Here is a 138,820-nt window from a genome sequence, read left to right on the forward strand (position 1 = left end):
TAAAAAACACTATTGTTGTTATCTTACGTGTATGAGTGCTACGCCTGCACATATGTGTATGTATTGTGTATGTGCAGTAGCGGGCAGGGGCAGGAAAGGGGCATCAGATTCCCTGGAACTGGGGTTACAGAGGGTTGTGAGCCTGGGTTCCTGTGAAGAATTGAACCCGGGTTCTCTGCAAGTGCAGCCTATGTGCTAACTACTGGGCCATCTCACTGGTTCCTAGGTTTGGCTTTTTATGTGTGTGTTAGGGATGGGAACTGGGGTCCTCATGATTGAACTGCAGGCACTCTGCCAGTTTAGTGACCTGGTAATATCTGGGCTGGCCAGATGGCTCAGTGGATAAAGCGGTTTGCCTAAAGGCAAAGAAGAACACTCTTAGCTTCCCGACGGTGGACAAAATATGACCAGCGGCCTGGAGCTCCCACAGTTATGATTCCCCTTAGTGTGAAGGCCCAAACCCTTTTAAAGTTGCTGTGTCATGGCAGTGAGACGAATAACTAATCTGAGAAGGGAGGGTTTATTCTAGTGCCGCCACATTCAGGATGGGTATCCCTGTCAGCTAACCCACTCCGGAAAGCTCCCCACAGACACACTGAGGCTTTGATGCTTGGGTGATCCGAAATATCATTAAGTTGTCAATCACTACTAAAACACCACATGTGTCCAAAAAAAAAAAAAAAAAAGTGTAAGCAAGTGAACATGAGAGAGTTCTAGAAGACTTTGAGGGTCAATGAGGTAGCTCAGTAGGACAAGGCTGTCGACACCAAGACTGAGCATCTGGGTTCAGTTCTGTAGATCCATTGGTGGAAGGACAGCACAAAACCAGGCAACGTCTTCTGACCTCCACAGGCATCCTGTGGCACCTGACACAAACAGTTGTACTCACACACTAAATATATCCCATGGCAGACTGGGTAAAGTGCCTGCTGAGTCCTATTGTAGAAGGAGACCGGCCAATTATACGTCCATCTCCACAACACTCGGGCATGTCCATATCCCACCCCACTAAGTAAGTAAATAAATGTAATTTTTAAAAGTTAAAAAGTTTCTGACTGGTAGTCCATAATAGAACTGTAAGCAGTTTTCGTGTTGTTTGCATGAATCCCAACTCTCAAATGCCCCCTCATACAGTGTAGCTAGACATAGGGTGTGGCTCTCATTTTGGGGGTCTAGCCACAGTGGGGTTTTCAATTACCAGGATCATGTATCTGTGGGAGGCCTTCTATGAACCAATGACTTTGTTGGGTGCTGTGATGTGTTCTCAATGAAACCTCCCAGCAGCCTGCCCACTGAGGACCATTATGCCCAATTTACAGAAAAGAAAACCGACACTGGACAGGGGTGATCCACCTCCAGCTTCAAAACCAGAAGTGAGCAATCCAGTGCTCCAAGACAGACCTTCTAATTCTGTTACACAATCTACTTTCTTCTTTTGTGCATGTGTGTATCCCTCCATACCCTTGAGACCTAACTCTGCTCGAGGGTACGAGAGGGGCTTCAGAAACCATTGAAAACAATCGAATGAAAGCCAGCCTCTGACAGCTTGCTCCACGGCCTTTGTTCCTCCCTCCAGTGAAATTTATGAATCAGTCCTAAACCAAAGCATGTGCGTGTAGCAGGGAGCCTCAGCAAAGCACATGTGTGTAGCAGGGAGCCTCAGCAAAGCACATGTGTGTAGCAGGAGCCTCAGCAAAGCACAGGTGTGTAGCAGGGAGCCTCAGCAAAGCACATGTGTGTAGCAGGGAGCCTCACCAAAGCGCATGTGTGTAGCAGGGAGCCTCACCAAAGCGCATGTGTGTAGCAGGGAGCCTCACCAAAGCGCATGTGTGTAGCAGGAGCCTAGCAGGAGCCTCACCAAAGCGCATGTGTGTAGCAGGAGCCTCAGCAAAACACAAGTGTGTAGCAGGGAATCTCACCTAGGGAACAAGCCTATGGGGGCCAGGGAATGGAATGTGGTGGTTTGAATATGCTTGACCCACAGAGTGGCACTCTTAGGAGATGTGGCCTTGTTGGAGTAGGTGTGGCCTTGTTGGAGGAAGTGTGTCACTGTGGGCATGGCTTTAAGACCTTCATCCTAGATGCCTGGGAGTCAGTCTTCTCCAAGTGGCCTTCAGATGGTGATGTAGAATTCTCAGTTCCTCCTGCACTGTGCCTGCCTGGATGCTGCCATGCTCTGCTTTGATGACGATGGACTGAACCTCAGAACCTGTAAGCCAACCCCAATTAAATGTTGTCCTTATAAGAGTTGCCTTGGGTTGGGGGATTTAGCTCAGTGGTAGAGCACTTGCCCTAGCAAGCACAAGGCCCTGGGTTGGTCCCTCAGCTCCCAGAAAAAAAAAAAAAAGAGTTGCCTTGGTCATGGTGTCTGTTCATAGCAGTAAAAACCCTAAGACAAGGATTGTAAAGCAAAGTGGATCTCGGCTCATAGCAACTCCTTGGTTCTTAAAGGAAAAAGAATATTGGAGCCAGGTGTGGTGGCATCTGCCTAGGATCCATGAGACTCGAGATAGAAACAGAAGGATCAGGAGTTCAAGGTCATCCTCAACTGCACAGCTATACGAAACTGTCTCCAAAAATTGCAAACAGGTTATCACCATGTTGAAACTCTTTTAAAGTTATAAAATACCACTCACAATAATGCCTTCCCTTCTTACAAAATATGTCATAGATAGCTGGTCACCACCACTTGGCCTAAGACACTGGTATGTTTTCGGCTCCAGTGCCCCTAATGCAAGATACTGGAGACCCCTGTCATCGGCCCACCCGAGGGAATTCCATTTCCATTGTTCCTTTTCTGTTCGAGGTGGGGATATGCCGAGTTTTGTTCCTGCTCTTGAGAATCTAGAGAATCCTATCACCTTCCCAGCCCCCAGAGGGGACTCTCCCTCCACAACAGGCTCTCCTCTGTCAGAAAGCAGGCTCCAGGAATAACAGCTAGAATAAACATCGATTAGAATGGGAGCAGGACAACCCACTTCTCAGGGTTGCTGGGAGCTGTGAGTAAGATCACTGACTTATCCTACCACCATGACTGAGTCAGCCACAAAGCTCCCAGTACAAAAGGAAACTCGGCAGACAGTCACTAAACGGCAGATATATACGAAGCTGTGACAGGAGCACAAGGAAAGGTTGCCTTAGTTTCTTTTCCTGTTGATACCCTGACAAAAACAACTGAAAGGAGGAGACTTTACTCTGGCTCACAATTCACAGGCTCAGTCTATCACGGCAAGGACGTCAAGGCCACCGCCGTCAGGAAGGAGAGAGGAGCGCATGTGCACTCATGAGTGCTCATCTTGCTGTCTCCATTTTCTTCAGCCCAGGATCCTATGCCCAGGGAATGGTCCCAACCAAAGTTAAGATGGGTCATCTCTTAACCATATCAAGTAATGCTTTTAAGATAATGCACAGCCAGAGGCCCATCCTCCTGTGACTTTAGAGTTAGTGAAGGTGACTGTTAATACTAGCCATCCCTGAGGGACCATGAAAGTTCCCATGCCAAGCTCACAAATGAACTTTGACCTCTAAGCTTTTTGGAAGCCAATGGGGATAATAATTATTAAATAATTAGCTTATCAGATGCTTTCTAAAGTCTAATCGTTGAATCAAACATCATAGTTTTTTTTCTACTCCGAATCCCCATGATAGCTCTAACAAGTAGATATTATTCTTTTAAGATTCATTTATTTTGTGTGCAAGAGAGTTTTGCCTACATGTATATGTGTATCATACCCTGGATCCTCTGAAAGAGCCACTATTGTACCAGAAAGTGTTCATGAACCCCAAAAGTCCATGAAGAAGCCAATTCTGATGCAATCGCATTAGGGTCTCTTTATTTAAGCTCGAGCTTGGGCCACACCACTATCTCTAAAGCAATAGAACAGGAGGGTGTAGCTTTGAGCCCAATTTTAGGCAAGTATTTATAAAGGCAAGAAGGGGCTATCTGGCCTGGCACATATCTGACTGAGGGGCCATTATGGCCTTTAAAATAGTTGGCTGCGGCTGGGAGCCAAACCACACACTTAACTTTTGTTTTCTTCCTGATTGGTGGTTGTTAGGAAGTGAAGTACCAGGGGCAGACTTGTAACCTGGAGGTGTAGATTTGTTGAGGAATAACATGGAAAATGGTCTTAGGTATCGGCCTGTTAGTTAACTTGAGCTCACCTGCTCCTCTTCCCTTCTCTTGTCTTCATCGCTTCTTTTCTTCTTGGCTTCTTCCATTGAGAGAGGCGCACCAGGCAGGAAATCTCGTGAAGGATTTGTCAGAGGCTCCAGGGTGTGGAGGGACGAATCTCGGAATGACTGCCCTCTGCTCTCAGAGTGGGCAACAGGGCACTGGACAGAGGGCAGGGTTTATATAGGATTTCTTAGGAGCAGAGTTTTCAGGGCAGAGATTTCCAGAGTGAAGATTGGTGGGATTTCAAGTTCTGAGCTTGGGGCGCTCAGGGATTGACAGGTTCTCCTGTTCAAGGACTAGTGGGTTTTGTGGGAAGCTCAGGGAACTGATGGACTTTTTTTCACCCCTCTTTCCCTGCATCCTGCTCGTGAGTTTGAGGGAAGTCCTTCCTGACTGCAGCCAGCTTTGGCTGAAGTGCCATCTCTGTGGGGATGCTCAGAGAGGCTGGAGAGGTGATGATACCACCGTGGACAGCTCCCATGATGGCTGCAAGCTGAGATGTCATGGTGCTGCCATTTTGACAGAACACCCCTCCACCCCCACCCCGCTTTTGAGAGGAAAAAGGGGTTTGTTTGACTAACAATTTCAGGTTACAGTCCATCACTGAGGAGAAGACATAACTCAAGCAGCTAGTCACATCATATCCACAGACAAGAGGCAAGAAAAAAGGATCCTCCTTGCTTGGTTTTGTTTTGTTTTTGTTGTTGTTGTTGTTTTTGGTTTTTGGTTTGGGGTTTTTTTATAGCATTTTTCATTATTATACATTTCAGGACTGAGCCTAGGGAATGGTGCCATAATCAAACTGATCCTCCACAGACGTTCCCACATGTCAGCCTGGTCCCCATGGTCACCATGATGCACTCAAGTAAATCACTAAAGCATCCCAACAGCAGCCGGACTGTAGAAGAGAGTCAAATTCTCTGACCACTGAGTCAGGTAAACTGCAATCCTGATTCATGAAAATCCCAGGCTAGAGTCCCATACCTAGTCACACCTGGATGGCTATGAGACAACAAATGCTTAATTGGGAAAGCCAAATCTTGAGTTTGTTTCACAGTGATATGTAGCGTAGGTGGTACCCACCTGTAAATCATGCCTTTGGATAGAAGGATGAGCTAAGAGGAATGGGATCTACAGGGAAATGTGAAGATCAGATTGGAAAGGCTTGGCAGTCAGGATAGATCGCAGACAGGGGTTAGTGAAGCCTTTGACAATTAAGTGATGCAATTGTATTTCCAGGTCAGAAAGTATGTGTTTAACTCAAAAGCGTGATGAAGGATTCCAGCAGATGTGTTACAGGCTCCAGTTGGAGGGAGTTATTTTCCATGACATTGGCTGTGCCCACCTGTATTCAAAACTGACTTTTGGGGTCACCAAAGAACACCCCCCTTCTTTCTCTCTTTTTTCCCACGATATATATTTTTTTTACTTTTATTTTTACTTATTCATACTTTTTTACTTTCATTTTTACTTATTCACTTTACATTCTGCTCATTGTCCCCCTTCCCACAATTCTTCCCCCATCCCCTTCTCCTCTGAGTGGAGTGGGTGATGCTCCCCCTAGGGATCCCCCCCAACCCTGGCACATCAAATCTTTGAGAGGCTAGGCACATTCTCTCCCACTAAGTCCAGTCAATGCAGCCCAGTTAGAAGAACATATCTCCCACACAGGCAACAGCTTTTGGGGTAGCCCTAGAGGATCTGCTATTTTTGACATCTCTTGTAGGGGCATCTTACTGTGGCTGTAAGCCGGGGCACGAAGGAGGGGCTGTCTGTTGCTTTGATGGGTTTTGCCTTGATATGCTAGGGTACTACAGTGTATTTCCATATTCAGTCCCCAGTTACCTAGTGATGTGTAACATTTTCCCCTAGTAGTGAAACATTCCATCCTGCAGGAAAGCTCCTTAATCAGGAAGGTAATGAACTCAAAATAACTTCAGGAAGTCCCAGAAACTGACCAGATTCACTAGGCCCCCCCCTCCGAGACTGTTGAGAGTCACTCTCAGTCAGTCTTAGTCAGGGTTTCTACTGCTGCACAAAAATATCATGACCAAAAAGCAAATGGGAGAGGAAAGGAAATTCAGCTTACACTTCCACATTGCTGTTCATCACCCAAGGAAGTCAGGATTGGAATTCACACATCGAAGGAAACTTGAGGCAGGAGCTAATACAGAGGTCATGGAGGGTGCTGCTTACTGGATTGCTTCTCCTGGCTTGCTCAGCTTGCTTTCTTATAGAACCCAAGTCCAGGGATGGCACCACTCACAATGGGCCATCCCCACTTGATTAGTAATTGAGAAAATGCCTTACAGCTGGATCTCATGGAGGCATCTCCTCAAGGGAGGCTCCTTTCTCTGTGATAACTCCAGCTTCTGTAAGTTGAGACACAAAACCAACCAGTACACAAGCCAATCTTTAAAGAAGACTCTGGAACTGGCCTGGCAGCTTGGGAGAAGCAGAAACCAGTCCAGCTGCCTGGAGGAGGTTTTAGACCAACTGACGTACTTGGCAGGGACACTCTTCAAACTGTTGAGTGGCCTGCAGGCTGTGGAGTGTGCACCATGTTCCCAGCTTTTGTAAGCTGTCATACTGGGGTGGACGTTGGTGAGAAGCTATCTTGGAGTCATTTCTGCTGGAGTCAGTAACCCCCACCCATGCTCCTGGAAGTAACCCCAATAAAACTCATGGTTCACCAGGCTGGACTTTGGTGAGATCTGCTCTTTGATCTGTCATGGCCTCCTTATCTTGGGTGAGTAGATAAATGTGTGTGTTGCATTTTCCCAGGAAATTTTGACACATGACACCCAGGCTTCTTTCCCAATACCAATTTTCTTTCATTTCCAACATAGTCCCCATTCTACCTTCATACCATGTATATATATGAAGTTAAAAAGGGAAATATATACACAGATACATTAAAATTTATATTCCATACAAGAGAGGAAAATGTGGTATTTATCTTTTGAAGTCTGGCTTACTTCATTTAACATGATGATCTCCAGATCTATCCGTCTCCCTGTAAATGATCTAATTTTGTTCTTCCTTAAGGCTGACTAGAAGTCCATTATGTATACATTTTCTTTATCAACTCACCTGTTTTTTGTTTAACATTCTTGGAAGGAAACTAATTCTTATGAGACAGGTGAGGGAAACGAGGTCTGAGCAAGAGTGACAGTGCCTGCTCTACCATGCCCACCATGGGCCCAGAACTAAGTGACTAAGTGAGCACAGCTGTTCAATGGCAGACTCAGCAGTCACACTCAAGGGTAGAGCCCTGGGCCAGAGCTCTGCAGCTTTGCTCCTGCACTCTTAGCACCACTGCTTCAGGAAGTAACAGTGGCAGTCAGTGTTCTCACAGACAGCAAAACAGCAGGAGGAGGCAGCCATCTTCACTGTAGGTGGGTGAAGCTCCCAAGCCAGGTCAACTGTGCTTCAGCAGGACAGGATGGGGTCCCAGGTGATGTGGGGGATGTTGAGGTAGCCTGGGAGTATGTGTCAGGTCAAGAGTGCTTGAATAGTCCACGTCAGAAGCAGCTGGTATCAACAGAGCATCTGAGGAACTGGTAAGGAAGGATAGAGTGTTCATCACTGTGACAGAGTCCTGAGAGAAACAGTGTGACAGAGGAAAGATTTATTCAGTTCTCTCCATATGGCTAGCTCCAGGCCTGTGGTGGGGCAGACATCATGATGGAATAGCATGGTAGTGTAAAGCTGCCTCCTCTGTCATTGAACATCAAGAGAAACAGGAAGAGACCGAGGATGAGCTGTGGTTTGCAGGCTCTCAAGACCTACTTCCTCCAGCTAAGCCCTACCTCTACATTTCTCACTACCTCCCAAAATGTCTCTACAGGCCGGGTACCAAGCCTTGATTGAACACATGGGCATGTGTCTTCATCCAGGTTTTATTGCTGTGATGAAACACCATGACCCAAAAGCAAATTAGGGGAGAAAAGGATTTGTTGGGCTTAACTTGCACATTGTTATTTATCACCAAAAGAAGTCATGACAGAAACTCCTCATGCAGGGCAGGAACCTGGAAGCAGGAACTGAGGCAAAGGCCATGGTGGGATGCTTGCTTCCCTAGCTTGCTCAGAACCCAAGACCACTAGCCCAAGGATGGCATCACACACCATGGGACGGGCCCTCCCCCACTGATGACTAATTGAGAAAATATCCTATAGCTAGATCTCACAGAGGCATTTCCTCAACTGAGGCTTCTTTCTCTGTGATGACTCTACCTTGTGTCAAGCTGGCACACAAAACCAACCAGTATGGCATACATATGTAGGACATTTCCTATTTAAGCTGTTACAGACCATGTATGTGCAGGAACATAGGTAATTTGCAAGGAGTAAAGGTGTAACTCTAGTTTTTTCAAAACTTGCTTTTAGATTAAGATAGTTCTTTGTTTGTTTGTTTGTTTGTTTGTTTTACACTCCAGATCCAGATTTTATTCCCCTCCTGGTCCACCATCCGACTGTCCACTTCCCATTACCACCCTCTCCATCCCCTCCCTGCCCCTGTCTCCATGAGGATATCCCTACCCCACCAGACCTCTAAACTCCCTGGGGCCTCCAGTCTCTTGAGGGGTAGGTACATCTTCTCTGACTGAACCCAGACTCAGGAGTCCTCTGCTGTATATGTATTAGGAGCCTCATCCTCCCTTCTAGCCCACTACCCACCAAAGGTAGTAGAGAAGAAAGGATATGGGGGAAGTGGACCTGTTAAATGGTTCTTTGGAGCAAATTCCATCCGTGCTGTCAGGAAATCAGCCATTCAGTTTACAGGTCAGCAACGGTAGCTAGCAAACACTTCATGGATAACAGCCAGGCCTCGGACTTGGCTGAGTCATCAGGAGGGACCAAGATCAGCAGGAACACCAGGAAAAGTTCTTGGCTGTGCCTCTGTCAATGAAGCAAAGATCAGCGATCGAAGATGTGAGACCAACAATCATTACAAGGTTAGATCTATTAGCCTTCTTCACTCTCCATCGAGTCCTATTATACTCCCTCCAAACATCAGATGTCCTCCACAGGTCTTGCCTCACCACGAGTCTTACCTCAGCGTGTGAGTCTGACTTAGCAAAACTTCACGTGAGTCTGTCTCAGCTAACATCACTCCGATCGATAATCAGTGCCAGTCTGCTGAAGCGGCAAGAAATTAGAAGTTTCTCTGTATGGAATCCCAACAAATGGAACTCAACTGCACTTTGTAAGGTTGACCAATACACGCATGTCATTAATGAAGAATCTTTCATGTGTCCTTCTACGTGCTTGCTTTGACAGAACATCCTTTGACCTGTGTCCACTTCAGCAAAATGTTTCTTCATGCATTTGACCCAACAAAACACTATCCAACACAGCTGACTTTCCGAAGAACCGTTGAGTTTCCACTTCATGAAGGTGTTGTGGTACATCACAGGCTAGCGCCTGAAGGAAGCTTTCACCTCCTCTGAACTAGAGGGCCTGAGGTAACCCTCAACCTGACCAGAAAGCCAGGAAAAGAACCTGGATGAGGCAGGGTATGAAATTCATCATTGTAGGGCACTGACTGAGGCAGAGGAGAGAGGAGAGAGAATTTGTCTATTGTGACACTCATGGTGCTGTGACAGAAGACCACAGCCCGAGTCATTTCCAAATAACGGAAAGATTTTTAAATGAATGAATGAATGAATGTTATTGGCTTCTAGTTCTGGAAGTGGGGAAGTTTAAGATTAAGGTGCTAGAAACTAGTGAGGGCTACATCATATCACAGTGGATGGTGGGTGGAAAGCAGAAATGCAAGAGAAGGAAGGGAAGAAGAGGAAGAGAGGAGATGGAGGGTCAGAGATGCATGAAGAGTTAGAGGGTTCAGATCCACTCAGGTGGTAATGTTAATCCCATTCTCAGATACCTCTTAAAGCACCTCCCCACTCCATAGACCTCACTGTGTAGCCTAGGCTGGCCTGAAGCTTCCATTGGCCGAGATCTGTGATCCTCTTGCCACTGCCTCCTGAATGCTGGGATCATAATCATGTGTCACCACAAAGGGTGACATCTATTTTCTTTTTTTTTTTTTTTCTTTTTTCTTTTTTTCGGATCTGGGGACCGAACTCAGGGCCTTGCGCTTGCTAGGCAAGCGCTCTACCACTGAGCTAAATCCCCCAACCCCGGGTGACATCTATTAATGCTTTCACGGTAATTAAGTTTTATTGTGAGTGTTTGAGAGAGAACAAACTGTTCAAGCACAGCAAGGAGCAAGCCAGGTCTGTCCAACCATTGCTAGAGGCAAGTCAGGTTTGTCTAGTGTTATGCAAAGAAAGCAATAGCATCCAACCGGCCACACAGCAGGCTATGCTATGCTTGTTTAAAACACATGAAGCCTGTTCTGAAGTTTGGGATGTAGAAACGACTGAGGAGCCAGTGCAGGAAAGAGTTTGCAGTTTGCGTAGTAAGGTCATGAATGTGACCTTCTTTATAGCTATTAGCGCCTGGGGAAACACAGTTCACAGCATTCCCAAAGCCCTGCTCCTTTCACGTTACAATGGAAAAAGAATGTCCTCAACTGGAAAGGCAAGTGAGGTCCTCTGAGATTCACTGTCCTTAGAGACACCTTCCCTGCCAGGACTCTACCTATTCTGAGAGCCTGGGGAGGTAAGACCGGGGGGGGGGGGATGAGGTGGGCTTCCTCTGGCTTTCATATCTGCTGAGCTGAGCTGCAGTCCTGACACCAACTATTCATAGCAACAGCAGGTTTACGTCATGTGACCTGTAGGATCCTTTGTCTGGGAATGGACAGGCCTCTCTAACTCTGTGACAGGGAGGAAACGGCAAAGCAGCTGCAAAGTAAAAACATTATGATGTCCTTGAAAACAGCTGGATGGTAAACCATTCCCAAGAGGTGTTGCACTGTTTATCTCATGATATAAAAATGCCTGTATTGGGAGGGGGAAGTCAGAAGTTCATGGAAAAGTCATTCATAGGGAGAAAGCTCACTAGGAAACCCCAGCTGGCTGCCTTAACTCCTTTAGTGGGTTCCTAACACCCCTCCCTGGTTTGGCGATGGATCTATCTGTCACTACTTGTTTTTTCCTAGAAAGTCTCACCCAAGGAAACACTGATCTAACCAGGGCTTTCCTTATTGGAACTCCAGCCGGCTGCCTCAGTGGGGCTCCACCTGTCCATTTCTGCCGGGTGTCTGCAAGCCCCTTTAGTGATGTTACATTTCTGTTGTTGTGTTTCTACCAGGAAGCCTCATCTAAGGGGATATTCTGATCTGTCTGCACTCAACCACACATCCCAGACTGTTTCAATAAGAGTTCCCTAGTCGGTTTTTTGCTGGATGTTTTAAGCATCTCATTTGATGTTTATTATCTATCTCCCCCTCTTCCCCATCTCTTCTTTTACTTTGACTTTCTTTAGCTTAGTAAACCAATCCACTCGAGACTGAAAATATGGGTCTCCAGATCATTATCCAGCCCATACACAACAGCTACCGCTAGTCACCTTGTTAGTATAAACTTGGGAGTGATCCAGGACCCACGATGACTACTTAGAAAATTCCAAGGATTTAGAGGCTCTGCCCCAGGAGTCTAAAACAAACAAAAAAAATTTTTTTATATATATACAACATCCCTTAGGCTGTAACATTTCAGCTGGATCAGACAAGGACTGATGTTGCTGCCACCGCTACAGGCTGTATCCATGGTCTTGACACGTTGGAATCTCAGTCACTGCCCAGAATGCTTAGGTGGCTACATTGAGAGTCTGCTGGGGACAACATGGCTAAGCATTCATGACAGCTCTGACAGGGGGAGCAGATGAGAGGAGAACATTCAGAACAGTCTGCAGCGGCTATGCCAGGTCTAGGGGATTATAGCTTTATTTTTTTATTACATTTTTTTATTTGGGGAGGGCACATGTGTACCACAGTGCACATGTGGAGGCCAGAGGACAGTCAGCAGGGTCAGCTCTCCCTCACCATGTGGGTCCTGGGACTCAAACTCAAGTCATCAGATTTAATGGTAAGCGCTTTTACCCAGTGGACCACCTCACCAGCCTGGATTATTTCTTATGGGGAAATAAAATCTTATTACAGAGTAATGAAAACAATCACACTGTACACAAATGAAGGCTTATGTGTTAGAATGTGTGAAACCTACCCAATTTTAGCTCTGGTCCTAATGTTAGAAGGGACGCTGTGCTTCACACCCACCACAGCGAAAGCACATCTCTGTTTTCCCTCTTTAAAAATCTAGATTAAGGGGGAAGGAGGTCGGACACACAGGCACCAAGTATCACAACCAACATGGCTCGGATCATCCCTCTGGCCCTTGTTCTCTAAGCTCAGAAGTCCTTTCTCCAAAGGATTGTCTCAATCAATGTTGGGCCCTTTCTTGGACCCTCATGTCAAGCCACCCACATGCAGGACAGAACCCGGCATGTTCTCCTCGCTGCCAATCATTCGAAGATTAGAATGCTTTATGGCAGGTGTTAACCTTCTCTGCTGGAACTCTCAGAGTGTCCCCCTACCATCCTGGCTTTCCCCACCCCTGGAGCAGTACGGCTACATAGAGAAATTCATTGAGCCCAGTGCAAGGTAAAACTACAGGGTGTTGAAAAATGAATACAGGGCTGGGAATGTAGGCCAGTTTATACAGTGCTTGCCTGGCATGCATGAAAAACCCAGGGTTCAACCCCCTGGGCCCTAGGAACCAATCCGAATGGTGTGTGGTTGGAATCTCAGCTCTCAGGAGGTGAAGGCAGGAAGAGCAGAAGTTCAAGGACATCCTTAAGTACATAGGGAGTTTGAGGCCAGCAAGAGTGCACCATTCGGCCAACTGTAGAGTGCTTTTGCTCATGAGGCTTTCCTACCTCATAGAGCCTATGTATGATGCTCAATCTCAGCTGTCAGGTTGCCGGAGACCTAGAATTACCTAGGAGATAAGCATCTGAGGATGCCTATGGGAGATGATCTTGATTAGGTTAATTGAGATACCCATTGAGGGGCCATTCTCTAGGCTGAGATATTGCTGTGTGAAAGGGATAGATTGGCCTTTATCCTTCCTCTGCTTCCTTTGATCTGCAAATTGACCAGCTGCCACAAGCTGCTGCCCATACTCCCCCACTAAGGCAGACTGTAACACTTAATGAAATAAACCCTTCCTCCCTTACAGTGATCTTGTCGGGAGTATTTTATTACATAACAGCAAAAGTAAGAAGTTACAGACCATTCAGTCTTCCATTCTAATGACAGGGATCCTCAAGACCCTGGCCAGCTCCAAGGCCAGCATCCTACTGATCAATAGTTAGTATTAAAAACACTCCTGTATTTATGGGCACAGAAGGGCTGAGCAACCAAGAAATCAATTTGTCTTCAGATGCTGACATCCGACCTCATTTGCTGACATTCATCACAGCATAATTCAGTGGGCGAGGAGGAACACGCACCCCACACTCTCTGCTGTTTTGCCTGTGGTCCTGTCCATGTGGTTATATCCTTGTGGTTCACAAAGGACAACCAGAGTCTTGGAAGGAATGGGGCTGACTCTGTTAGTGGAAACTCTTTCTCAGAATTGTGCAAGGCAAAACGATCTTCACAGACTTTATTTTTAGCAGATGTCCTTCACTGGCACTGTGAAACACTCTGTCTATCAACATTCTAGTAAAATAGTAAAGTGTGTATTTATAAACATGCTCTAATGCGTCACCATGGAGTAAAGGACTTCTGTTTTCATGGGATGTCCTTTCTAAATGTGTGCTAACTTGGCTCCCTTCTTCGGATAGGATGAGGCAGCAGGGAAGGAGGGAAAGGAAGGGGTAGGGAGGAGAGAAAGGTAGGGAATCACTTTTACTGGTATTTTTGGCTGGGCTCCTTCCTGTTGGGGAGGAGAGTAGTTGGCCACTGAGGAAGGTCATAGCCCCCCCTCACACCCCTCTCATTTGTACCGACTACTTTCACTCATGCTATGACAAAATGCAACGTAAGAAAGGAGGAGTTCATTTTTGCCCATATTTTGAGGGGATCCAGTCCAGCCTGATGAGAAAGGCAGGGCAGCATGAGACCATGATCATGTTGTGTCCAGTCAGGAAGCAGAGAGCCAGGAGGGCCATGCTCAGCTCGCCTCCCCTCTTGTCCAGTGTGGAGTCCAAACCCTTGTGCTCTCCAAACCCAGAGGTGTGTCTCCTCAGCAATCCCAAACCAGTCACGTTGATGGTGGTGACGATTCATCGCCATACCCATCCTCCTCCTCCTCTAGAAGAGGGACAGTGGCATACATAGAGTCGACAGGGGCCAGAACATTCAGGGTTAAAAAGTTCCCATGAGCAGGGGAGGGAAAGGGAGAAGGGAAGCGCAGGTGAGCTGAAGGGTTCTTAGGGAAAACGATTCTTGATGATCCAGTATGGTGGTCACATGGCATCGTGTGCTTCTTATAACCTGTAAAGAACAACACAGACTTCGTGGCTTGCTAGTGAGAATGTATGTTCCTATTAGTCTAATTAGAGGTGGTGATGGGACTATCTGGTATTTTCTGCTTGAATTTTCTGCAAATCTAAAAACTGATCCTTACCAAATTTCATTCATTTAAAAAAAAAAAAAAAAAAAAAAAGGAGGGAGGGGTACACACTTGGGAAAGTGCATTCATTCTTGCCACCACTGTTGGCTGAGACTCATTTCATCGAAGCCTCCCTTAACTAAGAGAAGGAAAGGAAAAGAGGGGGAGACCGGCCAGACCTAGCCATGAATTGAGATGAAGGACTCAGAGAGAGCCCTTGGTCTGCAATAGAATTGGACCCAAGGCTACTCATGAGTGCTGCCTGGGTGGGGCACTGCGTGTGAGCTCCTACTGAAGAGGGCGGGCGCAGTCTCCTTATTGACATTGGAGCTTTGTGTGTTGTAGGTGAACCTGCCTAGAGTCTCCTCGAAGCTGGGGGGAGACAGTTTGGGGATTTGGGATAAAATACGTCTACCTATTTACCATTCTTCAGAACTGTGAGTGTGACAAGCTGAGGCAAACAGTGCACATGAGAATCCAAGGGAGAGACGTAAGTAGATCACCGCAGAGGCTGGTTACCACGGTGGATAGAAATGGCTTACAACCAGCTCAGCCTTAGCTTCCAAAATGGCAGGATTAAAGCTACATATAAGCAGCAAAAGGATCCAGGATGCTGTTAGGGAATAGTAGTTAGAGAGCCTACACTGGGCCGTCCAGATTCCCAGTGTTTAGGCTGTGCCTTTGTCTTGATCTTTGTCACTAAATGTTTCTTGCTGCAAGAACAAGTTTGGATGAGACTGAGATTTCATCAATCCCGCTGACTTGTCATTTCACATAGATCCAACTCTTGGCATGGCCTTGGGCAGAAGACAAGTGTGAGAGTAAGCTGAGGCAGCAGGAATGGATGGCAATCCTGCCTCTGAACCTCCACTTGTTCTTCCGCTAAGAGGGCTTAAAGAGATGCTTTGTGGGAAGATCTTATGAGAAGACAATAATAGCAATAGCATGGAACCAGGCAGGCAAGCAAAGGAGGAATTCCTGACTGAGCGATTAACACAAACCACACCCTTAGTCACAGGTTCTTCAGAGGTAGAAGACGGGCTAACGAGATGGCTCAGTCAGTAAAATTTTTGCCTTCCAAGCATGAGGACCTGAGTTCAATCCCCACGGTGTATGCAAGAGAGACAGGTGTGGTGCCACCCTCTCATAATCTCAGCTCTGGGAAGGTAGAGACGGAGGATCCCTGAAGCTTGCTGGCCAGCAAGTTAGCCTGCTTGGTGAATTCCAGGCCAGTGAGAGACACAACAAAAACCCCAGCTGCCAAAAACCAAAACAATAAAACCAACCAACCAGATGGGTGGCGCCTGAGGATCAGCCCTGGAATTTGTTCTTTGGTCACTGCACACATGTCCACATGCTTGAACACAGAGAGAAGAGGGAGCGCCAAGAACTTTGGAACACGGTAGGCAGCGGTTGGGTAGTTAAAGTGGAGGCGACTGGGAAGAGGGCTGGTTGAGAAGTTGTAGAGGGCTGGTTAAGTGTGTAGAGGTTGTTTTGAACACTTGGTAGGCCACCCATGGAGGACCGGCTGGCCTTGCGCCCTCTGGCACTTCGTAGGCTGCACATTTCCTTCCCCTGGATGTCGCCTTGTCTCAACTCAGCAGAAGTCAGAACTCTACTCTTTGAGTGTGGGTTTGGATAGGAAGACAACGGAATCTAAGATGCATGCAGAGAGGGATTGAAGATAGATATTGATTACCATACTCAGCAACTTCTAGTCCTTTCAGTGCTGGGGTGGGAACGTGCTGGAAGCCAGATCCTTGCTTTCCAGGCAGGAACCCAGAAGATCTCTCTCTCTCTCTCTCTCTCTCTCTCTCTCTTTCTCTCTCTCTCTCTCTCAGAAACCTAGAGCTGCTGCTGCAGGGGTCTTCCCCTAAGATATGTCAGACTCTATCCTGGTTGAGAATGACATCTGTGAATGACTTGGGGGTTTGGAAAAGGAAAGTAAATTTGGGGTCCAGGGGCTGGGAAGATGGCTCACTGGATACACTATTTGCAATATAAACATGAGGTTCTCAGCACCCACATAAATGCTGGGTGGGCTTGGCAGCCCAGCCTGCCTGTAGTTCCAACACTCAGAAGCCAGACTCGGATCCCCCAGAGCAAGCTGGGCAGCAAGACTGTATGAAGAGCTCCGGGTTCAGTTAAGAACCTGCTTCTACCCTAGGGACCACATGTATGCCCCACCACCTGTGCCCACACACATGTAAACAGGAACACACATACATGCATACACATCATATGTTGTAGTAAATCTCCAACCCCAATAAGCCCATGCAAAAACACACAACTCAGTTACAATATTTATAAGCCACACGCCTAGATTGGGCAGATTCACCACTGCACTACTCTACTCCCCAGCTGTGAGACCCCCTGATACTTGCAGCTCCTCCAGGTTACGTGGGTCTGCTCCATCTTCCTTCTACCTCCTCTTCCTCTGTCTGTCTTTCTCCCTCATCCCCTACTCTCCCCCCGCCCACTCTCTAGAACCTCCAGCCACACCTTTCCCTTCCACTGCCCAATCACAGGCTCTAGCCTTTATTTGACCAGTTAAAATGGGGAGAACGTTCACATGAAATCACATGAGTATGTGATCCGCTCCTCATCTGGGTAGCCCTTCTAGAGGAAGCAGAGTTAACCTCAGAATATAAACAGCACCAAGGCAACCCACGATGTTTCCTCCCCGTTTTGTCCAATTAAAAGGTTCTTTTCTTTCAGGTATAAATTGAGCGTAACCATTACAATTATGTAAACCATAAAGTATAAGATACACTTAACACCCAGTCTATCTGTCAATTTACATAAAGCACTCTACAATCCATCCTAACTTAAAATGCTTACAATTTTATTCCTGAATTATGTTTTGGTTTTAACTTAAAAAAAAAAAAATAAACAATGAAGGTAGAAGTGACGGCGTGACAACCGCGCAGATTCCCGAGTGGTGCGATGCCTGCAGGTGAACCCTGGGCAGAGCTGCGGACCAGAGACGAGGTAGGGAAAGCTGAGAGCAGGACATGAGGGTGGCAAGGCCAAGGGAGGCCAATAAGTACCTGAAAAAGGAACCAGGTAACAGGGCACAACAGGCCTCATGCCCAAGTCCCATTCTCACTACTAAGTAACACTGTTGCCAGAGGCGGCGTCTGCCAACACAATTATTGAGTCTGGCCTGGATCTGCTGCCTGTTACCCTGAGGAACCAGATGGAGGAAGACTTCTAAGGCTGGGTCAGCTGATGGGAATTAATTCGGGAGATAATCGTGAGCCTGGCGAGACTTTGGGGAGAGAGGAGTGATGTGTAGAATTGAGTTCGATTTAAGGACAAATTAATTTATGAGCCAGACACTTAGAGAGGGCATGCTGGGCCGCACCGAAGCTAACTGAGAAACTCTTTCCAACACACTGTGAGTTGGCATCCATCTTTACAGGATGAGGCGGCAATGGGAGGCTAGGAAGCAGGAATCAAGTGCTTTGGCTAGGAGGTAAGAACTTGGATGGGACACAGGGGTGATGATCAAAGCCAAGAAAGAACAGCTGCAATCCGTGTAAGCAGAAACAAGAGCCCAGACACAGGGGCTCCAGACATCACGGAACGCACTGACGGATTGCTCTCCCTTACCAGGGGAAAGATTTCTTTCTCTCCTACTGCCTAAGGAAGCCTTGAGGAAACTCTCACCACCCAGAGGCTGACACGGATGGCTCCCCATCAGTGATTTGTCTTTGGAAACCCTTAGCCTTCTGCACAGAATGTTTCTGATTGGTAACACAGCCTTTCCCTTTAAGAATAGAGATGGCAGCACTAACAAAGCATCCTGGGAAGGAGATTGAAGCAAGCTCATGTTTCTGATTGGTAACCGAACCCATCCCTTTAAGGATAGAGACTGCAGCACCAGCAAAGCATCCTGGGAAGGAAATTGAAGCAAGCTCAGGAGTTGCCATCCCCGTAGTCAGCCTGTGAATTTAAAACTCATTTCTTTTTTTTTTTTTTTTTTTTTTTTTTTTGTTCTTTTTTTTTTTCGAGCTGGGGACCGAACCCAGGGCCTTTGCGCTTCCTAGGCAAGCGCTCTACCACTGAGCTAAATCCCCAACCCTAAAACTCATTTCTTTAACAGCGGCCACACTGTAGCACAGGCTGGCCTCAAACTCACGGCAATCCTGTCTCAGCTTCAATGTACTAGATTACAAGCATAAGCCACCATATCCAGTCCATACATTACTCATTTTAAAAAATATTTATTTTATTTTCTGTGTCTGTGTATGTGCTTGAGTCTATGTACGTACACCTTGTGCACACTGGTGGCTGAAGTTCTGCCAGAAGGAGGCATCAGAACTCTCCCCAGGAGGTTGTAAGCTGCTGTATGTGAGTGCTGGGAACTGAACCCAGGTCCTTTGAAGGGTAGCAAATACTTTTAATCTCTGGGCCATCTCATGTTCCTCTGTCCTCTATTCTTACCTATGAATAAAAGTCTAATTTCTAGTGCAAATAACTTTCTGGAAGAGGAAGCAAAAATTCAGTCATCACTGGCTACCAACACCTACTCAAAGGAATGGGGGCGGGGTGGCCTCTGGGATAAAGACTAATGAACATGAATCACACTTTGGGGTACATTGTAGACTTTTGAACACATTATTTCAGTCTGATGGCATCCTCCAGGAGTCTCATCAGAGTATCATCTTCCTTATACCGGAGGGATTCAATTCTCAGCGAGGCTTGGTCCGTGATCTGAAGACAGTCATTGTGGTAACAGATGGCACAGCTGAGTCCTGCACAGATAGCCCTCGGGACTATCTGCCCTAGAGCCTAGGAAGCAAGAACTCATAAAGGCGCCCAGCTCCTGCGCCAAAGCAGCCCTAGCTTTCAGCACCTCCAGGACCGTGGGTGAGAGGACGGTAACCACATCAGTGATGTAAAGTTACCAAGCCCTCGCACAGCAAGCTTCCCTCTGCTGCACATAGCCCAAGCTCAGTGAGAGACAACTCCATCAGTGAAGCCTTAAAAGCACAAAGACTTGCTTTCGAGCCCCAGAAACCATAAGAAAAAAACCCAATGTGGTGATGCACACTTGTGATCCCAGAACTGGGAAGTTGTAGACACGGAGGCTCCCTGGGGCTCCTTGGCAAGCTAGTCTAGTCTAACTGGTAAGTTCCAGGCCAATAAGAAACTTTGTCTCAATGGAGGTGCATGTACTCTAGCCTACACACACTCAGGGCAGGGGAATTGAAAAAAAAAAAAAAAAAAAAAAAGGAAGGGTGTAAAGAATGGTACAGTGGGCGTTGGTGCTGTGCTATCTTTGAGTCGCTTCTGCTCCAGTCAGTAACCCATTACCCATAGACTCATGGTTCACCAAGTTAGACTTTGGTGGTGAGAAGGCTAGGCTGACTCCATGACAGGCTTCAAATTGGCAGTTTAGGAGACTAGGCCTAAGTCCAAGTAAGGCCAGACAAGTCAGTTACCAGGAAAAAGAAAATAAAAAGACAAGCTTCAGGCTGCTAGTCAGATGCTGCCCTGCCACCTGGCCTGAGACAAGGACAATGGCCAGCGGCAGTTTCCAGAATGTCTCATCGATAATTCCCAGACTTCCCCAACAACAGTTTCCAGACCTCAGTTTCCAACCCCCACACCCAGATAATGGAATGTCCCTAGAGATAGAGCAAGAAAAAGGTCACCTACCCTGGAATCCCCTAACGTGCTTTAAATCAGGCCTGCAAGCTCTCTTGATATCTCTCCATCTTGGGAATGGCAGCCCCCAGCATGCTGGGTTTCTGCAGAATGAAGCACTCTGCGTTTACATACCATCTGAGTCTGTGATATCATTGTTTGGTGAATCATGGACCCTTACACTGAGATCTATACTTTGGTCTGTCACAAACTCCCTAGGTGGGGTGAGTAGATGTGTGTGGCAGGGAGAGTTTTGTCACACAACACCGTTTCTGTTAGCTCTGGGTGAAACAGAGAAAGAGCAACAGCTGTAGTAATTTTGTCCCTGTTCACAGGTCCTCTGGAAAGGCCTGGGAGAATGAGCCAGTATGTAGTTTCCCTCCGTGCTTCCTGCTCTGCTCCTGCTTGAGTTCCTGGCCTGACTTCCTTCAGTGATGGGCTGTTACCTGGAAGTGTAAGCCAAATAAGCCCGTTTCTCCCCCAAGTTGCTTTTGATTGTGGTGTTTAACACAGCAACAGGAAGCAAACTGAGACAGCTGTTTGAGCTGTCTGAGGCCGTGGGCCAACCTCAGCTTCCCAGAAGGAGCAGGACCTGGGAGGACCAGAAGAGGCCAGTGGAGATTCTCTCACACAGGCTGACGATTTTATTTGATTAGCCAAATAATGTGTTTGTTTTCTTGTATGATAAAAAGAATGTTTGTAGCATAGTAAAGTATAAGATCACAACTGTTATCGATTAGAACGAGGCTAAAACAGAAGCTTTAAAAAAAATTATGAGCGTGTCTGTTTGTGCATGTGCACATGCTCGCCTCAGCGTGTGCATGAGTGTGCATGTATTTGAGAGTGAGCAAGATCAAGCAAGAAAGGTTGTGTTTATGCATGCCATGCTTGCCTCACTGTGTGTGTGTGTGTGAGTGTATGAGTGTGTGTGAGTGTGTGAGTGTGTGTGTGTGTGTGAGTGTGTGAGTGTGTGTGTGTGTGTGTGTGAGTGTGTGAGTGTGTGTGTGTGTGTGTGTGTGTGTGTGTGTGTGTGTGTGTGTGTGTGTGTGTGTGTGAGTGTGTGAGTGTGTGTGTGAGTGTGTGTGTGAGTGTGTTGTGTGTGTGTGTGTGTGTGTGTGTGTGTAAGTCAGAGTACAACAGGCAGGGGGGAGTCCATCCTCTTCTTTTACCATGTGAGTCTCTAGGGTCAAACTCAGGTCTTCAGGCTCAGCACCAAACACCCTTACCTGCTGAGCTGTTTTGCTGGCCTTAAAGCAGATATTGAATGACAATATGTTGAGCGATTTAAGTAAGTAAGGGCTGGGCGGTTTGAGGATATGGTGAAAATGACAAAGACAGCCTTTGTGAGTCTAAAGTTTGGGAAATTCTAGGCTGCAGTTGTGCCAAGTATCTCCATGTAGCTGTGCTGAATATACGACAAATGTCAGGAACCACATTTTCAATACGTTCAGATCAGCTGGCTCCAGGGAAATTATGATACAGGTCATAGAGTGAGATGATCATAGGATTTCCAGTCACCCCTACACGGGTACCTTTTAGATTATTCTCGCTCTTGAAGGCTAAAAGCAGCACAGGCCCCTGTTCTAGTTTTCTTTCTATTGATGTGATTAAAAAAAAAAAAAAAAATTGCTGACTGGATAAAATGAAGCAACTTTGGGAAGACAGGATTTTATTTTAACTCCTAGTTCCAGATGATAGCCCACAATGGTGCAGAAGTCAAGATGGTGGGATCACTGAAAAGCTAGTTACATCCACAGTCAAGAGCAGAGACAGAGTGCAAGCATGCATGCTAAATGCTCAGTGGACTACTTTTCATTTAGTCCAGGAGCTACCATGAAATAAGAGCTACCCACATTCGAGATGGGCCTTTCCCACCTCTGTTAATCCAATTATGAAAATTCCTCCCAGGTGAAACCCATCTGGACAACGCCTCGTTGTCCCAATACCTCTTCCCATATGAATCAGATTGTGTTTTGCTGGCAAAACTACCCATCACAACCACCGAAGACAGGAGCAAGAATATTCGTAGTTGTATTTATGACCGCTTCAAAACAGCTCAGTGCCTACTGTGGTGGTTTGAATGTGCTTGGCCCATGGGAAGTGCTACTATTAGGAGGTGTGGCCTGGTTGGAGTAGGTGTGGCTTTATTGGAGGAAGTGCAGCTTTGTGGAGGTGGGCTTTGAGATCCTGTGCTCAAGCTCTGCCTAGTGTGGATGAGAGCCTCTTCCTAGCTGCCTGTGGAGACAGTCTTCTCCTGGCTGCCTTTGGATCAAGATGAAGAATTCTTGCCTCCAGCACCGTGCCTGCCTGCAGGCTGTCATGCTTCCTGCCATGATGATAATGGACTGAATCTCTGAAACTGTAAGCCAGCCCCAACTAAATGTTGTCCCTTATTAGAGATGCCTTGGTCATGGTGTCTCTTCACAGCAGTAAAACCCTACCTAAGACACCTACCGATGGGAATTTTTTAAAAGATCATAATGCATTCATACTATGCAACAATGAAAATAAATAAGCGGAGTGTAGTTCAGTGGTGGAGTGCTTGCCTAGAATGTGCAAAGCCCTCAGTTCAATCACCAGCAATGAAGAAAGGAGGAAAGAAAAAAAATATAAATATGATAAACATCTCACATAATAAATAAATATAAAATTGTCTTTGTTAGGGTTTTACCATCACCAATTGTTATAAGGACCCAATATGTATTGGGGCTGGCTTACAGGTTCAGAGGTTCTGTCCATTATCATCAAGGCAGTAACGTGGCACTATCAGGCAGGCATGGTGCAGGAGGAGCTGAGAGTTCTACATCATCATCTGAAAGCTGCTAGGAGAAGACTGGCTCCCAGTTGGTTAGGAGAAGGGTCTCATTGCCCAGCCCCACAGTGACACACTACTTCCAACAAGGCCACACCTCCAAATAGTGCCACTCCCTGGGGCCAAGCTTATGCAAACCATCACAGATATAGTAAGTAAATATTTAAAAACAAATACAAGTTTCTTTCAGCGTCCTAGATAAACCCCACAAACCCAATCATCTCTTATAAGAGAACTCAGACACAAGGTTGTCTACTATAGAACTCCCTTTATACAGAGTATAAAGACAGTGGGATAAACTAAATCTATGGACTTGAAGTTTCCTGTCTCTGTTTAAATTGTCCAAAGTGGGCCTGGGGAGGTGGCTCAGCAGTTAAGAGCACTGACTGCTCTTCCAGAGGTCCTGAGTTCAATTCCCAGCACCTACATGATGGTTCACAGCCACCTGTAATGGGATCTGATGCCCTTTTCTGTTGTGTCTGAAGATAGCTCCTGTGCACTTACATAGAATAAATAAATCTTAAAAAAAAAAAAAAAAAAAAAAAAAGCCTTTAAATTGTTCAAAGTGTAACCCTGAGCTGGGACCTGAAGGAGATTTGAGGATGACGATGTATACAGAACGCAGAAGCCAGAGGTGTTGTATATACATTAGTATGATCTCCTATTTGAGGTGCCTCTTTTGGGGGGTATTAGGCAGAACCTGACAACACTATTAAAGATCCGTCCGTTCGTCTGTCTCTAACTGTGCAGAGTGGTTCCACACTGGGAAGGCATGTTAGTCTATAACCGAGTAAGAGGTGTCCCTTAGATCTTACACTCAGCTCATATCCCAGCGCCCCTGTAGCTTTTTGTTAATGGTTCGTGCTTGTTTGCTTGCTTGCTTGCTTGAAAACATCTTTCTCCTTAGTTAGCCCATTTGGCTTTTCAGGACTATGACTCAGGTAAGCTATGAAGCCTGGCCTTATGGCTTCAAATCCTTGTGTAGGTATGCATGTTGTATGTGCACGCGTGTAGGCACGTACTGTGGCATTCTTCAGGAGCCATCCACCTTGGGTTTTGGATGCATTCTCTCCTTGTGAACTGGGACTCAACACAATTAGGCTCAGCTGACTGTAAAAGGAGCCTCAGGGATTCACCTCCCCCAGCGCTGGAATTCAAAGCATTCGTCACCAGACCTGGCCTTTTCACCCGGTGTAAGGGTGGGGGTGGGGAACCAACTCAGCTCCTCAAGCTTGCGAGGCAACACCTGGCTAATTGCGCCAGTTTCATAGCTCATGAGATCAAATCTTGAGTTTGCTACTTCTTAAACAGGTAGACACCAGCTGTTTCTTTCATTGCTCTAAATTCCCCTAAAATACGGGGACAAGAAGGCTGCACTTTAAAAGAGAGTCACGAAGGGATTGGGGATTTAGCTCAGTGGTAGAGCGCTTGCCTAGCAAGCGCAAGGCCCTGGGTTCGGTCCCCAGCTCCGAAAAAAAGAAAAAAAAAAAAAAAAAAGAGAGAGCCACGAAGATAGACTGAACCAAGTCATGAAAGGGCATGTCACAGGCACTCTATTAAGGAGTGTGATGAACACAGGTGAGGGAAGACCAGGCTTCAAGACCTGCCAGAATGTGCCCCTTGGGTCCCACACTTGGCAGAGGGTTGGGTCCCTGTGGGGGCGTGGCCTCCATCGGCACCTCGCTCTGCCCACCCACAGCTTTTCTTTGGTGTCTTGTTGCAAGTTCTTTTCCCTCATTTGTTAATCTAGCCCCCTTCTCTGATGACTGCTCACAGAAAACGTTCCTAGAAAAACCTCAAGAGACCAATTTCTTTTGTGTTCCAGGGTAGCAGACAGTGGGTTATGTTGGCTGCTACAGAACTCCAGCCCCTGGGAATCTGAGGAAGGAACAGGGAAAGCCAGTCAGGATCAATTGACACTATAAAGCTGCTGGGACCTTAGCTTGGGACCCCAGGGAAAGGTAGGAAGAGTTAGAGGAGAAGGGAACCCTTACACCTCTACATCACACACGCCCTGGGTCTGGGCTGAGGTACATTCTCTCTGATGTGTTTATATAAAGATAAAGAGAGGGGGGTATGTTCTATGGAGGTGGTGTGGGGGAAGGGGATGCCTCAGCGGGCTCATGCTGAGTTATCCCTTCCCCCTGAGGGACTAGCCACACCATGATACAGTATAGAATAGAGTTTATTCAGGGTATGGGAAGAGGAAGAAGGGAAGAGGAGGGGGAGGGGAGGCAGGCCAAGAGCATGTGGAGAGAGAGGGCGTTAGGGAATGGGGAGAAAAGGGACAAAAGGGGAAGAGGGTAAGAGCAAGAGAGTGGGGAGGGGGCAAGCAGTCCCTTTTATAGTGTCAGGCACACCTGGTAACTGGGGCAGAGCATACCTAGCACTGTGGGGTGGAGCTTAGACAGAAAACTGACACGCTCCCCTCTCCCCTCTGTATTCCTACTGAAAGGTCCTATAGGCTGTGGTCCTCACAGCTTTGACTGCGCCAGCCTCAGGGGTGTCCTGGTTGTGGGAAGAGAGACATTTGGCCGGTAAAAAGAAACAGACCATCTGGAGAAGCCTGAGAGAGACCTCAGTGGATTGTCCCATGGACTCTACATGCTTTTATTAATTGTAAGACACACACACACACACACACACACACACACACACACACACACACCAACATAACAACATTAAATAGCATTTTTAAAAGGAATAAAAAGACACCCACAAGTGTTTAATTGTTTTGGCTACAAAGTTAACTGCATGCAACCTGCGTCTGTCTTTCTCGCTTCTTTTTTGAGACAGAGTGACTATGTAGCTCAATAGAGCTCTGCTTGCCTCTGCCTCCCAGAGCTGGGGTTAAAGGTGTGTGCCAGCTAGGGGTTGGGGATTTAGCTCAGTGGTAGAGCGCTTGCCTAGGAAGTGCAAGGCCCTGGGTTCGGTCCCCAGCTCTGAAAGAAAAAAAAACAAAACAAAAAAAACCCCAAAAAAAGGTGTGTGCCAGCACAACCTTCTTATCCTTTTTGTTTAGTTACCTACTTTTAGGCAGGGTACTGTGCATCTCAAGCTGGCTTGAACTCAGTACGTGACCAAAAAATGACCTTAAACTAATCCTTATGGCCTACTGAAGGCTGGGGTAATAGGTACGTACCACCATGCCTACTTTATGTGATGCTGGGGATTGAATTCATGGCTTCAAACAACCTGGGCAAGCATTCTAGCAACTGGGTTACACTCCTGCCTCTCTCTCTCTCTCTCTCTCTCTCTCTCTCTCTCTCTCTCTCTCTCTCTCTCTCTCTCTCTCTCTCTCTCTGTCTCTCTCTCTCTCTCTCTCTCTCTCTCTCTCTCTCTCTCTCTCTCTCTCTCTCTCTCTCTCTCTCTCTCTCTCGTATTAATACACAATGGTCTCCTCCATTGTTGTTTTATGTGAATGTGTTTTTTTTTTCCAACTGTAAATATTCCAGCCAATTTAACTCAGGCATAATTAATGATTCCTTCTCCCTGGAGCACGCTTGCTCATGGCTGGGATCTCTGAGGTTGGGTCCTGGCAAAGCTGGGAGTGAAAGGCAGTTTGTTTTCGGGGCCATCAGCATCAGAGGGAAGATCTTCTTTCTTCTCTGTGAGCAGTGCGACCTGAGAGTTCCTTTGTCCTAGCCTGATCCTAAGCTGCCCTCTGAAGGTGTGCCCTTAGTTGGGGACGTTTAGAAAAGCGGTACTGTACATTTGATTTTTTTTCCTCTGAGTAAAAGCAATGTATGTTTGTGTAAAATGTTAAAAACAAAAAAAAGAAAAGCCAAAGAAAATAAAAATGTTATATGTTGGTTGTGGTGGTGCGGACCCTATAAACCTGGCACCCAGGGGGCTTGAGGCAGGAGGATTGCCAAGAGTTTGAGGAATCCTCTGTCCCTTCTTTCCCTCTACCTGGGCTACACAGTGAGTTCCAGGTCAGTCGGGGTTACATGCAGAGGCAGCATCGCCAGCAGGCTTCTATGCCACTGTTTTGATTCCATTTCTGTTCCAGGTCCCTTTGCTCCCACACTCTGCCAGCCACCTTCCCAGTTCATTCTGGAGCTCATGCGTATCATATGAGTGGTGTCAGAATGAAGGATTTCTAGGAGAGTGAGCTGAGGCCCTGCACTTGTTAAAAACACAAACAAACAAATGTGCATAGAATACACTCGGGGGCTTGAGGGTAGTTAGTACAATCCATCGAGGAACCCGTAGCCTCATATAGCTGGAATGTAGGGAGGGTTTCAGGACTTGTTTAATTTACTATCTCAAAAATGTCTGTAAATATCTTAGAAATGTTTTCTTTCTAATCTTTCTCCTCTGTGTTTGCACAGCATTAATTTCTTCTTCGGGTCTACTCTTCATATAGTCTAAATGGTTATTTTTGTGCACTTCCTCTGAGGCTACTCACTGCTAGCAGGAAATAGAAGCATTTCTGGAGATTTCCTTTAGGTCAGTCTGCTTCCTGTGGCTAGTGATAGACTCCTTTTTATTTCTAGAAATTACTGAGGCTACCAAAAATGCCACAAAACCAACAAAAAAACAACAACGACCTTCGAAATATAGACTTTACCTCATGTTTGTTGCCCAATTAGAAATTAAAACAGGACTGGTAGTGGTGGCACACACTTTTAATTCCAGCACTTGGGAGGTACAGGCAGGCAAATCTCTGTGAGTTTGAGGCCAGCCTGTTTTGCTGATCAGCCATGGCTACACAGAGAAACCCAGTCTCAAAAATAAGCAAGCAAGCGAACAAACAAAAATAAAATAAAAACAAAGAAAAAAACTAAAACGGAAAATATTTAAAAATACATATTACATCAGGTGCGATGGAATACAACTTTAAGCTTAGTCCTCAAGAGGCAGAGGTAAGCAGAGCTCTGTGAGTTTAAGGCTAACCGGATTTACGTGGATGGTCCAGGCCAGCCCGGGTGAGATCCTGTTTAAAAACAAATCTAAAACAATAGCACACCTTCCCTCTAAACCCGAAATAATATGCATTACTTCATTAAAAATAATAAACGTAGACCTAGGAGTATTGTTCCGTGGTAGAGCACTTGTCCAATCAGCATAAGGCCCTGGATGTGATTTCCAGCCATAGGGAAAAATGCATACAAATAGATTAATTGGGACTGGCGAAGTGGCCCAGCGGGAAAGAGCGCTTGCTGAGTAACTATTAAGACCTTAGTTCAAATCCCTAACCCCACACAAAAAAGTTGTGCATGGCTGTCTGTGCTGGAACCCCAGTGTGGGGGCGGGGGAAGGGCTGATTCCAGAAGCTTACCGGCCAGCCAGCCTAGCTACACGTTCAATGAGAGATGCTGTCTCAAGGGAATAAGGTGGAGAGGAACAGAAACACCTCATGTCCCATCCTGACCTCCACATGCATACAGAGACTTGCATGTACTGGATGAATGTGTACACACAGAGTCCAACACACACACAAACACACCACACACACACACACACCACAGAGGGAGAGAGGGGGGGGGAGAAAGAGAGAGAGAGAGAGACAGAAACAGAAAACACACAAATGCAGAGATTAAAATAAGTCCATCACATGCTAACAGTTACAAAACCACTTCTCTTTTTTTTTCTTTCCTTCTTTTTGAACCAAAAGTCATTTTTTAAAAAGTAATACTGTTAGCTTTTTGAGCCATGGTGGTTCATGCCTTTAATCCTAGCACAGAGTCAGAGACAAGTGGATCTCTGTGCATTTGAGGCCAGCCTGCTCTACAGGGTGAGTTCCAGGATAGCCAGGGTTACACAGTGAAACCCTGTCTTGAAAAACTAAGCAAAAACAGTTTGGAGAATGTCCACCCATGCAATCATCCCCACCTTCCTATTCTCCCAGATCTGCTCCCATGGTGCTACTGAACTTTTTCGTTTTCCACAAAACATTTTTTTTTTTAAATCTCTTTTTAGGTGTTCCTTAGTCAAATAAGCTGCTTCTTATTTAATGTCCTGCATACTGTCCCATTGATTTTCATAAAAAAATTGAGTCTCACAGAATTATGTAAACACTATTCTAAGATAATTATGGATATTCTCTGATACAATGTATCTATAAAAAGTACATATTAGAAAACTACATGAGATAGTTGCTTTAAAAAGATTTAGTGTGTGTATGCTGTGTCTGTGCAAGTGTCGCAGGTGCCCTTAGGCCGAAAGGACAGGTCAGATCCCCTGGAGCTGGAGAGTTCCTGAACATACTGGGTTTGAGTCGTAAGCTGTCTGGTGTGTGTGCTGGGAACCCTGCAAGATCCTCTGCAAGAACCATTCATGCTCTTAACCTCTGGGCCATCTCTCCCATCCAGGAGGTAGTTTCTTAAGGATGTGTTACAAGATGGAATCCGAAATCCTGAGCTTGTCGTAATGATTCACGGAGCAAACACAGGTTTTCAAGGCTGAAGATCAAAATACATCACCCAGATGTTATATTCATTAATATCACTGTTAATCTCAACACAAAAAAAAATATCCTCCCATGCTTCAAAATTCTAAATTTCCCTGGAGAGTTTTGCGTTACTGGAAACACATGGTTAACTGTTTTCCTTAAAGATCTAGGATTACTTAGCCTATTTTCAAGAAAGTATCTTTCATATATTCAAACCACAGTGCCCATTGTCATAAGCGTCTCTCCATAAGACGTGCCGTTCAGTGGAGGAGGAGAGGGCTCAGGCAGTAAGAGTCCTTACTGTGCAAGCATGAAGACCTGAGTTCTGACCCTCAGCACCCAAGTAAAGCTGGGCAGGGCTAAGTGCACCAGTAACAAACCGGAGCCTGACAGGAAGAATGCTGAGATTTGCTGGCCGGCCAGCTTGCCTGAAAGACAGCCAACTTCAGACTTAGTGAGAGATCCTGCCTAAACCAGGTGAGAAAGAGAGCAGGACAGCCTGTGCTGTACGCTGGCCTTTGCATGCACACGCTCAGGCTCACACACATGCCCATAGCATGCACACGATTAAAGACATTTCTAAAAATAGTGTTTTGTGGTCCGGAGACACAGCTCAGCAGTTTGCTGAAGCACTGTTTGCTTCAAAGGACGCTGTTTGGTTTCCTGCACCTGCGTGGTAGCTTTATGACGACCACCCGTAAATTCCAGGTCCTGTGGCTCCAACACCCTTTTTTGACCCTTTTTTGTGGCTCCTAGACACACGCACTCATGCACGCACACACTGTTTTTAAAGTGTTTTCTGAAGATACACGACTGATTCCATTTACAACTCAATTACCAAAACATTTTTCAATCATATTCCATCCCTTTGAGGCAAGTGTTTTATACGAAGTCTTCATTCTGTTATATAAAATAAGAAAAAGAGCTGGAAAGTGGCGCACACCTTTAATCTCAGCACTTGAGAGGCAGAAGCAGGTAGATCTCTGAGTTTGAGGCCAGCCTGGTTTACAGAGTATGATCCAGGACAGCCAGAGCTACACAGAAAAACCCTGTCCAACAAAAGAAAAAGAAAAGAAGAGAAAAGAAAAAAGAAAGAAAGAAAAAGAAAAAACCCAAAATAAACAAAATAAAAGAAAAAGAAAAAACTACCATTTCTTCTTTTTTTCTTTTCTTTTTTTTTTCAGAGCTAGGGACCGAACCCAGGGCCACCCACCCACTGAGCTAAATCCCCAACCCCAAAAACTACCATTTCTATAGTGGCAACAAAAATAAAAATAAAAAAGGTACATATTCAAGAGTCTTTTTAAAAGATTTATTTTTATTTTGTATGTATATGCATTTTGTCTGCATATATGTCTGAATACCACATGCATGCAGTGGCCAAGCAGGCCCGACGAGGGTATTAGATCACCTAGAACTGGAGTTACAGGGCTGTGTCCACAGCCCCCTCAAGGACCTTTGTGATTTGGTGCCGTAATTTGATTTGTTGTAACAAGTTCTCCTGTAGCACAGGCTCACATCAAACTGGCTGTGTAGCTGAAATGACCTTGAACTTCTGATCCTCTTGCCTCTACTCCAGGACGCTGGGAGTCCTTCCAACTGCATACCACCTCACCCAATTGGCTATGTTGTCTTGATTAGTGATGGGCAGTCTTGTTCACCTTTTGCATCATGAGATTATTATACAAAAGTTTTTTGACTGTGGAGGGTCTCTGAAAGGGTCCCAGAGAGATTAAGGAGTACACAGACTATAGCCGAAAGTGAGACAAACTTAACAAAATAGGGTGTTGCAGCACACAAGGGAGTCAGAATACCCACAGTTCCTGTCATTAGATTAACTAAGGTAGTGAATGGAAAAAGTGAATTTAGGAAGTGGTAGTTGCTGCCTTTGACTTATTAGCAGTTCTACTGCATGCTAATCAGAGTCTGGAAGCTTCTCTGAAGCCACTCAGTAAACCTTTGAAATCTAATATCTGATCCTAGTGTATTCTTTGGAGGACTTTGGGAGCAGGACTTATTTTCCTTCACTAAGTGTGAACCAGGTGACGGAGCTCGTGAATGCTTAAAACAAATGTCCCATGAGGCTAAGACACATCTTACTCTTCATTAACCCCAACTTACACCTACCCTTGCAAGGCAGGGTTCTTCCAGCTTCCAGGACAGTGGTTACTGCTAAGAGGGTGGGGTTCCTTGCAGGGAGATGTGGGAGAGAACAAAGAAATGTCAGAGCATCTGATCACACAGGCAGGCCTCAGGCTGGTCTCCCATAGGCGGAGAGTGAGGTGCTCTGCAATTGCTACAGCTGTTGGTCATTCCAGGCCGCTAGCTACTGTCTGACCAGCCTTGGCCACTGGCTTTAACCTGCCATATACCAAGCTTTCTTCCACTTTTTTTTTTTTCCTTTCTAGAATATTTCCAGTGCCCCCACTTTAAAACCGAGATTTGTCGCTTTGGATAGCCGTGAAAATAAAATCCACCTACTCTATTTTTTCCTGCTTTTTTTTCCCTCTTGGCATTGACAACCTAGATAGCATCCCTCCACCCCAAGGTGTCCCTGCTCTGCTCTCCACCCTGGGGAAAGAACAAAGATGTGTGCAAACCAGCTGCTCTGAGCGAGCTGTTGAAAGAAGGAAAACCGGTAAAGGCTCTTGGCTCAGGGTCTAGGATCCTCCTCTTCAAAATGAGAGGGGGTACTGTTCGGTAAAAGATGAGCAGTGCTTGATGGAGCTGGGAGAAAGGGTTCTAAAAGCTAGACCAAGCTCTCCTCCTGTTTGTACAAGCTGACAAGCTTTCACTACAAAGCTTCAATTTTCTTAGCTGACACACAGCCGTAAGATCTATCACGGGACCTTGAGCAGCCCCAAAAAGGAGTTTGTTGTTCAGTAACCAAGAAAACCGGAGCTGTATCTTGGAAAGTGTGCCTCCTGATTGTCGGAATGCCCCTTTGTGGTTAAATGTTCTTGAGGTTGAAGGCAAACTATTCCAATATAACAGAAACGAAGGCGCTAGGGCATTTCTCACACACATATGCAGTAACAAAGGGTCTACATCCTCAGGAGCTTGGCTTCATTATAATATCATTTACTTTGCGGTTTGGATCCCTTTCTTATCGGCTTCTCTAGAGGATCATGGGAAGAAATATCTTAAAAAGGAGATCTAGTCCAGTTTTAGGCATCTTTAATGCACTAAGTTTGGGATTTATTAAACATGTTTTTAAAAATTGTATGACATTTCCTTTCCAGAACAAGGTGTGAGAGACCAGAGGGTCAGTAGCTTTCAGACAAATGGGATTTGAGTGCTCCAAGTTCAAGTTCTGTTCCTGCTTCTGTCCCCAAATGACTTTAAAGCTACTCACCCTCAGCCCCACGCAGACCTCAGTTCCCTCTCCTGCAAAAACAAGTTGGTTGGTTTGGGTAACTAGCACAGTAACAAGCATTTAGCCCAATCGTTCTCAACCTTCCTAATGCTGCCACCCTTTCCTTTAATACAGTTCCTCATGTTGTGGTGGTAACCCCTGACCATAAAATTATTTTCATTGCTACTTCATAACTGTAATTTAGCTACTGTTGCGAATCATAATGTAAATATGTGTCTTGGTCTTAGGCGACCCTTGTGAAAGGCCGTTCCACCCCAGGTTGAGAATCGCTGATCTAGCTTGTCCTGGTGTTTGTCTCGTGGGACTCAGGACCCAGGACCAGTGGGAAGCTGGCGAATAAAGCACGTGATTACCTCAAGTCCCTAAGTTCCACGGCTCCGATACTTAATTGGATGCTCAGTTAAAGCCTATAACCGATCCAGAGCCACCTTAGGTTCCCCGGAGCGTCTTCCACCATTTAATCTCGCACAAGCCTGGAGTTGAGATCTCCCCAAGCACCAGGCACCCTTGTCCCAGGCTGCCTGGCGCCCCCAAGCCGCGTCTTGGCTGACAGCGTCCCGCTCCCTTTCCACTAGCAGTCGGAGGGGGCGGGGGAGCGAAGAGCTCGCTCGGAGGCGGGGCTGGGCGCACTCTGATTGGCCTTCCCCATCCTCGTGACGCGCGACCCCGCCCCCGCCTACCCCCACTCCCCTCAGCATCCGCGCTAGGGAACGAACTGTCCGGGGCTGAATGGGCGCGAGCGCGGCGCCGGGGGCGGGCTGGGGCGCGGGGCCCGGGGCTGGCCGCTTGCCAGCGCTCCCTCCCTAGCATGCGCACGGAGGCTGCGGGCGGCGCGGCGCGGAGGCCCCAGAAGCCGCGAAGCCAAGCAGCGGCACCTGCCTGCCGAGGTACGTGGCGCAGCCCCCAGTCAGCAAAGCGGACCTCGGGGAACCCAGGCAGCAGCGATCCGCCTTTGCCCACTCATACCCCAGGCCCAGCAGCTCCTCCCCAGCCCTGAGACGCCGGACGCGCCTGCGAGGGGACGCCGGCGGAGGGTCGCGACCCCGGGCCGCCTATATGGGCGCCCCCGGCGCAGCCTGCGCAGGTGTGAACGCCGCGCTGTGGGTAAGGACGACCCGCCCCGCGTGGCAGGTCCGGCCAAAGTGGCCCTCTTCCGACACATCGCTTGGTTCTGGGACTTAATTCATTGCTGGAACCTTCTGAGCCGGCAGAGTCGAATTGACTCAGTGTCTCCCATGACTACCTTGGGGAACATTGTGCAGGGTCACTAGTGGCTCCTGAACCCTCCTGGGGCATCCATGTGGGTAGACGTTCGGTGTGAAAGTGGGTAGATTTCTGCTGGTAGAAATTCACTGGTGACCTTCGATGCCCCCTCTCTACGGCCAGTCCTGCTGAGGAGACACATTGGGGCGACTGTTTTTTGTTTTTTTGGAAATTTTAAGCTGTGGCCTGCCGAGGGGGTGCGTTCGTGGTGCGCTGTTTTGTTTGTTTTGCAGAGAGGGTGTTAGAGAACAATTGGTAGGACCCCAGTAAATCAAAGCGAACTCTTGTTCCTACCCCACATCAGTTGGATGACCTTGGCAGACACTGATATCCTCCTGTGGGGAGCTTGCTCTCCAAGTCCGTACTGGAAGACTTACCCAGCTGATGGCTGAGGTCTCTCCCAGGCCAATGGGTTTGTGGTTTTAACCATTTAAAATAAATCTGTCATTTTAACTCTGCAGAATCACTAGCTGACTTGGAAATGAGATTTAGAAATTCATTTATACCTTTTCGTCTTAATTCAGTCTCAATTCATATTTTGCCTCTGCAAAATTAGGTGTCGTTTACTTAAAAGGAGGAAAAGGCGGTTTTATGTGTTGTGCTTTTTCTGGGACCGATGGATTGCAGGTTCCTTCAGCCAGGAACTGGGTTTTAGACTCACAAAGGAAGGAGACTCACACTCATCTTCTGCCCTCTGGTGTCTAGCCAAGCTTTCCCTTGGTTTATGACTGTAAATTCTCTCCTACCTGAAGCCCGATACATGCTGGAGCTGGGAAGAGGGATCTATGTCTGTTGAATGACCAGAGAAGCAGATTTTGGTTTCTTTTGTGTAATTCCATATCCTGACAGCTCAGAATGGTTTCTAACATTGCTGGTTACAGGGCTGGGATCGTCTGACTTCCAAGTGTTTGGTCAAGAGAGTATTAATCCGAGCTGAGTGCTGAGTCTCCTGACAGCTATATCTGCTATGTGGTCCACGCTGTGGCTGTAAGGTGGACATTCTTAGTTAGGGTTGATGGTGTTTTCCTTGAGACTTGAGAAGAAATTGAGATGATTGGGGTTTTGCTAGCTGTTTTTTTTTTTTTTGTTGTTGTTGTTTTTTGTTGTTGTTGTTGGTTGGTTGGTTGGTTTGGGTTTTGACTCAGGGATATCGTGTAGCTCAGACTGCCTTTAAATTCACTGTGTATCCAAAACTGGCCTTGAACACTGATCCAAGTGCTGGGATTACAGGCTGGCTTAAACAGTAAGAGGAGGTGTGATGTGGCTTCTGGAAAATGGCGTGCTGGGGGGCTGGTAGGAAATTCTAAAAGCACACCTTTATGTCGATTCTGAAAATGCATTCAGCTTAACATACATTGGTGATTGCCCCATGACTTCAAAGTGGTGAATGGTTAGGGAAATATTCAAGAAACACCTGTCCTTGGAGTGCCTCCTCCACTTCTGGCTCCCTTACTGGGCTGGTCGAAGTAGTGGAGAATTAGCAGCTGTCTCGGGAGACTAATGGTGTGCTGGGTAGTTTTTTATGTCAACTTGATACAAGTTGGAGTCATTTGGGAAAAGAAAACATCAATCGAAAAAATGCCCTTGCCAGATTGTCCTGGAGGCAAGCCTGTGACATTTTCTTAATTAGTGACTAATCAGGGCAGGCCCAGCTTATTGTGGGCTAGTGGTTCTGAGTTGTTTGAGAAAGCGAGCTATGGGGGGACCAAGTCAGTATGCAGTGCTCCTCCATGGTCTCTTCATCAACTCCTGCCTCCAGGTTCCTGCTGTGTTTCACTTCCTGTTCTGACTTCCCTCAGTGATGGACTGCAATGTGCAATTTAGGCTGACATTAAACCCTTTCTCCAGTTGCTTTTGGTCATGGTGTTACAGCAATAGAAACCCTAACCAAGACGTGGGAAGCAGAGAGAGTCACCCTCCACATCTACCTCGCTCTGGAGGAGGACTTTATTCTGCGCTGCTTGTGAAGCCAGGAGGGTGGTCATCACCCCCAAGAGCATGTTCTTCATGCTAGTCCAGCTGGGAAGGCTTGGCATAGAAGCAACTGGGAATTTATATGATAACAGCTGAGGATGGAGAAGCAAGGGCTGGATCAGTGTGGGTGGCATATGTTAGCAGAGGCATCCACCAGAGGGGGTGTGATTCACACGCCCAGTGTGGGAGGAAGCCATAAATATGGACCGTGGCACTAGAGCTCTCCTGGGAGAGAAACTCAGAAGCATCCCATAGAGGGAATCAGTGGGGTGTGTGAAGAAGGATCAGGGATAAAACGAACTGAGAGGTGCTCACCATCGATCCATATTAGCTAGCTTACCTGGACAGATGAGGTTTGCTCCTGTTCAAATGTTGTATAGGTACTTGGAGCAGGTTTGTTAATTTCAGCACTTGGGAGATAGAGGCAGGAATAGGAGACCCTGTCTTAATAGATATAAATAAATACACACACACACACACACACACTCACACTATACACACACACTATACACACGCACACACACATACACACACACTATCCACACACATGCACACTATACACACACACTCACCACACACACACACAAACGAAAACAGTGAGATGGCTCAATGGGCTAAGGTGCTGCTACCTAATGACCTGAATTCAATTTTCAGAACCCACACAGTAGAAGGAGAGAACTAATTCTGTTCTTTTCTGACCTCCACCTTTAGAATGTGTGTAGGGAAAAACAGAGGAACCTAAAGAGTACTATGGAACACATTTCCATAGTGAACATGAACCACACTCAGATGAAGGAACAGAAGATACCAGGACCTGTGTCCTACCCAGTCAGTCACTGCCTCTCCTAGCGTTTACCCTGGTGTGACTCGCTTCTCTCACACTGTGCATAAATGGAAACCTGTGGTGTGTGTCTTCTTTTGTAAGCACTGAGTGATAGAGGCACTCCCTGTGCCACCTGTAGTAATGGCGTGTTCACTGCCACAGTTCACGGTGGTCACGGGGTAAGTTTAGTGCCTCTCGTCTGTAATCAATTGTTGAGTGTTAAGCAGCTTCCAGTGTGTGTCTGCCCCAGATAGTGCTACTATAAGTGCTCTGGTGCCTAGCTTTGGGAAAGTGTGCATAAGTGTGTTTTTGGGAATCTGCCAGGCAGTAGGATTACTGGGTTATGGGTTTATTACTCACTTTGAGGACCCCCAGCCAAAGCTATTTTACTCTAGCCTTAGAATTAACCATGGTGGAAGTAAATGCCGCTGGTGTTGCTTTCACAGTAGGAAGTTTCTGCCTGGCCCTGTTCTGTAGGACCTCAGGAAGAGCAGTGCTACAGAGTCCAGGCCCTCCTTGGGTCCCAGCACAGCGCAGGCTGAGCTCCAAGTTCCTCAGATGTGGAGAGCGTCTTTAGTCAACTGCTTAGTTTGATCTTGCCACCCAGCTTAATACAAACAAACCTCCACCCAGTCACTCCGTTTCTGTTTAACTTACCTACAGGAAAAGCCTTTTCCTTACTTGAGTTTTTGAGCAGTAGAAAGCATTTTTACACTTCAGTTACATCAGGGAAAAACACCCAGGTTTCAGATCAAGAACGAAATCCTATACTCTGGCTTTCTTTTTCTTCAGGATTACTACTATCTGGGGTGATAATAGGCTAGTATCATGTGACCAGGTTTGATAAGCTCAAAAAACAGCATGTGCAAGCCTACTTTATGAATAATACTTAAGTTTTTTTTGAACGTTGAAGCCACTTTTAAAGTTATTTACATATTTACTTATATTTTTAGTTCAGTTTTTTTTTTGTTTTGTTTTGTTTTCAGGCAAGGGCTGCTAAAACCCAGTCTGGCCTTGGATTTTGGCTCCTACCTCCTCACTCTAGTGCTGGAATTCCAGGCCTGTGGTACCATACTCTTCCGCTCGTTACCGTTTTCATAATGATGGGCTTATGTATATCAAGAACCAAGCAGAGCGGGTGTTTCTGTTAGACAGAGGCTGTCTCCCTCTGGCTGCCCTGTCTCCTCTTCTAGCTTGTTATTCACCCCCACGTGTGTTTCTCTCTTATCTAGACTGGCAGGCAGCGAAAAGTTCAAGGGGACAAAGTTACCTCTGGTCTTCCCTTCTCTTTGCTCGCCATTTTCTGTAATGGAGATCTCAGCGGGGTTATCCACTGGCACAGGCTGTGGCTATCTTTATCTGTATGTTCCTCCTGTTTAGGTGCTCTCCAGTGGGAACAACCTGAGACATCCCTGCAATTTAAAAATTGCTAGTAGCCTCCCTTTAAAAAGGGACTAGAGAGATGGCCCTCTGGTAAGAAAGCTCGACGCTTTACAGGGAACTAGAATTCCATTTCTAGCATCTAAGTCAGGCAGCTCACAACTGCCCATCACTCTAACTGTGGATTGTGCACTGCCCGGCTGTGCCAGCCTCTGGGGGTATGCGCACTCATATGATATGCACATACCTACATGTGTGCTACACACAAGGTTAAAAAATAAAATAATGGCCGGCGACTTGGCTCAGCGGGCAAACGCCTCTGCTGCCAACTCTGACAACCTGAGTTTGATACCCAGGACCCACATGCTGTAAGGAGAGAACTCAGAAGAAGAACTCTCCACATGTATCGTCTCCACTTGGATACCATGGCATGTGTGTACCCACACAGATACACACACACACACACACACACACACGCGCGCGCGCGCGCGCACGCACACACACTCACACAATCTCACATAATAAAAATATAATAAAATGAAAAATAAGTATAAAAACATAGGGAGGGGGATTGGATAGGGGGCTTATGGCTGGGAAACCAGGAAGGGGAATAACATTTGAAATGTAAATAAAAAATATCCCCCCCAAATAAAAACATAAATATTAAAAAAAGAAAAAGAAACTGGTAGATTCAAATTTCCATTTCTCTGGACGATACCAACTTCTAAACGCACATGCACCTAGCTTCTAACCATATGTAATTCATTAATGAATATTTTATAGTCAGTCAGTCATACTCAGTCTTCAAAGACTGCTCCCTGCTCCCTCCCCTGTAAACCACGAGAGGAAGTTTCCTCAGTCTTTCCTCACCTGGTGTAGAACTGTTCCACAGACTGCTCATTCGATCATATCGTAGCGCTGTGAGCCTGGTACCACTATCCCTTATAAAGGAGGGTACTAAGCAAAAGAAGTTGTTCTAGGGGCAGAGCTAGGATTCAGACCTAGGCTTGGAGGTAGTGGATGAGGCTACTGTTCCCATGTCTTTGCAGCAAATAATGTATTCCAATCCCTCAGAAGATATCCCATCGGAACTGATGATATTTGGGGCTCTGCCTTCTATCTCATACTGCCTCATGAGGGCATGTCTCCGTCTCTAGTTCAGCCTCAGGAGGTCTCTTCAGCATCCAGTTCCATGTAGAAAAGCCCCTCGTACTCCTCCAGTATAATTTCAGCACCCATGGTAGGAACTGCTCATTCCTCTGTGAGCTGCAGCATATCGTCCCTCCTGGGCTGGACTTCAAACCCATTATCCTCAGACTTCTCCAGGACATGCTGTCCCTACACTAGTGACACCTGCCCCCCCACCCCCCGGCCCCTGCCGTTCCTATTCAGACAGTGGCAGAGGAGCACTCCTCCTTCGGGGGAACCTTTGAAAAGATTCTCTACCCCGAAAGCTCTAAAACCTTTGTACAGAATCCAGTAAGAGCGACCACTTGTGATAACGACACTGGCGGTGGATGTACTGATCTGTTTCTCTGCCTTCATTTCTTGTTTGTTGCTTGTTTTTCCAGGTGGGATTGTAAGACCTGAAGCAAAGGCACAGCCTGTGTTGTTTCTTGCATGTCCAGATCCGCAGTCCATGTATGATTGAGCCTGGTGTGTCTGTTTGGGGCCTGCCCAAATGCTGGCTTAAAATCTTCTGCCGAATAAGATTGGGCCCCTCAACATTTTATAATCCCTGAGATAATCATCACCAATAGTCATTGGAAATGAAAGGTGGTTGGAGAAGGGGTTTCATTTTCTTCAATGGTGTAGCTACTGATAAGTTACCTTTACTGGGACAAAAAACACCAATTAAACTCAGTGGACTACACACCAGAGAGGATCTGGAGACAGGAGGGGGATTCGTTGAGAAGAAGAAGAAAGAACAGGTAGAGAAATGATTAAAATTCATTATATAAATGTATGAAACTATCAAACATGTGCCTAAATTAGGGTTTCTATTGCTGTGAAGATACATCATTACAACCTCTTATAAAGGATAACATTTAATTGGGGCTGTCTTATGGTTTCATCATGGCGGGAAGCATGGCAGCATGCAGGCAGACATGGTGCTGGAGGAGCCAAGAGTTCTACTTTTGAATTGGTAGGCAACAGAAAGAGAGGGAGACACTGGGCCAGGCATGAGCATCCGAAACCTCAAAGCCTCACCCCAACACACTTTGTCCAGTAAAGCCACATCTCCTAATGCTGAATTCGCATTCAAACCACCAGCTCAGTGACCTCCTGACCACCCAGTGCCTGCCCAGGTTGCTCTCACCACTGTCCTGCTTAGAACCAGTCCTGGGGTCTGCTTAGTTGACCACTGTCCCGCAGGTCTCCTGTTATAACTGGATATAGTCTGAATAGCTGACATTTTCTTCTTTCATCTGAACCCACTCTGAAATCCTTCTTACCCTTGGCACACCCACCGGCTCATCATGTTCCCCAGAAGGCCTCCCTGATTTCCTCCGAAGGACTAGTGGTTCCTTACCGCCAGGCTCACGAGTTCATTGCTGGTGCTTTGGGTATCTGAGAGTTCGTGATCATATTCATAGAGGAAAGGGATTATGCCCTATTTATTTTCTAGTCTCAGTTCCTGGTATGTAATATTTATTTACTAAATGTTTATTATAGGATTATAAATCTGGGCATGGTTGTTTATGCTTGTAACCCAGGGAGCCTGAGGTAGGAAGATTGATTACATTGGATTTAAGACTACTTAGTTAAAAAAACAAAATAAAACAAAACTGAGGGATAGGATTGTTAAGAGAACAAAGAACTCCAGACAGCCTTTCCACAGCCTTCTGTAGCCCAGCCCTTCCCAACCAAGGCTATACGAGGAATGTAAGCCCTAATATCCAATGGCAGCCTGTTTTAGACATTAACCTCTCTCTCGTGCTCTGGAATGATTCTAGTTGTTTGGCCATCCTTGGGACAATTAACAAAATTCCAGCCCTTTGTTACAGGGCTTCATCCCCAGTGGAATTTAGGTCAAAGAAGGCTAATACAGACATCTTAGCCCTGTTTCTGTAGAACACATATGATACAAAGGCTGACAGGATATAGATAAGAAGAGTGTTAACCACGGGCACTGAGATGTAGGCTGTCTTTCTAATCTTCTTTCCACTGTTGAATAGTCTCTGAGGTTTCTACCTTTATGATAACAAGGGTTCAAGGCTGGGGAGATGGCTCGAGGGGGAAAAACGTTCTTTGTGCAAAAGTGAGGGCCTCAGTTCAGATATGAAGCACCTACATAAAAGGTGGTATGGCTGCAGTCTGCTTCCCTCAGCGTTGTTGATGGGCAGGGCAGGGGCTGGCCAGCCAGCTTAACAAAGACACACGAAAAGGAGTGAAGGACAAACAATTGACAGACACACCTTAAGTCCTTCTCTGGCCTCTTGAAATATTTCCTAGGTAAAGCAAGTTAGAGTCTCTAAGCACCAGTATATGAGGAGGCAGAATCACAGAGTAGAACATTCGGCATTCTCATTTAAAGACACAGTAAACACAAAACGAAACGGGCATTGGTGGGACTGGGCGTCAGCTCTCTGGGCTCGGCAACTGCTCTTCCTTCTGGATTTCTCAGGAAGTCTTTAATAGACACTTGACAATTGGTACAGTCTCAGGTCCTATCTAGAGAATGTATAGTTTTCTTTCTTTTATAGATTTTTAAATTCTGTTTTCTGTGTATGAGTATTTGCCTGCATGTATGTATGCATGCCTGCATGTATGTATGCATGCATGCCCTGGGCATGCCTGCTCCTCACAGAAGCCAGAACAAGGCATCAGATCTCCTGGAACTGGCGCTAAAGATGGTTGCGAGCGGCTGTGTGGGTGCTGGAAACTGAACTAGAGTCCCCTACAAGAGCAACAAGTGCTCTTAACCTCTGAGCCTTCTCTCCAGTCCTACCTAGTTTTCCCACTAGCTAAGAATGAGCACGGATTGAGGTTCCATGAAGTAAATGTGGAAGGAGACCAGCTGATAATTCATTTTCACCACCTCTCTTCTGACAAACTTTATTCATGAGGTGCTGATATGACCCTGCCTAACTTACAATTTTTCCTTTTCTCTACCAGTGACCACTGAAACAAGCAGATGTGATGAAAAGCAGGGACTTTACTTAGTTCCAAGGTGTGCTGATTTGAATGAAAATCCCCCACCCCCCACCCCAGGCTCATATATTTGAATGCTTGCTTCCTTCCTAATGAGTGGAATTGTTTAGGAAGGATTGGGAGATAGGACCTTCTTAGTTACTAGGGACAGGCTTGGAAATTTCCAAAACCCACGCCAGGCCCAGCTTCCTGCTTTCAACTTGAGGATCAGGATGAAGTGCTCAGCTACTGCTCTAGCACCATGCCTGCCTGCCGCCATACTCCACGCTGTGATGGTCACAGCCTCGTCTAATGAAACTATAACTAATTCAAGGGTGTTTTTGGTTTTGTTTTTTTTTTTTTTTTTGAAAAATGAGTTGCTCTGGTCCATGACCTCGTCACAGCAAGAGGAAGGTAGCTAAGACACTAGGTATCTCCCATCAAGTCACTTACTAGTTCACAAAGAGAAAATAGCAACTGGCTTACACCACCCTAACCAGCTGTTCCTCTGAGATGTCACCAGTGTCAGGCCGGGTAAACGCCCTGCCTGAGAAAATGCAGAGAGCAAAGCACAGCCTCCCCCTGTGCTGCCCTGGCCCTAGTGCATAACTCAGAATCTGGTCATGAAGAAACATCAGATGAACCCCATCTAAGGAACATTCTGCAAAACACTCGGCCTGTACGTTTCAAAAAAAATGTCAAGGTCACAAGAGATAACTGAACTGTTTTAGATTAAAGAGATATGACATTAAGCCTCATGTGATCCTGGATGGTATTCTGGAAAAGGCAAAAAAAAGAAAAAATTTTTTTTTGTTTCTGTTTTTGTTCGAAAGTCATCACTTGGAAGGACTAGAGAAATCTTCCTGAGACCTTTATATTAGACTCTAGCTTGAGTCAGTGTCCAGGCCCTCGCATTGAACATTATTCTGTGATCATATAAGGAATGACTTTATTTCTAGGAAAATAAAATATTTAGGGTGTGACAGTGTCTACAGTTTTCTTTCAGGTATTTGAATAAATTATGTATGTTATATACGAATAGAACAGCAGCACACATATTAACCATGGGGGTGGGGTATCTGGTTGAAGGGTAGATGAGAATTCCTCGTATCGCTCTTCCAGTCTTTTTCTAAGTATAAAGTTGCTTCAGAAACAAAGCGGATGTCTCTGCAGCCTTCAGCTCAGTGTTCTGACACTGCGGACACAGAGCTGTGGCATGGCTGCATCTTGTGTGGGCTCTGCTGCTCATTTCCTGTGTTGTTGAGCATTCCTCAGCATCTGTCCCTCCTGACCTCTACAGGGAACAGAATGAAGACCTTGGCTCCATTGGCTATTGCTGCTATTCTAAGAGGTTTCCTGGTTTGTGACTGGCCTCAGGGGCATCTGGTCGACCAGCTCCAACAACCTCTACTCCCCATTTCCCAATTTAAACTGGAGCTGCCACGGTCCTGTGAGAGAAGTTTCCCATGCAGACTTTGAAGTGTATTTGAACTCAAACACACCCTGTGCACTGTAAGATGCTATGGTCCAGCCCTCGATAGATAAGATACAAGGCCTACTAAAGATGTGTCTGCAATGTTGGCATTGTGGCATACATTTGTGGTACCAGCACTCAGGAGACTGAGTGGGAGGATCCTGTATTTGAAGTCATTCTGGAGTAATGGGGAAGTTACTGTCTCAAAACAAGACCTACAAAGCAAAAAGGTATCCCCCAACGCCTTCAGAGAACACTGAGTCATACATTCCAGTAGAAATCTCACATTCTAAAAGTAGAATATTTTTATTAATTTTTGAGAAAACATATACACATGTACTTTGATGACACCCCCAATTCCTCCCCCAAACTTATATCCTCCACCTCCTACAGACTGATTCTAGTTTGTGCTGCCTCCACCCTCAGCATTTTAAAGTCCAGTTTGAGGGACCTTTTGTACTTCCAGCTGGGTTCCTCTGTGGAAAGGTAGTGGTGGGGGCCAGTTCTTGGATTCAAAGGAGGATCTCCAAGTTGGGACCTGTAATGATTTATGGGCAGGCAGGCCCATGAACCTCTCTCTGCACCGTTCCTCTGAAACTGCTGAGCTCCAGTGGGCAGAGGAAGGAAGACTGTGATACCAATATTTCTTCCTCTTCTCTTCCTTTCCTTCCCAGTCATCACTTGCTAGAATCATTCCCTTCTCTACCATCCATGGCTGTCTGCTCTCAAGCCCAACCCAAAATAAACATTGTTGTATTCTCTGTGTGCATGTTGAACTTAAAAAAACCCTCCCTGCTCTTTCCTTTTGGGGGGTCCTTTAACTTCTGCCATTTACTCTTGCTTTCTTTCTCTCCCTCCCCAGCCTCAACATTTTAGTGCCCATCCAACTGGCCAAATTGTTCTTACTTTGGAAAGGCAGGCGAGTGTGGATTCTAACATCCCAGGAAGGAAGAAAAGCAATAAAAAGTTTTTGCCCAATCTGAATTTTTGCAACTAGTAAACTTACTCCAGCCATGACTTGGCCCACATCAAGTTGGCAAACAGTCGAACTTTTCAACTCTTTCCTGTTTTCTGAGGGAGGTGGCAGCACCAGGCAGATCCAGTTGCTTTTGCTCCCAGGCCTGTCCCTTCTGGAATGTGGGACAGCTATTGATTTGTTTGTCTGCATCTCCCTCATCCAAGGAGTCTTATGTTACAATCTGGGCACTTAAGAAGCATCCAGTGAGCTGGGAGTAACAATGCAAACCTTTAACCCCACCACTTGGGAGGCAGAGGCAGGTGGATCTCTGTGAGGTTAAGGTTAGGCTGGTCTATATAGTGAGTTCAGGAATGTCAGAGCTATACAGAGAAACCCTGTCATGAAAAACAAACAAACAAACAAACAAACAAAAAATGCCTATACTTTTACTGGGCAGTGGTGGCACACACATCTAATCCCAACACTGAGAGACAGAGGCAGGCAGATCCCTGAGTTGGAGGTTAGCCTGGACCACAGAGCAAGTTCCAGGGCTACACAGAGAAACCTTGACTCGAAAAAACAAAGACAGACAGACAAATAAATGGAAAAGAAGCATGCAGTGATGGTTGTGTTTGGATTTGGTGGTTCTGCATTCAGGTGAGTTTGGGTGCACTTTAAGGGTGATCAGTGGCAAGCTGATGGTCAGCCCCTTTAGCCAGGCAGTGCTCGGTAAGTTCCTTTTACACAGTGGCACTCTTGTAGGCTCCTGAGTTCAAACAAGAAACATGAGGGCAGAAGTGACCGCCTGTGTTAGCCTGGAGCACAGGTGACTAGTCTGTCGTCTGGCTCTCTCCAGCACAGGGAAGTCAAGCAGCAAAGCAGATAAGCAGGTGGAGAGATCATAGGCTGTTAATCAAGGGTTTTAATCGAGGAAGGCAAGAAGCCAAGCCCAAGAGAGTATTGGGTAAGGTATTGGAGAGGCACCATCTGTGCCCATGAGTCACGTTCTCACTTTGGAGGATGAATGCTTTTAGAGAGTATTCCAAGTGTTCAGAATTCATTGTCTTGATATTTTCAACATGTAAAAGAGCAGAGTTGAGTGATGGTAATGACCCCCTCCCCCCCCTTTATGTCAGAGGGATCTCATTGGTATGGAGAAATCCTCCATCGGGATCCTGAAGGGTTAATTGGCCACAACAGTAGGGTGCAGATTCTCAGAACAGTGGTTTTGTTCTTCGCAGATGACAGACCCTTATCTCTTGGCTCAGTTTGTAGAATCTGGACAGCCTTCAGGCCAAAACCTGTTCACTGCATGTGTTTATCTCTGCCACAGAAAACTTGCTTAAAAGGAAGACTTATTTTTAAAGTGCTTTGCCCACATTACATGCGGGAGCTTGCTTGAGAAATGGCCGTCCTCATCTAATCCTGTCAGGTGTCACATTCTGCGCATAAAATGTAGGGATTTGCTTGCCTATAGCCTCAAGTGGTTCTTGTTCAAGGTCTGGTTGCAAAACCCTGACTGAAGTAACAGGGGAGGTGTTGGGGGAAGCCTCAGCAATCAGCGCTCTCTGTGGCTTTGTGGTGGGGGCTTCTTGTGAAAGTCAGACGAGGCCCTGCCCACCCTGTGGTCGTGGGCAAGGAAGGATGCTGCAGATGGCATGGTTTCCCCTCAGTGGTGACATGGGCTGAGGTAGGTGAAGTATGGACAATGACCACCAGCCGTTAGCCTGCTTTCTCCAGCCTGCCTGTGCGTGGGCTCAGACCAGTGCTCGCTCATTGTCTCCTATACCGTAGACAGGTAAGGACCTGACCACCATCTTGATAAACCAAGAGCTCTTGAATAGAATAGCACAGAATATTAGGTATTGAAATGCAGGTGTCATTAGATCTTTCTTGTAGCCTGGCACGTAAGTCTGATTACCCTTCTTGACTTTCGTATGAGGTGGTGTTGAAATCTTAATATAACTATCTCAACAGTGCCAGGGCACTTTTGTTCCCCCAGGAACACATGGCAACATCCAGGGACATTTTAAAACTATTACATTTTATTTATGGAAACAATGTTCGTCTGTGTGTAGACACGAATGCCGTGACAGGAGTTTGGAGCCTGTTCTTCCACCATGAGGTCCTTGGATCGAACACAGAACTTCAAGCTTAGAAGCAAGTGTCTTTACATAGTGAGCTATCCTGTTGGCCCAGGAAATAAAAATTTTTAAAAGGAATATTTATTACTTATTTTTATGTGTATTTGTGCTTGCCTATGTGAATTTATGTGCACCAAGTTTGTACAGGTGCTCATGGAGGCCTGAATGCATCAAATTCCTTGGAATTTTGAGTTATAAGTGGTTGTGAGTTGCCTCGTGTGTGTGTGTGTGTGTGTGTGTGTGTGTGTGTGTGTGTGGCGTTGTGATGTGTTATGTTGCGTTGCAGTGCTAAAGCTAGCCGCCCGTGGTTAGCTACCTAGATTGTGTGAGGATGGAAATCACTTGGGCAAGGAAGACTAGGTCGACCTCTAGAATGGAGAGAGAAGTTGGAAGTCAAGAGCATCCCAAAGCCATGCATACTTAAGGCACAGGACTGGTGTGCTCCTGAGTGATTTTATAGTGGCTCTAAGAGGTGTGCAACATGTTCTACAGTTCATAACAAGAAAGTGTTCCTCTGCAGTCAAACAAGTGAAGGGAGCTGTCATCTCACAGTTCCCTTCTCTGTGATTGGATCAGCTGTAAGACACTCATATATTTTGATCTACTTTAAATAATTGTTTTGATTTGGGTTTTTCTGAGACAGGTCCAGGCTGGCCTTGAACCCAGTGTATACCCCAGGCCTGCCTCATACTTGCACCAATCCTCCTGTCTCAGCCTCCCCAGTGCTGGGGTTATAGGCGTGTGCCACCACACCCAGATGGTATTATTAGCTTTAGCCCTCCCATGGTATATTAGATACCTATCTATTCTTGTTCATTTTGTCTTTCCATCTGCTTTCTGTTTCCTTCCCCTAACCCAGCCTGTGGTAACTGCTGTTGAATTTTCTCTTATCTGTATTCTTGAGGGGTTTTTTTGTTTTGTTTTTTCTTTTTTAAGAATTGTGCATGTAAGTACACTCATGTAGGATTTGTCTTTCTGTGCTCAGTTTATTTCACTCAGCATGGTGTCCTCCATGGGCCTCCATTTTGAAGCAAGCAGGAAGCATCTTTGTCCATCATTGCTTCGAGCTGCCTGTCCCTTTGGGGTGAGGATAGAAAGGACTTTCATTTAGAACCCACTGGCACCAATTGCAGCCCTGCCCCTGCTTGCTAACCCCAGTGCTGCTGCTTACCTTGCTTGCCAACTGACAGCTGCAGACTGCTCTGCTAGGTGCAGACACCACTGTCGCCAGCTCCCTCTCCCTGAGATCATGTTACTTTGTTGGACGGTTGCTATCCAAAGCAGGGGCTCAGCCATTGTTTTGTCTTGTGTCCTTACTGTGTGCATTGGCAGGACCAGTGAAACTTAACTGACAAATTACCCTTTCCTGGGGATGCATCAGGGGTTTCTATGGTGGCCCCTACTCTTGGCTTAAGCAATTTAAAATTTTGTCCAGGAACTATTCAACTTAGATTATGACAGTTCCAGAGCTGTCTAAACCCTACCAAGCTATAGATTTTATCCTTTTCTTGTGTGTGTGTGTGTGTGTGTGTGTGTGTGTGTGTGTGTGTGTGTGTGACAGAGTCTCACATTGTACCCCAAGCAGGTAACTTGAGGTAATTCTCCTGCCTTTACCCCCTGGTTGCTGAGATTGTAGGTGTGAGCTACCACATCCTGCGTGGTTGTTTTTTGTTTTGTTTTGTTTTAACCTTCATATTTCTTTGTTCATCTCTTCAACTTCCTCAGTGTAGTTTTTCCCAAGTGAAGTCTGAGCGCTGTTCTTCCACACTGGGATTTTTATCACTGTAGGGCTCTTATCTTGTATCTTCCTTATCCAAATGGCCCTAGATCCTTGTCTGTTCTAGACCTACCTATTTCCTTCCTTACTGCAGAAATTGGATTTTCCCTGGGCAAGCAGCATGCATAACTTAAGGAAAGCCCCAGAAAGCTCTGCTGTTAGAGTCACCAATGCAGTGATGAAATAATCAGGACCAAAAGCAACTTGGGGGAGAAAGGGTTAATATCAGTTACATTTTCACATCACTAGCCATTGTTATATTAGTCAGGGCTCTCTAGAGTAACAGAATTTACAGACTGACTCCCCCTATAAATAAATATGTAAATAAATTATAAATAAAATATGTGTGTATATATGTATATCTATGTGTACACACACACACACACACACACACACACACACACACACACACACACACACATCATGATTTATTAGACCGTATAGGCTGTGGTCCACCCAATCTAACAATGGCTGGAAGGTCCAAGAGTCCAATATTTGTTCAGCCCATGAGGTTGGATGTCTCAGCCAGTCTTCAGTATTCACTTGAATCTCAAAGAGGTAGACTCTAAGGGAAAGGAAGACTTGGTAGCAAGGCAAGAGGAAACAGGCAAAAAGCAAAAGCTTCCTTCTTCCGTGTCCTTACATAGGCTTCCTGCAGATGGCATGGACCAGATTAGAGGCAGGTCTTCCCGCCTCAAAAGATCTGGATTAGAAGTTGATCTTCCCACTTCATATCAAGCAAAATTCCTCAACAGTGTGTCCCATTTAGGAATTTTAGTTAATTCCAGATATGGTCAACCAATCAAGTTGACAACCAAGAGTCATCAAAGGAAGTCAGGGTAGAAACCTGGAGGCAGGAGCTGATGCAGGAGTGCTGCTTACGGACTTGCTAGTCATGGCTTTATCGGCCTGCTTTTTAAATAGAATCTAGGACCACCAGCAGAGGGATGGCAGCACCTACAATGAGCTAGGCCCTTCCTTACCAATCACTAATCAAGAAAATGTCCTATAGGTTTGCCTACAGCCCAGTCTTATGGAAGCATTTAATCACTTGAGGCTTCTCCTCTCAGGTGACTAGCTCATGTCAAGTTACATAAAACTAGCCAGCACAGACCCCAATACTGTCTTCCTCTTGCCTGCACTGCACCCCAGCACCATTCTTTCTTGACCATTCTCAGGCATTTTTGCTCTTGCCGCCACAGTAGCTAGGTCTCTGGGCTGAGCTTATTAGCTTCATGTGCCCAGTTCACAGGTCAACTGCACCCTCACCTACTTCTACTGGAACTGGCCGTGTTTGTGCAGTTATTCCTAGGAAGTCTAAGGTGCATACTCAGTCCTTCTTTTGCTCCCCTACAAGTTTACAAAATCACAAAGTAGTCTAGCAGCAGTCTCTTACTTTCTATGGGTGGGTAGTAACTGGTAGTGCAGAGACACTGGAAAGGAACAGTGATTTGTTCCATGTGGTAGACCCCTTGCAGCTTGGTTCCCTTGGCTCCATGGAGGAAGGCTGGCTGTCAGGACAGACCCTCTGTCAAACCACAGTCCACATCCCACAGTCCTCCTGGGCCCTGGCATCTGATCACTTCTCGTGTCGGCTCATCGCCACCCTAAACCACACAAAGCCTGACAGCATGCCTGCTTCTTGCTGTGATTGGAACATGGATCCTTGATATATTCTCTTTCATCACCACCTTCCTTTCATCATTTCTTAGTCAATCTGCCACTGCCTCCTCTTCCTATTGATCCACTCAGTGTGGCCCCAGGTTCCTCATTCACCTGTGACACCACAGCAGTGTGTGTCCAGGTCTTACCTCACAGTCACTGTGAATGTAGCATTCAGCCAACTGGGCTAATTCCTCATCCTTGGTGAAATGCGTTTCTCCCACATCTCCCACCACCCTACATGTTATCTCCATGTCCTCGACTGGACACGCTCACTGCAGCCATGCTTGCTCGCCCAGAGGGTATTTGAAGCAGTCCGCAGTATTTCAGTCCTCATGGACACCACTACACCTGCTGTTCCCATCCCTGGTCTTCCCAGGCAGTGGAGGTGGAGTTGGAGTTCTCAACACCTCTACTTACTCAGGCATGTCCTTGGGAAAGTTAAATTCAGATAGCAAACCAGGGAAGTAGATGTTTTAGGACTTGCTAAGATCGGATGTAGGCTTATCCTTCCCACTCTGTAGGTGGCCTGTCTACTCTCTGCACAGCAAGTATCCGTACGGTCAGCTTGCCACTTCATTTTTTTACTGCTTTGAAATATCTATTCTACTTTTGTCTATAGTGGTTCATCCTTAATTTCATGAAAGTTACGTTTAGGGGGACCTATAACCAGTGGTACATTCTGCACAGATCCACCACTTCTCTAGGTCCCCCTCAGCCACCCTTTAAGATCCTCAAGTTTCCTCACATTGTTTTTGTACACCCACATTCACTTTTTTCCTGCCTGCATCCCAGGCAGTCCCTACCTCCTTGCAACCACTAGCTTCTCTACATTCCTAAAACTCACTCATTTCAAAAGGAGATAATTGAGAGCTGGTGAGTTGGCTCAGTGGGCAAAGGCACTTGTAACCATACCTGGTGACCCAGGCTTGAGTGCCATGACCCACATGGAAGGAGAGAACTGAGTCCTTCCTGCAGGCTGTCCCCTGATATAATTTTCAACTCTCTCTCTCTCCACAAACACACACACACACACACACACACACACACACACACACACACACACACACAGACATGGTGACACACACTTTAATACTGGCACTTAAGAGGCTGAGGCAGGTGGATTTCTGTGAGTATAAGACTAGCCTGGTCTGGGGTTGGGGATTTAGCTCAGTGGTAGAGCGCTTGCCTAGAAAGCGCAAGGCCCTGGGTTGGCCTCAGCTCGAAAAATAGAAAAAAAAAAAAAAAAAAAAAAAAGACTAGCCTGGTCTACAGAGTGACAGAGTGAATTTCAGGACAGCCAGGGACCCTGTCTCAAAAAAAACAAAAAAACAGAACAAACATGCACGCATGTGTCAGTATGTGTGTACCTATGCATGATTATATGCAGTTACCTCAGGGGATCAGAAGAAGGTGTCAGATACCTTGGAGCTTCAGTTACAGGCAGTTGTGAGCCATTTGACATGGCTCATGGGAACCAAACTGGAGTCCTTTGTAAGAGCAGCAAGTACTCTTGTTAATTTCTTCCTCAGGGCTTTAATCAAAATTTTTTTCGGGTTGGGGATTTAGCTCAGTGGTTAGAGCGCTTGCCTAGGAAGCGCAAGGCCCTGGGTTCGGTCCCCAGCTCCGAAAAAAAGAACCAAAAAAAAAAAAAAAAATTTTTTTTTCTTATCAAACACATAGCCTCTTAAAAGTCCATTATACTTTTGTGTATGAGTAGAAAAACACCCTGTCCTGTATGAAGTGGTTAGTGAGGCTACAAAGTAGCCTGAATAAGGATGGGGTTAAATCGTATACCCTGGGGAGCCAAGCACTTAGGAGGGAACCCAGTAAAGACTATAGGCTAGTCCTGAAGAAACTACATTTAAGTGAGGGAGACAAGAGACAAATCGTATTTTAAAAAGTAAGTAAGCCTGAATACCATGTCCCACAGTGCTCAAGGACAGTGTCTGTGTAGGACGGTGCGTATAAATATAAGCAGTTCCTCCAGGTAGGGTGGGAATATAATTGCCTGTAATTCTAGCTCAAGTATTTCCATATTTTATAAGCTAATTGAACTGATTACCAGAAGTTGAGTTATTCATGTCATAATTACATTTTTGTTACTATGATAAAATACGCTGATAAAAGCAACGAGGGAGAGAAAGTTTATTTTATATGCATGCCATGGCACATATAGAGGTTTGCAAGTCAGTTCTTTCCTTCTATCATGTGAGTCCTAGGGATTGAACCTGGGTCATCATGCTTTACAAGAGCCTTTCCCACTGAGCCATGTCACCAACCCAGAAAGGGAGTATTTTAGCCACAGTTCCAGCCTGTCGTCATTGCAGAAAGTCACAGTGACAAGTGCAGGACTCTTGACCACAATGGTGGTCAGAACATAGAAAAACAAATCCATGTACAGTGTGCTCATCTAGCATTCTCCACTCTTTGCATTTCGGCATTCCTTGCCTAGTGAACGGGGCCATCACCATGGGTGGGTCTTCCCACCTCAATTACCATAATCAAGATAATCACTGTAGACATGCCCACAGGCCGACACGATCTAACCATTTCCTTGACATGACAGTATATCATTTTTAAGCCATAACCTTCCACCCCTAATCTACAAAGTCTCATGTTAATCTCATAAACTTGTCCAACCTGAGCAGTATCTTTAAAAAATCCCAACACTTTAAAAAAATACAAAGTCTCTTCACAATGACTTCTATAAAATCAAGCTATATATTGGGACAAAATAAACATTCCCATTTCAAAATAGGAGAATGGCATAAAACAGCTGCACCAAAACAAACTCAAAATTGAGTAGGGTAAATACCAAACCCTGTTGCTCCATGTCCAACATCTAGAGCTCACGATGAAATCTTCCAGGCTCCAATAGACTGGGATATACCCAACCCTCCAGCCCTACTCCCTCAGCATGTCCAGATTCTTCCTGAGGCTCTCCTTGACCTATGTATGCTCCACAGTCCTGATGGCTTCACTATCCTTGGGTCTCCATGCAGACTAAGGCTTCACCATGGCCTCTCTGTAGGTACCCATCAGACCCTGCTGTAGAGCGGCTATCCATGTGTTCCTCATGGGGATTCTTTTTAGACTTTTGCCTACAGAGTAGTGCCATCAACACTGGTACTATGTGGAGGATGCTTTGACATTGTCGAGTTTTGATGCCAGCTTAAGGTTGTAGCCAGGCGCCCACGGGACCCTACATGTATCAGATGTGCTAACCCTGAGGAAACCCTCCCATATCCTCCCAGCCTCTGCAAATACTGCCGATCTGTCCGCTGCGGCTGCTCAGCAGCAGCCAGGGCACCACCATTCTGTCTTGAAAGTTCTGCAGAAAGTTAGACCGCTACCTTTAGGTTAGCTTCTCTCGGTTTCCAGGGCAGTGTGGTAAGTAAAGCCAGATTCTTGCCCAAAATAGCACACGATTGGCTGCAGCCTGTTCCTGGTGAGTCTTGTTCCTCTCTTCTGCAAGCTCCCGAGCCGGGCCTCCACTGTCTGCACACCCACTGGTGCTCCACTAGAGCAGCCTGTAAGTGCTGCTCCCTTAGGCTGATCATACAGTTGTGCTGGAAGACTTTCCAGGGTCCTGGCTGTTGTAACTTCTCATTTAAGGCTTCAGTATTTTCTTCAGCAGAGGTTTCCTAATAAGGTCTTTGGCAATGTTTTTTGAATGTATTTCAAGTAGAATGATGCACTATGGTATGAAATAGTCTCAGTCTAGAATTAGTAGAGTATCTGCCTAGTTAGACCTGGAGTGGAGGGACAGATTATTTACAGTATCGGGGAAAAGAAAAAATTAATTAACTTGAGTGTCAGTTTACTTATGTTTGAAACAGGGAGGGTCTCACTGTGTAGGAGAGGCTGGCCTTGATCTGACAATCCACCTGCCTCAGACTCCTGAGTGCTAGGATTAGCATTCAAGAATGTCAGTTTAAGATGAAAAGTTGTTTTGTTGTTTTTTTTTCTCAAAGAAAATGACAGAAGTCTAGCCAGGTGTGGCAGTGCAGCCTCCAGTCCCAGTGTTAGGGAGGCTCAGGCAGGAAAGCTACCACTTCCACGTGTGCCTGAGCTGCGTAGTGAAGTCTGCAAAGGGGAAGAGTAAACCAAGTAAGGAGATGCAGCCGGGGTCTAGGATGTGCATGTAGCTCAGTAGATAGAGCACATAACATATGAAGCCCTGGGTTCAATCCCCAAGGAGATGGGTGCACATGCGTGTGTGGGGCATGGGGTGAGTATAGTTAGCCTTTCAGATAGAAAAACTAAATATAGTAAACATATGCTAACTGTATAAATTTATCATTCGAGCAATTGATGCCATATAAGCTAGGGTATAATTGTGCTTGATTGATACCTAACACTCTCACCTTGCTTTAGTTTTACTCCGTTGCTATAATAAACACCATGACCAGAAGCAGCTTGGAGAGGACAGGACTTATTTAATCTTATTGCCCATCATGAAGGGATGCCAGGTCAGGAAATCAAGGCAGGAACCGGGCGGCAGGAACTGAAGCAGAAACCATGGAAGAGTGCTGCCTTGCTCCCTGTGGCTCCCTCAGTCTGCTTTCTTACACAACCCAGACCACCTGCCCAGGGATGGCACCTCTCACGGGGCCTGGGCCTCCTCCATCGGTTGGCACCTGAGAACATGTTTCTCAGACCTGTCCACAGGCCAGTCTGTTGGAGGTAACCCTTCAGCGAGGTTCCCTCTTCCCAATGACTCTTCAGTTTGTGTCATGTCGACAGCTGAAAGTAACTGTGACGCACCTCCAAGAGAATGTGGGACAGTCACCGGCTGCCCAGGAAGCAATGGAAACATGGAAACAATTATGTGAATTTTTAATAGACACAAAACTAAAGAAGCTCATGGTTTATTAATGTATTTACCCATCACATGGTCAGTAGGTCACAGTGAAGCGGGAACATCTCTGCCTCAGGTTTTAGATGTTGTGTGGCGACAGTGTTAGCCCTTAGGCTGGTTGTGAGTTAATAGTTCCGAAGACTTTGCCTGGTAGTTGGAAGGATGTTAAGTCAGATGCAGAACATGGGTGCCGAATGGCTAATGGGAGTTAATGAGATAGCCCAAGATAACCTGGGTTCTAGGTCAGCAGCATTATGGCACTCCCAGCTTATGAAGTTCAAAGCCCACAGCTGGTTTAGAATCTTCAGCACGGTTGTGTGGCCTTTTCCCCTGGGAACTTAGGTTATAGGACTTAACGATTAGCAGCTGCTTAATACGGGTCTTCTTTCTTTAGCATCCTGAAGTCCGGGCGGGAGAGCAGCAGCTCCACCATGTGACATTGTGTTAACCCCACCGGCTGAGAACAAGACCACTACCACAATAGTTTGAGCCGAATGTGAAGCAAGCTTTAATTAAATACTGGTCAAGATGGTGGACTCTGGTCAGAACCATTCTGAGGCTCTCAGAAAATGGTGGTGAGTCACATCCCCCTTGGGTTGTATCCTGAGAAACAGCAAGGTCTAGTTTTTAGGAAATAAACTGTCAAGGTAGCTGCAGCCTTGCAGGGAGGAGCTGGTTGCCTGCTGCTGTAAAACCGGCAGAGCTACAGTTAGCCTGTCAATGCCATCAGAGATCCCTGAGGGATAAGCTATAGCAGGAAGTATCCAAATGGCAATTAAAATGACAAACACTTACCTATTACCGAGAGTTCCAATGGCTTTGGGGGCCAAGGTCCCAGGCCAGCATTGGTCTTTAGTTACCAGGCCGAGAAGATCTGAGAGACTTGTGTGGAGGAGAAGTGAGGAACTTGGGGGGACTGACCTTACTTTGTGGATCTTCCAACGGACCTGAGTTCTGTTCCCAGCTGACCTTACTTTGAACAGGCAAGAGTACAGCGATCGACACAACAGTGTCCACAGTTTGGGCAGAGCTGTGATGGCAGGCAAGGCATGAGGCATTTATGCCCAGTGGTTAAGGTCACCACAATCCAGGTGAAGGTGTCAAGTCCTGTCACCTTTAGAGACCTAGGGTTCACTGCTAGGAGCTAGGGTCTCTGTCATAGTAAGCTCTTTTACATTAAACATTTTAAGTTCCAAATTCAGCAGCCATCTAAAGAGTTTGAGGACCATTATCTATTAAATATATATGAGCTAAATAAACTTTGCTTGCTTAAGTACTTTAAGGCTTTAGGTTTAACCTTGAAAACGCTAAGTAAAGCTTATTTCTGTAATTAGTTACAATGGTACTCAGCATGACTACAATGAGGTTCTGAACACATTACTGATCATTTACTCTGTGACTATTAACTTGCATGCCTTAGCCATGGGTTAGCAACTTTTATAAAACTAGGATTTACAGCTTTATCTTTGTGAAATTTGAATTTTAAAAAAGTACCCATTTTGAATGGATTGAAACACTTTAGTATCAGAATAAAACTTTAACTCATAAACACAGTGTACATAGAGACTGGGAACTTTCCTGAGCCTTTTACAGTGTACCACTGTAGACTATTAGTTTCTTATATTACTCAGATTATCAAAATAGCTAAAGCCTAACAAAGTTAGCAAAGACAGGAGAGTTACACACATTCTTAAGTCAGTCTCTCGCAGCCCGAGTAGACTTAGATAAGGACAGATGCTCATCAGGGTCTTTGCCAGACGGCTCAGGTCAGCGTCTGCTGCATCACAAGTTTCTGGTGTTTAGTTTTCAGTGCTCATAGCTGTGGCCCTAACTTTTTAGCCTTTTATTTTTTAAGGTCACATATTAATAATATAAAACATTCTATAAATTTAAAGTATCCCAAAGCCTTATACATTTAAATATTTTAAAAGCTGTTCTTTTAAAAATATCATTTTTTTATTTTAAATTTTCTGTAAAACTCCAAGATTTTTCTCTTAAGTTTAAAAATCTCTCAATGTGTGCTCCTATAAGTATCTTTTTTTTATTTCAAGAGGAAAAATCAACAGAGCAAAACCATACTTTGGACAAGACACAACTAAGCTCCAACGGTACAAACAATTCAATATCTGGGATTCACTCACAATCCTCTGGGATTTCCCAAGGGGCCTGGGTCACCTCTGTGGCCCTGTCCTCGGCATCCTGCACAGCCTGCCTTCCAGGTCCCAGCTGGCTCCATTTCATAGCAGCTGCTGTTTCTGGTGGCTGTCATCTGGTACAAGCATCTCATCTCTCTGGGCTCTCTAGGAACTCCAGCCCTGCCACACAGTGCCAGGCCTCCACGACTACTTCATGCCTTTAAAACCAGTACCCCCTGGGTGACTCTTATATTACAAAGTTGGGCTGATATAAGTGCATGGAGATGAAGTGTTAATACCATATTAAACAAATGTTGTTTTAAATCCTGTCTTTCACAAACCTTGTTTTTCCGACTTTGTTTTCAGGACAGAAATTATTATATAAAAATCCACCCTAATCCAAAATCTTAGAGACCTGTTGCCTCATTGACTTATGCCATGTGGTCACCTTTTATCAACACTTTGGTGGTGAAGTCACATGACATTCATCCTCTGCATCCCTACCAAAGATGGTTGCCAGCCATGTGGCTGCCTCCTTCCTTATTGGGGACAGCAGTTAAGATGGTGGCAAAGCACATGTTGCTTATATCCCAAAATGGTATCATGCCACATGGTACCTTTAAGATTACCTATGCATAGATTTTTAACTAAAAATCCAGTGTTACAAGTTTTAAGTTAACTTTTTTTTTTTAGAGATTTTTACACCATACCCAATAAACTTATAAATCGTGAGGTACAAAAAAGTTCACATAAACCAATAGACTAATTCTTTTGGCTGTTCCGGTTTGCTTTCTTCTCCCTATCACAGCATCAGGTGGATCCCCTGAACCCTGGCATAGAGACTTTAAAAGCATGCCTGGGTCTGAAAAAAGGAGAGCCATAACCCAGTTCCAGAGCCAGCTTTTCAATAAATAAGAACAGCATAATATTATCCATACCAAAAGACATTTGAATCCTTGCTGAACTGAACCTAGTGTCCAGAAAGCTCACAGATACTTCTGAGCCCTGGCCATAAAAGCAGCCATGATAGTAATGTTGGCTGGTGGCTGGTGGCTGACTAAAGCAGAGACAGCAAAAATATAACCAAGAAGACAGAACAAGGAAGGTTACATACTCAAAGAACAATCAGAAACAAAACATGGTAGCCACCATATATTCGTATATTCAACTGAACATGACCCTTTCCTGTCTCAGCTCCATGTTTGCAACAAAACTTACAAACACAACGGAAAACATAGACCCATCCACACATGCAAAACAGATACAACAGACAGACAAAGCTCCCAGCTCACCAGAACCAGGTGGATAGGCAATGTCTCACTATTTGCCATGGACAGAAGAATAATCGGGACCCACTGAACCTCCTGCATATCCCAGAAAAAGATCACATATAGCAGACTATGACGTAAAACCAGAAGGCCTCATAGATGGCTGTGACAATCCATAGTTCATAAAACCGAAGGCACCGTCAAAACCTTGGAGTGTCTCAAGGCATATGCTTCCTGAGGTGGCCCCTCAGCTCTGCAGTTCCAGAACGAAGGTCTGGCTTTAGTATTTGGGTGGATAGTGTGAGTCTCACTGCGGCCTCCAAAAAACGTTACTCCGGTGGAGAATAAGACTGTTGCCACAACTTTTTGAGCCAATTTGAAGCAAGCTTTAATTATGGGCCAAGATGATGGACTCTGGATGCTCAGGACCATTCCACAGTTCCCAGAAAATGGCAGCGAGCCCCATTTTTCAGTGCCTTATAAAGACAGAACCCATAGGCTATATATATTTTCCACCAATCAAGAGCAAGCATGTATCTTAACGTACTTCCTGCCTGTATACCTCCTACCTATGTCCAATCAGGCAGGCATATATCCTTATGTACTTCCTGTCTACGTATTTCCGATCTTTGTGTGGTCAAGCACATCAGGTGCAATTGAATCAATCAAACTCACTTAGGGAAGTGAAAACATGGCTTTTTAATCATACATGAGTTACAGCCTCCAGCATTTCAGAAAGTATCTTGTCCTTGGACAAGTGAACTTGCAGGTTAGAGACATTTTTGTTTTGTGGATCTTTTAGGCATTGTAGTTAAAACTTCAAGCATAACTCTAGCTCTCACAGTTGGCTCTCCTTTGGTGTTGTCCGAGATGTACTAGATATCCTCCTGTGTGGTCCACGTGGCTCATGTTTCTTTCAGCGCTTCAGTCCGCAGGAAAGATCAGAAAGAGAAGAGGGACTGTGTATGCTAAGGGCGTGTAACCTGGAAAGTGCAAGTAGGAATTCTGCTCCTATTTCATTGGGTAGAACTTAAGAACAGGGCATAACCAATTCCAAGAGAATCTAGGAAGCGTTAGTCTCTGTCTTACAGGCCATGTTTGCAACTAACACTCCAGAGTTCTGTTGGGGAAGAGTGGGTGTTGGGAAGGAGGGTAGAAAGGAGAACAACGTCTTTCATATTGGTTCTGCGCCAATACTCAGGTAACGTGATGAGTGGTGTGCTGCAGTGTGGCTAGTGCTGAAGCACTTGCTTGCATGAGACATTGGCTCAGTTTCCCCACTGCAGAAAAAGAAAGAGGAAAAAAGATACATATTTAGAGGAAATAGTTCTTTTTAAATTGCCATAATCTATAATGTCTTTTTCTTTTTTCTCTTAATGTGACCTAATGTAACTTTAAAAAAGTCTTTCCAAGATTTTAAAACCATAAACCATCACGTGAACAATAAGACGAGTTTTGGAGTAAGCACCACACACATGCTCCCAGCTTCAGGTTATCAATGCCCTAGGCATTTTCCATGTGGCCTTCATTTTCCCTCTTGGTGTTTATTGTTTTGTAATGTAGCTCTCGCATCTATAAACATTGCTGGTTTTAAAAATCTTATTTACTTATTGCCTGTGAGTGTACGTGTGTGTTCCTCAGATCCATGTCTGATACTAGAGGAAAAACACTTGCGCTCTCTCTCTCTCTCTCTCTCTCTCTCTCTCTCTCTCTCTCTCTCTCTCTCTCTCTCACTCTGGTCACAGTATGCATGCAGACACACACACACACGCACACGCAGGCACACACTCTGCAGTCACAGTGTGCATGCAGACACACACGCACACGCACACGCACACGCAGGCACTCACTCTGGTCACAGTGTGCATGCAGAGGTCAGAGAATAACTTCCAGATGTTGATTTACCTATCTTCTACCATATGGGACCCAGGGATGCAAATCAGCTCATCAGACTTCCTGGCGATCGCCTTTACCCATTTAGCCTTCTTGCCATTCCCCCAGTTCAAATGAAATGATCCATTTGTGACAATCTAGAGATTTTCTGTGCTCCCCCAACCCCTCCCGCCCACAGCATCTTGTAAAACTGTAGCGCTCGGATCCATCATGACCCAGAACATTCTATCGCTTCAGGGTCCCTCACAGTGCTACACTCCACAGTCCTTTCTATTCCCGAGACAGTGTCGGTAGCTTTTGCACTCAGCATCCTCCTGCCTCAGCCTCTTAGGTGCATGGGATTAGAGGCACGTACCGGCACCCCTCCTCTTCCCTGTAATTCCTGACATCCATTGTAATGCTCTCTGGTCTGTGGTTTTGTCCTCTGAAGAATGTTAGGTCTTATACAGTGTGTGACCCTTCAACATGGGCTCAGCATAACTCCCTTCTGTCTCATCCAAGTTGGATCAGGAATCCATCCCTTTTCTCACTGAGGGGTACTCCAGGCACAGCTGTATCACTTTGGTCTCATAAGTATAATCCACTAACAATCCTTTCTTCCCTCATTCCCTCTCTCCTCCCAGCAATGCCAAATGAGTTCACCTCTGCAAAGCTGAGAAGTGATTGCTCAAGGACCTCCCTGCAATGGTACACCCAGACCCAGCACAAGATGAGAAGACCCAGCTTGTTATTAAAAGACATCCTCAAGTAAGCACACCCCCCCCAGGCCCTGAGACTGACCCCTCTGGGTCAACAATGTCAGTAAGGTTCCATGATGTTAGAGGGAAACGCTGGGTCCAAGGAGCAGGTTACACCACAGCGGAGTTGAAGACTGTATGTAGATGAGTGAGTTTATCCGCTGCTTCTTTTTGGTAGATGGGTTTGTGGGTGCACCATTCCCAGCAGCTGATCAGTCTCTAAACTTAGATGTCTGAGAGCAGCTTACAGTGATCTGTTCTTCATGCCACGGCTTAACCAAAGAGGTGTTCTTAGCTATTGTGAGCTCATGTAAACTGGTGCGTTAAACTCTCCTTAAGACACCTGAATACCACTAAATATTGAACGCTGGAGAAGACAGAAGTGTTTCAGCCAGGCGACTCTTACATCCCAGCACCTAGGAAAATTAGCAGAGGAAGAGCTTGTCAGATTTCTTTGGTACCAGCCACCCAATTTTCTTTTTCTTCTCTTCTCTCTTCTCTTTTCTTTCTTCCTTCCTTTCTTTTTCTTTTTGTTTTTGTCTTTCATTTTTTTAAAATTGAATTATGTTTTGTTTTTGTTTTGTGTGTGTGTGTGTGTGTTTTCACATGCAGCCGTACGCTTTTAAATGTCAGAGTACAAACTCATAGAGTCAGTTCTCTCTGTCTACCTTCATGTGGGCTATGGGGATCAAACTCAGGTTGTCAGGCTTGGTGGCAAGTACCTTATCTACTGACCATCTTATGTATCGTGTGTGTGTATACATACATGCACATGTTCACACATGTTTGTGTACATTCACATCGAACATATGCCACAGGATGCACTTTTAGGGATCAGAGGATAACCCAAGGGAATCAGTTTGACTATGTGCATCCCAGGGATCAAACGTAAGTCACTGGACTTGGTGAATGATGGGTTTAACCCTCTAAGCAATTTCTGTAGCCTCCAGGTTGAAAATTCTGCAAAAGTCTTTAGATAGAAAAGATATAAACCCAAGCTTGGCACTGTGGCACATGCTTGTGATGCTATCACTCACGAGGCTGGGGAGGGCCTCAAGGCCAGCCTGGGCGGCATATTAACTTTGAAGCCAGCCTGGGCTGCATAAGAATCTGTCTCAGAAAGCAGAGAGAGAAAGGGGGTGGGCAAGGAGAGATGAAAGTTGGTCTTCCACCTCACTTCATGGAAGTTTATGTGAATAGATTTTAATCCCATCCAGTCCCAGCCAGCTGGTGGGTACTGAGCTTTACAACATGCCTAACACTGCATCAGGTGCCTCCTGTAAGGCCTCAGTCCACACAGACACAGACCTGTGCTGAGCGGTGCGTGTGCGACACACCACGCGAAGAGAGGCACGTGCTGCAGATGTGGGGGTGTCTTAATACCCTCTGATTAAAAAGAAAGTCCACTTGGGAAACTCAGCTCAGTGGGACACACCTAGCATGCACGAAGCCCTGGATTTGATCTTTATCACGTCATGAACTAGGTGTAGGACTGGATCCCTGCTACCCTAGCACTAAGAGGTGGAGGCAGGAGACTCAGGAGCTCCTTTTCAAGCTACAGAATGATTTTGAGGCCATCCTGAGATACCTTAGATTCTATCTCAAAAAAAAAAAAAAAAAGTGGAGGTGCTGGGAGATGAAGCCAGATGAAGCGGCATGTGCTGGTAATCCCAGAGCTGGGGACATCTTAGAGATGGTTGGATTCCTGGTGCTCACTAGCCAACCAGCCTATGCTGCATGGAAAGTTCTAGGCCGATAAGATAGCCTGTCTTAGAAATAGGGATAGGAGGCAGGGAATTGGCTCAGAGGGTGAAGGTGCCACTAAAGAGCCGGGTGACCTGAGTCCAATCCCCTGGGACCCACATGGTGGAAGGAGAGAACCAGCTCCAACAGGTAGTCCTCTGACTTCCACAAGCTGTGACACACGTGATATGCCGATGCACATACCACGGGAGTATGCACACACACAGACAGAGACACATATACTCATATGTGCATAAGCACACACATAGCCACCCACCCACAAAGCACCACGGGGTTAGAGAGAGCACTTGATCATACCGAGTTCATAGGTTAATAAAAAGGTATCAAGGGGCCTAGTGAAATGCCTTCTCCCTCCTCCCCATTGTTCCTCTGCTGTGGAGAACTAATGTTACATGTACCTTGTACTATAAGATATATCCTTTGTTTGGAGATTTGCTCTCTTTTGATTTAGCCAAGCCATTTTCATAGACAGTGCCATATCCTCTTTACCTGAGCATGTACTCAATCCCAGAGAACGACCAAGATACAGTGCAGGTTTTTGTGCACAGCCGGTTGAAGTGAGGACTCAGAATCTTAAACTTTCCCAGCACCCACTCCTTGCATCCTCTCTCTCCTGCCACTTTCTGAATTTGCCTCTGTTAAAGCCAGCACAATCTGGCTTTTAAAAATAACTCCAGTTCCAGGAGATCTGACTCCCTCATCAGGTATCCTTGGGGACCACGCACACATGTGGTAAACGTACATACATGCAGGCAAATACTCAAATACATAAAATAGAAGGAAATACATCTTAAGAAGGTAGGTTATTGGGGCTGGAGAGATGGCTCAGTTGTTAAGAGCACTGACTGCTCTTCCAGAGGTCCTGAGTTCAATTCCCATCAACCACATGGTGATTCGCAACCATCTTTAATGGGATCTGATGCCCTCTTCTAGTGCATCTGAAGACAGCTACAGTGTACTCATATACATAAAATAAATAAATCTTTAAAAAATATTAAAAAATGTAGATTATTTAAAGCAGTAGCTCTTAAATTGTGGCTTAGACACTTAACATCTCATTTATCAGTATTACTGGGGACTTATTAAAACTGAGATCTTGGCTGGGCATGGTGGAACGCACCTTTAATTCCAGCACTCAGAAGGCAGAGGCAGGAAGATATTTGTGAGTTAGAGGTCAACCTGGTCTACATAGCAAGCTGCAGGACAGCCAGGGCTACCTAGATAGAGAAACCCTATCTCAAAACCAGCAAACACATGGATCTCTAGAGGCAAAACTAGACAGTATCTTTCCTGCAAAGACTGTGTGTCTATCCATCTGTCTGTGTGCGTGTGTGCATGCATGCATGTGATGCTAAGCTAGTGTGAATTTGTGAGAGCTCTTTGATGTGCTTGACGGTAGCTGTTGGTAGGTTAGGGGTTTTGCCTGTTTAATGTTTTGCCTGCAAGTCTGACTGTGCACCATGTGCTTATCCGGTGCCAGAGACCCAGAGGGGACCCCTCACCATGAGTTACAGGTGGTTGTTAGCCACCATGTGAGATTCTTTCTTTTTAAAAACCTTTGAGAACTTGATACATGACAACTCCCATCTATGGCTTTTCTACCTCTCCCTGAACCTAGGTAATTTCTTTGTTAAAATTTTGACAATATTTAAAGAAGCAGAAAAATAATTGGAAGCAAAGATTCTGCAGTTCAGATCATCTGCTTCTTCTGTTTAGTTCTATTACCCACACTGTGGTTTGGATTTTATTATTCGGATTGTCTGCCCCAAAAGTGGCAATGTATGGGGGGGGAGTCTATTTGCTTATAACATAGAGAATCATCTAGTCAGGAAATGACACCTTCTTTTTACTGTATGGTGACCTTAGAGCAATGGTTCTCAACTTCCAATGTTGTGACCCTTGGTTGCTATTTCATTACTATACTTTTGCTACTGTTAGGAATCATAATGTAAATATCTGATATGCAGGACATCTGATACGTGGCCCCAACGGGTTGATAACTGCTGCCTTAGATTCTGCCTTCATTTTATTTGAACTAGGATTGTACTGGTGTATGTTTTTCTCTTTGTATCACATAATGCATTACTGCACCTGATTCCCCCACACAGGTGCATGTTGGTTGTGTTTGGAGTGTGGCTCCTGTACATCCTCAAGTTAAATTACACTGCTGAAGAATGTGACATGAAAAAACTGAATTATGTAGACCCTGCCCGAATAAAGGTGAGCTATTGTGTGTGGTTTCAATTCAGACATTTCCAAGCACATACTTTAGCTGCAGTCCCATCTCTGCTGTATGACATAGACGTGCTCATGAAAACCTGAAGAAGTTTTCTGGTTTCATAACTGTTTCTGTGATATAATTCTTTGGCCAAAAGCAACTTAGGGGAAGAAGCTTTATTTTTAACTTACAGGGTGCAGCCCATCATTGAGGGAAGTCAAAGCAGGAACTCTAAGGTAGACCTACCTGCTTGCTATTCCGTGCAGAATTACCGTCTAACCAGAGAACTCACAGCCATGGAGTGTATCAGCAACCCCGAGGAGCACTGCCTGCTGGCCTGCACAGGCTCATGCTCAACCAACTTCCTTGTGCAGCCCAGGGCCCCCTGCCCAGGGAATAGTACTGCCCACGGTGGGCTGGACCCTCCAACGTCAAGTGACAATCAGTATAGTCCCCCATAGATATGCTCATACGCTAATCTGGGCAGTCCCTCAGGTGAGATTCCCTTCTCAGGGACTCTAGGCTCTGTCCAGTTGGTAGTTAAAGCTAGCTAGAACAAAGGAAAAAACGATCTTCGTACTCCAAACACAGAGACCCCTTCCAGGCCTACCATCTGCCCTTCCATTCCGCAGAATTATTTTCCACTTACTAGTGGGCTCTTCCAGACACATGTCGAGGTACCTTCTGTGGAGTTTGATATGATGCTACCCATCATTCTTCTAAAACAGCTGAGGAATAAGTTCTGTTGATGTGGTGTGTCATCCCTGGGCTTTGGTTCTTGTGGGATCTCTGCTAACAGCGGGGCCAGCCGAGTAAAGAACCACATGAGGCAAGAAGGAAATCCATTTCAGCACGACTCTGTAGCCAGCGTTGGTTCGAACTGTTAGAGCCTGACACTAGCCAGTTTATTTTAGGCATATTTAAATACAGGACAATTTGGAAAAAAAAAAAGTTTTCTGGAGTAACACAATCCTGTGTACACAAGGAGGCCTAATTACTTCGAAACTCTTATCAATGTATATCACTTCTTCCATGAAGATGGATTAGAAAGTTAGGCGGAAGGTGTTATCTTAAGGGCCATGGGAGATCTGTCGTGGTCCTGAAGAGGTCATCTGGGCTATTAGCCTCCTCCGGTCCTGGTTGACAGAGCTTGAGGGAGGCCCTGACCATAGAGACAGCTCAAGGATCCTCTAGGCTGTGAACTACCTCCATTCCCAGCCTTCTGGGTGGAAACGGTTATCCGTCTTTTCTGTTGCAGGGACAACGCTGCGTGTTTAATGTTCCCGTTTACCTAGTACTCATCTGTGAGCACAAAGACAGGTCTTACTTTTCAAGATTTTCACACAGTACTCAAAGTTTTCCTTTCAGTTTTCATTGAGGTTTCTAAGTCAGATACATGAAATAGAGGCTTCACTATTAAGTTGAGTAGTTAAATTAGTAGTGTTCAGACCAAAGTGAACAAAGAGAGGATTTAAAACAAGGCGGCGTGGCGGGAGTGAGCTCCAACAGGAAGATCTGTTGCCTGGAGTGACTCACTGTGACGGCCCTTCCCCAAGCCAGCATTGTGTCTGTCTACAGACAGTGGCCTGCAGCTTTGACCTGTTGCCCACATCCACATCTCCCTCCAATCTAACTAGCATAGCCAGCCTAGTTTAGTGCTCAGGGTATGCCAGGAATCACGCTGCAAGTGTCCTACACTGTCACCGAGCCCTCAGGATTGCCCTGGGGATGTAGCACATCATCCCCCTTTCCCACAGCTGAAATGACTGGAAGTTGGACATGAAGCAGTCAGGCCAGGGTCCTGACCACTCTGTAATCCCAACCCTCAGGAGGCAGAGGCAGGAAGATTGCTGTTAGTTCAAGGCCATGTCTCACCAAACCAAAACTAAATCCAATGGTACCGAATCCACTGAGCTCAAGTTTTCTAAACGGGGAAATGTTGGGAATGGTGTATATCTGTGTAGATGCTTCCTTTCTTGTTTGATTTGGATTTATCCATTTCTACCTTTAGGCTTGTGTATGCTTCAGATGCTTCCGGTTTTTATGGTTCAGATAGATAAGCAAACCACCAAGCAGCTTGACCCTGGTTAGTCCTAGCTTTTTGCTTTCCTGCTGTCCCTCTGTCCTCAGACGCTGCTGCCTTCCCTCGTTTCATCAATATCCACACCTGCGTGGGAGCCACGTGTGTCCAGTGTCCTATGCTTGCAGCTCCTTCCTCGGCCAGCCTGCCTGGCCTTGCAGACACCTCCTGAAGCCTCTTCGAACCCATGGCCTTTCACTGCACTCTTTGATCGGGGTTGTTGACATCCTGTCTGTTTTCTGTCTCCCAGGAAAGGCCTAAAACAATGGCACTTGGTGTGGCTTACTGAATCACCTTGGATTCTTATGTCTGGTTCTTTGCTGAGCTTCCTGACTTTCTCATGCATTCTTTTCCTGTCCTTTTAGTTACATGTACCAGGACCGCCTGCCTGCCAGTTGATGACTTGGAGTCTGTAGAGTGGAAGAGGGAACGAGGCTGAGCACAGTGCTCGGCATAGGGTGCATGAGTTCTCAAAATGCCGTACTGTACTGGCAGCAGAGACCTGGCCACCTACATTCCTTATTCCCCCAAAACTACTTTAACAGACAGTGTTTTAGAGGTCAGACAGCTGCGTGCGTGCATGTGCGTGCATGTGTGTGTGTGTGTGTGTGTGTGTGTGTGTGTGTGTATTTTTATGTGCACACATCACCACGCCTGGTTTTTCCCTTGGGTCCTCAGGTTTGTGCAGAAGTACTTTGACACCGATAGCTAGTGCTCTGTTTTTGTGATTTTTTTTTTAACTTTATGTATGTAGATTTTTTTAATTGGATATTTTATTTATTTACATTTCAAATGTTATCCCCTTTCCCACTTTTCCCTCTGGAAAACCCCTATCCCATCCTCCCTCTCCCTGCTTCTATGAGGGTGCTCCCCCACCCACCCACCTACACCCGCCGCCCCACCCTGGCATTTCCCTACACTTGGGCATTGAACCTTCCCAGGACCAAGGGGCCTCTCTTCCCGTTGATGTCCAACAAAGCCATCCTCTGCTACATATGTGGCTGGAGCCATGGGTCCCTCCATGTGTATGCACTCTTTGGTTGGTGGTTTATATACATAGGTCTTCGGTTTTGTTGTTTTGTTTTGGATTTTGAGTTTTCAGGACAAGATTTCTCTGTGTAGCACTGACTGTCTTGGACCAATTAGCCTCAAACTCAGAGATCTGCCTGCCTCTGCCTCCTGAGTGCTGGGATTAAAGGCTTGCACCACCACACCCACCTTTTGTTGGCCTGTATGTCTGTATATCATGTGTGCAGTGCCCATAGAGCCAGAAAAGGGAATTATATCCCCCAGAATTGGAATTATAGATCCCAGATAGATGCTGGGAGGTACTCTGGAAGAACAGCCAGTGCTCTTAACTACTGAGCCATTGCTCCAGCTCCATGATTACTGTAGCAATTGCTCTTTAAAGTTCTTCAGGGCCCTAGTGACTTGATAAAGACCAAAAGGAGACTCAGGACTGCATTTCTGAGGTACCATAAAAGGGGTAGGAACACCTACATAGCCTCAAAGATCTGCTTTAGGGAAATGATGGGGCCTGCTTTGGTGACTTTGTGACAGAAAAGGTGTATTGGACTAGCAGCCAGACTGAAGGAGGGAAGGCTTGATCTGCCGTTCTTCATTCTCTCTCATAGTAATTCATGTTGAGTACATTACCAGTGTGTCTCGACTGTAAATAATTTGTGAGTGGAATTGAGTTCATACAACTCCTGAGGCTCTAAGTAAGAGCCTGCATGCTCTTAGGCATTCCCTCCTCTCGCCCGTTGTCTGCTTCTGTTTTGTCTTTGCCTCAGGCATGCCCTGCTACTGCACAGTAAAATTTCTAAAACTGGAACCTGCCAAGTCACCTACCCCTTAAGACTCTTGGTCTCTCATTACCTACGGGAGCACATGGAGACCTGTTAACCACCTGTGGCACTTCATGGCCTGTCTTCTGGCTTCCTGTCACCCAGCATCATCTAGCACTGCCCCTGTTGAGTGCACTGGGTGGAGCTGCTCTCTCTTGTTCCCTCTCAACCTCTTTCTTTCTACCTACTTTATTGAGATATAATTCACACATCATAAAATTCACTGTTTAAAGCATACAGTGCAGTCTTCCATGTATTTACGGAGCTGTGCTGGTGATGTGTGTACAGAGCCTTTTCAACATCCCCACCACCACCCAAGAAACTCCAGGACTATTAGCAGTCCCTCCCTGTCCCAGGCAACCATGAATCCCTGTCTGCCTCCAAGGCTGTTGCCTGTTTCCTGTAACTACAACCCACTGACTTCTGTTGCTGGCCTTTTGCACTTAGCATAATGCGTTCCTCTTTCCAGCTGAAAACTAACACTGGAACTGACATAATAACCCATAGTGGTGTTCCCAGCAGGCAAGAGGATGAGGCAGTGGTTAGGTCCAGTGTGCACTGTGTAGCAAGTCCCTGTTTCTAAACTCAGCAACAACAAGCCCCTCAAATTTCAAATAACACAGGGAAGAATACCGGTGAACCGTTTGCTATAGCTCTCCACTGTGGAAGAGAAGCTGGGGACTGTCCTATGCACATAATCCCTGAAAGCCTGTGAGAGCCATGGTATGGAGCTGGAGGCAAGGCGCCCTGGGTTCTATTACGTGAGACATCTTTAAAGGCAGGTTCTTGTGTAGCCCAGGCTCGCCTCGAATTCTCAGTCAGTCTCTTAACTTCATTTTTCAAACAGTTCCTTTACGTATGTGTGTCTGTGGGTTAATATGTGCCTCAACATACATGTAGAGGTCATAGGACAACTTCTAGGAGTTGTTTCTTCTTCTACCACGTGGGTTCTAGAGGGGCCGTGGGACACGTTTACCTGCTCCGCCATCTCACTGCACCCAAAGCAACAGCAACACCAGAAACAGTTTTCCCCCTTACACATTGCCCCACTTTTCAGAAAGGTCTTGGCAAGATGTCCCCTTCTGCTGTGTGCAGTGTATCACGGAGGGCTCAGGATGAGGCCCAGCAGGTGAAGAGATGGAACAGGGGACAGATGGGAGGTCCTGAAAGCCACAGCAGACAGCACACTAGTTTGTTATCCCGTGTACACCGTGGGCTGGGATTGCAGATTTGAATCATTGTCCACGTGCAGTCTCGGCAGAGTGAACCCCATTAGCTTCATATCTAGCATCTGGGAAGCATGAATGTCACCCTGTCCTATCCTGTCAGATACTAGTGTTCCTGGTTGCACTGGAGCCAGGTGGGGAGGGAGAGTAGCTGCCAAGTTGTAGAGTTTATGAATTTTTTTTTTATTTAAAAATGTCTGTTAACATACCAGTTGTTAACAAGACCAGCGGTAGTCTTTGAAGGGAGGCTTAGACACATTGAAAGGGTGGCTGAGATGCAAAATTGTACTTAAAAGATATTTGAGGAGAGACTGGTCTACTGTGTCAATTTAGGCTTGGTCTGAGTGGTGGCAGCAGTTTGAACTTGGCCCACTCTTCTTTCAAAGAGCTAAAGACCACAGATCACCCTGGGGGCAGCATTCTGTGCAGTATAGTTAATTGGGGCCCAGTTCCTCAGCTTTTCCAACTCCGTGGTCCTCCATTTACCATGTTCACAGTGAGCAGACTTGCCCTGCAGAGTTGGTCCCTGAGCCAAGGCAGCTGCACCCTGCACACATCTCTGCTGTCCTTGGTACCACCCCACTTTCTATAGACCACCCCCAAACGTGTCAGACAGAGGTCAAAACAAAACAAAACCTCCGCCCAGCATCCACTGCTTTAACTGAGATGATATTACTAGTTAAGTAGATCTGAAGCCGCCCAGCAGGAGTCAGCCCTTCAAGCACTCTGAGTTACACCATTCTCGGTGTGATTCAGTTCGGGGCATCCCATCACACCAGTCAGTGTGTTCCCACAGAGCCCACATCCACTACAGCACTGAGTGTTCACTGTGGCATCTGCCCTTTGAGTATTATCCTTAAATTCTGGCTGCTTTTAATCACCATGAGGTGGAACTTTGCTCTCACTTGTGGCAGCCACCAGGCAAAGGGAGGAAGAGACCAGTGTGCAGTAACAGATGTGAAAACTAGTGTTTCTTTGACAACTGGTCCCCACATACCAGGAACTAGGGCTGAGTTAGGTTCTTTCCCATATTTCATTAACCCAAAGTTCTTTAACCTAAATCTCCCCTTTCCTGAAGCTATAAAGTCAGCAGGAGATGAGCATATAACTTCATGTGAACTCAAAAGTCTGCCATTTGCTTGCATTTCTAAGAAACCTGACCCTCAAAGTGTGGGAGTAGAAATGGCGGTTTTGCTGAGAAAATCACCTTGCCCTCGATTCCCTTCAGTGAATTTTCATGTTGTGGTGTCCCAGGGTAAATTGTCACGTCAGTGACAGCTGAACCTTCAAGGAGCCTGCAGCTCCACCTGGCTAAAGCCTTTATTTCCACCCCTAGATTTGACACAGGGTCTTGTTTTCTTCTAAGAGGAACATCAGCTCTCTGCATCCCAGAGCCGCCAGGATGGCGCCTTCCAGTCGGCCACTTGGTTGCCTTTTCCCGGAACCCCTGCTTCCTCTAAGCACCCCAGCTCCTTAAAGTGAACTGCTCCACCTTTGTTTCTTGTTTGTTCTGAGCTGTGAACCCCACGTAAGGAAAAGAGGAGAGGCACCCAAGTGCCCTGTAGCTAGGAAGTCACCCCCGTGATTGCAGGCACCTTCAGATCTCAGCACTTCTTTAAGCAAGGGAGGAGGACTTGCAGCAGTCTCACCCTCTCCACTGCCAGTCAGCTGCGCCCGCCCTGTCAGATCTCCAGCCCAGCCGTGCAGCAGGCAGGGTTACTGCAGATGGGTTACTGACAGGTGAGCCTCGGGCTCCGCTCACAAATAGTAGATTAAATTTGAAGCCTGAAACTGAATGCTTTTCCAGGACAGGGAATGGAATGAAATTTCACTCCTCTCCAAAGGAAACTTCTAAAGAAGAGATTCGGCAGCACAGGACAGCGCACGCGCTCCCAAGCTTGCTTCCAGCCGCCTTCCCTGGGCCTCCTTTCGCAGACGTTCCTTTGGGCCCCAGGTGGTTTGTGAAAGCATGTGCTGGGCGTATATCCTAGAGCTGACGCGGGCCTCAGGGGCTCCAAACATGGGAGACCTGGAGACTATAGAGATGAGGGAAGGGCCCTTCCGTTTGCCCCCCCACCCCCACCCCCGTGTGGGATTAAGGCCCCATGACTGGCGGAGCCTCGCCTGCTTAGTGTTTGTGAGGACTCAGATCACGACAGGTTCCTTGCTTGGCTTTCCGACTGGTCCCCCAGGAAGACGCCAGTCCATATGTGAGTGCCGATCTGTGGAGTGTCTTCGTTCCTTTCCCATGGGTGTAGAAGCCACTGTTTCATGGCTTGGCATGGGAGGAGCCCTGATTCATTCTCCTGGGTGTGCCGCCTTAAAACCACCAAGGGAACTCACGGGTGACCTTATCTTCGGGTGCCACAGGGGGTGCAAAGCTGGGAGGCTGCAGTCAGTTCCCCTTTGCCAAAAGGAAGTCAATCCCCAAATGCCACACACTGCCCTTCACAGGCACTATGCTTTACACAGTTTTAAAGGCTTTTCACTGAGATGAGGGAAGCGTATCTTATGAACACTTGACAGTGGCTGACGAGGTGGCTCTAAGTATAAAAAGCCCCTGCTGCCAAGACCGGCAGTCAGTTCACCCCTCAGCCCACACAGCTCCCATAAGCTGTCCTCAGATACCCTCCCTACCTATGAACATGTATGTGTGCATGCGCATGTTCACACACACACACACACACACACACACACACAGAATAAAGAGTAATAAAAAATTAGAGTAAAAATATAAGACTCTGAGGAAAACCAACTGAGGTAATGTTTAAAACTACGACAGTGACAATCCTCATGATACACTGGCCGGTTTAAAGATAAGACACATTCCTAAAAATAGGTATCCTGGGACATACAGGAGGCTGTGCCACACACTCGCATGGACTTGTGTGCACACTAGAGGAAGCTGCACGGAAGCAGGTGTGTGAGGCTGTCAGGCACAAAAATGGGAAGCACAAAGACCTAGGAGCAGCTTGTGAAAATCTTCCGACTGGGCCTCGGCAGCTGGCCTTGCTGATAGGAACCAGCGAGCTCTGTGTGGGCAGGACCCTTGTCCTCTGATAACAGGGAAGGTCATTTGTCTTCCAGAGGGCACAAGGCCTTAGCCCTGTGAGAGCCAAGACTGTCTATTACCCTGCTGGTTGGAAAACATGAGACTATTGTTACAGTAAAAGTCAAGCAATCGAAAACAAACAAAACCATGTAACAAAATTTACCATCTTAGCCGGTCCTGAAAGCCAAACCAGAGCAATGCAACATGCCAAGCAAACATACCGCTAAGTTGTGTGTGTGTGTGTGTGTGTGTGTGTGTGTGTGTGTGTGTGTGTGTGTGTATGTGTGTGTATGTGCACTATAACACAGTGTGGAGGTCAGAGGACCCCTTTTGGGAGTCAGTGTTCTCCTTCCATCCGGTGGAAGATTAAACTCAGGTCAGCAGCAGGCACCTTTACCTACTGAGCCATCTTGCTGGCCCTCCAGAAACTTTCAAAAACACCATTTTGCTTTGTGTGTGTGTGTGTGTGTGTGTGTGTGTGTGTGTGTGAGATAAGACACATTCCTTATCTCTCCGTCTCCTCAGTCCCTGGTCCCACTATTCTCCCCTGTGTTTCTGTAAATCTGACCACTTTGCATGCTGCAGGTAAGTACCATCAGCCTCTTAGGGCCCATCTTCTGGGGACAGTTTGTCTCAGTGGCATAATGAAAGTGACAGCCTTGTAGCGTTCCTATTCTTGTCATACGATGTGGTCCTCTGGTTCCTTCCTGTCCCTGAGCAAAGCACTAACCCTAAGAGGCAAAAAAATGCTGTATATTACCAGTTGGTGACCAACAGGGGGCGTAACTCCAGGCTTCACAGGACTGAATTTCTAGACTATTATTTGTAATGTTGGAGAGATTTTTAAAGCGTATATTGGTCATCCTCTTCCAGAGAGCTCATAGAAACACTCAGGAAGTCTTTCAGAAGGAATGTCGGCCAGGGTACGCGAAGAAAACTATGGATCTGTTATTTAAGGGCAAGTACAGCAGGGACTTGGAGCCTTTCGTGCAGAAGATCCCCACAGCCAGTGAAGCTGAGCTCAAGTATGACCCGCCTTTTGGATTCCGGAAGTTCTCCAGTAAAGTCCAGAGCCTCTTGGATATGCTGCCTGAGCACGACTTTCCCGAACACTTGAGAGCCAAGCACTGCAAGCGCTGTGTGGTTATTGGGAACGGCGGCATCCTTCACGGACTAGAGCTGGGCCACGCACTCAACCAGTTCGATGTGGTAATAAGGTATCTGCGCTCAAAACCAGCCTTTCTCCTCTAGAATTTAGTCTAGTGCTCTGGGCCAGTGCAGCTCCAGGGACAGAGAGGAGCAGCGGAGCTCTTTGGCACCCTCGCTTCAACTCTTGGGGGTGTGGAAACAAAATCACAAATGGCCAGGTATCCCAAACTGTATTGGTTACCCTAGATTGAAGGCACATATCTGGGCTATAGCCACTTGCCAGGCCTTGAAGAGGAAGGAGGTTTGGAAAGGTAGGAGGGCTGGGTAAGCAGTGCTGTTAGGCAGGGGCTGTAGGCTGATGCAAGGCAGGCAGGCAATGGGGGACACTTGGCTTTGAAACAGATTTTAGGGATAGTGAGCTATGGGAGAATAGACAGCCCCCAAGGTAGTTAGAACTCAATACAGGCGGTAAACGGCCACCCCGTGACTTCCCTGACTTCACAGGGGCTTTTGCTTGTTCACAGGCTTGTTTGGTTTGGGGTTTGTTGTTGGGGGGATGTCTTGTTTGGTTGGTTTTTAGGATGGGGTCTCTCTGCCTAGGATTAAAGGCATGTGCCACCACACAGTGCTTAAAAGTTCTTTCTAGATTAGGGGTGTAGCTGAATGGTAGAATGCTTGCTTACAATACACAGGGCCCTGAATTTAGTGATAGCTCAGGAAAGAAAAGTTTTTCCAATTATAAATGTAAAATATACCCATTATTAGGAAGAAAATAACAAGTACTCAGAACACAGACAATCAGCACTGCTGACTGCTGAGCTCCTCACTCTTGCCCTGGACACGTGCTGGCATCAGTGTCTCTGTCTCTCTCTAAAGACTGAGTTCGTTTTTTATTTGTATAGTGTGTGTGTGTGTGTGTGTGTGTGTGTGTGTGTGTGTGTGTGCGCGCGTGTGCAAATGGGAGTGCCTGTGGAGGCCACAAGAGGACATCAGAAATCTGAGCGAAGTTACAGGCTGTTGCGAGCTGCCCAATATGGCTGCTAGAAACCAAATTGTGGTCCTCTGGAAGGAGCAGCAAGCACTCTTCACCACTGGGGCATCTCTCTAGCCCTGCTTTTGTGTTTTTTATAAAATATTTTAAACTTACATTTATGATTAGTTTCTGAAGTCATTACTATCTGAGAACTTTTGAGGAAGATTAATTTTTTGGTGACTCTTTTGCCAGACATTAGAATATTTATGTCTTTTACTTTTTATTGTGAAACTACTTTGCATATTTTTATGCACGTGTCTTTTTATCCAGCTCTGATTGGTTCCTGAGACAAGTTATTTAAAATAGAATTGGTTCCCTCAAGGCCTGGGGCCTATTTTTCTAACCCTGGGTACACTGCAGTAAATTAGCCACAGGCTCTGGGTCCCTATTCAGTCTGTCCTGCAGAGACTCACGGGCAGAGGGAAGAGAGGGTAGTGGAACAGAGCCTAGGGACAAAGGTGTGACATATATGGTGGGGGTGACACAGAAAGTGGAAACAGGGACAAGATGAGTCAGGGGCATACTGAAAAATAATTGACAGCCTCTTTTAATGGTTTGAAAACTAATGTCAAGTGATAAAAAGATTTCTACTCCAGGGGCCTCAGGCCTTAGCGGAACCACTAACCGAAACCACTAACAGAAACCTGGAAGTGGAAAGAACTGGTTAGCCAGGGACATGACCAGATCTATCCCAGCCATTTTGATCCCCAAAGTGAGGGGGTTCACATGGGACCTTTGTGATTTGTGCCATCCACTCCGTGGTGCCTGAGTTTCCTCATCTGCAGTCCAGAAGCAGTAGGGTTCCTCCACAGTGGAGACCAGATGCACGAGTGGGTTAAAGCGCTAAGAGCGGTGAGCAACAGAATGGTGGTGTCTGGTGGTCAGTAAATGCCACAGCTCCCTCGGGAGAGAGCATGGAAAGCAGAGGGTGGGTTAGAAGTGTTGCAAACAGTACAGACCTGCAGTTCCAGGATGGGTGGCTAGAGGGGGCTGCTAGGAAGCTAGCTTAGAAGGACAGCAGCAGCACGTGTCTTCTCAGAGAGCAGTCAGCCAGGGATGGCTGAAGGAAGAACCCTGCCTGGGTGTCCTGGGATGGCGGGACTGCGCATGAGAGCTTCAGGAGCAGGGAGGCCCCTGTGCACCAGGGACGGTGAAGGGTTATCAAGCCTGGTTAGAAAGAGGAAGAATAAGACGCATCTTCATTTTCATAATTCCGTAGAGGCAGTACAGAATCTTCCTGTGTGCCGTCTCCCTGGCTGAGCACATTTCCCTGCATCCAGGAGGCTTCCCTGCACACCCAGCATACACGTGCATCAAAAGACACATGGGCGTGAGGGAGGTAGCTCAGTGCCTAAGGTTCTTGTGCTGGGACTGGAGCTTGGCCTCCAGTGCCCAAGTAAATGCCAAATAAACATGGCAGCCCAGCTGTCAACTCCATGCTCTGTAATTCCAGGCTCAGGAGGCAGAGGCAAGGGATCCCCTGGGCAGGCTGGCTAGCTAGATTAGCCATGCTGGTGAGCTCTGGCCTCGATTGAGAGACCTGTTGCAGTCACTAAGGTTGAGAGCCATTGAGGAAGACTCCCCATGTCAGCCCATTTGAGCATGTAAGGGAAGGTGAGGAGTGGGAATGCATTGACTCCACCTTGAGCATCCTAGTTTGCTCATAACGCATGGTGCAGCCAGTCATTTCCCCTCACGATCCACATGGCTGCCACCCTATGGCATCATAAGAAGGTATTATACCATACACGTCACCAGCCCAGGAAAATCAAAATCCAAAGTTCACAGTTGGGTTTCTGGCAAATGCTCGTGACTTTGAACCATCATAATAAGTCAGTCTCTGAAGATCCTTCTGTACTGTTACTCTCTGCTGACCCATTCTCGAAAGTTGCACACTTTTGAAGCTTGAGTGGACCTTTCCTGAGAACAAGGATGCTCAGGATCAGAGAGTGTCTATACAAATCATGCCCTTTGCTTTCAAAACAGAAGAAAACGATCCAGCCCAGTGGTATGATTTGGCATTTAGTTGACCTATTCTGTAGCTTGCTCTAGTAACCAAGAGAACTAGGTGTTTAAGGTTTGGAAGAGGAAGTAGCCATGAGACAAAGTTTAGACACAACTGTGCGGCAGACACTTTTATGAGATTTCAGAAGACCGTTAACTAGCTGGGCACAGTGGCCCATCTCTGTAACCCCAAGTACTCAGGAAACTGGAATTCTGTCAAGAACTCTTAACTATGGAAGCAAACAGAAGATTTTTAAAGAAAGGAAAATCCAGGAAAGTCCCAAATGTTACATGTTTGGATTAGCTTAAAATCCCAGGACATGGCAGACCTGCTCATAGTGACAGTCTGGTGTCATGTGCTGGTCCTCCATGGATCCTGAGGGACAGTGTTGTGAAGTGCTCCGAGGCCAAGGGAAGGGAAGCCTACTCCAACAATGTCCTGATTCATGGAGGACATGGCATAGGATGTTGGGATGTCACGTGATGTGACGAGATGGTTAATGGCTTCCCTTGTCAATTGTCCCCTTTTGTTTGACTAGGTTAAACAGCGCACCAATTGAGGGTTATTCTGAACATGTTGGAAATAAAACTACTATCAGGATGACTTACCCAGAGGGTGCTCCACTGTCGGACGCTGAATACTACGCTAATGACTTGTTCGTTGCTGTTTTATTTAAGAGTGTTGATTTCAAATGGCTTCAAGCAATGGTGAAAAATGAAAGCCTGGTAAGAACTCAAATTCCCGGGGCAGTCAGTCGTTGGTAAAAAGTTAGAGCATCTTGGATTGCAATCCAGACATTTATTTTTAAATTAACATAGTAGAATTCACACTTTTCTGTTGTTTTTCAAATTATATTCTCCCTCTTTGTAGAAACCCCTCAGAACTCTTGCTGCAATTTACTTCCAGAACCTGATTAAGGATTGGTACATGGAACTGAACATGTACCTTAGTTGTAGAGTGCTTGCCTGGCATGCAGAAGGCCTGGGTTCAATCCCCAGCACCAAATAAAGCTGGGCATAGGGGTACACACCTATAATCTTAGCACTTAGGAGTTGAGGACAAGAGGATAAGCTCTGGGTCATCCTCAGCTGCGTGGTTTGAGGTCAGCCTTGGATACATGTGATCCTGTCTTAGAAACAAACAAATAAGTAAATTAACTAGGAGAGATTTTTGTGTGTGAAATTGGTCCTCATTACCAAAAGGGAGTATGAGCTTTGGGACCACACTTTCTATTCTGAGGTTAGATGCCTTGTTCTCCAGACATAGACTCGAATGGCTTTTAGTTCAAGAAGTGAGATTGCTAGGATGAAGGTTATATATACATTTATTTCATCCCAAAGATGTTCTCCAAAATGCTATAGTCAGGATCCTGTCATTGGGGTAAATCCAAAGCCTTCTAGAAAGGCAGAGCAGAGCCTTCCACTTGGTTAGATTCCTGTTGGGTCTTTCCAGTAATCAAATAACGTTACTTCGTAGTTCTATCCATTAAAGTGAAATGATTTTCAGAGCTCAGTTATTAAGCTGGTCACAAATCTATCTCTAAAACTAAGAGGATAGAGAGGGTCAACAGAGATGGCTCAGAGGGTAAAGGTGCCTGCCACCATACCTGACAACCCAAGTTCAATCCCAGGGAGCTGCATGGTAAAAACGAGAGGAATGACTCCCAGAGATCATCCTCTGGCCAACACACACACACACACACACACACACACACACACACACACACACACACACACACACACGAAAGCTAAAATACACATTTTTTTTTAAAGATTTATTTATTTATTATATATAAGTACACTGTAGCTGTCTTCAGATACACCAGAAGAGGGCATCGGATCTCTTTACAGATGGTTGTGAGCCACCATGTGGTTGCTGGGAATTGAACTCAGGACCTCTGGAAGAGCAGTCGGGTGCTCTTAACCGCTGAGCTATCTCTCCAGCCCAAATACACATTGTTTTAAATTAGGTCTGTACTATGTGACGAAGCCACTTTACCTGACAACCCAAGTTCAACCCCAGGGAGCTGCATGGTAAAAATGAGAGAAATGACTCCCAGAGATCATCCTCTGGCCAACACACACACACACACACACACACACACACACACACACACACACACACACACACACACACACACGAAAGCTAAAATACACATTGTTTTAAATTAGGTCCGTACTATGTGACGAAGCCACTTCTCTCCAGAGCCTGATTCTCTGCAGATTGTTGTGTCTTCTGGGTTTTCTATTGTGTAGGATTTCTGATGGGAAAATGGGGTGACCATAGCCTGTTGCTAAGCACTTTTATGAGACTAGGAACAAAGTCAGTGGAAAGTGGGTACGTGGTGAGGACCCATCCAGCAGGGCACCCACAGCACTCAGTACCCCGAAATCCAGCCAGTTAACTGTCCTTCCCTGGGAACACGTGACTGTAGATTGTCAGAGACACCCTCAGGGCATCCCTGGGGAATTTCTTCCTCCAGCAAACAAAGTGGTTCTGTTCAGGTCTGTGCCACCCTTGTAAATTGCAAGTTTCAGGGTTATATTACGGGTTGAAGTACTGGAATCGCATACATTTAGATGACCATACTCTAGGGTTTGGGGTACAAAGCCAGTGACCTTGGCATAATTAGCAGTGACTTTCTTATCGACCCTGTTGACAGGACGACGTTGCTAACCAATGGCTGCTTGTACTCTTTCCGCAGCCATTTTGGATTCGTCTCTTCTTTTGGAAGCAGGTGGCAGAAAAAATCCCACTCCAGCCAAAGCATTTCAGGATTTTGAACCCAGTTATCATCAAAGAAACTGCCTTCGACATCCTTCAGTACTCAGAGCCTCAGTCAAGGTTCTGGGGCCATGATAAGGTATTTTCGTTACTACTGGGTTAACTATTCTCTGTGTACAAGAGGAAGAAACTTGTTCAAGTTTTGTATGGACTCATCTGTGCCCCTAGAACAGTGGCTCTCAACCTGTGGGTTGCAACCCTTTTGGAAATCGAATGACTCCAGGGGTTACATATCAGACATCCTTCACATCAGATACTTAAATCACAATTCATAGCAGTAGCAAAAATATAGTTATGAAGTAGCAACAAAGATAATTTTATAATTGGGGGTCACCACAACATGAGGAACTGTATTAAAGGGTCTCAGCATTAGAAAGGTTGAGGACCACTGTTCTAGAAGCATCTTTATTAGGGAAACCTACTCACTGACCAGACAAGTCCATGTGTGGTCATCATTACACCCCTTGGTGCCAGGGCTCTTCGTGGTTGGATCAGCCTTCTTCCTGGGGTACTCTTGAGCAGAGTCACACATCACTGAGAGGTTACTTAAGGTATCTTTGCCTACAGCCACACTAAGGGGCACACTGCTAATCTAAAAAGTTTCTGTATGTTTTATCTCTACGAGAGAGTCAGAATTGGTACTTACCATCCCTTCAAGATGATAATAAATGAAGTCAGCCCTCTAAGACAGTGCTTTTCCGTCTGGCCCCATCCCAGACATTCAGACTGTATTGGTCAGCGCTATGGTCTGTAGGTGGGGATTTTCAAAATTTGATTTACTTTGCAGCCTAATTTGAAAACCTTTTGTTCTAGGTCTCCATTGAGTAGGCTGTTAACCTGCAATTAGCATATGCTGCCGGAAGGGGGTGGTGTGGAGAATCCTTTTATTACTTGTAGCTTGGTGTAGTAGGGCCCATGTCCTTAAAACTTTTAGATACCTGTATGGAAATCATTTTTTTTTTTTTTTTTTTTTTTTTTTGAGACAGGGTTTCTCTGTATAGTCCTGGCTGTCCTGGAGCTCACTTTGTAGAGCAGGCTAGCCTCAAACTCATGTAGATCCACCTGCCCCTGCCCCTGCCCCTGCCCCTGCCCCTGCCCCTGCCCCTGCAGTGCTGGGACTAATGGTGCATGTCACCACAACCAGCTAGAAAATCTTTCTTAAACAAGAATTAGCACATGTCTGACTAAGAACAATGCTCAAAATAAAAACAAGTCTTCCTAGAGCTAAAACAAACAAACAAAATACATACATACATACATACATACACACACACACACACACATACATACATACATACATACACACACACACACATACATACATACATACATACATACATACACACACACACACACACACACACACACACACACACACACACACACAGAATGGAGCTGGAGACATGGCTCAGTGCTTGCTTACAGTTAAGAGCACTGACTTCTGACAGGCAAGAGTATTGGGTGCTGACAGCTGAAAGCACTGGTTACCCTTCCAGAGGACCGGAGTTCTGTTCCCAGCATCTGCATAGTAGTTCCTAATGTCTGTAACTCCAGTTTCAGGGCATCCAGTGCCCTCTTCTGGATTCACGTATGCATATGATATATGATATATTTGCATACATGAAGGCAAAACATTCCTACAGATAATAAAAAATTAATAGAGAACAAAAATTAAGAACATTTGACAAAAGGAGAAAATAAAATAAATAAAAAATACATAATAAAATATTTAGTCCCCCAGTAATTAAATAAAGGCAGTTAGAGCCACAGTGGCTTTTTTTTTAAACCTTGCTTTCTTTGTTGTATTTTGTTTTGTTTTTGAAATATGTCCGAGAACTCACTATGTAGACCAGGCTGGCCTTAAAATTCCCTTCATTCTCTTGCCTCTGCCTCCAGGTACTGAGATCACCAGTAGGCACCACCACACCTGACTGGTTTTTTGCTCACCTTATATCAAAATGTAAAGTTCCTTGTCTGGTGGTGATGTAGGTAGAATAAAGTGGCCCTTTTCCTGGATTTGTAGTATGCATTAACTTAAAGGAGAGATGGTCACAGACGGAGAGATGGCTCAGTACAAGCACGGGCTGTTCTCTCATAGGACTTTAGTCTGGGTCCCAACACCCACATCAGGTGGCTCCCAAGTGCTGCATGTTGGAGGAGCGAGATAGGACACACAGCTACAGCACAGAGGCATCCATCTCTCTCCATGAACAGGCGTGCAAACTGGCTGTGACCGTCCTTTTTAACCAGTGAGGCTGACTTTAAGAAGTGGATGCCCAGGGGTTGGGGATTTAGCTCAGTGGTAGAGCTTGCCTAGCAAGCTCGAAGGCCCTAGGTTCAGTCCCCAGCTCCAAAAAAAAAAAAAAAAAAAAAAAAGAAGAAGAAGAAGTGGTGGATGCCCATGGATGAGGAAACAATTTAGAACAAACGGAGCTCCTGGAAGGATCCCTGATCCCATCAGAATCTATGAGGTCTGGGGGAACTCTTGTTCTAGTTTACAGAAAAGGAATATTTATGGAAGATACAATCTTCACTAAAATGAGAGAAATATCAGCATGTTAAAAAGCTATCCAAACCAAATTCAGGTTGAACATCCTAAATCTGAAAATCAAAAACTCTTTGACAGCTAACATGATATCCTAAGTGGAAAATTCCGTACCTGGCCTCATGTGATAGGTCATAATCAAAATGTAGATATATTAAAAAAAACCTTATAAAATGTATATGTATAAGGCATATGTGAAACACAAGAGAATATCATTATGTGTGGGTCCTATTCCCAAGATGTCCTCTATGTATGCACAAGTATTCCAGAAATGCAGGAAACATTTCTGGGACCATGCATTTTAGATACAGAATGTAGTCTGCAAGTGGACCAGTGACAGCCCTCAGGGAGAGCTGTTAGCTGCAGGCTCTCTGGACTTGTCTTATGGTACTGTTTTTACCCAAACCTTGACTGAAGGTCCAGAAAGCTTTGTGGCAGGGTTGGACATCCCAGGGGGCACGGCACGATGCCATGCAGACAGAGGGTGTGCCAGAAGAGAGCGGCTAAAACGGGATACACCGAGGACCTGCCAGGCTAGAGTTAGTTGAATCTATTTTGAAAGGAGTAAATGTAGCCAGACAGAGTGGCATCCACCTGTAATCCAGCACTCCAGAGGTTGAAGCAGGAGATCATGGGGTAGAAGCCAGCTTGGGGAACATGGCAAGACCTTTTTCTTTAAAAACAGAAACAAAAACAAAACAATAAAATACAGGGATGAATGTGACATGTAACATACAAGTTCAAACTGACAGCCACATGGTGAAAGGAGAGGAAAAGCTCTTGAAAGTTGCCCTCTGACCTCCAGCCAAGCACAGTGACATGTACATTCAAGTGCATACCTATGCACGTATACACACACACACACACACACACACAACCACACACACACACACACACGCACACACGCACTCACGCACCTTAAAAATATATAAAGAGGGGGTTGGGGATTTAGCTCAGCGGTAGAGCACTTGCCTAGCAAGCGCAAGGTCCTGGGTTTGGTCCCCAGCTCCAAAAAAAAGAAAAAAAAAAAAAATATATATATATATATATATAAAGAGACACCGGGCAATGGTGCACACCTTTAATCCCAGTACTCAGGATGCAGAAGCAGATGGACCTCTGTGAGTTTGAGGCCACAGAGCATGTCCTAGGACAGCCAGGACTACACAGGGACACTTTGTCTTGAAATAACAAAAATCATTTTTAAAAATTATATATATATATACACATATATATTTCAATCTCAAAAGTTAAATGAGTTTTAAAAGCAATTGAAATATTATTTTTTAATGAATAAATTAGTCTCTGTTCTTTCCAGAATATCCCCACGATCGGCATCATTGCCATTGTCTTGGCCACGCATCTGTGTGATGAAGTTAGCCTGGCAGGCTTTGGATATGACCTCAGTCAACCCAGGACCCCTCTGCACTACTTTGACAGTCAGTGCATGGGCGCCATGAACTGGCAAGTCATGCACAACGTGACCACAGAGACCCAGTTCCTCCAGAAGCTCCTCAAGGAGGGCGTGGTGCAGGACCTCAGCGGGGGCATCCACTGAGAACTTTGAACTCAGCAGACCTCACTTAGCAATGCAGCTGAGAGCTGTGCTGAGCAGCCTCCCCAGGGAGTTCACGCTGCAGCTGCTTTGGCCTCCAGCTAGTGTTTTTAAACTCAGTTTTAAAAGAAAAGGCAAGAACAACAGCAACAACAAAAGTTCGGCCCTTTACACCTCTTTGTCCTATTTATTTGAAGTCAGTGTTGGGTTTTGCACAATTTTGTAAGTTAATTTTAAGAATGGGGTTGGAAAGACTTTTCAAAGAGAATCGTATGGTTTATTGTATTTTAAAGAAGTAATTTAATTTGCAAAAACTGTACACATGTACTCTCCCCAGGTGTTGGGGTGGGAGGAGAGGGGCTTCTGCACCTTCGATGATGGCCTCGATACCTGACTGCGGGTTCTGCTGCTCTGTTTGGTAGCACTGCTGGCAGGGAAACTTCCTGCCTCCTGGATGAAGGAAGGGCTTACTCATCACCACTGGCAGCTGCAGGAAGTCGGGGGCCTGATAAACAAGTTCATAACCCCTTTCTGCTAGTCCGTCTGCCAGAAGACTCAGAGGACCCGAGCAGGGCAGCTGTCCCACGGGCGAGCCACTGTCAGCTGAGTACCACGATGCTGCCCCAGGATGGGAGAAGCCATGTCGTCCTACACTGTCAGGGCACTTTTCAACTTCTGGAGAAGTGTTCGTTCTCTCTGCCCTCCCAAAGCACTTGGTGTTATTTAAGGCGCGCGGCTGTCTGTCTGAGATGGCTCATCAGAATTGTGACGGCCACGGGGAGCAGGACCTCTGCAGATGATCATTTCTGAAGCACTGGAGTGAAATCTCCCCACTGTTGTAACTTAAGAACCCATCTTGAAGTGCCCTGAAGTGCACACCAACCAATGTGAAAGAAGGAGAATGAGGAAGGGGAGGGAAAAGAACAGAAAGAAAGAAAATAAATAATAAAAGCTTTTGAGGAGCCCCAGTGACTTAGTGACCGTGAGGGTTTGTTCCTTCGTTCGTTCATTCTCTGCTAAGTGGAAACCTCACCCTGGATGCTGCGGGGGTTAGGGTGCCTCGCTCCTAGCTGTGTGACCCAAGTAGAGGGGCTCCCCTGGGGAGGTGATGGCTGCCTTATCTTTAACCACTGTGACAACATTCCATGAGCAGGGTAACTTACTAAGAGAAAGCCTTTAACCTGGGGCTCAGGGTCCAGAGGGTGATTTATGACCTCACAAGGAGCACGGCAGCCAAGACTCATGCCTCACAAGCATGAGAGAGCTAACTGGGAATGGGGGCTTTTGAAACCTCAAAGCTCACTCCAAGGGACACCCCTCCACCAAGTCCATAGCTCCTAATCCTTCCCAAGCCGGTCCAACAGTGGGGGATCAAGCATTCAAATAGGAGCCCGCAGGGACCATTCCCCTTCAACCACGACACTAGTTATAAGTTGCCTCACTGCAACTTGTCTCTTGTTAGTGGCCTAGTCTCTGGTGTCAGAAGGTGTATGAAGCTGTCCCCCATCCATCTGCTGTGCCTTTGTTCTGTAGTCCCTCCCTGCCCATACCCTCCCTGAGGTCACGCCACTGCCCTGCAGCCCCAGGGAAACCTGTCCCCGGTACATACTGACACTTGTCCCATCAGCTTTCAGGCCTGCCACCATCCTCCTCAATGTCCCGTTTGCAGTTGTATTGTGTCTGCTCCCCTCCCATCTTCACTTCCTCATAGACAGTAAGCAAATGCCAAGGATAAATCAAAGGCTCCCTGGAGACCACAAGCCAGTAGGAGACAGTGTGAAAGCATCTTCTAGAACCTTTAATCAGCACTGGGCATGAATGTGCGTGCGTGCGTGCATGCATGCGTGTGTGTGTCTGTATGTCCATGTATCTGTGTGTGTGCTCGAGCACGTGCGTGCATTCATGCAGGTGTATGTGGAGATCATCAGAAGCTTTCCTCCCTTGCTATCCGTCTTTTAATTTTTGAGACTTGCCAAGGAGGCCAGACTGGCAGGCCAATGAGCTCCCCAGATCCGTCCACCTGATTTAATTACATTTCAAAGGCGGTGACAAAGGCAACTTACAGAGGAAAGAGTTCATTTGGGCTAAGAGTCTGTCCTGTTGGAGCAGGAGCAGCAGGAGGCAGCCATAGCAGCTGGAGTGGCAGCTGAGGGCTCCTATCAGAACTGCAAGCAGGAAACAGAACTAGGCCCACCCACAGTGGTGTACTTCCTCCAGCAAGGCAACACCTCCCAAGCCTACCCAAACAGCACCACCCACCCGACCAGGTTTTCAAATGCCCAGGACCATGGCAGACATCCCATTCAAACCACTGCACTGTCTCTAGCTCAGGTTCCCATGCTTCTGTGATAAGAACTTCACGGATGAGCCATCTCCTCAGCCCCCAACACCTCAGCATCCCTGACCCCACCCCCATATCCATTTGTGTGGAAACAGAGCTTCTCTAGGGTATTGTAAGGCTGACTTCCAGGAACACCAGTCGCCATCACCTGAAGACAGCATTCAAGGCACACTGGTAATTGCTGCTGTTAGAGCAACTTGGGCGAGCTAGATGTGGTCTGTCTGTTCATGTGCTTCTAGGGGAACATTGAATGAATTTTACTTGTTTTTTTTTTTCCTTCAGAACCTATACTCTGTCCTTACATTAAGTATAATTAGTTCTGGCCTTAGAACGTGCTTTAGGTATGGGGAGGAGTATGGGGTGACTCGTGTGTTTGGACAAAGCTCAACCAGAACCTTATAAAACCATGCCACATATTCTGGGCCTCTTGCAAACAGTGTTTCTCTTGTTTTGTACATCAAAAAGCAAAGTCTGTTTCTGTGGGAGACAACATGTCCTCATTATTGGTTGGACTCAGATTAGACTACTCTGACTGAATGATGACTTCTTGGTCACCAGTGGTTTGGCAATTATGACCCTAGTTACTGCAACAGAAGGCAATTGTTAAAGTCAAGGATCCCTTTGTTTTAGTAACGTTCCAGTCCTTTGGCCCCTTACTAGATATCAAATGGATTATAGAATTTGCCCTTTTCCTATCTTAAGAGAATATTTTAGACTAGCACTGTAGCATAGTTAAGGAATGTGTCTTACATCCTCTCCCTTGAGAAGTTCCCGTCATCCAAATGTGTGATCTGTTTGTGTGCATGCACACATGCTCATGCTTGTATGAATGAGTGTGCATGAACACAGATACATTCAGGGAGTATACACACAGGCACTCCTTCCTCTGGAGAGTGAGACATCATGGTCCAACTTTCTGACTGCTTATTAACTCCTGTTCCACCATCCAAGGTAATAGTATACAGAGTATGAATTTGTGTTCATGAAGCAGGGACTCATACGGCTGGTGATAACCCTGACCTGCATCCAACACTGAATGGAAGACTCGGCGAAACCAGAAAAGAGGGCTACCCATTAAACATGCATGACTGCTCATTAAAACACGCCTACACCGATGTTTTTGACCATATTCTCTGCAGGGAAAGTGCAGGCTTAACAGTTTACTTTCATTGTCTGAATAAGACTTTCACTAATTCCCAATATTAAGAAATCGCTGAGCCACTCATGGTAGTGCATACCTTTAATCCCAGCACTCAGAAGGCAAAGGCAGGCAGATCTCTGTGACGTTTTTAGGTCAACATGGTCCGCTAAAAAGTTCCAGGACAGCCAGACCTGTTACATAGAGAAACACTGTCTGGAAAAACAAAACAAAACAAAGAAAGAAAGAAATTGCAATCTGCTGAGCAAAGCAAAAAAACGTATGCACCAATGTGATATCTAGACTGAGCAATGTACTTTTAGTTACTTTTCTTAAAACCATATTCAGCGCTGGAGATGTCAATCTGTTGGTGGAGTATTTACCCAGCATACATAAAGCCCTGAGTTCAGTCCCCAGCAGAAGCTGGGCACAGTGACACAGGCCTCTGATCTCACACTTGAGGTAAAGGCTAGAGCAGTGGTTCTCAACCTTCCTAATGCTGCAGCCCTTAATACTTTTTTTTTTTATGTCGTAGTGACTCCCCGACCATAAAATTATTTTATTGCTACTATAATTTTCTACTGTTATGAGTCATAAGTGTCTCATATGCAGGGTATCTGATATCCAAATCCTGTGAAAGGACCGTACAGGCCCCAAAGATCTGCAGGTTGAGAACCAATGGGCTAGGGGTTCAGAAATTTAAGGTTATCTTTAACTACATAGCAAGTTAAGACCAGCTGAGGATATAAGAAACCCTGTCTATAAATAAATGAATTATTCAAGTGGATCGTGTTTGGTATCACATGAAGGAAGACACGTTTAGGGATTTTCCTTGAGGTGCCAAGTGTGCTGTTTAAATGAGGAATGTCCTAGAGGCTCATGTATTTGAACACTTGGTCCCCAGGTGGGGTTCCTGTGTGGAGAGAGGCTATGGAACCTTTAGAAGGTACACTCTTGCTTAGGGAAGTGCACCACTAGAGGCGGCCTTGATGGCTTAGCCTTGTTCCCACCACGTGATGCGAAGAGTATGGTCAGCTCCTGCCAGCATGCTGTGCCTCACCATTATGGACTCCAGCCCTCTGGAACCCTAAGTCAAACGAACTCTTTTCCTTACGGTCATTGTCACCTTCACTGTTCCCTTGCTGTGAAGAGACAACGCAACTCTTTTAAAGGAAAGCATCCCATTGGGGCTGGCTTACAATTCAGAGGTTTCGTCTACTGTCATCATCGTGGGGAACATGGTGGCAGACCTGGCGGGCATGGTGCTGGAGAAGTTGAAAGCTACTGCCTGATCCGCTGTCAGTTAAAGAACTGGACCTAGTATGGGATTTTGAAACCTCAAAGCCTACCCCCAGAGTTGTTTTCACCAACAAGGCACACTTGCTAATCCATCCAACTGTGTGAGCTTCTGGGGGCCATTCTCATTCAAACCACCATAGTGGGTTTCATCACAGCAGGGGCAAAGTCACTAATGCAAAGTCTCAGGTGCCAGCTGCATTCAAGTCTTTGCAGGTACAGCGAGTGGCTCTTACCTCTGTGTAGCTGTGAATGCAGAGAATAGGAATCCTAGGAAACAGGAAAAAGCCACCTTCTTGGTAGACACCTTACAGCAGCAATCTGAACAGCTGTGCCCCAGCCCCGCCCCACCTTACAACAACTGTGCCCCAGCCCCCTCCCCATCTTCAGGATTCATTCAAGACTCCTTGGAACTGAACTTTAGCCTTAACTGTATTTGTTTCTAGACCCAATGCCTATAACGAAGCTGAAGTGGAAGTGTAAGGGTTCTGTGGAAAGTCGGTTGGATGGTGTTAACATGGACACAGCTGAAAGGCTAAGGCAGACTCAGGAAGGAACGTTTCGCTGAAGCAGACACAAGAGAGAGGGTGTTCTGCTAAAGTATGTGAAAGGACACGTGATGAAGGATTCTTTGCTAGTGACGTGCATGTGTTGGTCTGCCTTATATTGCATACTTGAGCTGCATTTGTGGAGATTCCATAGTAAGAAACGCACCCCAAAAAACCTTTCAGTGATGTGGCAGTTTGTTGCTGCTTCCAAAGACTCAGGCTGATTGGGTACATGTGTTGAGGCACATGCAAGACCAGTGCTACGGCAAGACCCATGGAGGACACGTGATGTTTGGAAGGTATAAATAGGACTCCAGGGAGCGATGAATCTGTACAGCTTGCTCATACAGATATCTGTGCAACACTCGTGTCTCGAGTGTTTGATGATCTTTGCTTCCCTGAGACAGGCACAGCCGAGGACTTCTCTTGGTGTTCCTGTTGGTTCCTCCTGCGGACTCGAGCTGAGGCTGAGGCCTGGCTGCCTCTGCTAGGTCACATCAGCACTGTCAATCTGTGTGGCTACCCTGACCTGGACTGCTGGTGTATCCATGAGGTGTTTGTGAGTGGATCGAGCTGCCGCTGCTAACCTGTGACCTGAACTGCCGATTTCCAGACAACACAGACACAGATGGGAGAAAGGTTCTAAAGAGCCTTTCCAAACAGGTCCACTCCCCCGTATCCTTTCTTTTTCACTATGTGGTGTGTTACAAGGAAGGTTAAAGCATTTAAGGACCATCATTTAAAATAGGCTTTTTTAAAAAATTAAAGTTACACAAAGCTGACATAAAATAGGTAACAATACAAGAATTAGATGAGGCTGGAGAGATGGCTCAGCAGTTAAAAGCAGCAGAGAACCAGTTCCCATGGTGACTCACAACCATCTCTAACACCAGTTTCAGGGATCTTCTGCCCTCTTCAGGTCTCTATAGGGACTGCATGCACATGGTACACTGATCAAACTTGCAAGCAAAACACTAATCGACATAAAATATAAATAAATATGTTATTTTTTTAAAAAAATTAACAGATTAATATAAAACTAGAGCAATTGTGGTAATATAATACACAATTACTTAAAATGTATGAATTATTTATTTTCTGGAACTTTCTACTTAATACTTTCTTACCGTAGCCATCCAAGGGGCACTGAAACCACAGAAAATGGAGTTCTGTATAAAAAGAGAGCTACTGTTCACTAAACACTCAGTCCAGATGAGGAATATGTTGCTACTTAGTTCTGTTATCTGGATTATGTTTGCCCCATGGTAGAAATTCAGTTCCCAATAAAAGTTGGCATTAATTTAAAATACTAACCTGCTGAGGAAGGTCACATCCTAAGTGAGCAGACCATCCTCTGAGTAGCATGACAGCTGAGACAGCTATGTACAGGAAGGAATGGTTTAGACTGAATAAGAACAGTAGACTGGGGCTGGAGAGATGGCTCAGTGGTTAAGAGCACCAACTGCTCTTCCAGAGGTCCTGAGTTCAATTCCCAGCAACCACATGGTGGCTCACAGCCATCTGTAATGAGATCCTATGCCCTCTTCTGGTGTGTCTGAAGACAGCGACAGTGCACTCATCTATAATAAATAAATCTTAAAGCAAAACCAACAGTAGGCCAATAAGAACAAAACCTCCCACTGATATTTACTCGGATCAGAAGGAAGATGGTTCGGTGAGTCAAGGAGAGTGCCCCCACGCCTGAGGACCTGAGTTTGATTCTCAAGTCACACACAGCAAAAGGACAGAATCTACCTCTCCAAGCTGTCCTCTGACTTCCCCATGTGTGCGGGGCTGTGCAGATGCAGGCAGACAAACAGAATGTAGTTTGTGGGGCTGACCATTGGGAGTAGGAAGAAATTGTCAGCTGTAAGGAGCTGAGAACTCCAGTGTTCATCTGTAAGTAGGCATACCCTGTTTGACGACTCTTTTTCTTCCCTCTAAGGCACCCATAATAAAGCCTTGCTTATCACAGCCATTCAGCACATGGGCTCTCATAGCCCAGGCTGGAGTTAGACTTGCTATGCAGCCAGGATAGTCTCGAACTTTTGAGCCTCCTGCATCCACCTTCCCAATGCTAGGCTTACAGGCGTCATCCTAGAACTTAAACTTAGAACTGGTTTATGAGGTTGTGGAGATCAAAGCTAGGGCTTCCTGAATTTTGCCGCACACCCTACCAGCTGAGCTGCATACTAGCCCCGAGGCATATGCATTTGGCTTCATATCTTTGGTGGGACTTAAAGATGGACAGTGGATGCTCTAAAGTGGCACCTGATAAAGAGTGCAAACCCAGAATCTTAGCTCGAGGGGGCCTTGCATGCTAGATGAGCAATACACAGATATTCGTTTCATCCGTTACTGTTCTACCAGCGTAAGTAATGTCATAGAAGAAACCATCGAAAGCTGAACAGACCCTTTTCATAGCTGGACACACAGCCGTACATTTTCAGGAAACACATTATTGCTTACATTTGCAAAACAGGCTGTGCCCCTTGCTCCTTAGGGCCTAATGGCTCTTGCAGGCTTTGACTTCCCTGGAATGGATTGTGTGACCTGGGGTGGCTGGGGCATGTCACAGCAACAGAAATCAGCCAGGACAAACGGTCTGTCTCCCACTCCAGGCGATTGTGATGAGCTCCTTAGAGCAGACTGGGAAGCCAGAGCAAATAGCTCAGCTGTAGTCTGTTATGGAGAGCATCCTCGTTTACTCCACAAAGCTTGGCAGTATGTGTGTAGTACAGACTTGGTCATTCTAAGTTAGTCAGTAGTCTCCTTAGAGCATCCGTGCACAGAAGGCCTTTTCTGTTCCTCAAGTGCAATGCTCAATGAGAGGAGAAAGTGAGGTTCAAAATCTACACACACGCACTCTCCTAGTCTGTTTGGTCTACTGTGACAAAGTACCTTGGACTAGGAAGCTTACAGGCAAAAGGAGTCCATTTTGCTCAGGTCTGAAGGCTAAGAAATAGCAGATTTCCTGCTTTTTAGATGGTGTGGTGCTTAACTTTGTCAACTCAACAAAGAATCACTTGGGAAGAGCGTCTCAGTGAGCCTGTCTGCATGGGGCTGGCCTTTGGGTATATCTGTGGGGCAGTTGTCTTTTTATTTTATTTTTTATTTATGTGTATGGGGCTGGTTCAGAAACCAGAAGATGGCATTGGATTCCCTGGAGCGGGAGCCCCACATGGTTGTACAAGGTTCAACATTGGTGCTAGAAACTGAGCTGCAGTCTCTAAAAGACCAAAAAGAGCTCCTAACTTCTCCTTTCTCTGCTGACTTTCTTTTCGTCAGAACATTTTATTACAGCAGTGGAAATGAAACCAGGACAGTATAATTCCAATTAGTCAAATATTGCTTCCCCTAACACTTTCTGATCCCATCCCAACACTATCACCATCATGTTGAAGATTATCTCAACACATTTGGAGGAGGCACAGTCCATACCTTAATTTCACATGCACATGCCTACACACACACACACACACACACACACACACACACACACACACACACACACACTCCAATAAGCAAAATTAAAGACCAAAAACATACAAGAGTTTGGACTGCAGGGGAAGATAGACTATCCTGTCGATGGCTTTTTTTTCCTTCCCACTTTCTGCCTGTGGCCAATGCATGTCACTTGTCCTCCACTGGAGAATACTGTGTTCTGTGATCTGGGGAGGTCAGAAGGGTCAGAACCTCTGCTCTCCTGCTGAACTCACTGTTCTGCTGACATAGTGCTGTTCATCACAGCGAGGCTGACAAGGATGGGGAAAGCGTCTGGCTGACTTCCTGATTCATGGGCCAGCATTTCCTCCTGTGCACAGGAGCCTGCCGTGGCTTGTCTGGAAGGTGCAGGCAGTCTACCCATTCATGAGCAGATCGGATGTCCCAGTGTTGTCTTTGGATGATACGACACCACACTCATTCATATATCTGCTTTGTAGTTTTTAGGTTTATCCCCAGAGTCACTTTTGGTGGCCCCTCCATCTCAGGCTGAAGCAACTTCAAACGCTGCAGAACATTCCCCATGCTCAGGCCTCCCGACCTCTTCTGCTTTCTACTGTACTTTGGCTCAGCTCCCCACAACCAGGAAGGATTTTTCCTCTTCCGGAAGAGGCATGGCTTGAACGATGGAGCCGAGGCTGTAGGAAGATTGTAGCCTTGTTCCTGTTTGTCAGAGTCCCAGCTTCCTACAGGGACAGACAGCTGCCCTTTTTTTGTTGTCCAGTCTGGAACACTGCTGAAAGGTGGCACATCTTAAGTATTCTTTATTTCAATATGAGTTAGGGAAAAAACACTTATTTGGATTTATTTATTTACTGTGTCTCTCTATGAATAAGGAAATAATAGGTATTGCATTCCCCCTTTTGTGGAAAAATTAACATCCTAATGACTCAAAAGCTCTCCCACCATGCACTACAGAGTTAAAAACTTCCATCAGCACACATTGATGGGGCTGGTTATGAGAGAGAGAGAGAGAGAGAGAGAGAGAGAGAGAGAGAGAGAGAGGTTTTTTTTGAACTACTAGTCCTAGAAGCCACAATGCAAAGTTGGTGTATCCAAGGACCTGCCATTCCAGCATCTGGCACGGCCTTCCATGTAGCATCAGCTGGCCAGGAGTCCATTTTTCCCCACTTGGCATTGCTCTGACAGAGGTAAAATAAAGGCCCTGAGTGATCTGTCCACGGGAAATGCACCCTCATGTTTTCCAAAGCTGGGAACTGAGACTGAACCGATGATATCTTCATTTTCACACACACTCCCTCTTCCAGATCGGGGACTGTGGCTCCGGCTGACTCTCCTGGCAGGCCATTCCATTGCTAAGGCCATTCTGTACAAACAAAACACATGGTTCCAGACAGATGCTCATGTATCCTAGTGCCCAGTAGGGCTCTCTCCAAAACACCAGCCTGGGCTTCTGCCCTGCACCATCAGACCCTGCAGCCCTCTCAGAGCCACATCCCTATTGTAGGTGGCAAAAACACAGCTCAGACCCTTTGTAAGAGTTCCCGTCTAGAAGGGGGAATGTAATTAAGCAAAGGTTGTATAATGAGGACATTGGCATCGGGGTCCCTCGAGGAAATTCCATGCTGGAGGTAAAGATGGGTCACCCACGGGAACTCTGGCTTTAGAAGAAAAACTGCCAAACTATGCACAGCATTCTGTCTGTCTGTCTGTCTGTCTGTCTGTCTGTCTCTGTCTCTGTCTCTGTCTCTGTCTCTGTCTGTCTCTCTCTCTCTCTCACACACACACACACACTCACTCACATGTTGTAAAGTTACAGTAAGCAAGATTAAAACAGATTGATGTGTGTGTATGTTCACACATGTGTATGTATGCACGTGTGCACCCGATATTGATGTTATGTTGTTGTAAAAATATAAAAAAAATTTTAAAAAGTAAGGTTGTCTTTTATCCCTGCTAGGTTCGGCACCTCAGTGCCCCAAGATATCTGCTGGATGTCTTAATTCTCAGTTAGCAAAGCCTCTCACCCGCTCTGCTCCATCCCCTATCACACTGCCAAAGGCCTCTCTCTGAGCCACCAGCAATCTCTCTACCTATCCAGTTCCCAAGAGGTTTCCATGCCAGAAACACACATCCCAACTCCGTGGTGGCCCAGACCAGCCGCCCCACACTCCATTATACTTAAATCTACGCACGAAAGAACACACAACACAATAACCTTTGACCCAATTGATAAGATATAATTGCCCACCTAAACACACAAAGCCCAGTACCACCCATCCCTTAAGAACATTAATAACAATCTATAAATACACAGAGCGGAATCTTAACGTCACCTGCCATGGCTTCTCTCCCTCTCCCTCTTCTTTTCCTCCTTTCCATTTCTGTCTCCCCCTCTTCCTTCAAACTTCTCTCCTGCCCATCCTTCCTTCTCATCCAATGACAGACCTCCTTCTATCCTGTTCCTGCCCTCACCTGTATTTTAAAATTTAAATGGGAGAAGGTTCTGGTGAAGTCACCTGAGTCCTGAGTACTGACTAGAAAGCTGTCCTTGGGGCAGTGGAGTTAGCTTCAAAATACAGATAACTCCAGGGCAAACCACAACAATGTTAAGTCTTACTTGATCTCTTTCTACCTAAATCATTGAGGTAGCATCTCCCAGTTGACCGCAGAACCCACCAATACTGGTTAGTCTAGCTTGCCGACTTGCTCTGGGGACCTCTATCTGCCTTCCCAGCCCTGGGATTGCCTGCCTGGCATTTACATGGGTTCTGTGATCTAACTCCCAACCTCACACTCCCACAGAAAACACATTACCAGTGTTCCCCATCTCCCGTTTCTTCTTTTAACGAAAGCTTTCGGATGCAGGGTCAGGCCTTACGGCTGGAGGCCAACAGTAGCTTCAGACATCAAATCTATTAACCATGGGAAGCCACTGACCATGGGACAAAATGCCATTTTCAGCAAGTCTGAGCCAAGGCCGGGAGGCAGGAGGTTGTAACTAAGTGCAGGCAGAGCGAGCTTGCAGAGGAGAGGAAGTGAAACATCAGGACACACGTTGTCAACTCACTTTCTCAAAGCACAGTGTGGCCTGGTTCCCTTTAACTTACCAAACCAAACTGACAAATGCAGGCTCAGGTATGAGCTCAGTTGAAATTCTGCAGGCCAAAACTGAGATCATTGTCAGGGCAAAGGGCAGTTGGACTCCCGGGGCAATACTAATGGAGGAGTCCCTTGACTCATAGTTAACAGTGTGACTGAGGATAGAAGACGTTGTGAGAACCTGAGTGAAGTGTGGTGGGAAGGTGCTGGGAAGGGGGACACAAGAAATCTGACTTCACGTTGGGCAACACTGAAAACTGATTGGGGCTGATAGTCTGGGCCTGAGCATCCTTCAGGCTGCCTTCTGACTCAGGATTCTGCCGGCCATTTATCTAGATCCTGTGAAAGCCAAGAACAGAAGCTAGGAGCCTAGTTTTGCTTCAACACCTTTGTGTCAACACTCGTGTGCACTTGAGCCAGCCACAGCCCCTCTGGTAGCTTCTCCACTGATGTGAAACCTCAGCAGAGCCTGATCACCTTGACTTCACTTTTGAAAAGAAAACCAGCGACTGTTATCCATGAGCCGGCATGCAGCGCCACCTAGTGTCGTGAAGTCGTGTGTACCGGTCTTAGTGCTGAGCGTCCAGCCCTGCCCATCTTTTTGCAGGGTTCCAGCCCTCTCCAGTAGCTGGTGCGCGGCACCTTCCTGCCCTGTCTGTGCCTTTCCTATCTGATGTCTTATCTATGGGCTACTCTTTCCCCTCTCATGCCTTTGTCCCTGATCTTTCTTTTTCTGTCATCTCTTTCTGGAAGAACATCAATTCCCATGGGTCAAACCACCCACTGTGAGGAAGACAAAAACAAAAACAGAATAAAACAAAAAACAGAAGCAAGCAAACAAACAGCTTCTTCACCAAATGGAAGAGGTCAAACCGGCTGCCTGCATGTGGAAGAATCCATATAGATCTATATTTACAACACTGCCCAAACTCCATATGAAGCAAAGACCTCAACATAAAGCCATATACACTGAACCTGATAGGCAAGAATATGGAGAACAGCTTTGAACTCATTAACACAGGAAACAGTGTTCTGAACAGAGCACTATTAGCACAGACACTGACAACATAACATAGTTCATAGCTAGAACCCCATGAAAAGCTACTGTATAACAGAGGACACCATCAGTCAGACAAAACAATAGATTACGGAATGGGAAAAGGTTTTTACCAACAATAGAGATCTAATAACTAAATATCTAAAGTATGTAAAGAAAGAAAAAACTGGACATCAAGAAAATAAGCAACCCAATTAAAAAATGGGTGCAGATCTGAACAGGAAATTCTCCAAATAAGAAATACAAATGGGGGGTTGGGGATTTAGCTCAGTGGTAGAGCGCTTGCCTAGCAAACGCAAGGCCCTGGGTTCAGTCCCCAGCTCCAAAAAAAAGAAAAAGAAAAAAAAGAAAAAGAAAGAAATACAAATGGCTGAGAATCCCTTAGAGAACTGTCCAATATCCTTAGTCATCAGAGAAATGCAAATCAAAACTACTTTGAAATTTCATCTTGTACCAGTCAGAATGGTCACGATCAATAAAACAAGCAGCAGCTCATGCTGGTGAGGATGTGGAGTAAGAGGAAGACGCTTCCATTGCTGGAGGGAGTGCAAACTTGCACTGCCACTGTGGAAATCAGTGTGGTGGTTCCTCAGGAAGATGGGAATCTACCTACCTAAGATCCAGCTATATCACTCTCGGGCATATACCCAAGGGGTGCTCATCCTACTGTACTCTACTATACAATAGAATACTACACTACACTACACTACACTATACTATACTACACTACACTACACTACACTACACTACACTATACTACACTACACTATACTATACTACACTACACTACACCACACTATACTATACATTACTTGTTCAACCATGTTCATTGCTGCTCTATTCATAATAACCAAAAATTTGAAATAGCATAGATGTCCACCAATGGATGAATATATTTTAAAAATTTATTTATTTATCATGTCTAAGTGCACTGTAGCTATCTTCAGACACACCAGAAGAGGGCATCAGATCCACCATGTGGCTGCTGAGATTTGAACTCAGAACCTCTGGGAGATCAGTCAATGCTCTTAACCACTGAGCCATCTCTCCAGCCCAGATGAATATATTTTTTAAAATGTGATAAGTTCACACAATGGAAGGTATTCAGCCATAAAGAAATAAAATCATAAAATTTATGGATGAAATAATGAATGGAAATTTAGAAAATCATCCTGAACAAAGTGCCCCAGACCCAGAAAGACAAATGTGGTACATTTGTTTATGTGTGATGTTAGCTGTTGATTCTTTAATGTGCAGGCTACGATCCAGATAACCACAGGTTTGGTGGAGAGTAAGGGACTAGCAGGGAGGGAGGGATATCCCTATGGAGGAGAAATAAAATAGGTAAGTATAGGTAGACAGGGGAGGCAGAAACAGGAGGATAAAATGGGGATAGGAGGGAAGGAATATGGGGAGAGACAGCTAACACTAAGGGCCATCCGAGGGGTCATGGGAAAACTAATACAACAGAAGCTTCCTAAAATATATACGTGTATGAAGATGACCTAAATGAAATTACCAAGTAGTGGGGAGACAGAGCCCTAACTGGACATTTCTAGCCACCAAATGAAGTTTCTAGTCCTGGTAATGGATTCTATCTAATTGAGTTGTTGGCCAAAGTCATCTTATTAGAACTCTTAAACAACCCAGGCTTTTGGCAAAACTGTTGGCTGCTGTCCTTAAACTCATAGTAAAGCCCTATTCCTGAAGACAACCACACAGCTTATTGAACACAGAATAGTAAAGTCGGTGTCTACACATGGCCATCACCCTACAGATACTGAGTGTGTTCAGCACACTACCGAAGAGCAAGGTAACGACCGATCAAGCTGCAAAGTCTTGGACCTACAAAAATGACCTGCTTGTAAGACATGCTAGGGTAATGGTGGCACAAAGCTTGTGGAGTAACCAACCAATGTCTGATTTGAGGAAAGGCCACTCCGTGAGATGAAATAAATCCCCAATACTGTTCTGGTGGCCAAGATAGGCCAAGGACCTAGGGGAAAACCGAATACTACTGTTCTGCTAAAGGAATGTACTGATAAAATGTTACTCCTAACAACATTCTGCTTTAGTCATAGATCAATGACTTGCTTAACCATCATCACAGAGGCATCCTCCTGCAGTAGATGGAAACAAATACTGAGACCCACAGCTGGACAATGGGCAGAGAGTGAGAGACCTTGGAACGCTCAGTCATAAATGGGGTGTCTGCATGAATTTCTTTCCCTCAGGACTCAAGAGAATCCTTTGGAAGAGGATACAGACTGCATGGCAGATGCGAAGGAAACAAGGCCTTCTAAACACAGCAGGACCAACACACATGAGCTCACAGAGACTGTGGTAGCATGCACAGTGCCTACCTGGGCCTCTACCAGATGTGTGATCTCAGTGCCGAAAGAAGTGGACACAGCCCTCATGTGTAATTCAGAAGCTCTATCTAATTGATAACTCTTGCAAATGGAAAGTCAGTTTTCTCCAACAGAGTCTCACTGGGGATAGGAACCACTCTTAAAGCCTGACATACCCAACAGTAGATGGCCAACACAAAACGAACTCAATGCCCTCTTTGGAGGCTCTTTGTCTCCTAAGGTTTTTACAGGGCTTCTTACCCCCATCTTTGGCTCTTTTCTTGTTTGTTTGTTTTGTCCTATTCCAGTTTGTTTTTGTTTTATCTTATTTCATTTCATTTTATTATCAGTCTTTAGATGCCTGCTAGTTTTCTAACAAGAGACCAAAAGGATATGGATCCAAGGGGAGGGGAGATTGGGAAAATCTTAAAGGAGTTGGGGGAGGGGAGCTCACTGAATCTGGAACTCATGGGGTTCAGCCAGCAAGCTCTGTGAATCTTCCTACATCCACTTCCCCAGTGCTGGGATTAATCCTTTCTTTTTCTTTTTTTCTTTTTAATTTTCTTTTATTTTTTTTCTTTTTGAGACAGGGTGTCTTTAGTTAGGTTTTCTATTGCTGTGATAAAATACTAACCAAAAGCAACTTGGGGAGAAAAGAGTTTATATCATTTTATACTTCCAGGTAACAGTCCATCACTGAGCAAGCAGGGCAGGAACCAAGGCAGGGCAGGAATCTAGAAACAGGAACTGAAGCAGAGGCCAAGGAGAACACTGCTTACTAACTTACTCCTTATATTAGTCAGGGTTCTCTAGAGTAGCAGAACTTATAGAAATACATATGTAGGGGGTGTGTGTGTGTGTGTGTGTGTGTGTGTGTGTGTGTGTGTGTGTGTGTGTGTGTGTGTAAAATGTACTTATTGGAATGACTTATAGGCTGTGCTCCAGCTAATCCAACAATGGCTGGCTATGAATGGAAAATCTAAGAATCCAGTGGTTGTTGAGTTCACAAGTCTCAGCTGGTCTTCAGTATACACTGGAATCCCAAAGAGGTAGACTAATGCCAATGAAGGAATGAATGTGCTAGGAAGGAGGCACTAGGGCAAAAGAGCAAAAGCTTTCTTCTTCCGTGTCCTCAGATAGGCTTCCAGCAGGTGTGACCCAGATTAGAGGTGGGTGTTCTCAGCTCAATTGATCTGGATTAAAAGTGTATCTTCCTACCTCGAAGATCTGGATAAGAAGTAGATCTTACCACTTCAAATTAAGTAAAAGTCCCTCATAGGTATGCCCTCCATTTTTGGGTTTTAGTTAATTCCAGATATAGTCAAGTTGACAACCAAGAATGGCCATCACAAGTCCACCCCTTGTCAATTTGACACACAACCATATTTCCTTATTACAGGCTCAATTTCCAAATGAAAACAATAATGCCCAAACATAATAAAACTATCCATGTACAACTGCAAATGCATTGCATATTTAACCAGGTCATAATTGTGCCTAACATGACATAACTATCTCTTGTACAACTGCAAAGGCATTATAAATTTAGGGTAAGTGAAAATGCCCTTGAGGGACATTCTCTTAGCATCCCAAATTTAAATATGGTAACCGTTGATATTCCCCTAATTAATGCTACATCATCATAAGATAAAGAAATTAAGGAAAGAAAGCCTGTATATCTGTACATTCTTAACAAATACAACTGAAATACGTATGTCAAATATAACCCTTGTTTCTGTAACTGGTCATGTGGTCTTAGCTGGTATTTAATTATTTATTTTTTATTCTTTTTTTCGGAGCTGGGGACCGAACCCAGGGCCTTGCGCTTGCTAGGCAAGCGCTCTACCACTGAGCTAAATCCCCAACCCCTTAGCTGGTATTTATGACTATCTTCCTCTACTACCCATTCTGTATTTCCTCTACCCTTGGTAAAAACCTCAGGAGGTCTTGGTTCTTTTCCTGGAGGAGTGACCCATACATTCATCCCTGATGGGTCTGTGCTTTGTCTCCCTGCCTGGATTAGGTTGCTGTAGTTTCCCATGACTTTAATCTCAGGACATGATAGCATCGAGATGCCTTAAAGGATCTCTTACACTTTAGGCAAACTTTCTCATTGTTGTCCTGCTAATTAAGGTTGAAGTCTATCTTCTGGATTCAGCACAATATGGAAGACTCCCTTCATTGGCAGGGTTTCCATTTCTCTGACCTTGTCTGGGGAGTTCAAACCATCCCCATATTTACCTGCAGAATGTCACACAGTCTACGGGTTCAACTTCCTTTCCCCTGATAAGAACTTGTTCAGCTAGCACCTGAGACCTGGAATGCCTCTCTATGCTAATGATGCATTTTGGTACAGTAAGCCTTCAGCCAATGACCTTTGCCCATCCTGGATATTCTGACCTTTGTTCCTAAAGTTACATAAGCCTTGAATCACCCCAAGTAAGGCTGATCTGTCTTCCCCCACAATCCACCCTACTTCTGATGTCTCTGCTCCCTTTGCCCTTGTGGATAGATATTGGTCAATGATCCCCAGAGGCAGAAAGGGCCACACTCCATTGTGGAGAGAAATTCAACTTCCCCCTGGTATTCTGGATCAATCACTCTTCCTAACACTGTTATTCTTTTCCTAGCCTGTTGGCTTAAGGGCATCAGAAGCCTAGAGGAGTGACATATCAAAGTGACAAGGGCAAAGTCTGAGTTTCCAGTTCAATGTTTGTTGTGGCTCCTCGCAGGAACATTCCCCTCTCTGGAAGCAAAACTTCTAGGCCAGCTTAACTTAAGGTTGTGGGAACACGAAGTAAAAACCGTTTTGGTGAGTGATAGTGAGTAGCACTAGTCCCTTTTCCACCCCTTGACTTCTGGATCCATGAGTCCTGGTCATTGAAGAAACCATACCATATGTTAGACACTGATTCAAAGCATATAGTACCTTCTGAGGAACTCTGCCCCAGCCCTCCAGGCTGCTGCCACCTATGCTATAACTGTGTCTTCAAAGGTCACTCCACTTTTCTGTCAGGATAGCTGCTTCAAGATGGTGGTTGCCATAGTTAATGTGGTATGAAAAGTAGATTCCATGATTATTTGCCCACTGTCTCTAGCTGTGGAGTGAGTTCCTTGGTCAGAAACAATACTGTGTGAAATACCATGACCATAAGGCATTTTTTTTAATCCATGGATGGTGGTTTTGGCAGAAGCGTTATGTGCAGAAAAAAAAGCAAATCTATAGCCAGAATGTGTATCTACTATAATAAGGGCAAGGTATTGTCCTTTCCATGGAGGAAGTGGTCCAATATAGTTCCCATGCCGCCAGGTCACTGGCTGGTCAGCCTGGGGAATGATGCCTTATCTGGGGCTCAGTGTTGGTCTCTTCTGTTGGCAGATCTGGCACCAGCATCAGCTATAGCCAGGTCATTCTCTCCCTGGTCATAACCTCCATCTCTCCCATTCCAGCCACTTTGTTCATGGACCCATTGGGCATTTACAGCAATGGCTGGGGAAAGAGGCTGACTGTCCACAGAATGCGTCATCCTATCTTTTTGATTATTGAACTTCTCAGCTGAAGTCACCTTTGGATGAGCATTAACATGGAATACAAGTATTTTCACATCCTCTGCCCATTTGGAAAGATTTACCCACATACTGTTCCCCAGATGTCTTTCTCACCAATTTCCAATACTCTTTCCAAGTCCCTGACCATGCAGCCAATCCATTGGCTATAGCCCATGAATAAGCAAACAATTCCGTGTCTGGCTATTTCTCCTTCCAAACAAACACTATGACCGTGTGTACTACCAAAAGTTCTGCCCACTGTGAACATTTCTTCACCAGTATCTTTCAGGGTTGTCCCAGAAAAACGTTGTAAAGCTGCAGGGGTCCACTTCTGAGGAGTGCTTGCATAGACGCAGACCATCAGTAAACCAAGCCCTAGCCTTCTCTTTCTAAGTCAAACAATAATGGAGCACACCCCATGAGGCTATAGGTGCATGTTTGGCACCAGATAGCATTGTAAGATGAGTAAAAACATAGGCATTTGGGCAACGTCTCCATGTAACTTGTTTGTGCCTTCAAGATCAGCTTGGGCCCATTCACATATATACCACTTCCACTTGATAATAAAGTTCTGTTATATATGTTCTACTTTATGACTTGTTGGGTTAGATGACACCCAGCTCATGATGGACGGTAACTTGGTGGCCCATTGTTAAATGTCCAGTTTCCACTAAGACCCATCAGGTCGAGAGCTGCCTCTTCTTGTGGTTTGCCCTGATGTTATCTGTATTTTGATGCTAATTCCACTGCCCCAAGGACGGCTGCCTAGTCAGTACTCAGGAATCAGGTGACTTCACCAGAACCTTCTCTCCATTGAATTTGTAAAATACAGGTGAGGGCAGGTACAGGATAGAAGGAGGCCTGTCATTGGAGGAGAAGGAAGGATGGGTGGGAGAGAAGTTTGAAGGAAGAGGAGGAGACTGGAACAGAAAGGAGGAAGAGACAGGAGGGAGAGAGAAGCCGTGGCAGGACAATGGAGGCTGACATTAAGATTCCGCTCTGTGTATTTACAGGTTGTTATTAATGTTCCTAAGGGATGGATGGTACTGGGCTTTGTGTGTTTAGGTGGGCAATTATATCTTATCAATTGAATCTAAGGTTATTGTGTTGTGTGTTCTTTAATGTGTAGATTTAAGTGTAATGGAGTGTGGGGTGACTGGTCTGGGCCGCCGTGGAGTTAGGATGTGTTTCCGCCAAGATATCTAGGAGATATCTTGGGGCACTGCGGTGCCGGACCTAGCCGGGTAAAAGACAACTATACTTTTTTATTTTTATAACAACAGCCTTTTTTTTTTTTTTTTTTTTTTTTTTTTTTTGGTTTTTTTTTCGGAGCTGGGGACCAACCCAGGGCCTTGCGCTTCCTAGGGCGGCCTACCACTGAGCTAAATCCCCAGCCCCACAACAACAGCCTCTTAAAGGGAGAATAATTGTCTGCAGATGGTGGGAAAGCCTTGCTCCAAACTCCCAAATGATTCTGTGATTCACCTATAGGGACCTGCCAAAGGCTCCAAACAGCATCCCCATCTGCTACCAATACCTCAAGTACCATTGGGTGTGCTGGATCACGTGGTCCAAGTGGTAGAGTGGCTTGTGAAATCAGCCTGAATCTGTTAAAGAGCCTTCTCCTGCCCTGCTCCCAAACCCCATGGGAGAGAAAGCTCATCGCCCAGACGTGTGGGCACTCCTGAGACTGCAGGGCAGGAGAGACCGCCACTCCTGCCCACCTTTGCCCACATCCCTGGCCCAAGAGGAAACTGTATAGGGCCTCTGGGAACAGGAAGATAGGGACACTCAAGCTGCAGGAGCCCTACAGTCTAGACTGCGCCCAGATCTGAAGGGACCCTGTCAAACAGCTCCCTGCACCCAAATCCCATGGGAGGGAGAGCTAGACCTTCAGAGGGGCAGACATGCCTGGGAAACCAGAGGAGACTACACTCTGCCCACATTTCTGAGTCTAGAGGAAAACACCTAGCGGCATCAGGGCCCCCTGTGCACAGGGACCCAGAAGTAGGGGCAGGCTCTTCTGGTTGCTGCCCTCACGGAGAGCTGAAACCCAACCCTGAGGAGCGACTTCAGGTCCAAGACCAGAAGTAAGACAAAATTTTCTGCTCCAAGTGACCTGCCTGGTGGACTCAGGACACATGCCTACAGGAACAGCTGAAAGCCAATAGACAGGAACGACTGAAAGCAGAACACTCTGTTCCCATAACTGGCTGAAAGAAAACAGGAAAACAGGTCTACAGCACTCCTGACACACAGGCCTATAAGATAGTCAAGCCACTGCTAGAAATAGCAGAACAAGGTAACACCAGAGACAACCCAATGGCAAGAGGCAAGTGTAGAAACCCAAGCAACAGAAACCAAGACTACATGGCATCATCGGAGCCCAATTCTCCCACCAAAGCAAACACTGAATATCCAAACACACCAGAAAAGCAAGATCTATATTTAAAATCACATTTGATCATGATGATGGAGGACTTTAAGAAAGACATAAAGGACTCCTTTAGAGAAATGCAGGAAAACACAAGTAAACAAGTAGAAGCTCTTAGAGAGTATCCTAATCTTGAAAGATCCTCTCCAGGAAATCCAGGAAAAATCCCTGAAAGAATTACAGGAAAACACAATCAAACAGGTGAAGGAATTGAAAATTGAAATAGAAACAATAAAGAAAGCACAAAGGGAGACAACCCTGGATATAGAAAAGCAAAGGAAGAGACAAGGAACCGTAAATACAAACATCACCAACAGAATACAAGAGATAGAAGAGATAAACTCAGGAGCAGAAGATTCCATAGAAATCATCGACTCAACTGTCAAAGATAATGTAAAGAGGAAAAAGCTACGGGTCCAAAACATACAGGAAATCCAGGACTCAATGAGAAGATCAAACCTAAGGATAATAGGTATAGAAGAGAGTGAAGACTACCAACTCAAAGGGCCAGTAAATATCTTCAACAATATCATAGAAGAAAACTTCCCTAACCTAAAGAGATGCCCATAAACATACAAGAAGCCTACAGAACTCCAAATAGATTGGACCAGAAAAGAAACTCCTCCCGTCACATAATAGTCAAAACACCAAATGCACAAAAAAAGAAAGAATATTAAAAGCAGTAAAGGAAAAAGGTCAAGTAACATATAAAGGCAGACCTACCAGAATTACACCAGACTTCTCACCAGAGACTACGAAAGCCAGAAGATCCTGGACAGATGTCATACAGACCTTAAGAGAACACAAATGCCAGCCCAGGTTACTGTATCCAGCAAAACTCAATTAACATAGATGGAGAAACCAAGATATTCCATGACAAAACCAAATTTACACAATATCTTTCTACAAATCCAGCCCTACAAAGGATAATAAATAGTAAAGCCCAACACAAGGAGGCAAGCTACACCCTAGAAAAAGCAAGAAACTAATCGTTTTGCAACAAAACAAAGAGAAGACAAGTGCACAAACATAATCTCACCTCCAAATATGAAGATATCAGGAAACAACAATCACTATTCCTTAATATCTCTCAACATCAATGGATTTAATTCCCCATAAAAAGACACAGATTAACAAACTGGATACATAATGAGGACCCAGCATTTAGCTGCCTACAGGAAACACACCTCAGAGACAAAGACAGACACTACCTCAGAGTAAAAGGCTGTAAAAGGTCTGAAGAAGCAAGCTGGAGTAGCCATTCTAATATCGAATAAAATCAATTTTCAACCAAAAGTCATCAAAAAAGATAAGGAAGGTCACTTCGTATTCATCAAAGGAAAAATCCACCAAGATGAACTCTCAATCCTAAATATCTAGGCTCCAAATACAAGGTCACCTACATATATAAAAGAAACCTTACTAAAGCTCAAAGCACACATTGCATCTCACACAATAATAGTAGGAGATTCAATACCCCACTCTCATCAATGGATAGATCATGGAAACAGAAATTAAACAGAGACATAGACAGAGTAACAGAAGTCATGAACCAAATGGACTTAGCAGATATTTCTAGAACATTCTGTCCTAAAACAATATACCTTCTTCTCACCACCTCATGGTACTTTCTCCAAAATTGACCATATAATTGACAAAACAGGACTCAATAGATACAGAAAGACAGAAATAATCCCATGCGTCCTATCAGACCACCACAGGCTAAAGCTGGTCTTCAATAACAGTAAGGAAAGAATGCCCACATATACATGGAAGTTGAACAATGCTCTACTCAATGAAAACTTGGTCAAGGAAGAAATAAAGAAAGAAATTAAATACTTCTTAGAATTTAATGAAAATGAAGGTACAACATACCCAAACTTATGGGACACAATGAAAGCTGTGCTAAGAGGAAAACTCATAGCTCTGAATGCCTGCAGAAAGAAACAGGAGAGAGCATATATCAGCAGCTTGACAGCACACCTAAAAGCTCTAGAACAAAAAGAAGCAAATATACCCAGGAGGAGTAGAAGGCAGGAAGTAATCAAACTCAGAGCTGAAATCAACCAAGTAGAAACAAAAAGGACCATACAAAGAATCAACAGAACCAAAAGCTGGTTCTTTGAGAAAATCAACAAGATAGATAAACCCTTAGCCAGACTAACAGGAAGACACAGAGAGTGTGTCCAGATTAACAAAATTAGAAATAAAAGGAAGATGTAACAACAGAATCAGAGGAAATAAAAATTCATCAGATCCTACTACAAAAGCCTATATTCAACAAATCTTGAAAATCTGGAGGAAATGGACAATTTCCTCGACAGATACCAGGTACCGAAGTTAAATCAGGAACAGATAAACCATTTAAACAACCCCATAACTCCTAAAGAAATAGAAGCAGTCATTAAAAGTCTCCCAACCAAAAAGAGCCCAGATCCAGATGGGTTCAATGCAGAATTCTATCAGACCTTCATAGAAGACCTCATACCAATACTATCCAAACTATTTCATAAAATTGAAACAGATGGAGCACTACTGAATTCCTTCTATGAAGCCACAATTACTCTTATACCTAAACCACACAAAGACCCAACAAAGAAAGAGAACTTCAGATCAATTTCCCTTATGAATATTGATGCAAAAATATTCAATAAAATTCTTGCAAACCGAATCCAAGAACACATCAAAACAATCATCCATCATGGTCAAGTAGGCTTTATCCCAGGTATGCAGGGATGGTTTAATACGGAAAACCATCAATGTAATCCACTATATAAACAAACTGAAAGATAAAAACCACATGATCATTTCATTATATGCTGAGAAAGCATTTGACAAAATTCAACATCCCTTCATGATAAAAGTCCTGGAAAGAACAGGAATTCAAGGCCCATACCTAAACATAGTAAAAGCCATATACAGCAAAACAGTAGCTAATAATAAAACTAAATGTAGAGAAACTTAAAGCAATCCCACTAAAATCGGGGACTAGACAAGGCTGCCCACTTATTCGATAAAGTTCTTGAAGTTCTAGCCAGAGCAATCAGTGAAAGGAGATCAAAGGGATACAGATTGGAAAGGAAGAAGTCAAAATATCACTATTTGCAGATGATATGATAGTATATTTAAGCGATCCCAAAAGTTCCACCAGAGAACTACTAAAGCTGATAAACACCTTCAGCAAAGTGGCTGGGTATAAAATTCATTCAAATAAATCAGTAGCCTTCCTCTACACAAAAGAGAAACAAGCCGAGAAAGAAATTAGGGAAACGACACCGTTCATTATAGTCCCAAATAATATAAAGTACCTTGGTGTGACTTTAACCAAGCAAGTGAAAGATCTGTATGATAAGTAAGAACTTCAAGCCTCTGAAGAAAGAAATTGAAGATCTCAGAAGATGGAAAGATCTCCCATGCTCATGGATTGGTAGGATTAATATAGTAAAAATGGCCATTTTACCAAAAGCAATCTATAGATTCAATGCAATCCCCATCAAAATACCAATCCAATTCTTCAGAGAGTTCGACAGAACAATTTGCAAATTCATCTGGAATAACAAAAAACCCAGGATAGCTAAAACTATCCTCAACAATAAAAGAACTTCTGAGGGAATCACTATCCCTGAATTCAAGCTGTATTACAGAGCAATAGTGATAAAAACTGCATGGTATTGGTACAGAGACAGGCAGATAGAGCAGTGGAATAGAATTGAAGACCCAGAAATGAACCCACACACCTATGGTCACTTGATTTTTGACAAAGGAGCCAAAACCATCCAATGGAAAAAAGATAGCATTTTCAGCAAATGGTGCTAATTCAACTGGAGGTCAGCATGTAGAAGAATGCAGATCAATCCATTCTTATCACCCTGTACAAAGCTTAAGTCCAAGTGGATCGAGGACCTCCACATCAAACCAGATACACTCAAACTAATAGAAGAAAAAGTGGAGAAGAATCTTGAACACATGGGCACTGGAGAAAATTTCCTGAACAAAACACCAATGGCTTATGCTCTAAGATCAAGAATCGACAAATGGGGGTTGGGGATTTAGCTCAGTGGTAGAGCACTTGCCTAGCAAGTGCAAGGCCCTGGGTTCGGTCCCCAGCTCCGAAAAAAAAAGAAAAGAAAAGAAAAGAAAAAAAAAGAATCGACAAATGGGATCTTGTAAAACTACAAACCTTCTGTAAGGCGAAGGAAACTGTTGTTAGGACAAAACGGCAACCAACAGATTGGGAAAAGATCTTTACCAATCCCACAACTGATAGAGGGCTTATATCCAAAATATACAAAGAACTCATGAAGTTAGACTGCAAGGAGACAAATAACCCTATTAAGAAAATGGGGTTCAGGGGTTGGGGATTTAGCTTAGTGGTAGAGCGCTTGTCTAGCAACCGCAAGGCCCTGGGTTTTGTCCCCAGCTCCGAAAAAAAGAAAAAGAAAAAAAATGGAGTTCAGAGCTAAACAAAGAATTCACAGCTCAGGAATGCTGAATGGCTGAGAAGCACCTAAAGAAATGTTCAACATCTTTAGTCATAAGGGAAATGCAAATCAAAACAACCCTGAGATTTCACCTCACACCAGTCAGAATGGCTAAGATCAAAAACTCTGGTGACAGCAGATGCTGGCAAGGATGTGGAGAAAGAGGAACACTCCTCCATTGTTGGTGGGATTGCAGACTGGTACAACCATTCTGGAAATCAGTCTGGAGGTTCCTCAGAAAATTGGACATTGCACTACCTGAGGACCCAGCTATACCTCTCTTGGGCATATACCCAAAAGATGCCCCAACATATAAAAAAGACATGTGCTCCACTATGTTCACAGCAGCCTTATTTATAATAGCCAGAAGCTGGAAAGAACCCAGATGCCCTTCAACAGAGGAATGGATACAGAAAATGTGGTACATCTACACAATGGAATATTACTCAGCTATCAAAAACAATGACTTTATGAAATTCATAGGCAAATGGATGGAACTGGAAACTATCATCCTGAGTGAGGTAACCCAATCACAGAAAAACACACATGGTGTGCACTCATTGATAAGTGGCTATTAGCCCAAATGCTTGAATTACCCTAGATGCATAGAACACTTGAAACTCAAGAAGGATGACCAAAATGCAGATGCTTCACTCCTTCTTTATTTTTTTTTTGTTTGTTTTTGTTTTTTTTCCGGAGCTGGGGACCGAACCCAGGGCCTTGCGCTTGCTAGGCAAGCACTCTACCACTGAGCTAAATCCCCAACCCTTCACTCCTTCTTTAAAAGGGGAACAAGAATACCCATAGGAGGGGATAGGGAGGCAAAGTTTAGAACAGAGACTGAAGGAACACCCATTCAGAGCCTGCCCCACATGTGGCCCATACATATACAGCCACCAGACTAGATAAGATGGATGAAGCAAAGAAGTGCAGGCTAACAGGAACCAGATGTAGATCTCTCCTGAGAGACACAGCCAGAATATGGCAAATACATAGGAGAATGCCAGCAGCAAACCACTGAACTGAGAACGGGACCCCCGTTGAAGGAATCAGAGAAAGAACTGGAAGAGCTTGAAGGGGCTCGAGACCCCATATGATCAACAACGCCAAGCAACCAGAGCTTCCAGGGACTAAGCCACTACCTAAAGACTATACATGGACTGACCCTGGGCTCCAACTGCATAGGTAGCAATGAATAGCCTAGTAAGAGCACCAGTGGAAGAGGAAGCCCTTGGTCCTGCCAAGGCTGGATCCCTAGTGAACAGAATTCTTGTGGGGAGGGCAGTAATGGGGGGAGGCCGGGGAGGGGAACACCCATATAGAATGGAAGGGGGAGGGGCTAGGGGAATGTGGCATGGAAACCGGGAAAGGGAATAACATTTGAAATGTAAATAAGAAATACCCAATTTAATAAAGATGGAAAAAAAAGCCTTCTCCTGCTCTAGGCCCCACTCAAAGTTAGTCACCTTCCTAGTCACCCGATATTTGGGCTGGAGTCACACACCCAAGTGAGGAGTGCAGTGTATCCCAAATCCAAATGGGTTTACTGAACTTTGTGTTTCCTGCTTGGTGTTGGAGGGGCCAGGTGTAATAACGGGTCCTCTGCCTTGGAAGCAATATCTTTCTTCACGTCCCACCTCACTGGATTCCTAAGAATTCGCTGAAGTAGAAGGCCCTTGAGTTCTGGTTGGATTCATCTCCCATCCTGATACACATGTATGTTACCACTGGATCCAAAGTAGTGGGTCCCTCCTGCTCACTTGGTCCAGTCTGGGTGCCGTCGATATAGTGCACCCATGTGGTATTTTGTGGAAGAGCCAGGCAATCGAGATCCCTTCTAAGGTTTGACACAGGCAGGAAAGATAATATATCCTTGAGGTAAAAATTTAAAGGTATAGGGAAGTAAGAAATTAGAACAAGGCTGGGTTGACTGTTACAGCGAGGAGCAGCTCGCTCATGTCAGTTGCCTGTCGTGGATAAGGGTTGGAGGAGCAGCCAGCTCAAGCCAGCTCTCCAGCTATTAGCTCTGCCTGCAGCAGACAAGAATGAAGTCCTATGCAATGGTGGAATGCCAGAGAGTGATCGCCCCTTGTAACTACAGAAGCAGAGGCCCACAGTAGGCAGACAGAGACCCTGATGCTGACACGGCGAACACCATCCTGCGAGCTGGCTCTCCAACCAGAGAACAACCGATTGCTGTGGCTGAGTTGAGGTAAGAGGATGCAGAGGAAGGAACCTCTACCTGACACACAGCAAGCCTTGTCTGTGAGCCTCTCGGCCACTTGCTTCTGAGTCAAGTGCCCCATGAGTGTGCTGCGAACTAATGCTTGTCATTATAGCAAATAAACCTTGAGATGGAGCAGTATCTGGACTCTGACTCTCCTTCCTAGTCTCAAACTGGGTGTGACTCTCAACAAAGGTATATAGCTTTGCTTCTGGTGGTCCTTATGGACAGGTACCAAGAGAAAAACATTTGCTAGGTCAATATCTGCATACTATGTACCAGGAGATGTATTAATCTGCTCAAATAAGGACACCACAGCTGGTAAGCAGCTGCAATTGGAATCATTACTTGATTGAGTTCTCAATAGTCAACTGTCATTCACTACAACCCAACTGTCTTCTGCATTGGCTAGAGAGGAGAGTTGGAGGGAGATGTGGTGAGAACCAGCACCCCTGCATCTTTCAAGTCCTTGATGGTGGTACTAATTTGTGCAGTTCTTTCAGGGATGTGATACTTGTGTTTACTATTTTCCCTGGCAGAGGTGACACTAAAGGCCTCCGTTTAACCTTTCTAACTCTCACTCCATAAATCAGGGAACCAACTTCTAAGTATAATCTATCCCAATTACACATTCTGGGACTGGGAAAAACCAGAGGATGAGTTTGGGGACCCACTGGACCTACTCTGAGTAGAACTTCAGCCAAAACTCCATTAATCGCCTGACTCCCATAAGCCCCTGCTTTAACTGGAGAGCCACAGTGTTTATTGAGATCTCCCAGAATCGGTGTTAATTCATAACCAGTATCCAACAGAGCCTGGAAAGTCTGATTGTTTCCCTTCTTCCAGTGGACAGTTACCTTTGTAAAATGCCCACAGGTTCCTCTGGGGGAGGACTGTAGAAAGGGTTAACAGTTCAACTTTTAGGCGTTTTATCAATATCCTTTCTCAGGAGAACCTGGCTGTCCCTTCATTCACGGGGTTCTGGGTCTACAAACTGCCGCAAGTCTGGAAATGAATTCACTGGCTGAGGTTGCCACAATCCAATGTAGCCTTTCTTTTATTTGTTTGAGAAATTTTCTGCTTATGCAGATTAAACGAAAATTCAGTGGGTTTCTTATCTATTTCAAGCCTGAAAACACCATGACTGACAAGCTCATACCAAAAGTCCATATGAGTCACATGACCACAAAGTTCACGTTGCCTGTGCTGAGCGTTGCAGGTTAGGGCACTGCGAGCATTACTACTTTGTCTATGGCACCCATCACTACAGCTCTCGTCACTTCGCCTTTGGCAAAGGCGCTGCCACCTGGCCCCTGCTGCCTTGGGAGCCAATTAAACCCACTGCATTTAATTCATCCAATGGAACTGCAGCATCTCCAGCCCTAAGCTCTGACACAAGGAAAAGGGCGACAACACAGCTCTCCACGTGTGCTGGTGCCCCTCTCACCATTTTGCATCTTAGAGGATTAGTGAAGGGAAGGTCTTCTGGGCCTTTCCATTGTGGAGGATTAGGTTTGACACAGTATACTCACCCAGACATCGTAATTTCCCTGAACCTCAAAATTCTTTCATCAACACAGTACAGGATAGCAGGCATCTCTTAGGATAACGTTATTGTACACTGTGCAAAGATTAAATGTTGATTTCTCTGCTCCCATATCTGGTTGCAATACAGAGATGACACTGTCATGCTTATTTAAGTATCTCCCGCCTGAAACAATGTAAACATTGTTCCCCATTTGGTCTCTGACTTGTCAATAAAAGCTGGTCAGCCAATGGCTGAACAGAAGAGAGAATAGGTCTGGACTTCCAATCCCAGCCAGGGGAGAAGGAGAAAGAGGAGGGGATTTGCCAGGTAGAGAGGGTCAGAGAGACACCATGGGAACACGCCTGGAGCAGAGAGAGTCAGACCAACACTAAAATACAAGTATCTTGGGGACTGTGGCAGGGAAGTAGAGTAGCCAGATTAGCTTAGCGGAATTGAATAGATTAATAACTGCTCAGTCCCTGTCTCATTTATTTGGGAGCTAGGCAGGATAGACAAAAGATTTTTCCTACCATTATCCCACACATTTAAAATCCATTCCTACACATACTACTCAGACTTCTGCTTGAATGAATTAGCAAACGCATTAAGCTCTTTAGTATCGCCTCCTCACAGACAGCATTGCTCCTGCACCTCTAGGAGCCTCTTTCCCTTAAGTCTGGTTATAGATCTAGAGCAACTATTAGTGCGTCCTGAGGGACATCAGTATTGTCTTGCTTGGCATTTCCTTCAGACAAGGTCACTGTTGGTTTAGTAAAAAATGAAGGATTAATTTCCTCAGTCAAAGGTGAAAAGGGGACTATTTCAAGGGGGTAGAGCTGAACTTAGACTACTTACTTCCTCAGGTGAGATAAACCCTTGAGAGTCTGAGGGATCAGAGTTCTCAGCATCAGTAGGGTCCTCCCACACGTCTCCAAGTAACAGGATCCCATTCTTTACTAATTAATGCCCTGACTTTAACCACTGACACCCTCTGAGGCTGGGACTTGTAATTCAGCCAACCTTCTAATGAGGGCTTAGGTTTGATTTTCCACAATTTGATCTCTGTGGCTGCTGGAGAGAAGATTGTCTTTCAGGGCAAACTTAGAAAACTTTAGACTGTTTATCTACCTCTGAAGCTGGTCAATTTTATGATTAAGTTCACTGTTGTCCTAACGTGTGTGTATGTGTGTGTTAGGGCTTTACTGCTGTAAACAGACGCTATGACCGCTATGACCAAGGCAACTCTTATAAGGACAACATTTAGTTGAGGGCTGGCTTCAGAGGTTCACTCGATTACCATCAGGTCAAGAGCATGGCAACACTCAGGCACGCATGGCACAGGAAATGCAGAGTTCAACATCTTGTTCCAAAGGCAAAGAGGAGAGGCAGGTAGGGTGAGTGAATTAAATCCCGTGCCCACAGTGACACACTTCCTCCAACAAGGCCACGCCCACTCCAACAAGGCCACACCTCCTAATATAGCCTCTCCCTGGGCCAAGCATATTCAACCCACATCACACACACACACACACACACACACACACACACACACACACACACACACACACACTATTTATTGGAATGACTTACAGGCTGTGCTCCAGCTAATCCAACAATGGCTGGCTGAATGGAAAGTCTAAGAATCCAGTACTTGGGGCTGGAGAGATGGCTCAGTGGTTAAGAGCACCCGACTACTCTTCCAGAGGTCATGAGTTCAATTCCACATGGTGGCTCACAACCATCTGTAAAGAGATCCGATGCCCTCTTCTGGTGTATTTGAAGACAGCTACAGTGTCCTTATATATAATAAATGAATAAATCTTAAAAAAAAAAAAAAAAAGAATCCAGTACTTGTTCAGTTTGCAAGGCTCAATGTCTCAGCTGGTCTTCAGTGTACACTGGAATCCCAAAGAAGTAGACTCCAAAGCCAGTGAAGGGATGGATGTGCTAGCAAGGTGAGAGCAAGCAGACAAAGAGCAAAAGCTTCTTTCTTCCATGTCCTTACATAGGCTTCCAGCAGAAGGTGTGGCCCAGATTAGATGTTGGTTCTCACAGCTCAAATGATCTGGATTAAAGGAATGTCCTCATAGATTTGAATTAAAAGTAGATCTTCCTACTTCAAGTTAATCAAAAATCCCTTACAGATACATTTGGGGATTTAGTTAATTCCAGATATAATCAAGTTAACACCAAGAATAGCCCTCATTCCCTCCCCATGGCTTGCTCAGACTGCTTCTTTATATAGCTCAGAACAACCTGCCCAGGGGTGGCACCACACCAAACATTAATCATGAAAATGCCCCCATAGGCTTGCCAATCCGATGGAGTTCCCTCTTCCCAAATTACTGGAACTTGTGTCAAGTTGACAAAAACCCAAGCAGTTTCTGTAGGCCTAGAAATTGTGGACATTTCCTTTTTAGCAGGAAAAATGTGAGCTACAGTGTGTTCATTCATGTAGATCTAAGAGGCAGCTCAATTTGTCAAAACCTGAGAGCAGACCAGGAGAGGCTGTGACCACAGGGCCACAGAATTGCAACTCAGCTTCTGAAAAAACAAGTGACAGAGCTACAGGACCTCCACCAGGGACTGTGCTCTAAGTCATGTCTCACCATGGGTCACTCAGAACCCATGGGACCTCCAGAGGCACAGGAAGAATCTCAGAAACTGAACACAGGCAGGCTTGGGGCTTTCAAACCTCTGAACTCACGTACATTCCATTGTGTTGTCTTTTTGTTTTTTTAGATTTTCTTTTAGTGGTGTGTGTGGTGTGTGTGTGTGTGTGTGTGTGTGTGTGTGTGTGTGTGTGTGTGTGTTTGTTTAGGTCTGACCACTTGGTGTGGGGTAACCAGTTAAGACTCCATCCCTTAACTAATCCTCCCTTTCTGAGTAGTTAATTGCTTGTAGCTCTTCACCTAGAGTTGTGGGCCCGTGAGACTTCCCCATCTACATTGGTACGTCAGGTGGTCAGGTGGTGTTGCCACTGTTCAGGTCCTCTTTGGGCAGCCATATTGTTGAGATTACGCAGGCGTAGTTTCCCTGTCATATCCTGAAGATAGAGTTTAAATATAAAGCATTTTTCAAGGCTCACATTTGGACACTTGGTCTCCAGCCGGTCGAATTGCTTTGGGATGGTTGTGAAACCCTTATGAGATGCAGCCTCACTGGAGGAAGCGGGTCACCAGGGGTGGGCCTCTGCTCACTCTCTGCTTCCTGACTGGACTGTGAGTGCAGTGAGACAGGCTGCCCCCTTTCCTGCCAGAGTGTCCCTCTGTCCATCACAGAAGGTATCTCCTATGACTCTAAGCCAGAATAAGCCTGTTTTCCCTTGTGTTGTTTGCCTCAGGTGTTGTGTCAAAAGAAACTGGAGAAAAAGGGCTGGAGAGATGGCTCAGTGGTTAAGAGCACAGACTGCTCTTCCAGAGGTCCTGAGTTCAATTCCCAGAAACCACATGGTGGCTCACAACCATCTATAATGGGATCTGATGCCCTCTTCTGGTGTGTCTGAAGACAGCTACAGTGTACTCATAATAAATAAATAAATAAATAAATAAATAAATAAATAAATAAATAAATAAATATTTTAAAAGAAAGAAAGAAGGACAACCAATGCAAGAGAATAGGGGCTTTGGGGGTGGGGGTGGAGATCATGGAACCAGAAAGCAGAGAGGGGAGTATGAGAGAGAGGAAGAGAGAAATAAAGAGTTAGGGAGACAGAGAGAAGATGTGGCAAGATATACCTTTTAAAGGAACGCCCTCAATGAAGTACTTCTGCCAGTGAGGTGCCGCCTCATTGTTTCTCCCATCTCCCAATAATGCCATCAAACCATGACTACATCTATCCACTAATTCATTGACTAATAACAAATTAATTCATCCTCATGATCCAATCACTTCCCCCAAAGCCCACTTCTGAAGTCACTAAGGCTTCAACACTTAAGTCTGAGCAGGCTGTTGCATAGGGAAACTGAACACTCTAATTTAACCAATGGTAAGGGCTAGAGAGATGGCTCAGCCTAAAGAGCACTTCCTGCTAGTGTAGAGGACCAGGGTCCTCAGCAAGCAGCTCACAGCCACCTCTAACCTCAGTTCTAGGGGATCTGACATCCTACAACCTCTGCAGACACCCGTACACAAGCAGTGCACATAAACTTACACAAGTACACATAGATAGATGATAGATAGATAGATAGATAGATAGATAGATAGATAGATAGATAGATAGATAATCTAAAAGGTATTCAAGTGGTCATGTTTTCTTTCAACAACTTAAATATTTTATGTCCCTATGGTTTACTTGGCCGGTTTCCGATGAGAAGTCTGATGTAATTATCATCCATTTCTTCTAGAGAGAATGTGTTCCTCGGCATTCTCTGGTGGCTTCACTTCATTTTCTTGAAGGCTTCATGTTTCTCTTTGGTTGTCTGTACTTATACAATAAACTGAGGTGTGGGACTGCTGCAGCCGCTGCCGTTTATATTGCTCAGACCATGTGAGCATCGTGGAGCTGAGCTGCTCATGTCTGTCGCTGATTTTTGAAAAATTCCCACCATGATAACCATTGTTATTTCAAATACTGCCATTCCTTTCTCTTTCCTCTCTAGCTATCCCATCATAGTAGGTTACACTGTGCACAGGTTACATTGTTTGTGCGCAGTTACACTGTAACAGTTACATTGTTTAGTGCACAGGTTACACTGTGCACAGGTTACATTGTTTGTGCGCAGTTACACTGTAACAGTTACATTGTTTGTTTAGTGCATAGGTTACACTGTGCACAAGCTGAACTCTAACAAGTTACACTGTTTGTGTGCAGGTTATCCTATTTGTGTGTAGGTTATATTACCTAGCCCTAGCCGCCTTGAACTCCCTATTTAGTGCAGTCTGGCCTCACTCTTACAGAGATCTGTCTCTGACTTCTTAGCACTGGGATTAAAGTTACATGCATTCACACATGGCCTCAAAATTCTTTTCAATTGTGTGGGTGTGTGCAAGTAAATGTGGGTTCCTGAAGAGGCCAAAGGCATCAGACCCAATGCAGGTCCTCTGTAAGAGTAGTGCACACTCTTAACTGCTAAGCCTTTTCTCCAGCCCCTGTTACGATGGGTCTAATTTCTATGTTTTCCTTTTCCAGCATTTCCAATCTCCTGCTTGCTCACCTGTCCTGTATGAGTTTGCTTTTTTCTTTATGGCCTGTGACATTTAATTTCAGGTATCAACTCGAATGAGTCACAGTATATCCATGTTAAACATTATTCTGAGACTAAAAGCAGAGCTCAATTAGTAGAATGTTTGCCCAGCATGAACAAAGCCCTGGGTTTGATGGTGTGAACTGGGCATGGCAGTGCAAGCCTGCAATGCCCGTACTCAGAGTGTGGAGGTAGGAGGCAGGGGGATCAGAAGTTCAGGTACAGAACAAGTACAAGGCCAGTCTTGGCTACATGAGACTCAATTTCAAAAAAACAAAACAAACAAACAAACAAACAAACAAAACAAGCCACAATATGCCCACATTTCTAAATGAATTTAGCATTTAAAAGAGGTTGGGGTTGGGGATTTAGCTCAGTGGTAGAGCGCTTGCCTAGCAAGCGCAAGACCCTGGGTTCGGTCCCCAGCTCCGAAAAAAAGAAAAAAAAAAAAAAAAAGTAAAGCAGGTTGCCTCCCCAGTGTGCTATCCGAATAGACTGAGCCCCTGAATAGAACCAGAGAAGAAGGAATCACCTCTTCCTTCCCTTGTGCTTGGCCTGGCCATCTTATCTCACCCCCTGCTCCTGGTCCGGAATGCGCATTATCTGCTGCACTGACTATGGAGTCCTAAGACTTGGACTGAGTTCCACTCCTGCCTTTCCTGGGTCTTCAGCTGCAGACAGCAGGTAGTGGGATTTAGCCTCTAAGATTGAATCAGGCAATTCTTCAGAATAAGTGCATATTATTGGCTCTTTCTCTGCGGAACTCTGACTGCTATAGAGCCTTTCACACATTAACCTATTTTCCTTAAATATCCATGTCTTTCTGCCCATACTGTGATTTTTCTTCAGCATCTTGGGATCTTGGTTGCAAACCAGACATGATGCCACTTCCCCTGCACTGAGCTGATTCTCTGCTTTGTTAAACTTTCAAATACTGGTTGGTGGGCTGCCCTGAGAACACAGTTTTCTGTTATGACTGAAAAATGCTTTACTTTTAGTTTTCTCAGAGGTTCCTTGTAATAAGAATGAGTACAATAGATAGATAGATGGATAGATAGATAGATAGATAGATAGATAGATAGATAGATAGATAATAGGTAGGTGTGGGTAGGTAGGTAGGTAGGTAGGTAGGTAGGTAGGTAGGTAGACAGGCAGACAGACAGGTAGATGATACATAGGATAGAGTCTCATGTAGCTCAGGCTAGCCTCAAAATAGGTGTGTAGGCAAGGATGGTCTTGAATTTCTGATCCTCCTGAATGCTGTGATTAGGTCTTTACCACCGTGCCTGGTTTTATGCAGTGCCTGGGGCTTTGTGCATGCTGGGAAAGCACTTTATCTGCTGAACTACATTCCCAAGCTGGGAATTGTGACTTCTAAGCTCTTTCCATATCAAAGCTAGAACAGGAAGTGTCCCTAATGCTGCTATTTTTGAGTCAAGAAGAAAGAATGGAATTGCAAGAAGGAAGTGGGGAAATATATATATATACCAATATTAGTGACAGAAATCATCTGGGATTCCCACAGAACTTTCAGAAATAGACTATATATCAGAGACACACAAAGGATGAGAGTAATGGGTTCTTGGAATCTAATTCCCTGTGAACAGGTTGGCAGCCAAGAAGTCTGAACTCCCACGACATTTTCAGAGGCTTAGCCCAAACAGTCAGAGAACACAGTATGGAAACTATGCTTATATTGTGTAGCAATTTTCTTTGGTGCCAGGAACCTCATTAAAACCCAGAAGGTATTTAAGACTCTGGAAGTTTTAAATGAGGAATCATTAAGAAATTCTAAAGGAATTAAACTCAAAATTCTCAGGAAGTCCCTGAAACTTACAAGACATACAAAGCCCCTCCCTCTCAAAGGATAAATAAGGGGGGTTGTGGATTTAGCTCAGTGGTAGAGTGCTTGCCTAGCAAGCGCAAGGCCCTGGGTTTGGTCCCCAGCTCCAAAAAAAAAAAAAAAAGGAAAGAAAAAAAAAAAAGACTGCTAAGGACAGAAATTGGCCGAGCAGTAAAGAGGAGACTCTCTGACCTGTCAAGCTGCTAGCAACTCATACAGTAAGCTCATGGGTACCAGCTTTCATGAGTTGTCACTCATGCTGGAGTGAGTTTTCTATGACACAATTGCCTTTTAGTTGTCCCTGTAAGTAACCCCTCATCTATATTCCTGTTAATGACCCCTCCAATAAACTCATTAATCCATCAAATTGAGCTTTTGTGATAATGTTACTTTGGTCTGTCATTGTTTTCCTATTTAGGTGTGTAGACATTTGTGTCACGTCTCTCCGGAAATAATGTCATACACAGACTGCAAGCCACAAAACCTCTACCAGACACTTTGTAAACCTCACCTCTAATCATCACAATAAAACACTAAAAGCATGTGACAACTTATTGAGAGATGGCTCAGTAGGTAAAGGTGCTTGCTGCCAAGTCTCATGACTTGAGTTCAATTCCTGGGGCCCTCATCGTGTTAGGACTCCCAATAGCTCATGATCCACCCACATACACAAAACAAAGAAATGCAAGAAATGTTTACAAAGCATAACCATTGAAAAGCAAATAAGTCAGTATAACATCAAAAGTGTAGGTAGGAAGCCCAAGGTAAGACATCTGTGATCAAAGAGCAAATGAACAGAGCTAAGCTTCTGGACACATAAGAGGACTTCTCAAAGGGACCAGTTTGTAAGAGAGGACACAGGGAGGAACTGTCACAAGCCAGGAAAATTCCCTCAATTTTGGCGTCTTCAAAGAATTCCTCTCGTGAACTAGCCTTGGTGGCACATGCCCAAACGTCCGTCTCAGCACTTGGGAGGTGAAGACAGAAGGAACAGAAGTTCATCTTCAGTAAACTGGAGACCAGCCTGGGATCTACGAGCCTGGGATGTATGCCTCCACAAGAAGTCCTGTGTTAGAACCCTAACCTTTACTGCTAGGGCTGTGTAGCAGACCCTGCAGGAGCTCCCACTTCCACAGATCTCACATCATTTCTCCATCTCTCCAGCACTCCTGTCTCGGTATCGTTCACCTTGAGTCATGGTGGCACACCATGTGTCTAGGCCTATGGAGATTATATGTGTATTAAACATACAGAGGCCTTGTCCTTGTTCCAGGTGCCAGGGGTTCTCAACCTGGGAGTCTCAACCCCTTCGGGGCTCATAGCAGATATCCTGCACATCAGATATTTACATTATAATTTAAAACAGTAACAAAATTACAGATATAAAGTAGCAATGAAAATAGTTCTATGGTTGGGAGTCACCACAACATTATGATGTACGATAAAGGGTCACAGCCTTAGGAAGGTTGAGAGCCACTGCCGTAATCAATACAGAACACCAACCAATTATGTAATATTGACATCACCTGAAGAGTTCTGTATACCTGAGGAGCCAGGCATGGTGGGTATCTGTAGTTTCCTCCCTCCGGAGGCTGAGGCAGGAAGACCAATGTAAGTTCAAGGCCAGCCTGGGCTACAGAGTAAGACCTTGTTTCCAAATATAATAAGGTACAAAAATATGGTTAAGTGGTTAAAGGCACTGACTGCTCTTCAAGAGGACTTGGGTTCAATTCCCAGCGTCCCACATGGCAGCTCATACCATCTGCAACTCCAGTTCTAGTGTTCGGCACCAGAAGAGGCCAAAGAGGTACACAGACATGCACACAGGCAAAACACTCATATACATGGAATAAAATAAAAAACAATATAAAAATGATATAAACATCTACAAGGACATGCAGAGGTTTTCTGCAAGTCGTACATCATTTTACTGCAGGGGCTTGTGTGTAGACCTCAGCATCTCCAGGAATCCTGGAATCAATGCCCTGGGGTACCAAAGAAGGGGTGCAGATGTTAGACCTGTCAGCTGTTCTCTGGGGAGCTCCACCGTGAGCTCAAGAAACAAGACCCATCAACCATCTGGAGTCAAGGACCCAAGCTCAGGTCTGGCTTGAACACCTGCCAAGCTGTGCAAGTCCCTAAGCCCCCGAGTTTCTCTCTTGTAACGGAGAACAGGATGAGGTCTTCAGGGTAAAGGATTTCACCAGTGTGGCCATTAGTCTTCATAGTTACCAGCAGGAATTGGTTTCTTATATCCGAGGCGAATCCAGAAAGGACTGGGTCTTAACGATCCGTTCATTAAGGGAGAAGCGATCCGGCCATTCTGGGGCTGTTGTGTCTTCTCTGCAAACCTTGTTATTCTGTTTATAATCAGAAGTCTAAGAACAATGAGCTTCAATGTTCTCTGGCTAATGAGCTCTTAGCTCATCGAGAAGACATCGGGATTCCTTAGAGATCATTTGCAAATGTAATTCATTACATTCCCTTAAACACTTTGAACTGCATTATAAATTTAGCACACTGCCTCGCCTTCATAAGTACTTTAGTTGTCAAACAAAGCAAACCACGACCTTAGCAAGCAAAATCCTTCAAGAATTCAGTGGTAAATCTAGGAAACAAAACTTATCACTACAATGAGGCACCGGTTTCCCTTAAAACCCAAGGAGAGGCACAAAAACGAGTCAAGTTTTCTTTCTCTTTCCCCCCTTAAAATTACAAGGCTAAATTTTATTATCCATTTAAACTGGAAGGTATCAGGGCTGGAGGACTGGCTCAGGCAGGAAAGCGACTGCTTTGCAAGTAAGGGGACCTGAGTTCCATCCCACAGAATCCACATTGTTTAAAAAGATTTATTTATTTTATGTACATGAGTACACACACTGTCACTGTCTTCAGACACATGAGAAGAGGGCATCAGATGTCATTGTGGATGGTTGTGAGCCACCATGTAGTTGCTGGGAATTGAACTCTGGAAGAGCAGTCAGTGCTCTTAACCACTGAGCTATCTCTCCAGCCCCAGATCACTCCTAAGAATACTGTGGAAGTTTCAGTCGTCCGGAGTTTAGCTTGTTCATAGTGGGCACAGTGACACTTCCTTAGGGTAGAAGAGGGCTCTTGATGACAACATGAACTGCCTCCAGTAGGCCAAGAGGCCACCTTTTGGGAACTGGTGATCTTGGACATGTAGTACCTTTTGGTCAGAGAGTCAAAAAAAACCCAGGATTGCTGAACTAGTAACCACAGTGACCGGAAGGACTCACAAGGCTCTCTATGTAGTTACAATTACAGAGTAAATAGAATCTATTCTGTGACCCTGACCTCCTGGGCAAGTGACCCTTACTCATTAGGGAGGGTCACACTATAACCATCCTGACAGGAATGGGAATATTTTAAAGGAACAGTTGTGTTCCTCCCTCCAGCATCAGACCATTAAGACAGTAGTCCACAGGAAGTGGAATTTCCTCAGGAGTCTTCCTGCTAGAAGAAGGAAAGGCTGGGTCCTTGGTACCAATCCCAGGGGTGATTTCACACTGCTGACAACTTGTCTAGCCACTTTGGGCTGGTAGGATAGCCCAGTGATAAGGCGCTTGCCACACAAGCCTGATGACCTGTGTTCAATGTCCAGAACCCATGAAAAGGTAGAGGGGACAGCTAACTCCACAGACCACCTTGCAGAGGAGACTGGGGCAGTGATGACAAGGGATCATAACCTGACCAAGACTGCTTAGTTATGCACACCTCCGTGCATATCTTACAGCTCTTCTTCCCAGTGTGGCTACACTGAATACCTATCTTGTCTCTGCTTCTCCCAGTTACTTGTCCATTAATGAGTCTGTTAAAGGCAAGTGGCCAATCCTGGCTTTTAAGGAGATGCCTGGCCCAAGCTCTGAATCTAACAACAGACTGTCACATCCCTTGTCCAGGCCCCCATGTCTTCAAAAGAAGGGTGGGGCAGTGGGCCCTCGTCAGGGCAGCGTGTACTGGCTTCAGCTTCAGGGCAGAGATCACTCCAAGAACCCACAGTGTCCCACAGCAGGTGCGGTAAACCCAGCCCAGGGCAGGAACTTTTCCAGAGATGACCACTTGGCTGTGGTCCTCACAGATTTTCCTCTCCCTGGGCATTCTGACTTTCCTGATCTTATTTCCCAGAGCCTTGAGGGGATTGGGAAAGGAGGAGGCTCCAGAGCCATTTTGAGGGACACATTCAATAGCTACAAGCAACAGGTGTAGGGGGAGAGCAAGAACCAGAGTGGGCACAGGCCAAGCCCAGGGCTGTCAATCACCTCCTGAGCTCACAGTGGGCCCTGTGAAGATTCAAGGATGCCTCCTCTCCTCACTCCCTGGACCACATTGGGATCTCTGGTATAGCCTGGACAAAGAGACCATAATTCCCATCTTCTAAGAAAGTCCTTTCTGCCAGCCCAGTACAGTGGAGTCAGGCTGGATTCGTTTTAATTTCTTTCTTTCTATTTTTGAGTCACGGTCTGGCTAAGAATCCCTGGCTAGCCTGGTACTTGCTATATATACCAGACTGACAATCAGAGATCTGCCTCTGCCTCCCAAGTGCTGGGATTAAAGGCCGGCATCACCATACCTAGTGATTTTAATGAAAACATTAATACTATTTTAGAAGCTGTGAGTCCTGTTATATTCTCGGAAGCTGAGTCAGACACACACACACACACACACACACACACACACACACACACACACACAAAACACACACGAGTCTCATGTACCCAGCCTCAGAAGCCAAGGCTGATAACCCTCCAACCTCTGCTTTCTGAGTACTACTGGGGTTACTGGTGTGCACGTCCACCCCCCACTCATGCAGTGCCAGGGATGGAGTCCAGACGCGCATGCATACTACCAGGCAGGCGAGGCGATTCTATGTGGAGTTCTGAGAAGCAGTCCAAAGACAGGGCTGGCCTGGCCATTTGAAAACTGGGAGCCTTGAGTGACTTCTATTTCTTCTCTGACCTTCTTAAAGCTTTTCATCTGTAAAGTGAGAGTGAGATTTCCACCTGCTGGTATCCCTCCAGGCTTCAGGAGTCCCCATTTGTGAAGGCTGAGAAGGTGCGGACCTGGAAATCCCACTCAAAGATCACCTCCTCCTGTACTGTGTTGCCAGTACTTCCCTTCCTAGCCAGCAGAGGGCAGTGCCTCACCGTGAAGACTTCCCCTCTCCAAGGCCACCAATTTCCAGGAGGGCTGCTAACTGAATAGGTGTGGTGTCCAGTTGCTCGCCCCTCTTTCAAGTAGAACAATCAGATTCTTGGGTCACCAATGTGTGAGCACCAGTGTCACATTCCCAGTTTCTCTGTACCCCTAGACTCCCACATAACAGGTTCAAAGCACTGGGACCTTCTGGGAGCCTGACAAGTCCTGTGGGTCTCAAACCAGTGTGTGTGTTCACAAGGCACCACCAAATCTGTTAGGCATCAGAGGTGTCCCCAGCAGGGCACTCCAGGCTCAGAACAACCTTTTTCTGGATATAGACTGTTCTCCAGAGGTGGGGGCTACCAAGCTACAAATTCCACAGGTGCCAAATGAGACACAGCAGCCTCCCCAACACTGAGTCCTCCCTTCTCAGTGCTTGGGAAAAAACTCTGGTTAGCCATCCCTTCACACTACACAGCCTAGGTGGTAGGTTGGTACCCCAACTATGGCTCCCACAAAATTTCCTGCAGCTCCCCAAGGGTATCTAGGTCTCAAACACCCCCACACCTTTCAGTCCTGAGGATTTCAATTGTATGAGGAAACTGAGGCACAAAGAGGGGAAGCGATTTGCCCAAGACCTCAACGAACCACGATGCCAGAAGTTATAGCCAATAACTGGATTCCAATGGGCCTCTTAGCCGTGGATTTCTGGCGTTCAAATCACTGGGGAAAGCAGAGACAACTCCTATCTACAAGTCTGGGAGAGCTGCTGTGCTGTCACAGCCTGGGGACAGGGGTACAGATCATGAGTGTAGTGTGGGCCTGGGCCCCTCTAATTCCAGCATGAGTGACTTACCAGAAAGGCATTGAGATGCCCTGGGAGGTGTCAGCTTTTGCCTGTGACTAAACACAGCCTCTTGGCAGGTCCTCGTCATGGAGGATAATTAAGGGGGAGGGAACCATCCACGTTCACTGACTGGACCAATTCCTGGGGTTGGCTGCAGGTATCAGGGGCACAGGGTGAGTGATGCCCCCTGCGTCTCCCTGTCACTGTGCAAGCTGGCTTGGGTCCCTCTTCTGTTCTCCTGACTGGCATTCATAGGGAGTACTGTAACCAATCACCTGGATTTTCCACCAGAGAACTTTCGTTTTCGTACTTGACAGACACTGTTTTGTGTAAGAGACTGGGCCAGGGATGCAGGAGTCCAGATGAGAAGCTAGAATGATGAGGATATCCTCATCCTGGGCCAGAGGGGTCAAGGTCAACAGGGAGGGAAGGCGCAGGGAGGTGAGAGCCTTGGGGAGCTGGGAGAAGGAGGAGCCTGTTTGGAGAGGGTGGTGGGACAGGTACCTCCCAGAAGACCCAGCAGTGGACGTTTCAGGGCACTTGACAGGGATGAACCTGGGACAGTGGAGCAGGGCTCGGGTGTGGGAGCTGTGTGCCAGGTCAGCAGCTCTGACCACTATCCCCTCTCCGCTTACAGTGTCCCGGTGCCCAACATGTCCGACTGTGAAGAAAGACTGCACAGATACAATTAATTCAATTGATGCCCCGCCCCCAAGTTGGGTGGTGTTGGGTGAGTCCTGGGGGTTCTGTTTTTCTATATTGTTGTTAACAGATCCTCTTACTAGGCTGCTATGAGGATTAACTGAGCTGTAGGCAGCTTTTAGCACCGTACAGGCTCTTAAGGGTGGGCTCCATATACATAATAACACTGCCTTTAGGAGCACTTGTTACACCCGGTCTCCAAGTTACTATCAAGCTCATCTCAGACCATCACAGGAAACTCCCAAGTAGCTTTATTCATTGACACTTTCACACACATATACAATGTATCTTGATCATGCCTCTGCCCAATCCCTGCCTCCCATGTTCACGTCTTCTTAATTTCTTCTTAATTTTTCTGGTGTTCTCATTCTCGTTCTCATCATCATCATTATTAATATTATTATTGTCATTATTGAATCCATGGAGTTCAATTAGTGCTACGTGATGGCATACTGACAGGTCTATTGTTGGCTTGGTCTTATGCCAGTAACCCCAACCAAACTGCAGTGAGTTCCCAAGCAAGAGTCCTGTCTGGAAGTCAGCAGTTGACAGCTCTCCTCCCCCTCCTCAGACTCTTAGACTCCCTTCTTCTGCAGTGTTCTCTGAGCCTTGGAAGAGGAGGGGGTTTTTTTTGTTTGTTTTTGTTTTTTGTTTGTTTGTTTGTTTGACGGTCCTACTTGGACTGAGCCCTCAGTAGTCACTTAGCATCAGCACTTTGATTAATTCTTAGTCTCTGTATTAATTGCTACCCAAGGCAGAAGCTTCTCTGGCCAGTGTTGAGAGCAATACTGACCTATGGATACAAATATAAATATTTGGCTTAACATCTTGTCCCACTGTTACAAGGGCAGGTAGCGGCCCTTGCCCACAGTCACAGAGGGGCAAGGTGGTGAGTGGTTTATTTCCTTCCCAGGTTCCAAGGACCCATTGGGAACCGGGCCTGGGCCATGCAGGTCTCTGGCTGATGGCTCTGGAGGTTTGGAACAGGACGTGTGGAGAGCAGTGCTCCCCATCCCAATCCACTGGCTCATCAGCTCTGTTGACTCTCCCCTCACCCACATCCAGGAGTCCTGGTTCTCTTGTTAAAAGCTGGAGTGGGGGAAGGCGCCCTTCCACACAGCGCAAATGTGTCCCTCGCTGCCTGGATTCTCCTGGAACCCGGGCGCGCACAGACAGAAGTTGTGTACACAGGATTTTAGTATTTCCTCTCCGGCTCCAGCCCCAATTTGAGGGCCTGTAAAAGCTTGAACGGCGTCCAGTGCGGCGTGGTTTGCCTAAGCCAGGCTCCCGGCGCTGAGTCAAAGCCCACACAGGGACCAGGGCGCCTGAGGTGGGGTGGGGGGACCAAGCAATGAGGGGCGGATGGCGGGAGGGAAGCTGCTGGGGGGATGGAAGCGCGGAGAAAGGCGCCAGCTGCGGGGGCAAGGGGACGCGGGCGGGGAGGGGAACTCTAGAGCGCCCACACGCAAACGGCCCAGCCTGCCAGGAGCTGGCTGATCTGGCTCTAAGCAAACCTCAGGGGCTGGGGTGCACTCCTAGGGAGAGGCGAAGGCGTAATTCCTTGACTCCTTTCCTCCCCAAGAGCCCAGAAAGCTTTCCCGTGTTCATTGGGACAGTATTGGAGGCTGGGGAGGGAAGGCTCCTTGTGGCCAGGAGGTGGGTACGGAAGGCACTTCTGGGCTCTTGACTTTTAACCACCTCAACCCCCCAGCGTGAAAACACCTTGTCCTTGAGCTGTGCGCATCTTCACAGTTCACTCACTCTGAGTTCTCTCTGTAAAGCGCAAGGGTCTGTCTACCCCCATCTCTGCAGCTCTCGTTCCAGCTGTGGATGTGTGAGGCAGGAGAGAGACACAGAGAAAATGAGCAGGTCTTGGGAAAGGTAAAGTTCCGCACCCTGAGGCCCAGCGTGCAGTGCCTGCTGACTGTGTCCGGAAACTTCCACACTGTTGATAAGCCGAAACTGCCCACTGAGGTTGGGCTTGTCTTCTTGAATCCGCAGCAAACAAGAGTGTTCAAAACACACATGGCGAACACACACTTCGGATAGGGCTGTGGCCTTAAAGTTACCAGGATTCTTCTTTCCACTCTAAATAGAAACACGCCTCAGAAAACCTTACCTTGCAAATTCATTCACGATCTATTAAGACGTAAGTAAACTGTTCACTTTTTAAACTTAATTTTTTAAATGAGTGGCGGAGCATATCATCCGGATGAAACAGTCTCCTGGATCCCAAGCTAGCTAGGCACTCTCCGTGTAATTGAGGGTGACCTTGAACTCCTGATTCTCCTGCCTCCACCTCCCAAGTGTTGAGATTACAGGGGGGCATGTGTCACCACACCCATCTTAAACTTTACTTAAGTTTTAAACTTTGCTTAATCTTTAAGGCTTGTGGTAATTACAACCTTTGAACAGCATAATTTAGAAAACCACAGGATCATGCAAAATGCCACTGTGCTGGTACAGTAGTGTGACGTCCTCTAGAAAACCTGCCCCCAAAGTCTTTGGTGCGGACTTTCTTTTCCTAGTGGTCATTCATATCCCCCACCTCCTTTCTTCCCCTCCCCCTCTCCTCCCTCACCCTATCCCCTTCTTCCTCTCCTCCTCTCTGTCCCTCCCCAGTAGGTACTTAATGTTTTACCTCTTAACTCTACGTAATAAATGCACTAAGCCTGATTCACTCTGACTTGTCTTGAAGTACTTTTCTAGGGCACAGGCAGGGGCCCCCCGCTTAACTCACCACAGATCCTCAAGGGGTGCTTCAGGCTATTGGTGGCAGTAGTGGGTGGTATCTCCCAGATGCCCTTGACAGAAGCCAGGGCTGAGAGCAAGGTGTGCCTGCTCTGATGAAGGAAGATTTACATTTCTTTGCTGGGTGTGAAGGGGTCGATGTGGGAGCTCTGCACACACCATACCTTCATGTTCCTCACACTCTGAACATTGCAGCCCGGGCACCCAGCCCAGGTCAGGCAGGGCCTGCCCCCACCCCCACCCCTACCCCCAGCAAAGGTGATCTATATTCTGCTCTGCTTCTTTGAAGTCCAGAAGCTCTGAAAACCAAGGAGCTGTACATGTGCACATGTGTGCAAATGTGTGATGTTTGGAATGGAATCTGACCTGAACAGAACTCATGGGTGATTTCCAGAGACACGTTTCTGTCTGTCTATAACCCACAACCTGGGAACCCTGAACTGGGAATATTGGTTCTGACATCTTTGCTAGCAGGGCTGTCCCCAGGCTGGGATGAAGAAGGTGACTGAGCAACAACAGGACATTACAGGACTTTTCTAGCCCTCCTTAGGAAAACCAAAATTTAAAACTTCCCGGTCCCAAAGGTTCCTGGTAGGAAGCCATGAACAGGCGAAACCTGTCTGTGTGGCAGGGATCACCTGGCTCTGCTGGTGTTCTGCAGCCACGGTGTCCTTGGTGGCCCTCAGCTCCAGTTTTTGGAGGCAACCATGTTGGGAGCATCGAGTAGGACTGATGTAGGACCTCCATGCATGGGTGGGTATGTACAACACGGTCCTTACAACATACATGTGGTGAGAAACGGGGCTGAAGGGATTTTTGTTGTTTTCGTCTCATTTTGAAATAACTAGAAATGTGTAGAAGAGTACACTGCAATGTCCAGGAATGTCCCCAGTGTCCTCCATCCGGCTCGCAAACGCTGCTCTCAATGCTCTGTCATTGCCATGTGTCCTAGCTTGCTTCCTATTGCTGTGAGAAAGCCTGTGACCAAACAGCAACTTGGGGAGGAAAGGGTTTATTTAGCTCAGAGTTCCCACTCAGTCTGTCACTGAGGGAAGTAAAGGCTAGACCACAAGGGTAGTGAAGGCTAGACCACAAGGCAAGAACTGGAGTGGAGGCTATGGAGAAACACTGCCTACTGATTTGCTTCTCGTGCCTTGTTCAATTTGCTTCATTTTTTAAAATTTTTATTGGATTATTTCTTTACTTACATTTCAAATGTTATTCTCCTTCCCGGTTGCCTGTCCATAATTTTCTAGTTTCCCTATATCTTTAAATTTTTACCTCAAGGATATATTATCTCTCCTGCCTTGTGTCAAAACTTAGAAGGGATCTCGACTGCCTGGCTCTTCCACAAAATACCACATGGGTGCACTATATCGACGGCACCCTGACTGGACCAAGTGAGCAGGAGGGAGCCACTACTTTGGATTCAGTGGTAACATACATGTGTATCAGATGGGAGGCAAATCCAACCAGAACTCAAGGGCCTTCTACTTCAGCGAATTCTTAGGAATCCAGTGAGGTGGGACATAAAGAAAGATATTGCTTCCAAGGCAGAGGACCCGTTATTACACCTGGCCCCTCCAACACCAAGCAGGAAACACAAAGTTCAGTAAACCCATTTGGATTTGGGATACACTGCACTCCTCACTTGGGTGTGTGACTCCAGTCCAAATATCAGGTGACTAGGAAGGTGACTAACTTTGAGTGGGGCCTAGAGCAGGAGAAGGCTCTTTTTTTCCATCTTTATTAAATTGGGTATTTCTTATTTACACTTCAAATGTTATTCCCTTTCCCTAGCCCCTCCCCCTTCCATTCTATATGGGTGTTCCCCTCCCCATCCTCTCTCCATTACCGCCCTCCCCCCAACAATCACGTTCACTGGGAGTTCAGTCTTAGCAGGACCCAGGGCTTCCCCTTCCACTGGTGCTCTTACTAGGCTATTCATTGCTACCTATGCAGTTGGAGCCCAGGGTCAGTCCATGTACAGTCTTTGGGTAGTGGCTTAGTCCCTGGAAGCTCTAATTGTTGGCATTGTTGTTCATATGGGGTCTTGAGCCCCTTCAGTTCTTTTAGTCCTTTCTCTGATTCCTTCATCAGAGAAAGGTCCTGTTCTCAGTACAGTGGTTTACTGCTGGCATTCACCAATGTATTTGCCATATTCTGGCTGTGTCTCTCAGGAGAGATCTACATCTGGCTCCTGTCGGCCTGCACTTCTTTGCTTCATCCATCTTATCTAGTTTGGTGGCTGTATATGTATGGGCCACATGTGGGGCAGGCTCTGAATGGGTGTTCCTTCAGCCTCTGTTCTAAACTTTGCCTCCCTATCCCCTCCCAAGGGTATTCTTGTTCCCCTTTTAAAGAAGGAGTGAAGCATCCGCATTTTGGTCATCCTTCTTGAGTTTCATGTGTTCTGTGCATCTAGGGTAATTTGAGCATTTGGGCTAATAGCCACTTATCAATGAGTTCATATCATGTGTGTTTTTCTGTGATTGGGTTACCTCACTCAGGATGATATTTTCCAGTTCCATCCATTTGCCTATGAATTTCATAAAGTCATTGTTTTTGATAGCTGAGTAATATTCCATTGTGTAGCTGTACCACATTTCTGTATCCATTCGTCTGTTGAAGGACATCTGGGTTCTTCCCATCTTCTTGTATTATAAATAAGGCTGCTGTGAACATAGTGGAGCATGTGTCTTTGTTATATGTTGGAGCATCTTTTGGGTATATGCCCAAGAGAGGTATAGCTGGGTCCTCAGGTAGTGGAATGTCCAATTTTCTAAGGAACCTCCAGACTGATTTCCAGAATAGTTGTACCAGTTTACAATCCCACCAACAATGGAGGAGTGTTCCTCTTTCTCCACATCCTTGCCAGCATCTGCTGTCGCCAGAGTTTTTGATCTTAGCCATTCTGACTGGTGTGAGGTGAAATCTCAGGGTTGTTTTGATTTGCATTTCCCTGATGATAAGGATGTTGAACATTTCTTTTGGTCATTCGATAATCCTCAGCTGAGAATGTTTTGTTTAACTCTGTACCCCACTTTTAATAGGGTAATTTGGCTCTCTGGGTCTAACTTCTTGAGTTCTTTGTATATTTTGGATATTAGCCCTCTATCTGTTGTAGGATTGGTAAAGATCCTTTCCCAATCTGTTGGTTGCCATTTTGTCCTAATGACAGTGTCTTTTGCCTTGCAGAGCTTTGTAGTTTTATGAGGTCCCATTTGTCGATTCTTGATCTTAGAGCATAAGCTATTGTTGTTTTGTTCAGGAAATTTTCCCCAGTGCCCATGTGTTTGAGATGCTTCCCCACTTTTTCTTCTATTAGTTTGAGTTTATCTGGTTTGATGTGGAGGTCCTTGATCTACTTGGATTTAAGCTTTGTACAGGGTGATAAGAATGGATCAATTTGCATTCTTCTACATGCTGACCTCCAGTTGAACTAGCACCATTTATTGAAAATGCTATCTTTCTTCCATTGGGTGGTTTTGGCTCCTTTGTCAAAGATCAAGTGACCATAGGTGTGTGGGTTCATTTCTGGGTCTTCAATTCTGTTCCACTGATCTACCTGCCTGTCTCTGTACCAATAGCATACAGTTTTTTTATCACTATTGCTCTGTAATACTGTTTTAAGTCAGAGATGGTGATTCCCCCAGAAGTTCTTTTATTGTTGAGTAGTTTTCACTATCCTGGGTTTTTTTGTTATTCCAAATGAATTTGCAAATTGCTCTTTCTATTTCTATAAAGAATTGAGTAGGAATTTTGATGGGGATTACATTGAATCTGTAGATTGCTTTTGGCAAAATGGCCATCTTTACTATATTAATCCTGCCAATCCATGAACATGGGAGATCTTTCCATCTTCTGAGATCTTCCTCAATTTCTTTTTTCAGAGACTTGAAGTTCTTGTTATAAAGATGTTTTACTTGCTTGGTTAAAGTCACACTGAGGTATTTTATATTATTTGGGACTATTGTGAAGGGCATCATTTCCTTAATTTCTTTCTCAGCCTGTTTACCCTTTGAGTAGAGGAAGGCTATTGATCTGTTTGAGTTAATTTTATACCCTGACACTTTGCTGAAGTTGTTTATCAGGTTAAGTAGTTCTCTGGTGGAACTTTTGGGGTCACTTAAATATACTATCATATCATCTGCAAATACTGATATTTTAATTTCTTCCTTTCCAATCTATATTCCTTTGATCTCCTTTTGTTGTCTGATTGCTCTGGCGAGGACTTCAAGAACTATATTGAGTAAGTAGGGAGAGAGTGGGCAGCCTTGTCTAGTCCTTGATTTTAGTGGAATTGCTTCAAGTTTCTCTCCATTTAGTTTGATGTTGGCTACTGGTTTGCTGTATATGGCTTTTACTATGTTTAGATATGGGTCTTGAATTCCTGATCTTTCCAGGACTTTTATCATGAAGGTGTATTGAATTTTGTTAAATGCTTTCTCAGCATCTAATGAAATGATCATGTGGTTCTTATCTTTGAGTTTGTTTATAGAGTGGATTACATTGATGGTTTTCTTATATTAAACCATCCCTGCATCCCTGGGATGAAGCCTACTTGATCATGATGGATGATCGTTTTGATGTGCTCTTGGATTCAGTTTGCAAGAATTTTATTGAGTATTTTTGCGTTAATATTCATAAGGGAAATTGGTCTGAAGTTCTCTTTCTTTGTTGGGTTTTTGGGTGGTTTAGGTATAAGAGTAATTGTGGCTTCATGGAAGGAATTCAATTTGCTTCTTATATCACCCAGGTTCACCTTCCCATGGCTGGCACTGCCTACAGTGGGCTGGACTTGCCTACAGGCAATTTGACAGAGGCATTTTTCTCAATGAGGTTCCCTCTTCCCATATGAATTGGCCTTGTGACAAGGTAGTAATACATAAATAAGTAAATAAATAAACAAATAAAAAATGAGAAAACAAAACTAATCAGCACAGGATGGCACAGCATTGAAACTAGAAATGGACACCCGGCAATCTCAAGAGTGGGTCTTGATTTTATAAGACATACATGCGTATTCACCTCATTCTCTGTCTCTCTGTCTCTATCTCTTTCTGTCTGTCTGTCTGCCTCTGTGTGTGTGTATGTGATTTTTTTTTTATATGTTCTCACTATGTAGTCCTGGCTGGCCTAAACTTGCTTGCTATGTAGCTTAGGCTGACTTCACACTTCAGAATCTTCCCAAGCACTATGGTGTAGCTAGCCCTTACCATTTCTATAATATGCATAAGTTTGCCTTTGATCCTTTTTAACAGGGTCTTTTGCAGAATGTTTTCCACCTTTAGAATTGTGGGTATTGGGGTTGGGGATTTAGCTCAGTGGTAGAGCGCTTGCCTAGCAAGCACAAGGCCCTGGGTTTGGTCCCCAGCTCTGAAAAAAAGAAAAAAAAAAGACTTGTGGGTATTTATGTGTGTGTTGACAAAGAGCTGGAAGGAAGGAGGAGTGAGCGGGGAGTCCGGTCACATTCACAGCTGGACCAGTCTTCAGGTTGGCAATGAGTTTCAAGAGCACAAGGTGATACCCCCTATGTCCCTATCAAAATGCAAGCTGGCCTGGGCTCCTATTTTGTTCTATTCACTGGAATAAATGGAGGGAGTAATGTCACTATTCACCCAGACTGGCCGCCAGTAAAAATCCACTTTCCTGAGTGGCAAGTACTGCTTAGCCCATGAGAATTCCCTTCTAATGCTAGACCAAGGAACATTGTCTTGGGAACTGCAAATATCAGATAGACACATATAAGAGGATCCAGAAAATAGGGTTCAGGAAAGAGAGAAGGCAATTCTGTTGTCTTACTTTTCCATTGCTTTGACAAAACACAATGACTGGGGCAACTTATAAAATAAACATTTAATTTGGAGCCCATAGTTCTAGAAGATTCTAGAGTCCTTAACCATCATGGCAGGGAGCATGGCAGCAGATAGGCTTGATTGCTGGAACAGTAGCTAAGAGTTTATATCTGATCTAGAAGCAGGAGGCAGAAAGGGAGAGCTAGTGGGAATACTATGGACTTTTGAAACCTCAAGGCCACTCCAGTACCACACCCCCTTCAACATGGCCACACCTCCTAATCCTTCCCAAAGAGTTCCAGCAGCTGGGGATCAAGTATTCAAAATATGAGCCTATGGGGGCCATGCTCATTCAACCTACCAGGAGTGTTCTAGTTTGCTTTCTATGGCTGTAAGAAAGACCATGACCAAGACAATTTGGGGAGGAAATGATTTTGTTGTTGTTTTGTGTTGTTTTTTCACCTCATAGGTTATATAGTCCATCACTGAAGGAAGTCAGGGCAGGACTCAGAGGCAGGATCTAAAGCTGAAGCCATGAAGGCTTTCTCCCCATGGCTTGCTCAACCTGCTTTCTTACACCGTCCAGGACTACCTGCTTAGAGGATTGCACTGTTCACAAGTGGGCTCCCTGTCCCCAATCAATCTTTAGTCAAAAAAATGTGCTCACATGCTAATATGATAGAGGCATTTTTTCAATTGAGGTTTTGTCTCTCAGATAACTCATGGTTTGAATGATAATGGCTTCCACAGTCTCATATATTTGAACGTTTGGTTCCCAGGTGGTGTAAGTGTTTGAAAAGAATTAGAGATCATGGTCTTGTTAGAGGAGATTTGTCACTTTGAGGTTTCAAAAGTTCATACCAAGTCCAGGCTCCTCTCAGACTCTCTCTGTCTCTGCCTCTCTGTCTCTCTGTCTCTGCCTCTCTGTCTCTGCCTCTCTGTCTCTCTGTCTCTGTCTCTGTCTCTCTCTGTGTGTCTCCCTGTCTCTCTCTGTGTCTGTGTCTCTCTGTCTCTCTGTCTCTCTCTCTCTCTCTCCCTCCCTCCCTCCTTCCCTCCCTCCCTCCTTCCCTCCCTCCCTCTCTCTCTACCTTCTTCCCTGTTGTCTGCTTGTGGATCAGAACCCTCAGCTACTGTTCCAGCGCCATGTCTGTCTGTTTCCCACCACGAGGATCTTGTTCTAACCCTCTAAAACAGTAAACAAGCCCCAACTCTTCTATAAGAGTTGCCTGGGTTGTGGTCTCTTCACAGTAATTGATCAGTAACTAAGCCCCTCTAGCTTGTATCCAGTTGAAAAAAATAAAAACAAAAACCTACCAGGATAATGAGCATTTGTGAGACTGCTCATTGGCAGACTTCTTAGGAAACTTCAGCCCCTGATGAAAATCCACTGACACACATCAGCTGGACTAAGCAACAACCCACTGTGGAGAATGTGTTTCTCTGGATAAAATTCGGTTATTATGAGAGAAACCCAAACCTTCCCAAATTTTATTCCCATCACAGCACACAGAGATGATGACAGCAATTGTAAAGTTCACAGGGTGTGCCGGCTAGTTTTATGTCAACTTGACACAACTAAGGTCATGTGGCCAGAAGGAATCTTAACTGAGAAAAGTCCTTCATAGGATTGGCTGAAGGCAGTCAGCAGGGCATCTTCTTGATTTGTAAAGTATGTGGGAGGGCCCAGGTCGCTGTGAGTGGTGCCATCTCTGGGAAGGTGGTCCTGGATGGTATAACAGGACCATGGGCAAGCAAGCCAGTAAGCAGCAGTCCTTCACAGCCTCAGCTTCATCTCCAGCCTTGAGCTCCTTCCCTGACTACCCTGGATGAGGGACAATAAGCTGATAAAATTAACCCATTCCTTCCCAAGTTGCTTTGGTCTCAGTGTTTCATTACAGCAATAGACGTGCTAACTACAACACTGGAGTAAAAGAACACAGATTGTCTTAGTCTGTTAGAAATGCTTAAAAAACAAGCAAGCAAACAAACAACTCTCTAATAGAAGGCTATTTCCGACAGTCCTGGAAGCCGAGGAGTCCCACCGAGAACTGGGAGGAGTGTAGGGTAGGATACTCGGCCTGTATTTAGGAATCCCCAGGTTCAATTCCTAGCATTTTGAGAATAAAATAATGCCAGCAGTATCAAGAGGAGGATGAGAGGGAGGAAGTACAGGAAGAGGAAGATGTGGAAGTGGAGGAAGAAGTAAAGGAAGAGGAAAGAAGAGAAGGAAGAGAAAAAGGAGGAAGAAAAGGAAGAGGAGGAGGAGAAAGAAGTAGGAGGGGGAAGAGGAGAAGCAGAAGCAGCAACAGAAACAGCAGCAGAAG

General features: G+C 45.5%; 1 protein-coding gene across 4 annotated transcripts; it reads left to right on the plus strand.

The window, feature by feature from the left end:
* The first annotated feature begins 33,706 nt into the window (after positions 1–33,706).
* On the plus strand, positions 33,707–85,662 carry St3gal5 (ST3 beta-galactoside alpha-2,3-sialyltransferase 5). Of its 4 annotated transcripts, XM_032906367.1 has the most exons (8): positions 33,755–33,838; positions 55,799–55,979; positions 61,324–61,447; positions 65,310–65,421; positions 74,498–74,841; positions 78,350–78,536; positions 80,516–80,674; positions 84,459–85,662. In XM_032906367.1, the coding sequence occupies exons 3-8, from the start codon at positions 61,326–61,328 to the stop codon at positions 84,696–84,698; spliced, it is 1,164 nt and encodes a 387-aa protein (XP_032762258.1). In that variant the 5' UTR covers positions 33,755–33,838; positions 55,799–55,979; positions 61,324–61,325; the 3' UTR covers positions 84,699–85,662. The 4 variants fall into 4 exon arrangements, with proteins under 4 accessions (XP_032762261.1, XP_032762260.1, XP_032762258.1 ...); XM_032906370.1 differs by lacking the exon at positions 55,799–55,979 and having other exon boundaries at positions 33,707–33,838; positions 84,459–85,657; XM_032906368.1 differs by lacking the exon at positions 65,310–65,421 and having other exon boundaries at positions 33,762–33,838; positions 84,459–85,657.
* Positions 85,663–138,820: the final 53,158 nt, after the last annotated feature.

The sequence above is a fragment of the Rattus rattus genome, chromosome 6 (genome assembly GCF_011064425.1).
Source record: "Rattus rattus isolate New Zealand chromosome 6, Rrattus_CSIRO_v1, whole genome shotgun sequence".
In the NCBI taxonomy this organism is placed as follows: domain Eukaryota; kingdom Metazoa; phylum Chordata; class Mammalia; order Rodentia; family Muridae; genus Rattus; species Rattus rattus.

Bases quoted from the DNA above. Each gene is read 5' to 3' on its own strand.
- St3gal5 (XM_032906370.1), top strand. From the start codon at position 33,760: ATGCGCACGGAGGCTGCGGGCGGCGCGGCGCGGAGGCCCCAGAAGCCG. The intron at 33,839-61,323 runs GTACGTGGCGCA...CTCTCCTCCCAG, and splicing joins AGCGGCACCTGCCTGCCGAG to CAATGCCAAATGAGTTCACC. The intron at 80,675-84,458 runs GTATTTTCGTTA...TGTTCTTTCCAG, and splicing joins GGTTCTGGGGCCATGATAAG to AATATCCCCACGATCGGCAT.